The sequence below is a fragment of the Oncorhynchus keta genome, chromosome 9, assembly GCF_023373465.1.
Source record: "Oncorhynchus keta strain PuntledgeMale-10-30-2019 chromosome 9, Oket_V2, whole genome shotgun sequence".
Lineage (NCBI taxonomy): Eukaryota > Metazoa > Chordata > Actinopteri > Salmoniformes > Salmonidae > Oncorhynchus > Oncorhynchus keta.
In genome coordinates this window covers 15,137,781-15,281,959 of record NC_068429.1, presented here as the reverse complement: position 1 = coordinate 15,281,959, position 144,179 = coordinate 15,137,781, and the positions used below count along the sequence as shown (strand labels likewise).

General features: G+C 42.8%; 6 protein-coding genes and 2 long non-coding RNA genes across 18 annotated transcripts in view; 4 read left to right on the top strand and 4 right to left on the bottom strand.

The window, feature by feature from the left end:
• The window catches only part of si:dkey-220k22.1 (multiple epidermal growth factor-like domains protein 9), a 93,130-nt gene extending 91,911 nt beyond the window's left edge, over window positions 1-1,219 (top strand). For all 4 annotated transcript variants that reach the window (XM_052525286.1, XM_052525283.1, XM_052525285.1 and 1 more), the window contains 2 exons: window positions 228-993; window positions 1,031-1,219. In XM_052525286.1, the coding sequence (XP_052381246.1) occupies window positions 228-700 (473 nt within the window). In that variant the 3' untranslated portion in view covers window positions 701-993; window positions 1,031-1,219. The remainder of the gene's footprint in view (window positions 1-227; window positions 994-1,030) is intronic.
• Window positions 1,220-8,690: 7,471 nt separating this feature from the next.
• Window positions 8,691-26,056, bottom strand: ncs1a (neuronal calcium sensor 1a). Of its 4 annotated transcripts, none has more exons than XM_035775533.2 (9): window positions 25,614-26,049; window positions 17,662-17,686; window positions 14,740-14,878; window positions 13,940-14,018; window positions 12,830-12,918; window positions 12,542-12,562; window positions 11,394-11,471; window positions 10,825-10,943; window positions 8,691-10,735 (listed from the first exon to the last, which is right to left on the bottom strand). In XM_035775533.2, exons 1-8 carry the CDS (start codon window positions 25,675-25,677, stop codon window positions 10,845-10,847), a joined length of 594 nt encoding a protein of 197 aa, XP_035631426.1. In that variant the 5' UTR covers window positions 25,678-26,049; the 3' UTR covers window positions 8,691-10,735; window positions 10,825-10,844. The 4 variants fall into 4 exon arrangements, with proteins under 4 accessions (XP_035631426.1, XP_035631430.1, XP_035631429.1 ...); XM_035775537.2 differs by lacking the exon at window positions 25,614-26,049 and adding an exon at window positions 20,267-20,348; XM_035775536.2 differs by lacking the exon at window positions 12,542-12,562.
• Window positions 26,057-32,303: 6,247 nt separating this feature from the next.
• Window positions 32,304-70,662, bottom strand: gpr107 (G protein-coupled receptor 107). Of its 2 annotated transcripts, none has more exons than XM_035775531.2 (18): window positions 69,769-70,662; window positions 69,244-69,366; window positions 69,017-69,067; window positions 68,796-68,887; window positions 57,892-58,040; window positions 57,637-57,668; window positions 54,615-54,671; window positions 54,410-54,520; window positions 53,957-54,090; window positions 53,303-53,378; window positions 53,064-53,137; window positions 52,833-52,950; window positions 52,458-52,588; window positions 52,234-52,277; window positions 47,943-47,992; window positions 47,049-47,132; window positions 43,530-43,648; window positions 32,304-33,609 (listed from the first exon to the last, which is right to left on the bottom strand). In XM_035775531.2, exons 1-18 carry the CDS (start codon window positions 69,865-69,867, stop codon window positions 33,519-33,521), a joined length of 1,635 nt encoding a protein of 544 aa, XP_035631424.1. In that variant the 5' UTR covers window positions 69,868-70,662; the 3' UTR covers window positions 32,304-33,518. The 2 variants fall into 2 exon arrangements, with proteins under 2 accessions (XP_035631424.1, XP_035631425.1); XM_035775532.2 differs by having other exon boundaries at window positions 70,455-70,662.
• A 262-nt stretch (window positions 70,663-70,924) lies between these two features.
• Window positions 70,925-81,897, bottom strand: fpgs (folylpolyglutamate synthase). Its single transcript, XM_035775529.2, has 15 exons — window positions 81,690-81,897; window positions 80,492-80,620; window positions 80,348-80,401; window positions 80,134-80,198; window positions 78,970-79,084; window positions 78,300-78,377; window positions 77,745-77,806; window positions 76,520-76,622; window positions 76,229-76,306; window positions 75,684-75,831; window positions 75,451-75,534; window positions 74,950-75,100; window positions 74,710-74,785; window positions 73,155-73,221; window positions 70,925-72,713 (listed from the first exon to the last, which is right to left on the bottom strand). The coding sequence occupies exons 1-15, from the start codon at window positions 81,831-81,833 to the stop codon at window positions 72,331-72,333; spliced, it is 1,737 nt and encodes a 578-aa protein (XP_035631422.1). The 5' UTR covers window positions 81,834-81,897; the 3' UTR covers window positions 70,925-72,330.
• A 7,276-nt stretch (window positions 81,898-89,173) lies between these two features.
• LOC118387968 (uncharacterized) lies at window positions 89,174-91,542 on the top strand. Its single transcript, XR_004826479.2, has 3 exons — window positions 89,174-89,601; window positions 90,688-90,952; window positions 91,036-91,542. It is a non-coding gene; the product is annotated as an uncharacterized LOC118387968 (long non-coding RNA).
• Window positions 91,543-94,493: 2,951 nt separating this feature from the next.
• glipr2 (GLI pathogenesis-related 2) lies at window positions 94,494-124,990 on the top strand. Of its 2 annotated transcripts, none has more exons than XM_052525281.1 (17): window positions 94,494-94,631; window positions 107,414-107,440; window positions 107,678-107,887; window positions 108,791-108,868; window positions 109,239-109,427; window positions 109,641-109,733; window positions 111,443-111,469; window positions 111,665-111,874; window positions 112,762-112,839; window positions 113,209-113,397; window positions 113,610-113,702; window positions 113,933-114,145; window positions 120,859-120,936; window positions 121,467-121,694; window positions 121,870-122,088; window positions 122,376-122,453; window positions 122,760-124,990. In XM_052525281.1, exons 1-17 carry the CDS (start codon window positions 94,613-94,615, stop codon window positions 122,930-122,932), a joined length of 2,202 nt encoding a protein of 733 aa, XP_052381241.1. In that variant the 5' UTR covers window positions 94,494-94,612; the 3' UTR covers window positions 122,933-124,990. The 2 variants fall into 2 exon arrangements, with proteins under 2 accessions (XP_052381241.1, XP_052381242.1); XM_052525282.1 differs by lacking the exon at window positions 94,494-94,631 and adding an exon at window positions 96,599-96,867.
• A 5,962-nt stretch (window positions 124,991-130,952) lies between these two features.
• LOC127931745 (uncharacterized) lies at window positions 130,953-134,269 on the bottom strand. Of its 2 annotated transcripts, XR_008142800.1 has the most exons (4): window positions 132,837-134,269; window positions 132,602-132,717; window positions 132,015-132,483; window positions 130,953-131,657 (listed from the first exon to the last, which is right to left on the bottom strand). It is a non-coding gene; the product is annotated as an uncharacterized LOC127931745 (long non-coding RNA). The 2 variants fall into 2 exon arrangements; XR_008142799.1 differs by having other exon boundaries at window positions 130,953-132,483.
• A 2,518-nt stretch (window positions 134,270-136,787) lies between these two features.
• Window positions 136,788-140,613, top strand: zgc:55461 (beta-tubulin family protein). Of its 2 annotated transcripts, XM_035775525.2 has the most exons (4): window positions 136,788-136,955; window positions 137,224-137,332; window positions 139,117-139,227; window positions 139,403-140,613. In XM_035775525.2, exons 1-4 carry the CDS (start codon window positions 136,899-136,901, stop codon window positions 140,461-140,463), a joined length of 1,338 nt encoding a protein of 445 aa, XP_035631418.1. In that variant the 5' UTR covers window positions 136,788-136,898; the 3' UTR covers window positions 140,464-140,613. The 2 variants fall into 2 exon arrangements, with proteins under 2 accessions (XP_035631418.1, XP_035631419.1); XM_035775526.1 differs by lacking the exons at window positions 136,788-136,955; window positions 137,224-137,332 and having other exon boundaries at window positions 139,377-140,613.
• The last annotated feature ends 3,566 nt before the right edge of the window (window positions 140,614-144,179 follow it).

The window sequence follows — 144,179 nt, the reverse complement described above, 5'->3', positions numbered from 1 at the left end:
TACACTGTGAAAGTGTTGAATTTCACATGGAGTTAAATATACATTAACAACGTTTCTCCTGTAATCACCATTGAATAATTCCACTGTAATATTAAAGATTTATAATAAAATCAACAAACAAAGCTGAGGATGCATAATAGTAAAACAATTAGCAGTGACCTTTATCAAGAGACAAGACAGTGAAGTGTTCCTTGTGCTAAACAGACACACTTGCCTCTCTTCCCCAGCTATAGTCACTCCCACCCCTGAGCAGAACACGACAACAACCACCACCACCCTGACCCTGCGCTCCACCACCACTACCCCCTCTAGTGGCCACACTATGACTTCCACCTCCAACGCCACCACCACAGCCTCCAGCACCACACCAGGTCTCCTCGCCAACACCACGGCCGCCATCTCCGAGGTCTCCTGGACCCAGTTCAATGTCATCGTCCTCGCGGTGATCATCGTGGCAGTGGTGGTGCTGATGGGCGTGGCGGGCGGTGTCTATACCTACCGCGAGTACCGCAACCGCAAGCTGAACGCTCCGTTCTGGACCATCGAACTTAAAGAGGATAACATCAGCATCAGCAGCTACCACGACAGCCTGCCTAACATGGGGGACGTGTCGGGCCTGCTGGAGGAAGAGGCCAGCATGGAGGTGGCGCCCAACGGCCAGCTGGCGCTTAGCAGCCCCATCAACATGTACAAGGCGTGATGATGGGCCATGGGCGGGGATGCTTCTTCTTCTTTGGTGTTTTAACGGCGGTGTGCAAGCTAATGTTTATTGGTGTTACCGCAGCCTTCTGGACTAGTGTGGTAAAGACTCATCCTCTGGGAAACTGTATTCTGTCCCATCTCTACCACACCCACCAACCCCACCCGTGGTGGTCACACCCACCATGGAACTCTGACTGGGGGAGGGATGTCTCTGACTGGGGGAGGGATGTCTCTGACTGGGGGAGGAAGGTCTCTGACTGGGGGAGGAAGGTCTCTGACTGGGGGAGGAAGGTCTCTGGGGAGGAAGGTCTCTGACTGGGGGAGGAAGGTCTCTGACTGGGGGAGGAAGGTCTCTGACTGGGAGAGGCAAAGATGGGGGAGGTTTATCATCCTGTCCTCAGGATTTTAATAATAAATGATCTGCTTGTTGCAGTTACTAAAATGAGGAGGAGCTGGAAGGATGGACTAACTACAGAATCAGAAATCAAGTGACTTCTGAGTCACCCAGACTGGGAGAAAACAAAAACAAGGGCCTGAGTTTGAATGGTTCAGAAGGGCCTGGGAGTTTGAATGGTTCAGAAGGGCCTGGGAGTTTGAATGGTTCAGAAGGGCCTGGGAGTTTGAATGGTTCTGAAGGGCCTGGGAGTTTGAATGGTTCAGAAGGGCCTGGGAGTTTGAATGGCTCAGAAGGGCCTGGGAGTCTTTGTGCCCTTCATGATTCAACCTTTGAGCCACAGGGAACCACATTGACCTAGGAAGAGAGTGAAGGTGAGCATGTAGAGGTCCTTGAAGGCTGTGTCCAGCCAGGCCTATGAAACCAGTTAACTGAAGCCCACTCTGAAACGCTGCATCACACAATCAAAAACATACTGAATATTGACAGTATGTGCACCTCTTCAAATACACATCCTCAAACACTATGTTTGCACATAGAGTACTGCACACACATGCACAAGCACTAAATAAAACACACACACATGCAGACCTTGTACCATAATAAAACACATACACACAAAATAAAGAGAGCGTGTATTGTCCTGGTTGGTTTCAATGGAGGATAACTTGCTTCAAAATGGTTTATTTACATTGTATAATGAGAGGGAAAATGGACAAAGTTTTGCAACGATTATGATTCATACAACACTGCTGTGGGGCCATTTTGGTATGTTTTGACACTAAAATGAAACGATTGCAGGGTTCTGGTACACTGTTAAGTCTAGGGCATCTATTTCACTTGGAGAAAACAAGAGACTCCACATTTTAAACAAGTGTTTTTGTTTATGTTATTTGATAATTTATTGCTTTCTGTTTTCCTCAATAAGCTTTCTGCTAATGTGTTGCACAGCCAGATTTTAGCCATGCAGATGCCAGAAGGCCCATTACAGAAATTGTATTGGTTTACAGCTGAAACTAAAGTTAAGGCAGGAGAAGTCATTTTCATGGTTTCTTATTTTATTCATAATAATAATAATAATGAACTGGATTTGTGTAGCAAGTGCTCAAATGGTTTTACTATTATCCACTACTTCCACCTGGATGATGACGCTCGAGTTCAGTAGGCATGAAACAGAAGAAAAAGACTGAAACGTGGAGACACTACCTAGACTTGTTTTCTGTTTCAAAACATTTCACCACCCGTGTTACCTACTGAACATGACCCAGCTGTCACAGTGGACAGATGAGGAAGTGCATCATACAAATGAAGAATCAGGGGGGATTATGTGGCATGATTGTCTGAGGGAATTTAGCCAGGACAGCGAGGTTTAACAACACCTGTACTCTTGCTACTTTTTTGGAGCATAGCTAGTAATACTTATGGAAAATGATGAAACCATTTAGCTGTGAATTCAAAAGCATGTGAAAATAGGGAGGGCACAGCTCTTTCCCAATTATTTTGAATGCAACGCAAACTGGTTTTAATTATGAGATTTGGGAGAACTATTGTCACCATACCAGGTTTCTTTGAAATTGTAAGTACCTAACAATTCCCACGTGCACCGAGTGTACAAAACATTAGGAACACCTTCCTAATATTGAGTTGAACTCTCTTTAGCTCTCAGAACAGCCTCATTTATTCAGTGCATAGACTCTACAAGGTGTCCAAAGCGTTCCACAGGGATGCTGGCCCATGTTGACTCCAATGCTTTCCACAGTTATGTCAAGTTGGCTGGTAGTGGATCTCTGCTCTGAATAGCTCGTTCCATCTCATCCCACAGATGCTCAATTGGATTTAGATCTGGTGACTGGACAGGCCACTGTTGTTTGTGGAACCATTCCTGGACAATCCTAGCCTTGTGGCATGCGTCATTTTCCTGCTGAAAAAAATCAATTCGCAGATGGATACACTGCTGCCATGAAGGGATGTACTCAATGGTTCTTACCTTCCTTCAAGCTGCTCAACGGATCTGAAGCTCTGAACCCCCCCCCCCCATTTCCCTGCAATACATTTCTCCCCATCTTTCCACCTAGAGATCATGTGCTTTTACTCCCTCAGGTACCGTCCTGCTCATTGTAAATATGAACATGATGTACAGATTTGTTGTAAATAAGAAGCTACTATTGTAGATAGGAGGGTGAATCCTTTTCAGGACTGGGAAATTCTGGGCCTCTTCTCTGGGTTGTTTTGACATCCAGGCATATTAGGGTTATTCTCAACTCTGATCTCTTCCCATTGAGACAACATACCAACCTTAATTCTTCCATAGAAGCATAGGTGCTGAGATTTACCAGATGCCTTTTCTGTCCGATTCACCTTGTACATACCACAGCTAATGTAACCTACCAAAATTAAACTCTGTTTTTGTTTAATTTTTGTGTCAGTGTTGTTAATTTATTATATAAATGGTTCAATATGCAGAAATTGCTCCGGCATTTCCTGTTTGATAAAATTTGAATTGTTTGCCAAATTTCAGTTTGACAGAACAAGCAGTCATTGTGTACCATCTAAAGCACTGTGAAATTGTATTTTCAGTTTGAAGCTGGTCTACAAAACCTAAAGTAAATGACGCAAAAACTAAACTTAAGAACGGGAAGCATAGAAATAGCACACATACTTTAGAACAGATCTACCACTTCTCACTTAATATGGAGTTGGTCCCCCCTTTGCTACTACAACAGCCTCTACTCTTCTGGGAAGGCTTTCCACTAGAATTTGAAACATTGCTGCAGGGACTTGCTTCCATTCAGCCACGAACATTAGTGAGGTCGGGCACTGATGTTGGGCGATTAGGCCTGGCTCGCAGTCGGCGTTCCAATTCATCCCAAAAGTGTTTGATCGGGTTGAGGTCAGGGCTCTGTGCAGGCCAGTCAAGTTCTTCCACACAAACCATTTTTGTATGGACCTCGCTTTGTGCATGGGGGCATTGTCATTCTGAAACAGGAAAGGGCCTTCCCCAAACAGAATTGCCTGAATGTCATTGTATGCTGTAGCGTTAAGATTTCCCTTCACTGGAACTAAGGGACCCAAACCATGTAAAAACAGCCCCAGACCATTATTCCTCCTGCACCAAACTTTACAGTTGGCACTATGCATTCGGGCATGTAGCGTTCTCCTGTCATCCGCCATACCCAGATTTTGTCCTTTGGACTGCCAGATGGTAAGGCGTGATTCATCACTCCAGAGAACGCGTTTACACTATTCCAGAGTCCAATGGCGGCAAGCTTTAAACTACTCCAGCCTACGCTTGGCATTGTGCATGGTGATCTTAGGCTTGTGTGTGGCTGCTCGTCCATGGAAACCCATTTCATGAAGCTCCTGACAAACAGTTATTGCGCTGACGTTGCTTCCAAAGGCAGTTTGGAACTCGGTAGTGGGTGTTTCAACCGAGGACAGACACAATTTTACACTGTGCGCTTCAGCACTCAGCGGTCCCGTTCTGTGAGCTTGTGTGGCCTACCACTTCGCGGCTGAGCTGTTGTTGCTCCCAGACATTTCCAATTCACAATAACAGCACTTATAGTTAATCGGGGCAGCTCTAGCCGGGCAGAAATTTGATGAATTGACTTGTTCGAAAGGTGGCATCATATGACGGTGCCACGTTGAAAGTCACTGAGCTCTTCAGTGGCCATTCTACTGCCAGTGTTTGTCTATGGAGATTGCATGGCTATGTGCTCGATTTTATACACCTGTCAGCAAAGGGTGTGGCTGAAATAGCCGAATCCACTAATTTGAAGGGGTTTCCACATACCTTTGTGTATATATAGTGTACACGGTATGTCAGGGATCATCGACTAGATTCAGCCATGGGACGATTTTGTTCTGGAGTGGATGGTCTGGGGGCCAGAACATAATTACAAATCATTTGTAGACTGAAAATTGACCGCAAGAAGACCATCAGATATGTTTGACTAAAACATAATCATTTCAAACCTTGCTTACATTTGTATACAATCACGTGTTTCTGTTGTGTGAGAATATTTGGACATATTTCTTAAATTAAAATCACTTTGAGCTGATTTCCTGGTGTTTTTAGTCTTAGGTTCACACTGAAAATTCCACATGACTTTTTTTGCTCAGAAGACCTGGGGGAATTAATGTAATTTATTAAAAAATATTTGATCAACCAAATAAAAATCAACATACTGTATCTGTGTTTGTGCGCATCACTTGCATGTGTGCGAGATGAGTGAGCCGTTGCTCAAGGAGAGAGAGACAGTCGGACATTGCAGTAGCATGTAATTTAGCCTAGAAAATATGATAGAACAGACTAGACCGCACGCACAGATTGATTTTGTCCCCCCGCACCCGATGCGATCAGGACACGCAGGTTGAAATATCAAAATGAACTCTGAACTAATTGTATTAATTTGGGGACAGGTCTATAAGCAAACATTTATAGCCATATAGCTAGCTAGCTTGATGTTGCTAGCTAATTTGTCCTGGGATATAAACATTGAGTTGTTATTTTACCAGAAATGCACAAGGTCCTCTACTCTGAAAATTAATCCACAGATAAAACGGTAAAAATAGTTAGTTTCTAGTAATCTCTCCTACTTCAGGCTTCTTCGTCTTTGGACTTTATATGGTGGTTGGCAACCAACTTTAAGTTGCATTACCACTACCGACTGGACTAGAGTCTGGACCTCAGTTCATCTTTCAATCACCCACGTGGGTATATGGTCCTAAAAACCAATGAGGAGATGGGAGAGGTGGGACTTGCAGCGTGTTAAGCATCACAAATAGAATAAAGTTGTATTTTAGCGCCTGGCTACGCAGACGTGCACGAGCAGTGTAGGTGCAATGATTGAATAACAAGCATGTGTACATTTATTTTGCAATCCTCGAACGTGACAGGAGCGATGTGGTCAGCATGTAATAATTTGGTAGCCAATTCAAAACATACTGTATCTTGTACACTGTAGTTAACTGTTACGCTATTATTAGTGTGTATTCATGTTTTCATCATGTCCCAAAAACACTTTCCACCGACACGCACGAATAAGGCCATAAAGTTTAACTTATATTCTTGACAATTCATTTAAACAGTTGTTTTTTTCTGAAACTAAAAATGAACTTTGCCCATAGTATTAATAGTGATTTGGGTCAATCGCAGTGAATTGAATCATGTGAATCAAAATACCAATTTGGTGTGGATGCAAAGGAATGTAGTATTGCATAGCAATGCACAACTCTAGATTTATTACATACTCATATTATTATTATTGTGGGCTTGTAAAACAAGACCCCCACTTAAATCTTCTAAGTACTTATTATTATTATTATTTAGCATTCAACTCCTCTTAGACCGTTTAAACTAGAAACGACATTCAAACTTTAAAACGTGTAGACTGACTTTTTTATTACAGCCTTATTCTAAAACGGATTCTAAATAATGTGAATATCAGTCTATACACAAAACTCCGTAATGGCAAAGCAAACAGGTTTTTAGACATTTTTGCAAATGTATAAAAAATAAGCTGAAATGTCACATTAACATAAAGATTCAGACCCTTTACTCAGTACTTTGTTGAAACATCTTTGGCAGCGAATAAATTAAGGCTTCTAATGGAATATCTGGTATCAGAGATCTGGTATATTCCATTAGAGCCTTAATTTATTTTTTATTATAAAATGTGAAAAAAAACATTAAAATTTTAAAATTAAAATGTTCCTTAAAATATAATTTTTTGGAAGTACTAATGTTAGTTTCCCCACGACAAAAAAAAAAACTTTAATACATGTAATCGTGTCCTTTGAAATATTTAATTGAAATACTGTAGAATGCCATTAATTTGGCTCCCGAGTGGCACAGCGGTCTAAGGCATCACTACAGACCCTGGTTTGATTCCGGGCGTATTGCGTATCGAAGCTATTATAGCCAGGACGACAACAAACAGACGCATACAAGCAACAGTACACTGACATTCATCAAAAATAAACAATCGTCAGTTTTAAAACTGCAACTAATTTGGAATAAAACTAACAGTGAAATCCACTCCGATTTAACATCTGGCTTCAAACTCAGTTCAAACTCTTGCGGTAGTTTAATGGTAAACCTATCGGTAGCTGGACTCCTAGCCACAACTTTAGCGGTGCATTCAAAAGCATACGGATATGGAAGGCAGAGCTCTTTCCCAATGCTTTGAATGCACCACAAACTGGTTTGAATTATGCGATTTTGGATAACTTTTTACACCGTACGAGAGAACGGTTTCATCACATGCCCAGTTTCAGTTATCACTGCAATACATATCTTTCCATCCTTCCACCTAGAGAGATTATGTGCTCTTACTCCCTCCGGTACCGTCCTGCTCATTGTAAAAATGAACATGATGTACAGACTGGTTGTAAATAGGAAGCTACTATTGTAGATAGGAGAGGGTGAACTATTTTCATAACTTTGTGAATTCTGGGCCTCTTCTCTTTGGGGCGGCAGGTAGGTTAGTGCGTTGGGCCAGTAACCGAACAAGGCAGTTAACCCACTGTTCCTAGGCCGCCATTGGAAATAAAAATTGGTTCCTAACTGATTTGCCTATGTAACGGATGTGAAACGGCTAGCTTAGTTAGCGGTGTGCGCTAAATAGCGTTTCAATCGGTTACGTCACTTGCTCTGAGACCTTGAAGTAGTAGTTCCCCTTGCTCTGCAAGGGCCGTGGCTTTTGTGGAGCGATGGGTAACGATGCTTCGAGGGTGACTGTTGTCGATGTGTGCAGAGGGTCCCTGGTTCGCGCCCGGGTATGGGCGAGGGGACGGTTTAAAATTATACTGTTACATTGGTGCCGTGACCCGGATTACTGGTTGCTGCGGAAAAAGGAGGAAGGTCAAAAGGTGGGTGAGTGTAACGGATGTGAAACGGCTAGCTTAGTTAGCGGTGTGCGCTAAATAGCGTTTCAATCGGTTACGTCACTTGCTCTGAGACCTTGAAGTAGTAGTTCCCCTTGCTCTGCAAGGGCCGTGGCTTTTGTGGAGCGATGGGTAATGATGCTTCGAGGGTGACTGTTGTCGATGTGTGCAGAGGGTCCCTGGTTCGCGTCCGGGTATGGGCGAGGGGACGGTTTAAAATTATACTGTTACACCTAGTTAAATAAAACATTTTTTAAATCCTGAGTTAGTTTGACATTCAGGCCAATTGGGGCATTGTGGGTATTCTCCATATTGCATTAGTCCCATTGGTTGAACTCTTCCCACTGAAACATACTAATAATTATTCCATAGTAGCAGATGTGCTGAGTTTTTCAGACCATTTTTCTGTTCAAGTACAGCTAATGTAACCTACCAAAAGAAAAATGTGTCCATACTGTTCATTTATTTTCTTAGTGTCTCACAGAATTCCTTTTCAAGGTTTGGGTGGTCACTTTGAAAATATGGATTTTGTGTTCACATTTTTGAAGTTATAGCTTATTTCTGACACCCAGGTTTTTAACGGTTTTTATTTTTTAAAGTTTGCTGGTTATTTAGCAACGTCCAAAATCTTCTGGGTCGCATTTTTACTGCAATGCTAGTGGAAACTGAATCAGCTAGTGGTGCATACAAAAGCATAGGGCAAATGAAGGAAAGCAGCTCTTTTATTTCAAAAGCACTGAAGACAAAAACAACTACCTCTGTCATGTACTGAGTAAGGAGACCAACTGACATTTACATTTGTATGCCATTTGGATTTGGGATGGTCAGTCAATGTTTTCACTTTCAATATTAAGAATAGTCTGTTCATAGTCTTGTCAACGATGAGCACTTTTATGTATACTGTGAGGTTAACAGTTTATATTATTTACAGTATAGTGTCCTTAAATGTTGTGAGAATTGGTTTGATACCAAGGCAATTTGACAAACCCTGTCTAATCATATGATACTGAATTTAATTGAAAAATTTGTCAACAGCGATAAACTAAAATTCATACTGATTAAGCCTACATGACTTGCAGCTTGTTTCTAATCACACAGCATACCACATACTGTACATTGGGTCACTCCAGATGCATCATGGTGAAAAATACTGAATGAAATCTGCAATTTGAGGATATCAACATACAAGGCCAATCAAAAGACCTTACATTTGCCAACAGGTTTATCTATGTACAAGTAAGATGAGTTTTTATACAGCTAATTTAAACACTTCTCTAACCATTCCCTCGACTACAGCAGTTGCAACTTCTCTCAAACGCTTAAATAAAACACCTATTCAATTGATATTTGTGAGAGAACAGTTTGTGCACAGTATAAAAAAAATCAAAGGAAAATCTATTTCAAGCAGTAGCGATGTGCCCCAGTCATTACCATAGAGCGATGAACAACACCCATTATAGAGGGAGGGAAATCATTTTCTTTGTTGTGAAATGTTCATTGTCGGTGCATTGTCTGGTTCAATGGAGTGATAAGTAAAAGGGTCGCAAAATGCTTTTCTACCACAGAGGATGTTTTACATATCAGGGTACTGACTTAAAATAACCAACCTGCCGATTATGGCGACAGTGCATATTAGTATTTACACACAAACATAATGCGTCTAACATGCATTTGAAGTCATTTGCACAGACATCTATTTGAACACTTATTTTGCATCGTACTTGTTGACCTAGCGTTCAAGATTTCAATCAAGTTTCAAATGATCCACAATCCGTGTCGTTCCACCCTTTTCCATCTCCTAAATTTATATTGTATGTCGCATGACCGCACAACGGTTCAGTTATGATGGGAATTTGAGAGAATACACTGATTATAGTGTCCGCAATTCAGTAGTGTCAGCCTCTAGGACTGCTCATAGACAAGCAACTGCTCAGCATTTCATTTCTATGCATCTCTATGTAATAGTTGGCTCAAACTCATACAGCATCTGTAATTGGGCCCTGTTCGCTTCGCAGTTTTTAGTTGGTGTTGAACTCAAAAACGTACTTCAACAATTAAAGCTTTGTGCGGCAGGAACACAGAATCAATATTAATTCAAGCTGATGTCAAACATGAGCTGCAGTTATTTAAATCCAATTGAATAAATAAGGTTGACTTCCCCAAGCGTTCTAAAAGACAGTCAGCGTGTCATTAGCAGTTTCTTGTCATTGGCTGCAGCATATTAAACTGATGCTCTGTATCACAGAACATAAATATATAAAAATGGTAACTGCTTAGATCCATGGTCCGTAGACTAGTAGCCTGTGTTCAGTCCCATGTTTTTCAATGTTCATTAGGCTTTGCAATGGAATTTTTAAAAATATGTTTCGCAACAAAATGAACATTTCTTATTGGACAAAGTCCAGGTAGTCCCGCCCTGTTTGTCTACTTTTCCTGTTTGGTGCCTAATGAACCCTGGCCCTTCTTCTTCCCACAGAAAAGTACCTAACTTCCTTCTGTCTCTCAGAGAAATGTCTTGTAAGCACATCGACGGCACTAGCTTCTGCGAAGGCAAACGAGTTTGTGGTTGTTTGAATTGACTCTAATCCTGGAAACCATGATGATGATGATGATGATGAATGATTGACAGCAGCGGCCCACCATTGTCAGCTTCACTAAAAGGCTGAGCAGGAGTCAAGAGGACGAGACAGGTAGCAGACTCCATCACTCACTTAGCAGGGTAACACCACGTTAACAGGCCATCACGGACAACTGTCGTGGGAAGAAAAGAGATACATGTATAGGAGGAGAAACTGTCAAATGTTCATGTAAATCATAATTTGAGAGGATGCGGTACTCACTGTGGGGAGTGTACTCACTGCTAAACCAGCCCGTCGTACAGCGATAGAGCCTGGACGATGGACGGGTCTGCTTTGGAGCCCTCCTGGAATTCCTTCAGGGTCAACAATCCGTCTGCGTTCTGAAAAACGACAAATCCTCACATTTGAATAATACTTTATTACATATTACCAAATGGATAATGGCTGGACTGCTGTTTAATATTTAAACCAGTAGAGGGCACTCTTCGTCAGTCTCAGCATAGTGTATAACAGCCTATTTAATGCACCCTTATACAACCCAATCAGTCAGCGCTGGTCTGGCCCAGTTCCGAATGCCTCTTGAGAGAGTATCTAACTCTCCATTGGGTTTGATAAGGAGTCTCTCTGACAAAAAGCCTCTGGGCTCGGGCTAGCTAGTGCCTCCTTGAGGGGGGCATCAGAGTTTTCCGACCGAAAACAGGCCTTCTATGTGAGTAGTGCCAGCCGCACAGGGCACATGCATCCTACTGAGGAGGCTAGGAAGATACATTGGAGCCGTTGGCCTATCTTTCACATGCATTAGACAGGTGTGTGTGATTGGTTTACTCTACCTTGTCCATCATGGCAAAGATTCGGTCCACTCTTTTCTCTGGTGTGTTTTCTTCCTCAGGCAATTCCACCGTGTTCCCCTTTTTGTGACCAAATGTTACATATAATTTCATTTAACATATGCATGGTAACACAGACAACAGACAACCCCACCCTCACAGGCCCTTGTTTACAGAAAATATCACAAATTGCAGGTCATAACAATTCTATTTTTTTAACAACAGAAGTTAATAACTCTACATTTGCCTCTTTAGCACCATGCATGCAGGACACAGAAAGATCCAGTTTGCAATGTTCATAAATGAAAGCACACATTGACATAATGGCAGAGAGTAAAGTTCCTGCCAACGTAAAGCAATCATTTTTTGCGCTGCTGTAATTCTGGCAAGACATATTCGCTTTTCACAAACAGTAAGAGCCACAGAAGAACAGTGATTGACAGTAGTGGTGTTGGTGAAAAGGACATTTTTTTTTGCAACAATGGTGGATAAAGACATCAAAACCTGATTCGAAAATGAGAAGACCTCTGGACATTCATGAAACCATATGCAAAAAAAGTGCCTTGGGAACCATGGGGGAAAGAGCAAACAATTTGGTACGGGAACTATTTTCATTTGAAATATTTTACGTGGTGTATAGTCGATGTATGAAATAAAAATCGGTCATCTGATGATTGTGATTTCTTGATGATAATGAGATGTTGGAACAGACCGAGCAGCAGTTGATGGCAGTCTGGTAAGAAGAGAGCCCTACACCATTGTGTGTTAAGGGATAGAGGTTTATTTGCAGCTGTCAGAAAGTATGTATATAATTTATAGACTAAGGCTGGGATTCAATCCGATCAGAGGAAGAGCTGTGTTATAGCACGCTTGACATTTTAAAGGTAGTCCTAATTTCCAATTGAGCCGAGGTATGCAGCATTTACCTGAATGCAGTCTCCGCAAATCCGGGAACCTTGCCTTTAAAAGGTGCATAATTGACAAAGTGAGATCGAACTAAATCCAATGAGCAGTTGATCAAGCATAGTTTTTTGTTACAGGATTCGTAGTTAGCTCTGTTCCCCATGGTGCACCATAAGCCCGGAGCGCTGCCCATAGCTGCAAATAAACAAAAAGAGGTCCCTGGTAAATTATGTTGACGTTGTACCCACCGTGGTCCCCTGTACGCGCGGCTGCGCGCAAACAAACAAACACACACACACACACACATAAATGCCTGTTACCTGCATGAAATTACAGAATATTTATTTAAATGCTAAACACTACACGGGACAAGGTATCATCTAAACTGTCTCAAAATGGCTCACTTAAGAGCAACAACCAGACGTTCCCATTGAAATGTTGAAATACTGATTATGATGCTCCGTACCCATCAACTAAATTACGAGAATAGATCAAAACTGAATATTTGATGTTGAGACAACCGAGGAAGAACTTACCACCATCTGGTAAATGGCGTCCACAATATTCAGCATCTCGTCCCGAGTTATGTAACCATCGTTATCCAGGTCGTAAAGCTTGAAGGCCCCTGACATAAACAGCACATGGAGGAAACTTTTTTTTAACCCCGTTTTTTCTCCCCAGTTTCGTGGTTTCCAATTGGTAGTTACAGTCTTGTCTCATCGCTGCAACTCCCGTACAGACTCGGCAAAGGTCGAGAGCCGCGCATCCCCCAAAACACAACCCAGCCAAGCCGCACTGCCTCTTGACACAATTCCCACTTAACCCGGAAGCCAGCCGCACCAATGTGTCAGAGGAAACGCATTGCACCTGGCGACCGTGTACTGCACACGACCCACCACAGGAGTCACTAGTGCGCGATGGGACGAGGACATCCCTGCCGGCCAAACCCTCCCCTAACCGGGACGGCACTGGGCCAATTGTGCGCCGCCCCATGGGTCTCCCGGTCGCGGCTGGCTGCGACAGAGCCTGGACTCAAATCCAGAATCTAGTGGCACAGCAATGCAGTGTCTTAGACCACTGCGCCACTCGGGAGGCCCAGAGGAAACTTGTCATATATTCCTTAGGACTGCTAATATATACAGTAAGGTGACACCTAATTTCACTACGATTGAAATGCATTCTAAAACATCACCTGTTAGCCAATTACTGCATCAACAACTGTCAGCAGTTGATCAACTCCTGCTAATGACCTGAGGCGTGCAGGGGTGGGGGTGTGTGTGACAGTATCAGCATGTGTGAAACAGGGTGTGTGTCAGTATATCTCGACACTGCATACATAGCGTTAATTCCTGTTATCCCTGCCGTTCAGCTACAATGACAGCTGTGACCACATACAGGCGTCTGGGAAGATTAGAGATCACCTTGTTGATGCAGGAGCCAACATGACTAGGTCAAAGGTCAGTGTGAGGAAATGGTAATGCAAAGCAGTGAGAGAATGGGATAGGGAGAGAGAAAGAGAGGGAATTGGTGTGTTATTTTTAATGCTGTGGCTGACTGGGTTTGAAGCTGGGTCGACTGCGCGCCTCAAGACTGTGCTAGCCTGCTGAGCTAAAGCTTAGGCCCTAGGATATTTTCTCCAGGCTTACATCTGAGCTTCTCGTCCAGGGTCCCTCTGGAGGTGACCGACAGGGCCTGGATGAACTCGGCAAACTCAATACGTCCATCCTGCAGAGAAACAGAAGGAAAGAGGGAGATAAAGAGTTAGTACAAGAAAAGTGGAGGGAAGGAGAGAGACCGTGGAGGAAAGAAGTAGGGGAGCCCAGGGTGCACCCCCCCCAAAAAAACACAATGAAATGCTTTACCCCCAACTATGGTAAAGCATGTTTGAAAGAGGGAAGAAGGATATAGAGAGAAGAACATGAAAGTGATAGACGCATAACCAAAGAAACAGTCACAGCCAGACAGTAGAAAATAATCGACCAGACACAGAAACAGGCTATTTTCTCCACAGAAGAGTGAGAGAGACCAACCATTCAATCTAATCTCACAATCTCTCGGAAAGAACTAAAGTCTGGCTTCTCAATGGAAATGACTGCAGACTGAGAGGACACTTAAAGCAAGCAAAAAAAATGTAAGCCATTTAGCAAACGCTTTTATCCAAAGAGACTTAGTCTTGCGTGCATACAGCATTTACTTTTGGGTGGTCCCAGGAATCAAACCCATAATGCAAGCGGCATGCTCAACCAACTGTGCTACAGAGGACCAGTACCTTAGCCATGACATAAACATTTCAGTTATGCAAAGGAACCCAATCCAAGCATTTTATAAGGGATATTAAGTGATGTCCTTTCATACACTAAGCCAGTAAGGTTGTTATTTGGTTTACTGTTGTCCTAGTTTCTAAGAAAATAGTGAACATAAATGCGTTCCGCAGGCAGCCTGTTACCTTGTTCTCGTCAAACACATTGAAAACGAAGCTGGCGAACTTGGTGGGGTCACCGAAGGGGAAGAATTGCTTGTAGATCTTCTGGAAGCCAGCTGAATCCAACTGACCACTAGGACAGTCCTTAATAAAACCCTTATACCTGGGGGTGGATGGAGGGAGAAATGAGGAAAGGAAGAAGAGGGGAGGGAGGAGAGAAAAGAGAGAGGTGGTGAGCGGTGAGACAATGATATCCCTACCGGCCAAACCCTCCCTAACCAGGACGACGCTAGGCCAATTGTGCGTCGCCCCATGGACCTCCCGGTCGCGGCCGGCTGCGACAGAGCCTGGGCTGGAACCCAGAGTCTCTGGTGGCACAGCTAGCACTGCGAGGCCCACCCACCACCATATTTTAACCGTAGGTATGAGGTACTTTTCTGCATAAGCTTCTATTTTTCAACGCCAAACCCACCACTGGTGTGCTTGGCCAAAGAGCTTTATGTTCATGTCACCCTTGCACTGGTTCTAAGCCAAGTGCCAATGCCGTTGATCAAACTCCCGGCGCTCTTACCTTACTGCTACTCAAACAAAACTACCCATAGCTTTGAGAATGACCAGTCTTTCATCCAAAACCACACTGTTCAGTTCTTTTACTTTCCCACACTGTATCTGAACGAGGAAGAGATGAGGGAGTGACACTGCTCCCACACAAGGGTGTAAGCAGTAGGCTCACTAGTGGATGACAGCGACAGCCCCTGTTTTATTACCGTTTGATGTGTTGTTTGCTTACTCGGCAGACAGAACGATCCCCTGGCATTGTGATTTGTAATCTCTCGCTCGGCTCTATTCATGTCAGCTAGCTAGCACTGTAAACGCTTTGGGTGAGATTCTTCTTCCAGCACCGACTTCACAGCACGGGGTGATGCAAAATCACTTCAAAGACAAGCGAGGCAAAATAGGGATCGGCAGGGTATTGTGGTTGGTGGCGGGCAGAGAAGTTTGTGTGTGGGTGTGTTGTCTCTTTCCAATGGCTTCCTCTCATAGTATGATCTGTGAGCTGAGATAGAAGCTCTCGTAGGCCTTTTTGCAGCTATAGACAGAGACAAACACATTTCAGTCTAGCCCAACTCACAAAGATATGACTGGGGACGGGGGCATGACTTGGGATGGGGCATGACTGGGGACGGGGGCATTACTTGGGATGGGGCATGACTGGGGACGGGGCATGACTGGGGAATGGGCATGACTGGGGACGGGGCATGACTGGGGACGGGGCATGACTGGGGACGGGGCATGACTGGGGACGGGGCATGACTGGGACGGGGGTATGACTGGGGATGGGGGCATGACTGGGGATGGGGGCATGACTGGGGTTGGGGCATGACTGGGGATTGGGCATGACTGGGGACGGGGCATGACTGGGGATGGGGCATGACTGGGGATTGGGCAGGACTGGGGACGGGGCAGGACTGGGGACAGGGTATGAGCATCAGAGTAAAAGCTGTGAGAGGTCATTTTCTCCCTCCTCCTTCTGACTGCTCTTCCTTCTTTGAGTCTACATGTCATGTCGTTCAGTAACATGTCAACAGCTCTCCATCTGTGGTGTGTACGGGGAGCCACAAGAGGGGGAGCCACGAAACTTGGCACAGAAAGGTTATGAGGTCAAAATAACCTAGCACTGGTCTGAAGTGATGCGTTGTGACAGAAACGTCCTTTGTTTTGATTGGCTATGTCGAACATAAATGTTTAGCTGCTTTTGCGACACCACATCTCTTATATTCTGCTCTTATGGCCAGTTTCAACGCATTGCAGGTGTCTGTAAACTTCACTCAATACTCGTTGATATTTTTACTCATTTATGTTGTCCTACGGCCAATCGTGCATGTTTTATTTTTTTTAAACAGTGAGTTCTGCCTAAATATAGTAATGAATCTGGCGACCGGCAAAACGGGTAACCAATCGGAAGCTGGCCGCAACATCAGAACACGGCACCACCTTCGTAACCCCAGAGACTAGCCAGAGGTTATAATGACTATGAGGATATACCAACAGGGTTGTATACGGCTACCAAGGCAGCAGCTTCTCAGGGTGTGGACCTCTGGCTACAGGCTGAGGGCCAGGCTAGCGAGGTTATGTCTAGTGGTGGTGCCAGCAAAGTCTCAGGCAGGAGAGCTGTGCCACTGGGCTCTGTTGTGGTACCTGGCCCACGTACATATGTGTGTGGCCTGACACCTCAGCCAACACACTGAGTCTGGGCACAGAGCCTGGCCAGCCCACCACCATTCCTCAGAGGATGGCCAATGATAGATTGTTTTCATCAAGCCCTTTTCACTAGGCTTCACAGTGTTCTTTCGAAACACGGCATCCATTTTGTGCCCGAGCGCTCACCACACTTTATAGTGGAGGAGAAAGCAGTGATTTCGCAGGCAGGGGATAGTTATAGGGCATTGCTACTACATTACTGTGACAGGCCAGGTATGAAATGTAGAAAGGACACCCATTGTTTTGCGATGTCACAGGATCTTTACCAACCACCTCAATTTAACGTTTCATTCGAAGGACGGTGTCTGTCCAAATTCAACTCGAGGCATCAGCTACAATACTTTGAAAGCTGTAACGCCTTACAAAGAGCCTTCTATTTCAAGATGTGGTTATGAAAGCCCGGTGATGCATTGGGTGTCCATGGTAAAATCAACAAAACAGAGAGTGCCACTAAGTTCTGGTGCCGACTATAATGCCAACTGACTCACCACCTACAGCTGTTGTGCCCTTGAGCAAGGCACTTAACCCCTAACCTGCTCCAGGGGTGCATTGCAGCTTTGCAGTTGAACCTGAGGTTTTCACAGATGTATTGCATTGTTGTTGACTGACGGTCCACAAGTATAATGAAGCATTTGCAATACGGGGTTGACTTAGTTGTTAGCTGAGACAATAAGAGGAACTTACCATTGTTGTACCTCTTTTTCTGTGACTGCAGACAGAAAACAGAGAAAAGGAGATTGTTAGAAGAAAAACAATTGACATAAAGACAACACACAAGACCGACAGGAGGTTTTCACTGGTGGCTGCTTCATATGTTATTCAGTCGCTGAAATAACTTACATCTGCTGGGAATGAAATGTTATGTGTAACCCTGCTCATCTTAATAATTTAAAGATAATATATAAACATAAAAAGACAAAATAAAAGGTAGAGAATGTATGAATAATTAAACCCCCCTATGGAGTGATTTTAGTGCCAACAGAAAGTCTATTTCTTAACACAAATTCAAAATGAAGAAATTCAGATTCGATTTCTGGTGCAACTAATATAACTCCATACATCTCTATACCATCCTGGTTTACCTTAGCTGTGTTTTCCCCCCTATAAGAACGAACATCAATACATCATAAATGTTAACACCATGTGCACTGTTAACAAGTGTATATTCTGTTATTATTATGTTATTACTCCAGATATCCAGATATCATATGCACCAATTGTATTTATCAGGAGTCAACTGCATTTGTTAAAACATAGGTATTTTCTGACAAACTAATAGTTCCTGACAAATGGCGAAGCAACAGCACCACAAGTCCACTATTTGGATGGGCTTGCACGGGCCTCCATCACCATTCATTTGACAGCACAGGCAGCTGTCACGCCCTGACCATAGAGAGCTTTTATTTTCTATGTTGGTTAGGTTGGGGTGTGATTTAAGGGTGGGTTATCTAGGTGAATTATATTTCTATGTTGGCCTAGTATGGTTTCCAATCAGAGGCAGCTGTTTATCGTTGTCTCTGATTGGGGATCATATTTAGGTAGCCATTTTCCCATTGTGCTTTGTGGGATCTTGTCTATGTATAGTTGCCTGTGAGCATTATATTAGCGTTACGTTTCGTTTGTTCGTTTTGTTGTTTTGTTCTTTAAAGTTTTCTATTCCAAAATAAAGGATGGAAACATACCACGCTGCATCTTGGTCCACTTCTTATAATGATAATGACAGAAGATCCCACCACAAACGGACCAAACAGTGTGGCCAGGAGGAGAAGACATCCTGGACTTGGGAGGAGATAATGGCAGGAGACGAAAGCCTTCCATGGAAGCAGACACAGGAGGATCAACGGCGACTCCGAAGTTCACGACCACGACGGAAGCCCCAGAGGCAGCCCCCCCAAAAAAATTTGGGGTGGGGCACATGGGTTGGTCGACGGAGCCGAGGGGCGAGTCTGAGAGCAAAGAGGAATATTGGGATAGACTGAGCAAGGAGTATTGTGAGATAGTTGAGGGGAGTGATGAGGTAGAGTGGATGTTTTGGTGTCTGGAGCAAGACAGTCGCAGTGAGGAGCGTGGGACCAGTTTTGCGGAGATACGCAATGTGTCTTCAGTGCGCATCCACAGCCCGGTGCGTTCTGTGCCAGCTCCTCGCACTTACCGTGCGAAAGTGAGCATCCATCCAGGACAGGTTGTGTCGGCTCAGCGCTCCTGGTCTCCAGTACGTCTCCTTGGTCCAGGATATCCTGTGCCTGCTCTATGCACTGTGTCTTCAGTGCGCATCCACAGCCCGGTGCGTTCTGTGCCAGCTCCCCACACTTGCCGGGCTAAAGTGAGCATCCAACCAGGACGCGATGTGCCAGCTCTACGCTCCAGACGTCCAGTGCGCCTCCACGGCCCAGTATATCCTGCGTCGGCCATACGTACTGTGTCTCCAGTGCGCCTCCACAGTCTAGTACATCCTGTGCCTCCTCCCCGCACTCGCCCTGAGGTGCGTGTCATCAGCCCGGTGCCACCTGTATCGGTCCCACACATCAGGCCTTCAGTGCACCTCCACAGTCCAGAGCTTCCAGCGACGGTCCAGAGCCTCCTGAGACGGTCCGCGGTCCAGGGCCTCCAGCGGGGGTTCTCAGGCAGGAGCCTCCTGTGAGGGTTCCCAGTCCGGAGCCTCCGGCGACAATCTACGGTCTGTAGTCCCCGGAGAAGAACCACGGTCCGGAGTCCCTGGCGGCGATCTACGGTCCGGAGTCCCCGGAGACGATCTACGGTCCGGAGTCCCCCGGCGACGATCTACTGTCCAGTTCCTCTGGCGACGATCCACAATCCTGTTCTTCCGGCAACGAACCACGGTCCAGTTCCTCCGATGACGTGTCCACAAGCGGAGTGGGTACTTCGCCCTGCACCGAAGCTGCCCCCGACGGTAGATGCCCACCCGGACCCTCCCCTAATTGGGTCAGGTTTTGCTGCCGGAGTCCACACTTTTGGGGGTACTGTCACACCCTGACCATAGAGAGCTTTTATTCTCTATGTTGGTTAAGTCGGGTGTGATTTAAGGTTGGGTTATCTAGGGGAATTATATTTCTATGTTGGCCTAGTATGGTTCCCAATCAGAGGCAGCTGTTTATCGTTGTCTCTGATTGAGGATCATATTTAGGTAGCCATTTTCCCATTGTGCTTTGTGGGATCTTGTCTATGTATAGTTGCCTGTGAGCATTATATTAGCGTTACGTTTCGTTTGTTCATTTTGTTATTTTGTTCTTTAAAGTTTTCTATTCCAAAATAAAGGATGGAAACATACCACGCTGCATCTTGGTCCACTTCTTATAACGATCGTGACAGCAGCTTAGTGATGAAATCAACTTAATGGGCTGCCTCTGTTCTTCAGAAAGAGACAGATGCCAGTTTGCATAGCATCAGAGTGTTTAAAACTCAAGAGAGATATTGAGACAGCACTTGAGCTAATAGTGGATCAAGAACAGTGGAACAGGAACTTCATTGCCCCCTCCCCAAAAAAACAGCCCCCTCCCCCAAAAAACAGAAACCCACTGCCATTGGATACACTACAGTTCAAATGTGAACATTTCTGACATGATTTAATAGAGATCTACCTTAAAATAACAGATCTCCATACTCCCTCATTTCCTTTACTCAGTCGTACGGGTGGAAGAAAAAAAACATCCAACTTCATTAAATAAAATCTACTACCTTGGGTCCGGGGAAAAAAAGCCTCGTGGGCTCTCGGAAGCAATTCATCTCCATGGAAACCAGAGAACATATGCATACCAGGGGGAACAAAAGGTAGAGCTGTAGTAGACAATAAGAAATATTCTGACTGTGAGTGAGTGCAGAACGTATATGAGTGAGAGAGAGTATTGAGTTATTAGCCTGCAATTGGTGGCAGCAGTGGGATGTTATGCTGTTGTTAAACAATACTCACTGTTTATGGTCAAATATATATATATATTCTACCTGCAACCAAAAAGGGTTCTTCAAAGGGTTCTCCTATGGGAACAGCCAAAGAACCCTTTTAGGTTCTAAATAGCTCCTTTTTTCCCTAAGAGTGTAGGAGGAGGAGAGTACTGGGAGGAGGAAAGTAGGGGGAGGAGGAAGGGAAGAGGACAGTAGGGGGAAACAAAGAAAGAGGGAGGCTTTAAAAGGAGAAAATATAGCGAAGGGCAGAGCAATAAGAAATAAGATGAGCTGCAGTCATGCTGAAAAGAAGAAGAGGACAGAGTGGAAGAGAGTAGGGAGAGGAAGCAACAACAAAGAGGCAGACAGAGAAAAAGGGAAGAACAAAGGAAGAGCTAGATGGAAAGGGGAGAAGGGGAGTTAGAAGCAGGAAGGAGGACTAGACCTAGAGTGTGCATAGTGCAGAGCTATCGGAAGCTTTGTGGATGAGTGTGTGCACGTGCGCATGGTATAGTGAGTTTGACTGTTGCTTGTGCTGATGGATTGAGGCAATATGATCCTTTGAGCCAATGTGTGTGACTGTGTGTGTGCAGTATGGAGAGAGTGTGTGTACTGTGTGTGTGCAGTATGGAGAGAATGTGTGTACTGTGTGTGTGCAGTATGGAGAGAGTGTGTATACTGTGTGTGTGCAGTATGGAGAGAATGTGTGTACTGTGTGTGTGCAGTATGGAGAGAATGTGTGTACTGTGTGTGTGCAGTATGGAGAGAGTGTGTGTACTGTGTGTGTGCAGTATGGAGAGTGTGTGTACTGTGTGTGTGCAGTATGGAGAGTGTGTGTACTGTGTGTGTGCAGTATGGAGAGAGTGTGTGTACTGTGTGTGTGCAGTATGGAGAGAGTGTGTGTACTGTGTGTGTGCAGTATGGAGAGAATGTGTGTACTGTGTGTGTGCAGTATGGAGAGTGTGTGTACTGTGTGTGTGCAGTATGGAGAGAGTGTGTGTACTGTGTGTGTGTGTGGGTGGGCGTGTTTATGGCTTTAGCGGAGGCTGGCTCTTATAGCTATGCCAATGAGAACCTAATTATACCCTTACATTTCTCAAGGAAAAACAATTACAGGGTCAAAAGAAACAGAGCAGAAAACAGGAGAAGCTTATCTGACAACAGCAAGATCATGCAAGACTGCAAAAAAGGGCTTTATAAATACATTTGACTGATTTCAACAAGTCAACCAACTAAATCAGCTAACTCAAAACGCATTTACGCCAGCCCCCTAAGTTATCACCAGTAACACTGCACATTGATTTGGTACTGACCTGTATATAGAGTATATTCTCATGTGGTTTTATTTCTTGTGTGTTTTTATTATTACTGCATTGACCAATAAAACCTGATTTGATTATTTGTATCTTGTCTTCTTACCTTTGATATTTAGTACGGCATTGTTGGGAAAGAGCTTGCAAGTAAGCATTTCACTGTACACCTGTTGTGATTACACCTGTTGTATCCTGTGTACTTGACAAATACATGTTGGTTTTATCTGATTGATTTGTCATGTCTCAGTGGACTAAATCAGTGTTTCCCAGACTCGGTCCTGGGGCACTCTCGTTGGTGCACCATTAGTTTTCTGCCCCAGCACTTACTACGCAGCTGACTCAAATAACCAACTCATCATCAAGCTTTGATGATTTGAATCAGCTGTGTAGTGCTAGAGCAAAAACTAAAACGTGCACCCAGGGGGGACCCAAGGAACTGAGTTTGGGAAACCCTAGACTAAATTACCTCAGTGAGAGATGTGTAGTAAACAAAAGCTGCTTTCTCGTCATTCCTTTTTGCATGCCCAGCACTTTCCTCCTCAGGACTGAATAGACTTCCATGACAAATTCACTCTCCAGAGTACATGAGAGCCATCTTAAGTGCTTCTCGTCATATCGCTATCACCCTGTATTAAAACTGAAACATTGACTGTGGTGAATGCTGATTGCTGAGGCAATGAGACTAAATGGAAGTGATCTCCCTGCGATGAAGTTGCATTCAGAACCAAAGAGTGATGTCTCAACCGCACCCTCTACCCGACAGCACTTTAGGTTGGCACACATACTGCTATAATTAGGAAACGCGAGACCCCGTGTGAGAGCATGAAATTAGCCCGTTTGACATGCTCACTTCCCTTCTCAATGGGGGGCGTCTTCATCCACACATACACACACACACACACTAGTTCAGACGCTACACCTCACCATGAAAGATGTCTCTTGCCATTACACACATTCAAACACAGGAACATAATCTTCTGATTTATTTCTGTGAAATCTCTTCTGAATTCTAACTAGCTAACAAATTATCAAGGCTTAGCAGAGAAGCTTAAATATGCACTATGCAGATATGATGACAATAATATATTTGATTTAAAAAGCATTTTTCATAACAACAACGATTATGGTGACATCCTTACCGCCCAATGTATTACTATTGTCAGGTGAAATTGTTGCATACAGCACCTTTAAAGATGCACTATGAAGAAATCGCACCGTCATATCCTGGTTCCTAAAATTAGAATAATTTGCCTAATTTCAGTTTATGTGACAAAACAAGGAAGTATAGTGAAGAGCAGGGATCATCAACTAGATTCAGCTGCGGGAAATATTTTGTCTTGAGCAAATGGTCGGGGGGCCGGAACATAATTACAAATAATTTGTAGACTGCAAATGAAGCGCAAGAAGCCCAAACAGATATAATAATTATATATATATATAATAAAACATAATAATTTCAAACCTTACTTACATTTGTTTATGATCATGTGTCTTTCTATTATTCGTGGAAATACATGGGAACAGATTTGCCAAATTAAAATCACTTGACGCTGATTTCCTAGTGATTTTAACATGTTTTATATCCAACAATGAAAATTGAACTCATCTCTGGACCTCGAAACTGGTTCCACTGCATTTTTTCATTTTCCCCCTTTAATCAGGGACTGATTTGGATCTGGGACACCAAGTGTGTGCTATTAATTGGGGCGGCAGGTAGCCTACTGGTTAGAGCGTTGGATTAGCATTGAATCCCCGAGCTGACAAGGTTAAAAAAAATCTGTTGTTCTGCCCCTGAACAAGTTAACCCACTGTTCCTAGGCTGTCATTGAAAATAAGAATTTGTTGTTAACTGACTTGCCTAGTTAAACAAAGACAAAAAAATATCAGGTAGAACAGAAAACTAGCAGGCTCTGGACCTCGTAGGTTAAGAGTTGAATAACCCTGCTGTAGAGAATGATTGTATCTAAACAGCTCTTTAATAATGGGAAGCATAGAAATAGCGCACATATGCCAGATATACTGCTTCTTAGACTTGCTTGCAATGAGAATGACAGATCTATAACACACATTTCTGAATGAATTTGGTCAGGTCACCCAAAAAGTTACATATTGCAGCTTTAAATATTGTGTTTTTTCAGAAGATACAAAAGAAGGTAGCTTTTGAGAATTTCAGCCATCTCATTGAGTGTTCTTGACCAGAGAAACAGTGAGACATAACAGACATGGTAGTCGGCTTTTATCGTTAAACGCAAGAGTTTACCTTCACTCCGTGGGGGTGTTCCTCGAGGTCTGGTTCAACCTTTGACCCTGCTAAAGGTCAGAGTTGATCTCTGTTAGTATGGTGGTGAGTGATAAACAAGCCACACACACTACTGTAGGGGAAAGCATTCCGCTCTCACCATGTAGACATATCTATAGCCTGTAAAGGTTTCTCAAAAGGACAGATACAGCTATTTAGTTATTGCTTTACTTGATTACATTTGAGCCTACTCTGATTTAGTGCAGCACATTATTTGGTCAACATTGTTCTAAAGCGTGGCTTCATAATCTTCATTAGAAGTATTGCATCAAGCGCTAAGCGGATTTCGAGTGACTACTGCGTCTCCAACGTGTATTAGCACACCTGAGGGAAAGCCATTCAATCTGAGAGGAAGATGTACTACAATAGTTGCTGTGTCCATATCTTCAAACCGCATTACCAAATGGCTATCACCTTCCAAAGGCTGGACAACCAATTTACAACAGTGTAATAAACTGAAATACTTTTCAGATATTCAATATATATTATTTAATGAGTCTCTCTTTAGTTGGGGATTTGAGATTTGCTCGTTAACATCTTAATGTCCAAATGTGTAGTATGGCAGGAATAGCTGAAAAGTTTACATTGCAAAGACAGTTGCATAATTGTCTCCCACCATAGGATCGCCATTACAAATGTGTCTTTCTTTCTATTTATTTGGCTTTTGCATACAATTAATCACTATCCAAGACTTGGACAAAGCACCTTACCTGATGATCACTTGGCTGTCTCTCAACAACAGTGTGCTGATAGCCAGTTTTAAAGTCAAGTATCGCAACCAATGGGTAAGTCATGTCATTTTACCTAAGGCTCTATTGTAAAATGCTAGATTAATTTCAAGGCATCCTCTTCTGTAGCAATCAAATGTTAATGTTTTTTTAAGGTTGGGCCATCAAAGACAGCACAGAACAGTGGCGGTTGGAGTGTAAGTCGCTCTGGATAAGAGCGTCTGCTAAATGACTTAAATGTAAATGTAAATGAGAGGGAATGAGAAAGTCTAAAAATAAATTAGTGTTAAAAAAGAAAACGGTCTGCTATATCAAGACAGACTTGCAGAAAAGAAAGGAAAGGGATAAATGAAAAGAGTCTAACCTAAAGATATAGAAAGAGAGTGCTATACTTACAGTAGGTTTTCCTGGTCAGCTCCTCCACCATTTCAGGCTTTAGTTTGCTGTTGGACTTCCCCATAGCTCAAGCATATGCCTTTAAGCCTTTCTCCACGTGCTTTAAAAGACTCCCAGTTCTGCCACCTTCATTACCATTTAAAAAATATATATATATATATAATCAAAAAATACTTCTTAAAGTCTTGCTCTTCAAGTAGCAGACTTAAAATTAAGTGGAATTATAGAAAAAAAAGGGAAACAACGATCAGGAAAAGGCAAAGAATACTATGAAAGAGCAGCAGTTAGTCTCTCCTCTCGGCATAGCAGGATGAGTCTGGAGAGAGGAGGGCTGTAGCCTGTAAACCACTCAGCCGTGTTACTCCTGCTTCCTGCAATCCTGGATTGCTGCTGCTGGAACACCCTACTGGGAATAGGGTGGAAGAGAGGAGGGAGTGTGTGAGTGTGTGTATACAGTATGTGTGTGTGGCCAGCCGGGAATGTGTTGATACTGTTCAACCCTGGCAACAGGAGCCACTCCTCCTCATGTACTCTCTCTCTCTCTATATATACAGTGCCTTCAGAAAGTATTCACACACCTTGACTTTTTCTACATTTTGTTGTGTTACAAACTGGGATTCAAATGGATTTGTCATTTTTTGTCAACAATCTACACAAAATTATCTGTAATATCAAAAAGGAAGAAAAATTCTAACATTGTACAAAAAAAATGAAATAAAACACTAATATATATTGATTAGATAAGTATTCAACCACCTGAGTCAATACATGTTAGAATCACCTTTGACAATGATTACAGTCTTTCTGGGTAAGTCTCTAAGAGCTTTGCACACCTGGATTGTAAAATGTTTGCACATTATTCTTGTTAAAATTCTTCTAGCTCTGTCAAGTTGGTTGTTGGTCATAGCTAGACAGACATTTTCAAGTCTTGCCATGAATTTTCAAGCCGATTTAAGTCAAAACTGTAACTCGGCCACTCAGGAACATTCAATGTTGACTTAGTAAGCAACTCCAGCGTATATTTGCCGTTGTCTTTTAGGTTATTGTCCTGCAGAAAGTTGAATTTGTCTCCCAGTGTCTGTTAAAAAGCAGACTGAACCAAGTTATCCTCTAGGATTTTGCCTTTGCTTAGCTCTATTCGGTTTCTTTTTATCCTAAAAAACTTCCTAGGCCTTGCCAATGACAAGCATACCCATAACATGATGCATCCGCCACCATGCTTGAAAACAAGGGGGTAATTGAGCTTGACAAAATGTGCACTAAAGTATCTTCCAATAAACACCAGGGATATGTGTGGCTATTGAAAGAAAACCTTTAGATTTTCCAGTTGACTTCAACAAGAGTATAGGCCTATGAGAAATAAAATGTTTGCATGGTACCTATTTTAATAAGATATTGACTGGCAGGCTACATCTCAAAGGAATAATCCAAAAGTGCTTCTCCTACTACCTGGGCACAGGGCTTCAGTTTTCTCCGCAACTCTGAGGTTTGTACCTTTGAGGTTCTATGTATAACTAAACCATGCAGAAAATCATCAGAACAAAAAAGTCCCGGTTGGCTAAAGCCCATCCCACCTGTCTCTATCCCTCCCAGAATAATGTATAACAGAAGGACTTTGTTGTTATACACGGTAGACTACAGTGAGCTCCAAAAGTATTGGGACAGTGAGAAATAATGATGCGTGAGAAAGTTACAGAGACAAACATAGAAAAGCATCCAACAAGTTTGTAGAAACATACACTTAATATTATCATTGCATGCTAGGAATATGGGACCAAATACTAAACTTTTGACTACTTTAATACACATAAGTGACTTTGTCTCAATACTTTTGGCCCCCTAAAATGGAGGGACTGTGTACAAAAAGTGCAGTCATTACTAAACGATTCACCCGATATGGATGAAATACCCTCAAATTAAAGCTGACAGACTGCACTTTAACCTCATAGTGATTGTATCATTTCAAATCCAAAATGCTGGAGTACAGAGCCAAGACAACCAAAAATGTGTCCCTGTCCCAATACCTTTGAAGCTCACTGTATTTGAAAAATGTTCCACCTTTGTAAGTAGGTCACTGATAGAACAATGATTTAAAGGGGTTATGAAAGAGACTTAAAGCTACAGTGACACCTTATGGGGATCATTGTGTATCATGCTACTAGTCGAGCTCAGATTTTTTAGGAATGGGCATATGGGCATTTTACATTTGGCATAGGCCTATGTATCATATGTCATATGTTGTTCAAATGTATTTATAAAGCCCTTTTGACATCAGCAGATGTCACAAAATGCTTAGTGCTTATGTTGTATGGATTCGCTGCAGAAAATCATAGGTTTTTTTGTTGCCAGATTGAATTTGTGTTTACACTGGCAGATTCCAGAGATAGACCATGATACATCTGACAAACAGCTGCCTGTCAAAGCCAACCGGTTATTGCTGCAGAGGTTCTTATCATTGGGGAGAGGCTTTACGGCTCGCAACTGAACTGATGAAGCTTTGCATGTTTAATGGCAGGAACACAGTCCTCACCACGCGACATGACGAGAGGGACAGTCCATCTTTGCCATTGAACCACTTGCCCGTGGAGAAGCCTCAAATCGACTAATCGCCCTCTCCAAGGGACCTGGCTTGCATGTGTAACACGTGGAATATGGACCCGGGTCTCCCACGGGAGCAACCAATGTCTTAGATCAGCGTTTCCCAAACTCGGTCCTCGGGATCGCAAGGGGTACACGATTTGTTTTTTTCCCTAACACTACAAACATAGTTATGTTTATTTTTACATATTTATTAACTTATTTCCCGGATATCTTCCGAACTACCCACATTGCAGTATTTCTCAATGTCATATGGAGGATCTACTCTGTGCTATTGAGTTTGTATGCTCGCTCTGTAGCTAGCTCAAGTAGGCTAACATTAGCCACACCTCATGCACTTCACAGACTTTGTGGCTGTATTATCTAGTGGGAAACCTTTGGTATGTTCTTGCCGTGGGCTCAAAACAAATAAAATAAAATGTATACCTGCTCGCTCTAATTGTGTAACGTACCTCGTAGGTTCTCCTTTTTGTTTTGTCAACTTTGCGGCATGTTCTCTGTGAAGTAGGCTACGGGACTTTTGTCACTTTTTCCATCTTGGCTAAGTGCTAGAGTTGACTGACATCTGAAATCTATCTATTTTGTATTTAATTTGCTATAGCTATTGGATTTTCCCTGAGTTGTGTTGTGTTAGTTATGTTCTAACTGGTCTCCAGTAGTTGGGTTCTAGCATGCCGACCGTAGCCGGGCTGACTGGCTAACTCATTCTGATGTAACGTTAGCAGGCTGGTAGGGTTAACATTAGCACTAACTTTAGCAGGCTAGTTGGCTAGCAACCTTGCAAGTCAATTTGTAACAAATTCATAAAGTATTTGCTTAAAATTGGCTGAAAATATTATTGAAACCAGTAGTCATAAGTGCAAACAATTTGGTTTAATTTGGAGTCAATTTTGCTGGAGTTTACATTATAGCATTATAGGGAACAGGCTGGCTTGCCGGGTCCTCCCTATTTACATCACACATTCTTCGGAATTATGATCGGTTTTAATTAACTCCAAAAATATACATGTGAGGTGTAACTTTGTATTGGGACTTTTGATCTGTATACTAATGCAAATCCATATGTTATACATGTGGTTACGTTTATGCTACTTACCCTTTAATCCAGCCTGGCCAGGAAAGAGGCACAGCTGACAATTGACACTACTTTGCTGTGGTCTGAGCTGGTTAAGCAGCCTACCACACAATTAGTGTGCCTTAAGAAGATGGGTACACACACTTTGAACAGAAAGAGAGATGAGCAAAGTAGGGTAATCCGAGAATAGACATGCTCATCTTGAAATAGAGTTTGTGGGGGGAGTGAGGTGGGGGGGAGGGCAGTAAATGTTGGGTTGATGAAAAAACAAAATGCATATTATATGATGGCATATTTTTGCCTGTTTAATGGGTAAATAGCCTAATACAAGAGGCAAGTCTTGAGTATGTTTGGGAATGCATTTTATTTCAGTTATTTCAAGAGATTAAATAGACTTCTCATGATTTTCATCAGAGGGCGCCTTCAAGGGCTCTATACTAAATATGAATGCAATTATGTAATAAAAATTTAATTGAACCAAAATAGACCTACAAGAGAATGTAGGCTGCATGTTGGTCAAGGTGGTCAAAACTAGTATATTTGACTGCATAGCAAGCTTTGAGCAATATTGAAGTTCCAATCCATTCAAATCAAATCCAAATCAAATGTATTTATATAGCCCTTCATACATAGCTGATATCTCAAAGTGCTGTACAGAAACCCAGCCTAAAACCCCAAAGCAATGCAGGTGTTGAAGCACGTTGGCTAGGAAAAACTCCCTAGAAAGGCCAAAACCTAGGAAGAAACCTAGAGAGGAACCAGGCTATGAGGGGTGGCCAGTCCTCTTCTGGCTGTGCCAGGTGGGGATTATAACAGAACATGGCCAAGATGTTGAAATGTTCTTAAATGACCAGCATGGTCAATTAATAGGTCTGGGACAGGTAGCACGTCCGGTGAACAGGTCAGGATTCCATAGGCAGAACAGTTGAAACTGGAGCAGCAGCACGGCCAGGTGGACTGGGGACAGCAAGGAGTCATCATGCCAGGTAGTCCTGAGGCATGGTCCTACGGCTCAGATCCTCAGAGAGAGAGAAAGAAAGAGAGAATTAGAGAGAGCATACTTAAATTCACACAGGACACCGGACAAGACAGGAGAAGTACTCCAGATATAACAAACTGACCCTAGCCCCCCGACACATAAACTACTGCAGCATAAATACTGGAGGCTGAGACAGGAGGGGTCAGGAGACACTGTGGACCCATCCGATGATACCCCCGGACAGGGCCAAACAGGAAGGATATAACCCCACCCACTTTGCCAAAACACAGCCCCCACACCACATTATAGACATAATATAAGAAAGAAATTTAAACATTATTATTTAAAAATGATCTTCGTGCTAGACTGCGCTCTATTCTGTAGGCCTAGCCTATGGACCCCGCCAAAAAGTGTCATTTTCAAAAACATGTTTTTGTTGTTGTCAAATGTTTACCTCACTTGCTGTTCACATCATCAGGCTCACCTCGTCATTAATAAATAAAAAAAGAGGAACTTTTTAGGCTTTGGACAGTCTTCGCCTTTGAAGCAGATAAAGTGGGTAGGCCTATTCATTCTTCGCTTCTGCACGAAGTCAGTGCCACCTGTCCTGTCTGTGCTGACTCTTGTCCCTCTCTGTCCACTTCTGCCAAGTCGCCAACTGGCTGAACTGCTCTCCGGCTCATCTAGTCTGACATGAAACACCGATACCGAAGTGACTTTTTCGTATCAGGTTAGGAGAAATGTACACAGCAGGCTAAGATAATTAACATAGCAGGTTCGGAGACTTAAATTAAGTTTAGGAAAATGCTCTCAAAATCACTTTATATCAAAGTGGCTTGAAGTGAGTGTGTCCCCTAGTCTGACATCACGTGGATCCTTCGACCCCTTCAATGGGACTCCCTAAAAGCATGCACCATGGCTCTTCTATGGAAAAGGCCATAAGGACACGTCTGACGCCCAACGTAATCTGTGTCCTTATAGTCTCCCCTCACTTCTATACAGCTACAACCGGAAGTGACCTTTTGTAGCAGGTTAGGAGAACATTTACGCAAACCCTAACTCTTTTCTTAACCTTAAACTAATTCTCCTAACCTGCTACAAAAAATTAACTTCCAGTCCTAGCTGTATCGAAGTGGCGTGTTTTAATGGAATCTCCCCTTTCAATGCAATCCAAAGGTCGCATGACCCGTTCTCTCATTTCTCATCTCATTTGAAAAGCAATACCAAAATACATGCATTTGAATAAATTCAAGCATAATGGACACCTATATTTTTCTAGATATCAGGCTACTACAGAATCCGCAATGTGTAGGGCTCATGTTAAACAAAGATGCTTTATTCAAAGCAAATTGAGAAAAAAAAGCCTATTCGTAATTAAATAATTTTGGCAGATGTTTACAAGGCTAGACGACTAGCAATGTCCACTAGACTTTTCTATTGTTATCTACTTTGACAAAAAGTGTTTTTGGTTGGTATATAGGTCCGTTATCTGTCATTTTATCAATGTATACATTTTGTATATAGTTTTTTTTTGTTCTAACAAATCTGTAAAACAGCTTTCAGTGGCACAAAACACAGGAGGTTGGTGGAACCTTGAGATAATGTTCTTGTGGTAATGGCTGGAGCGGAGTTTGTGGAATGGAATCAAATACATCAAACACATGGTTTCCAGGTGTTTGATGCCCTTTCATTTGCACCGTCCCGGACATTAGTATGAGCCGGTCTCCGCTCAGTAGCCTCCTGTACATGGCAAGAGAGCAGTCCCTCCGAATTGTGCTGCCAGACTAACCAACCTCCCACACATCTCAAGCCTGTCAATGTATTATTGAAAGCATCCATCTGTCTCCCTCAAACGCCACAGAAATCAAAAAAGCCTGTTCCAGAACAAACAAGAAAGGGTGGGCGAGGGCTTTTGTAACATGCCTCTCTTCCAGACCCCCTTTTAAACATGTCCCCATCAAAATTCTAATTGAGCTCTGAAAATGTGATGCATTTAGGGACAATTAATAAGACAGCTTTAAAAAACAAAAGACGTCAATTGAGGATCAAAAAAGCCTTTATGAACAGAGGATAAAGTATTTACATGGTTGTTCATCTCCTTTTGTAATTTAACGATATATGGAGTCTTTAAACAAACACAGCTTATGTGCAACATCAAACATCAGCAAACATAATTATCTATCTCCCATTGCTTTCTGGTCTGGAGGCCAATGTGTTTTGCATTACTGTTATATAAACAAAATATAGACATAGCAACATCTTGATCAACAAATAATGGCATCATCGGTCAGTATACCCATGTAGTCTTCCGCTTTGGCCATACTGACTTTAAATACATTTATCAGTCACCTCTGACCATATGGTTGGTATATGGAGAAGTAAAAGTACATCAAGATATTGGATATTCTATATGGCGCCTCAGTTTCTCAAGCAGTTAGACAAGTTTCATTGCTACCAATGGATTTTTCCCTGAAAATGACTTGCTGACAAAACAAATTGCAACCCACAAGCTAGACTCACACGAGGCAGGGCACCTTGACCCAAATGGGCATCTATCTGTAAGCATCTCACAAACATAAGTCACAGTACCACTCCACTGCAGATGAAGCACCACAAATTAAGGAAGAATAGGGAAAACAGCAATAATCTGATGCACAACACAAATAACTTAAAAAATATATTTTAAAAAGTGATCCATCAGTTTGTGAGATGCTGTATTTCATTAAAACTGTAAGTTAAGTTTTCCCACTTTATGGTTTGCAAGAAGGGATAAATAAATAGTGTTCTTTACCACTGGCTTTTGACATTGTCTCATCAGAATGTATCTGGTTGTGAATGTGTGTGGCAGATGGCGAGTCACAGGAGATATCATGCTGCATGTACATTAGAAAATAAATAATAACAAAGATAAATAATTACCAAGCACAGCAGCCTCAGTGTATCAATTAAAACAGACAAGGAATTGTGGACTTAGTTTCTTGGAGTCCCCACATTTCCTTCACTCTAACATCAAAGGATAATTCTGATTCAGAGGGTCATTTCATTGATATACATTAACATACACATAGATACAGTTGGAACCACCATTGTTAAACCATAGTTGGGGGTTCCCCAGTTAATATTGGGCTGCTACCCACACTCAAGTGAAGTGGGTTAAGAATTCATGTCTGGGCAATGAGTGTCCATCGCCACACTTGTGACCACATAGTCCAGAGACGCTGTATTTGGCTGAGCTGGGGTACTACATCTCCCATCAGGCCATGCTCTCCCGCTCTTCCGTCGGTCCATTTGCACTCCTCTTCACTTTCTTCACTCCATCCCCCATCGCCGTTGAGGTCATTATTCTGAAGCGGTAGCAGAAAAAGGCATAGGATTTAGTCCCCCAAGTATTTTTCTTTTAGAAATAAAAAAATGTCAACCCTGAAAACCTCCACCACATCCCAACATTCAGTACAGATGGAACAAGCATCTTGAAACATTGGTCTAACTTAATTTGGATTGTCCCTTTGGATAGCCCTCACCCGGACAGCTCAGGACCATTGGATTTGGATTAAGTACTATGATAAACTGGCCGCAGACCATTAAATTACCCAATTAACTAGGATTATTAGCCATCCCTAGCCACCCAACCAGCATAAGAAACAGCTGCATGTTGCAGACAGTTGACATTTAATAAATTAATTTAATAAGATAATCAATCACCGTATTCTTATTGGCAGACTCAACAGCCTTGGTTTCTTTAATGACTGCCTTGCCTGGTTCACTAACTACTTCTCAAATAGAGTTCAGTGTGTCAAATCGGAGGGCCTGTTGTCTGGACCGCTGGCAGTCTATGGGGGTGCCACAGGGTTCAATTCTCGGGCCGACTCTTTTCTCTAATAAATGTCGCTCTTGCTGCGGGTGATTATTTGATCCACCTCTACGCAGAGGACACCATTCTGTATACATCTGGCCCTTCTTTGGACACTGTGTTAATAAACCTCCAAATGAGCTTCAACCCCATAGAACACTCCTTTCGTGGCCTCCAACTGCTCTTAAAATGCTAGTAAAACGAAATGCATGCTCTTCAAACGATCGCTGCCCGCACCTGCCTGCCCGACGAGCATCTCTACTCTGGATGGTTCAGACTGATGTGTAACTCTGTTGTTTTTGTCACACTGCTTTGCTTTATCTTGGCCAGGTCGCAGTTGTAAATGAGAACTTTTTCTCAACTGGCCTACCTGGTTAAATAAAAGGTGAAATGTGTGTGTGTGTAAAAAAAAATATATATATATTATAATCTAGGCATCCAAATCAAGTCTTACCTCTAAGTAGAGTTTGACCAAATACCTGCCTCAAGCACACAAAATGGGAGTACCATCTAAAGAACCCGAAGGAATTTTTTAAATATTCAGAATGTTCTACTTTCTTTGAAAGCCTCCTCGGGCTGCTCCACAAACATACAGCCCATGTTTAATTCACAATGTGTGTGGTCCCACTTTGAAAATGTCCCTAACACTTAGTGTATGTATTTAAATGGTATAGTATAAATACAGATTGCTCATAGTCCTCCAGTGTGGGATTCTTTATGTACACGAGGGTGTTCAGGTCTCTTTTGATGTAGATCTGGGTTGTCAGTCTAACATTAGAAGTGAACACCATTATTTTTAACCCACTTGCTGTGTTCTGGTCGAATTGGACCGATTTACAAGTTCTCTCTGAAAAATGTAGTTAATCTGATTGTCATAAGGTTCCATGACTTTGTCCACACAGGACATCTGAACATAAATACAAATACAAGCATTTCGCTACACTCGCATTAACATATGCTAACCATGTGTATGTGACAAATAAAAATGTGATTTTTTTTTTAGATGATTTTCATTACATTTCGGGTGTTTTATTGAACTTTTTTAAAGCTGTGGTGTTCCCGGTCAAAAATGACCAGTCATTACAAGTGAATGGGTGAGACTACAATTAGTGTATAAAATTGAGTTCAGGCACATGCCCATTCATCAGATGGACACACTAGCTCTCCCAGACCCCCACATGCATGTGTTTGAGCGCACACACCTCACTCCCCTTCTTGGCTTCCATGGCAACCACCACAGGAACCTTTCCTCAATAGAATCTTTCCCCCCACGGGAACCACACCTGTTGACATTCTCACAATCGCAACATTGTTTCTATAATATATCCAACTTTTCTCACAGCTCTGGTATATAAAGCATTTTTAAGGCCTTGCTCACAATTCATTCTGTGGTAGCATAATGACCAAACGATACACTGTATGTGAAGCTCTTGATCATATCTTTGATCATGACACTGGTGAGGAGAGTCCTTGTTATACTTTGATACAAAGTAGTATGTAATAAATAGCACAATACGTTTCATCTGAGTATTTGTGATAGTCAAAATAATCCATACATTGTGCTTTTTTTAAAACAAAAACGAGTTGTATGAACTCAGGTCAATGAGGCCTACAGGCTATAAATAGCAAATAGAAGTTAAAACATGTAATGTCCATAACAACTTAAGTTGACAAAAAGATCTAACATTAGGTGATAATATATGTATTATTATGGATTTAGAATCAGCTATAATGGGGCGGTCAATTCATTAACATGAAACAAACACAACAGGAGGGCAAGAGACAGAGAGCATGTAGATTATTTATAGAATGGGTCTTAAAATAGAGCCTTGAGGGACAACACATGAGATCCCACAGTTGGGCATAACCCATGGCAACATATTGTATATTTTACTCTGATCACATTGGTTGTTTCTCCTAACTTTCTTAGTTTAATGCACTTCGATGAGCCACTAGAAAAAAAACAGTTACAGACTAGGTCATGCATATAACAAAACAGTTGTAGGGAAGTTCCTGAACTCCAGACAGAGAATCAAGGCACATTACCTGGGCCCATATTCATAAAGCCTCGCGGAGGAGTGTTGATCTAGGATCAGTTTTGCCTGTAGATTATGATGAATGGACAGAGGGGACCTTAAAGCCTCTCAGAGTATGAGTGGTTAAGAATACAGGCCTCCATTTCATTTAATGAAAAATATATACATTTAAAGTCCTCTTGAGAACGCATAAGCCATATTTTCTTGACTTGCCTCAGTAAACATGTGTACTGGGACTGACTAGATGTATTGAATGATGTATTGAATGCGAGTTAAGAGTTGTGGCTGGAATAATCAACCTCAAGGCCAAGAAAGACATTTCAAAAGCAACCACCACCACCTCATTATGTTCAATAACAGCTTGGAAGAGAAGACATCTTCGTAAACCCGGCAGCTGAGTCAACTATAGACCACACTCCTTTTCAGAACATCCACTGAAGCCCCGCCCGTCAGGAATAAACAGGGGGAAAGAAGTGTGTAGAAAATGTGGAGCCCGAGTCTGTGTTTGTGTGTGTATGCTAAAGTATGTATTTGAACACAGTTTAGCATGCATGACAACAGGCATTGGATTTGTTTTTTGTGTACATGTACACAGGTGAGTCTGTATGTTTGTATTATACGGCCCTGAGTTTAAAGTCATTACTGTACGCTTGTGTGCATGTCCACTCCCCCTTTAGCTCCTGGTCTGTGGGTCTGGTGCCAGCTCCCCAGGCGAGCGACCCAATTCTGGGCATCCAGGCCGGCGAGAGGAGAGCAGGACGCTAGAAGCCGGACAAGAGAGGGAGGGGGAGGACGGCGCAGCCTAGACCCAGTTAACCAGCTGCACCTGGCACTCCTGCTCCTTGCCCCAAATAGTTTAACCTTTGTCGCGCTCCATTGTTGTAGCAATCTTGCTAGGTATGCTATAGGCTCATTATTCCACCCAGCCAACTCCTGGCATTCAGGCCCTAATCTCTCGTGGACAGATGAACCTAACATAAATGATAGCAGCGACTGTCAACAGACTGAGATATGACAACTAACGAGGAACTTGGTCTAGTACGCAGATCTTCTTGTTGTGAATCATTTGGACAAATCACAATTTCGCAGGTGCTCACATCTTTCGAATTTTGGAAAGAACATTGGGTCCATACACTTGCAGAGTTTCCGTTTAAGGGAGGTGCTTAATATATTTTTTAACTTGATTAAATAATTGATCTGACCAAATTACATACAATTTTTGTTCTGGGTTTACCAAGATTATTCAGGCTCTAAATCAAGAATGATCTAATTTCTTCCTAGGAGAGCTACAGTTGTGTGTGCAGGCATTTCTGTGCATTTCTCCTTTGCAAAGATAAACCAAGAAGCTGATTAACCAGCATGATCTTTACACAGGTGCACCCTGTGCTGTGGACAAAAAAAGGCCACTCTAAAATGTGTAGTTTTGCCACACAGCACAAGTCTCAAGTTGAGGAAGCGTGCAATTGGCATGCTGACTGCAGGAGCTATTGCTCCGGTGGACATGTCAGTACGTCCAACCAGCCTCACCACAAACCAGGTGTAACCACATCCGGCTTCTTCACATATGGACAACGAACACAATTGCATTTTATCGATGACAATTTGAATGAACAGAGATATCGTGATGAAATCCTGAGGCCCATTGTAGTGCCATTCATCCACCGCCATCACCTCATGTTTTAGCATGATAATGCATGGATCTGTACACAATTCCTGAAAATGTCCCAGTTACTCCATGGCCTGCATACTCACCAGACATGTCAACCATTGAGCATATTTGGGATTCTCTGGATCGACACATGTTCCAGTTCCTGACAATATCCAGATACTTTGCACAGCCATTGAGGAGTGGGACAACATTCCACAGGACACAATCAACAGCTTGATCAACTCCATGCAAAGATGTGTCAGGCTGCATGAGGTAAATGGTGGTCACACCAGATACTGACTAGTGTTCTGATCCACGCACCTACTTTATTTATTTAAAGTATCTGTGACCAACAAATGCATATCTGTATGGCCAGTCAAGTGAAATCCATAGATTAGAGACTAATTAATGTATTTCAATTGACTGATTTCCTTAAATGAACTAACTCAGTAAAATCTTTGAAATTGCTGCATGTTCCGTTTATATTTTTGTTCAGTATATATAATTCATAAATACAGCTGGTTCTGGGAAGTGTTTCCAAAATCCTATTTGGCCCCCTTGGGTGAGATACAACAGTCTACACAGAGGGAGGTAGAGAGAGAACAGGGACCAAGGACACATGGTACACTTTGGATATAAAGAACAAAAAAAGGAGAGAAAACAGGTAGAAGAGCCTGGAGAGAGGTGGAACAAGGGAGGAGGATGAGTGCGGCAGGCTCCATTGTGACCTGGATGGAGAGATGAAGAGAGAGAGAAATGGAGAGGGAGGGGAGGATGAAAGCTCGGGAGGAGGGCGAGAGGACATTGATTAAGTATCTCAGGGACGTCGACATACTGACACTCTAAAAACAGATTGAGTAAAAAAAAAAGATAAAAGCGTCTAAAATAAGAAAACGGTAGACAAGGTGAATGGAAGCAGGTCTGCTGGTGTACTGTATGTAGGTTGGAGCACCAAATAGCCATGTTCCTTTTAAAGTGGAACTGACAGCGTTTTAACTACTTTGCAGATATGAAAACAGACAATCATAATATTAGTCAAAAACATCAAATTCACGGTTTATGCTTCAAAACCAACTTCATAAGAGGTTTTAAAAATAGATTCTATTTGGATCAAAATTCCATGACGTACAGTAAGGTATTGTTGGCAGAATAGATGATTGCAGTTCAATGCATGAGTAATATAATTCACCAATACATTTCTTGGTAGTCCAAAACAGATTGTTATCATGTTGTAAATCACAGCTGGCCTGGTACATTGTTTGCTGCCGGGATGCACCGTTTCAGTTACTCAATATTCTGGAAAAATACAGATGACTGTAACTAAGGTTGGGAATGTGAATACACTCAAACTAGTAAGGGAAATGATCACAAGTCAGTCATAACGTGGCTAATAGACTAGCGTACGTGACAAACAAGGCCCGTGGACCGAATATAAAATATCAGTCAACAGTTGAGTCATCTACTTTATAAAATTACAGCCTGATGCGCTCGCAACTTCAATTGTGCTACTTTCGTGTGTCCCGTTTACAGCATGCAGCAGTGGGAACCGTGTACAGACATACCACAGTCCTAGCTAGGCTACTAAAATGCTGACTTGGTTTTTAAAGCTTGATAATTAACCAAATAACACCATGCAACAGGCATGTAGGCCTATTACAGAAACATTTGAGCAGTAGCCTAGGTTGGCTACTCAACTAACATTTTGAGTTCACCATACAGAAATGCTGAATTCAACCACACCGGTGATCCATTCTGTGCAAAATAATATACACATTTAAGTTTTACATGGACCTATAGTTCCATTTGTGTTATTAAATACTTTTTGATTAGGGTCACAGCAGATTATGCACATTTGGAAGCATATCAGCAGAGGCTGGACAAATATAATTTATTTCTTGTTTTAATATGTTAAAATCCTATATACACAGCATCATGTGGACATTATAAAATGGCCATATTTTTACAAATAAAACAATGACCATGTTCGGGTCACAGTTTAACGTTTTGTTGTAAAAACAAATAGGCTATGTCTGGCCCGCAAATTCGTTTTTTACATTTTTTTATTTAAATGGTCTGTGTGCTGATTAACTTATTATTATTATTTTATTTTTAACCTTTATTTAACCAGGCAAGTCAGTTAAGAACATATTCATATTTTCAATGACGGCCTAGGAACAGTGGGTTAACTGCCTGTTCAGGGGCAGAACGACAGCTCGGGGATTTGAACTTGCAACCTTTCGGTTACTAGTCCAACACTCTAACCACTAGGCTATCCTGACTTTGACACCCCTGGCTAGCTAAAAAGCCGGAGCATAACGTTAGCTAGCTAGCTGCTGGGAAGATGTCATAGGAGGAGTGGGTGAGTGACCAACTTTTTCCCCTCGTCGTTTTTTATTGGCTACAGCTAATCAAATGTTTTTGGCATCGATCAAATAAGCGGGCAGGGAAGTTCCCATTCAGTTGTATAAACATGGGTTGGGACAAGCATGCATTGGCAGGCAAGCTGCAGAAGGACGAGCAGACCACTAGTCCCCATCATCAGTGCCATTTTGACGGCTAACTAGTTGAAGGTTGAGAGGGTTTATCTAAATGTTTGATTTTAGCACATCTTGTTGATGTGAATAGGCAGCTAGCCTAACTTCTCATGGTTGTTTGATCAATAGGCTCCCGAGTGGCGCAGCGGTCTATGGCACTGCATCTCAGTGCAAAAGGCGTCACTAGAGTCCCTGATTCGAATTCAGGCTGCATTACATCCGGCCGTGATTGGAAGTCCCATAGTGCAACGCACAATTGGCCCAGCGTTGTCTGGGTTTGGCCGTCATTGTAAATAAGAATTTGTTCTTAAGTGACTTGCCTATTAAAATAAAGGTTAAATTAAATAAATAAATAGGATAGTGATGTTCCCAATTGTAAGACTGCCATGGTATTTACATATTTGCAGAATCCATTCAGGTAATATTTTGTGGCTTTTGGCAAATGTTTTCTAAAGATTTAAAGTCGCGCTGTTGCTTCTGCCTCTAAACACACAATCCAGTTCAAAGTGAATGATGGCAGGCCTGTGTGACAAATCGCTTCATTGCATATAGGCCTACTGTAGCTCTGTGGCTGTGGCGCACCGGTCTATGTAGACTCTGGTCCTGAACACAGATTCTTTGCAGTGTCTATTAATTGTTCAAAAGCACGGCCGCTTTCCCAATATATTGCTTCGAATTTTCACAAATGCCTTACTATACATCCTTCCCAAACATTCTAAGAATTTACGAAAAATGACCATATTTAAACGGTCAGTTGTACAACTGAATGCAGTCAAATGAAATGTGTCTACCGCATTTAACCCAACCTCTGAATCAGAGAGGTGTGGGGGACTGCCATAATCGACATCCACGTCTTCAGCGCCCAAGGAACAGTGGGTTAACTGCCTTGCACAGCTATGTTCTCGCTTGTCAGAAAATGTTAAAAATAAAAATGTAATTCTGGCTGGGTGTGTATATGAACAGATTTTTAAAGATTTCATGTTACTAAAATGCTGTCAATTTCACTATAATTGGGTTCCTCCCATTGGGTGCCACAGGGGCCTTGGTAGAACTCTGCGTTGAACAGGTGGCACCTAGGCTGACAGGGAGAAGTCACAGCTGTCCTCAGACCAGATCATATTGGGAGGGGTGACACTTAAGAACAACAGGGGGAGGCGATAAAACTGACACAGCTTTTCATGTGGGCCACAATGGCGAGTAAGGATAGAGGAAGTAGATAAAAGCGAGGTGCCTGGTTTACAGTAAGTGAGGGTTCTATTTTGACACCATCATGCCAACCCAAACCGTACTGTGCTGGCTCTAATATTTTTTTCTTCACATTGTCCTTTCCAGCATGAATAGAGCCCCTATGGTAGATGCATAACCAGGCCAGACCAGTACACTTTGACTCACTTGATTCGGCTCAGCAGTGTGAATAAGCATACAATACTCCTGGACCCGTAGTGACGAATTCGAGACAAAAGCCATAGCCATTTGTTACTCGTTTCAGGAAACTAGGCATATGTCGCGAGTCACTACTTCACAGTTTCAGACATTTGAAAGTTATTTTATTTGATCAAAATGCATTTTTTGGCAGAAATGCCTTCTGGAACATGGGAACTAAAAAACAATTTTGTCTGTAAAGCTGTAAATACTAATAAAATTGTTAAATTATAATCCTAGTTGGTTTAGCCACAGAAAAAGTTAGGACCTTCCCACTAGCCATGATTGGCTGAGATAATGGATGGGCTGGACATGAGAGATGAGTTTGCCATGTAGCATGCTTCTGTCTGTAACAGGAGCTTCTCAGTATGTGCAGGTAATCCCTTCTGAAGCAGGTTTTTAAAAGTTTTGTGAATTTTACCCCCTTTTTCTCCCCAATTTCATGGTATCCAATTGTTAGTAGCTACTATCTTGTCTCATCGCTACAACTCCCATACGGGCTCATGCGTCCTCCGATACACAACCCTACCAAGCCGCACTGCTTCTTAACAGCGCGCATCCAACCCGGAAGCCAGCCGCACCAATGTGTCGGAGGAAACACCGTGCACCTGGCAACCTTGGTTAGAGTGCACTGGGCCCGGCCCGCCACAGGAGTCGCGATGAGACAAGGATATCCCTACCGGCCAAACCCTCCCTAACCCGAACGACGCTATGCCAATAGGATAGTGATGTTCCCAATTGTAAGACTGCCATGGTATTTACATATTTGCAGAATCCTTTCATGGATTCGGCCGGTTACGACAGAGCCTGGGCGCGAACCCAGAGTCTCTGGCGGCACAGCTGGCGCTGCAGTACAGTGCCCTTAACCACCCAGGAGGCCTAAAAGCAGATTTTTTTGAAAGATATCACGAAGAACTGCACAAGTGTTGCTAAGGCTTTCTGGAGGACCAAGTTTTGAAATCATTGGAATTCCAAGTGGAAGCAGAGGAGGAGATGGAGAAAATCCAGGCATCTGATTGCAAATGCGGAGGGAGTCGAAAAGAGAACAGAAGATTGTTGTAATCCAGACAGGTATTCTATACATCTTCAAACTAAGGGCAACCATGGCATCCGTGACAGAGCGGGATAAGCGTTCATCCATGAATATGGGTAAGAATCTGGCTAGATACATTTTCAGATATTATACGTTTCTAATTTTGCCAGAAGGTCATCTTCATTGCAAGTTAAAGTATACAGTTAGCTGGCTAGCCAATGTAAGTTGGCTGGCTCGCTAGCTTGCTAACGTTACGTGTATGATCTGTGCAGTAATGTTATTCGCATCTCAGATCCATTTGCTTTGCTAGTTAGCTAGCTACCTAACATTGAACCAAGCTAGTTGGTTAGCTTTAGCTACCCGTAGATTAATGCAGTAACATTATGTGTTGGGATTAAAGTTCAAATGACTCCACTATGCAAGGAACCACTTCACTCTATCCTTTACACCTAACAAGCTAGAAAAATAAAAAACATTGTTTAGAAAGAGCTTTTAGTTGCCTGGTTTGGTAGATTGACATATCATGAATTTAGTATGTCACTGCGACACCTGTATACAGACAAGTCGATAGAATTAATATAAAACCCTTGACTTTTATCCAATGTAAAAATCACAATTTCAAAGTTTGCTACATAAGACCGAATCGAGACGGTCGGTCACACTTTGTCTGTGCTTTGACTATAACTTCTGACTACGATGCTGATGTGTGCTTGATAATGATTTGGTGCTAGTCAGACTCACACTTCCTCCATCTCCACATCGTCCTCCACAGAGAGCAGCAGGTAGGGGTTGTAGGAGGCCGGGCGGAACTTATGGCCCGTCAGGAAGAAGAATGCCAGCGTGGCCAGCTCATCCAATAGCTGAAGACAAGGAGAGAAAGAGACATGGGTAGTAGGAAAAATGGTGTCAGTACATTGTAACAGCTAAATGTAAAAAACATAAAAGCCTTTCAAAATGGATCAAAAATGCTTTTTTTCCAATCAAAACTGGTTTTAGCTAAAGATGAACATACTGTTAAAGTACACTGCTCAAAAAAATAAAGGGAACACTAAAATAACACATCCTAGATCTGAATGAATTAAATATTCTTATTAAATACTTTTTTCTTTACATAGTTAGATGTGCTGACAACAAAATCACACAAATATTATCAATGGAAATCAAGTTTATCAACCCATGGAGGTCTGGATTTGGAGTCACACTCAAAATTAAAGTGGAAAACCACACTACAGGCTGATCCAACTTTGATATAATGTCCTTAAAACAAGTCAAAATGAGGCTCAGTAGTGTGTGTGGCCTCCACGTGCCTGTATGACCTCCCTACAACGCCTGGGCATGCTCCTGATGAGGTGGCGGATGGTCTCCTGAGGGATCTCCTCCCAGATCTGGACTAAAGCATCCGCCAACTCCTGGTCAGTCTGTGGTGCAACATGGCATTGGTGGATGTAGAGAGACATGATGTCCCAAAAGTGCTCAATTGGATTCAGGTCTGGGGAACGGTAGGGCCAGTCCATAGCATCAATGCCTTCCTCTAGCAGGAACTGCTGACACACTCCAGCCACATGAGGTCTAGCATTGTCTTGCATTAGGAGGAACCCAGGGCCAACCAAGCATATGGTCTCACAAGGGGTCTGAGGATCTCATCTCGGTACCTAATGGCAGTCAGGCTACCTCTGGCGAGCACATGGAGGGCTGTGCGGCCCACCAAAGAAATGCCACCCCACACCATGACTGACCCACCGCCAAACCGATCATGCTGGAGGATGTTGCAGGCAGCACAACGTTCTCCACGGCGTCTCCAGACTGTCACGTCTGTCACATGTGCTCAGTGTGAACCTGCTTTCATCTGTGAAGAGCACCGGGCGCCAGTGGCAAATTTGCCAATCTTGGTGTTCTCTAGCAAATGAAAAACACCCTGCACGGTGTTGGGCTACAAGCCAACCCCCGCTTGTGGACGTCGAGCCCTCATACCACCCTCATGGAGTCTGTTTCTGACCGTTTGAGCAGACACATGCACATTTGTGGCCTGCTGGAGGTCATTTTGCAGGGCTCTGGCAGTGCTCCTCCTGCTCCTCCTTGCACAAATGCGGAGGTAGCGGTCCTGCTGCTGGGTTGTTGCCCTCCTACGGCCTCCTCCACGTCTCCTGATGTACTGGCCTGTCTCCTGGTAGCGCCTCCATGCTCTGGACACTACGCTGAGAGACACAGCAAACCTTCTTGCCACAGCTCGCACCAAATAGGTCCACAGACGATGCAATCTCAACCACACTGCACTAACCCATCTGGACAAGAGGAATACCTATGTGAGAATGCTGTTCATCGACTACAGCTCGGCATTTAACACCATAGTGCCCTCCAAGCTCGTCATCAAGCTCGAGACCCTGGGTCTCGACCCCGCCCTGTGCAACTGGGTACTGGACTTCCTGACGGGCCGGGCCGCCCCCAGGTGGTGAGGGTAGGCAACAACATCTCCACCCTGCTGATCCTCAACACTGGGGCCCCACAAGGGTGCGTTCTGAGCCCTCTCCTGTACTCCCTGTTCACCCACGACTGTGTGGCCACGCATGCCTCCAACTCAATCATCAAGTTTGCGGATGACACAACAGTGGTAGGCTTGATTACCAACAACGACGAGACGGCCTACAGGGAGGATGTGAGGGCCCTCGGAGTGTGGTGTCAGGAAAATAACCTCACACTCAACGTCAACAAAACTAAGGAGATGATTGTGAACTTCAGGAAACAGCAGAGGGAACACCCCCCTATCCACATCGATGGAACAGTAGTGGAGAGGGTAGTAAGTTTTAAGTTCCTCGGCGTACACATCACAGACACCCTGAATTGGTCCACCCACACAGACAGCATCGCGAAGAAGGCGCAGCAGCGCCTCTTCAACCTCAGGAGACTGAAGAAATTCGGCTTGTCACCAAAGGCACTCACAAACTTCTACAGATGCACAATCGAGAGCATCCTGTCGGGCTGTATCACCGCCTGGTACAGCAACTGCTCCGCCCACAACCGTAAGGCTCTCCAGAGGGTAGTGAGGTCTGCACCACGCATCACCGGGGGCAAACTACCTGCCCTCCAGGACACCTACACCACCCGATGTCACAGGAAGGCCCTAAAGATCATCAAGGACAACAACCACCCGAGCCACTGCCTGTTCACCCCTCTATCATCCAGAAGGCGAGGTCAGTACAGGTGCATCAAAGCTGGGACCGAGAGACTGAAAAACAGCTTCTATCTCAAGGCCATCAGACTGTTAAACAGCCATCACTAACATTGAGTGGCTGCTGCCAACACACTGACTCAACTCCAGCCACTTTAATAATGGGAATTGATGGGAAATGTAAAATATATCACTAGCCACTTTCAACAATGCTACCTAATTTAATGTTTACATACCCTACATTATTCATCTCATATGTATACGTATATACTATACTCTATATCATCTCCTGAATCCTTATGTAATACATGTATCACTAGCCACTTTAACTATGCCACTTTGTTTACATACTCATCTCATATGTATATACTGCACTCAATACCATCTACTGTATCTTGCCTATGCCGCTCTGTACCATCACTCATTCATATATCTTTATGTACATATTCTTTATCCCCTTACACTTGTGTCTATAAGGTAGTAGTTTTGGAATTGTTAGCTAGATTACTTGTTGGTTATTACTGCATTGTCGGAACTAGAAGCACAAGCATTTCGCTACACTCGCACTAACATCTGCTAACTATGTGTATGTGACAAATAAAATTTGATTTGATTTTGACTTGATTTTATGTGCCATCCTGGATGAGCTGCACTACCTGAGCCACTTGTGTGGGTTGTAGACTCCCGTCTCATGCTACCACTAGAGTGAAAGCACCCCCAACATTCAAAAGTGACCAAAACATCAGCCAGGAAGCATAGGAACTGAGAAGTGGTCTGTGGTCCCCACCTGCAGAACCACTCCTTTATTGGGGGTGTCTTGCTAATTGCCTATAATTTCCACCTGTTGTCTATTCCATTTGCACAACAGCATGTGAAATGTATTGTCAATCAGTGTTGCTTCCAAAGTGGACAGTTTGATTTCACAGAAGTGTGATTGACTTGGAGTTACATTGTGTTGTTTAAGTGTTCCCTTTATTTTTTTGAGCAGTGTATTTAACTTGGACTAATTATATATATATATATATATATATATATATATATATATATATATTAGTATTGTTTTACTGTTAAACAAAACATAGATGGACACCCACCTGGTACAGCCACTTCCACTGAAAGGGAACAATGAACTTGATGAGAATTGCGATTATACGGGTGAAATAAATATAGCATACAATCTGAAGGAGAGAGAGAGAAATACAGACATTAGATAAATGATAAACAATTTTCTGAACACAGATATAAATAAGAAAACGGAGCATCCTTTTCAGTCACACTTTTTAGAGAGCGAGAGAGACAGGCAAAAGGGGAAACAGAAAGAAAAACAAGTTGACAAGGCATAATCAGGAACATTGGCATTGGCTGACAATATGAACGTCGATACAGAGAGAGAAGGGGGAGAAAGCGAGAAAACTAAAGCACAACCCCTTTGGCCTGCAGAGGACATTACAATAAGAGATGAACGTGTTAAACACCAACAAGACAGATAAAGAAATCCAAAACAGAATGTGAGAGAGCAAGAGACCTCAACAGTTGTAATATCTTTATGGAGGGGTTTCATACGTGGCTATTCATGATTCAATTAATACAAAGAGGGAGCTGTAATGACTCCACCGAAGTGGAATGGATGAAAGATGAAGTAAGACCCGTGCACACATATACTGTACAGACTCCCTAAGAACACACCACTTCAATACAGCCATCACTTTTCCTAGCAGGTCAGGATAATTAAATGTAGCGGGGTTAGCGAAAATGCTCTCCAAACCTGCTACGAAAAGACACTTGTGTCGAAGTGGAGTGTTTTTAAGGAGTTCCGTACAGACAGACGTAGACAATGCTGGGTTTGTTTCCATTTAAAAAGGCGTACATGTGGCTGTGTGTATGCAAGCAAGTGTGTGTGTGTGGCCTATCGTCACACCTGCAGTGTGTATTGATGGAGCTGTGTGTGAGGAGAAAGTGTCTGAAGAGCATGACAAGAGGAACCTTACCATCACATAGTAGTGCCTGAAGAGCTTCAACTGGGCAAGGTTGATAGCAGCTGCAAAAAAAATGACATTCATTATTAGTAAGATAGCAAAGACCTGTGAGAGATTTTTAGTAACACACACACACACACACACACCTGTCATCCCCCTCCAAAAATAAACATGGCTGATTTGAGACACCTTTTAGAGCAGTTTAGAGATGAAGAAAAAGGTTTTCTATAAGTATGACACTTTTTATTAAAACACCTCTAAAAAGAACATGAATGAATCAGATGGGTAAGGTTTAGGGGTACTTCTAATTTGAGGAGTTTTGCATGATGATTCAAAAAGCAAGTGATCCAAGACGTTTGGCACTATATAAATCCGTAGAAGGCTAAAAAGGTCCATCAGAGAAGGCTGTATTGGATGTAATAACGCTGCAAAGTGCCTTGATGCAATCTGAACCCGTTCCAACAGAAATGTGACCTGAGGGGAAAGAAATGGAGGGCGACTTGTACAGTCATTCATCATTCTCACACTGTACAACTTCCTCCACAGAAGTGGGACTTGAAAAAGGGGACAGTAAGCTATAAGTATGGATCTTACTGTGGCCTACTTAGGACAAAACAAGCCACTTTGAAACCAGGTGAGCAATTATGGAAGTGCCGTAACAACCTACTGTGGAATGGAGGAATTTGAACGCTTTGTGCCGTAATCTACTCAGCCTGTGGTGGTTACCTACCCATAGACAGACGTCTGAAGCTACACTAGGTTATTCAACCCTAAAACATTTATAGAAAGACTCCTGCGCTTTGTGCCGTAATCTACTCAGCCTGTGGTGGTTACCTACCCATAGACAGACGTCTGAAGCTACACTAGGTTATTCAACACTAAAACATTTATAGAAAGACTCCTGCGCTTTGTGCCGTAATCTACTCAGCCTGTGGTGGTTACCTACCCATAGACAGACGTCTGAAGCTACACTAGGTTATTCAACACTAAAACATTTCTAGAAAGACTCCTGCGCTTTCTACCAGACAAGGTAGACATACAGACATTCATGTGGCTCTGAGTGATAACGTCTGCTCTGATAAATAAATCATATGTACAACACATACTGTGCACACACAATTTCGACACTAAGAAGCGAAGTGCTAAGGGAGTTGATACAGGTGCACTGATGAGGAAACTAAACTCAATTAGCTGCATGGAAACAAACAGTGGATTGTTCATTTGGAATGGTTACTCCATTATCTCTATGGGCTGTTCATTGACTTTAAGGAGCAACCACGTGGAATTGGTCAATCAATTACATTTTATAACTGGTCACCCAGAGAGAAAAAATAACTTGAAGGCACGATTCCTAAATCTTCATGAATGTTGACTGAAAATTGACTTTTTCTCGTACTGAATTGTAACCGATGTAGTTTTGGTCAGATAGCAACCATTTCTATTTGATCTGTTAAACAACTAGGAATTATAACACTAACACCAAGAATATATGGTATGAACTCCCTCTTTACAGTCGAAATGGCACAAACAAATCTCTTGTGGATTGTAACAGCTGTGGATTTGGTGAGGTCTGTCCTATATCATACTGCCTATTGTTCAATTAAAGAACTGTGGAATGGAGTCTGTCCAAAATGAGACATTTGACACAATTCACACACAGACAGAATCTTCTATGAGCTCCCATTCATGATAAGAATGTCATGAGAGCCAGCTCATTGACAAGTGCTATAAGATGAGCCCAACCTGAATGTATGTGAAATGGCCTGACATTTCAGTAATGAAACAGATCTGGTAGCTGTGCTTTTCCCTTTCCTCGTCTGGTCTAATCACGAGTAGAATGGGAATGAATTAGGTGGCTGAAAACTTCAACATGGAACAAGGAGAAGGGGAGCACAATAGGCCAGTGGTATTCTACTGTTACCCTAAGAGTCCCGGAGAGTGATGGTTTTCTGTTCTACCCAATAATTAAACTGAACAAAATTATAAAAACGCGAACATGTAAAGTGTTGGTCCCATGTTTTATGAGCTGAAATAAGATATCCCCGAAATTTTCCATACGCACAAAAAGCTTATTTCTCTCAAATTTTGTGCACAAATTTGTTTACATCTCTGTCAGTGAGCATTTATCCTTTGCCAAGATAATCCACCCAACTGACAGTTCTGACATATCATAAGATAATTAAACAGCATGATTTAAATCAGGGACAATAGGTCACTCTAAAATGTGCAGTTTTGTCACACAATGCCACAGATGTCTCAAGTTCTGAGGGAGTGTGCAATTTGCATGCTGACTGCAGGAATGTCCACCAGAGCTGTTGACAGAGAATGTAATGTTAATTTCTCTACCATAAGCCGCCTCCAACACCATTTAACAGAAATGTCAGTACACCCAACCGGCTTCACAAACACAGACCATATGTAACCACGCCAGCCCAGGACATCCACATGCTGCTTCTTCACCTGCAGGATCATCTGAAACTTTGCACCCAAACAGCTGATGAAACTGAGGAGTATTTCTGTCTGTAATAAAGCCTTTTTGTGGGGAAAAACTCCTTCCGATTAGAGAGCCAGGCCCAGTCAGTCATGTGAAATCCATAGATTAGGGTCTAGTGAAATTATTTCAATTGACTGATTTCCTTATATGAACTGTAACTCAGTAAAATTGTTATATGTTGTGTTTTATGTTCAGTATAATTGCACACACCTGTTGTCCTAGGTCTAAAGCAGTCCCTGATTAGAGGGGATCGATAAAAAAATGCAATGGAACTGGCTTTGAAAGGCACTAGACCATATTATATATCACATATGGAGGAAATGTTGGTGAGCAGGAACAGGACTTTTTTTTTTTTTTTTTTGGACAAAGAAAAAGCATTTCAGGAAGAAAAGAAAACCAATTCGTACACCAAGGCATTAGATCTTGGTGTCGTTTTCTAAAGACAAGCGCTTAGGGGACAGCAGTGAGAACATATGGCAGGGGTCGGCAACCCTGGTTCTTCATGTTTCTGATTTAACCAACCAAGAAGACGAGGTGTGTTAAATTAAGGCAATCACTGAACTGATCAATTAGCTCAGTTGGCCAGGTGTGGTGCCTAGTTGGAACAAAGTCCTGCAGTAACTGTGGCACTCCAGGAACAGAGTTGCCTACCCCTGCCATAGGGTATCCTGCTATGCTTTGAGAGGCCTTATTGCTCTCGACTGACTAAGCTCACAGAACAAAAAGCTAAAAAAGGACCCTATTTGGCAGTGTATTGGCAAGGGGACAGGACACCGTTGTTAGCTTCAGCATACCTTCACTGAGAAAACCAAATAGGAACCTACAGTTAACTTCGTCAGAAAAAAAGCTTCTACTGGTTCTCTCCTGACTCATCCATGACACATCCATCTTTCTTTGAAATGAAAAAAATAAATAAACCTGGAGCCTTCACATTTGTATGAGCTATAGCAAGTGTTCGTACTGGTCCCCTGTGGAAATCGAACCCACAACCCTGGCATTGCAAGCGCCATGCTCTACCAACTGAACCACACGAGCTACCGAGACATTGGTTTACCAACAAAAGAGTGAGGAACTGCGCAACCAGAAGCATGTAAACCCTGGCATGAAAATTGTTAAAGGCTCTCTCTCATTCACATCTGCAGCTCATCCACAGCTCCTGACCACCATAAGCCAATCAGAGATTTAACCAATCAAAGCTCTTATAAACCTCAAAATTAACCACCCCAATGACAACACCTTGGGTCCCAACTTTCCTCAATATCTGAATGTGTGGGAGTGATGGTTCAAACAAAGCTGAACTCTGACCGACTATGATGAGGAATGCAGGGTGAAGTACAAACAGTGAAGGGCAATGAATAAGTTAGTCAGAGAGCATCCAGCTATGGCAGAAACACTCACTGTAAAACTAAGCTTTTAGGAGAAAGTCAAAAATAACGCTGCCCATGACCTAGATCAGGATTTGCCCTTAAAATATTCACAGACCACCATTTCACTCCAAACTACTTTGTTCTTTTTCTCAAAAGACTTTGGAATTGTTTAAACTTTTATGAGAGGTTACTTGGGTTGTAACAGGAAAATAGCTAGGGTGAAAAACTATTCCAGACCACAGTTGTATACTCTGTGGTTGGGAGTAGGACCACGGACACAAGGATATGGAGTTGATTTTAAGTGGAAATGTCTAATTAGATGAAAGATTTTAACTCCCTGCTTGCCCTTGTTATTGAATATGCTGTCGCAGTAAGGTGGCCAACTGCAGAGAAGCACTGGCTCACAAAAATGAATGTTTTCTTAAGCGAAAAGGAAGCATACCTTTCCCATCTGTTGATGAGGCCTCTTGTAAATGTCTGATGGACCTGTGGACAAGTGAGAAAAGGAGAAATGTCATACCAAGTGGAAAACTGGAGGAGAGTGGCCATTATCTAAAATAATCGCTCTTTCAAAGAAGTCCGCTGGTCTCTGGGTACTTTGGGGCGGGGCACCTAGAAAACCAAAACCATGGGGAAACACTGCCCATAGAGAACCTCATAACTCACCAGACCACAGGGAAGAGGATGGCACCGCAGCACAGCAGGTCCACCAGGAAGAGCACCTCTTTCCACAGGCCGTACTCCGTTGTGCCCTCCTCTGTGGACTCTAAGATGATGTACGCCACGTTGGCCAGCACCTGGAGTGGTCAAAGGTCATGTGCTCCCATCAGTGCCACTGCATACCCCACTAGGTTGCTTTTTGGGTAAAGATTTCTAAGATCAGCCTATCCCTTGTCACTATATAAATATGACCCATCATCATGGTAGTCATGCCTTTTGGCACAAATCTAGGATCAGCCTACCTTGTCATTGTAGATGTTATCAAGTACAATGGTAATCTTGCCTCAACAGTTAGATGGTTCTAGATGGATGGTATTGTACCTGTAGTGGAATGACAATCATGAAGATCTTCTTGTCCTTATCCGAGAGGATGTGCTTGACAAAAGCCCAGCCGGTCCCTATCAGAGCAATGGTGATGAATAAGAGTGCCCCCTTCAGTCTGCAGGAAGAAACACAAGCACTGCACGCTCATACCAAGTTACAAAACGACATTGATATGTTTCAGTGCAGGTGAAGCGGAGACACAGAGGCCATTTTACTGGTGAGACTTACAGGTGAGTGATGTAGTAGACCACAGCCCATCCTTCTATGGGGAAGCCCTGGTTAGAGATGTAGTAGTAGTCAATCTGGAAGACAAATGTCTCAGACATCAGTTAATGACTCAAGTTGATGTAAAAAGAGGGACAAACTAAATTATATTCTATTTGATTTAATTTTTACATCAAAACTTGAAAGCACCCCTTTTTTGCAGTTAAATACAGCAAGGCTTGGATTGTAGTCCGTGTGCTCACCGCGTGGAAGATGAGTGATAGAGACTTGGTGAAGGGGAGAGCAGTCATGAGCCAGTGGATTTTATAGACATCAGCACTGCCAGAGAAAGAACAAGAGGTAGAGAGAGAGAAAAGAGGGAATTAACATTGGTTAGGTTTATGCCATTACATTAATAATTAATCTCAACAAGGGAAATAAGAGTATGATGATATTACATTGGTACGGAGGTAAATGTTTGGCTATCTGGTGCCCTCTACTGGTCAATGTAAAACAATGCAGGTGTGACTGAGGCAAGACCACTGCTATTCATTTACATTTGAGTCATTTAGCAGATGCTCTTTTCTAGACCAACTTACAGTTCGTGTTTTTCCACAGCATTTGCTCAGGAGCTCATAGAGCAGTCAGAGAACTCTGAGGTAAAAGGTCATGACATGAGACAAAGGGTAGCACACTGTGGCATGCTGACTGATCAGATTAGTGAAGAAAATGAGATACCTAGTCAGTTGCACAACTGAATGCATTCAACCAAAATGTGTCTTCCAACCCCTCTGAATCAGGACAAATAGAATAGTCATGAATTATTATTCAAGTCTTAAGGCACAGCCATTATCAAAACAGTGCTGACATCTCCTGTGCCTCAATACACCCCCCCCACCTCCTCCTGGGTAACTCACCGCTGAGTGCGGAGAACATGCAACCACAGTGTGCCGAGGAAAAAGAAGAACATAGACATGATGATGTAGAGCTTGGGCAGGGGGATCTCCCCAGCAGACAGGAAGCTGTTGGGGTTCTTCTCCTCGATGTTGATCTGAAAGCATCACAAATGTTGGTTATACAGTAGATATAGCAATCTGAAGATTTGACCATTCAGACACAAATGAGCTAAAAGTGTGGCTAATGAATAATGTTTAATTTTATTATAAAACAATGTTCAGGATGTGATTTAGACAACATAGAAAATGAGGAAAAAGTTTATATTGGTATGGGGCTAGGTCCATTTCAATGACGTACGAATAAGGAATGATGTCCTCCTGACAAATCAGGAAAAATCCCACCCGATAAACCAGATTCAAACTCCAACTTGCAACAAAATAAAACAACGAAGAGGGTGAAAGAAACACACTCACTTCAATGCTGAAGCGGAGGGGGTTAACCATCTGAGTGTCTTTGCTGTAGCAGTTGTGGAAGTAGAAGTTGTACAGGCCTTGCTGCTCGTCTGTGCTGACGTTGAAGTGAAACTGCACGCAGGGAAGGGGGGGGGGGGAAACCCTGTGATCTGTGTAGCCCAACTCAATCTAAAGAAATTATATTAGCCTGGTGAACGAGCCTTACCTGAAAGGAGAAGACTTCTTTGTTTCTATGGAGTGGAAAAGGCACTTCAGACTTTTTCTGTGAAGATCAAGAGAGTGGGATCAGAAGACGTGCTTTGATGAAACGACGGCTGGATCGCAATCCTTAAAAAGTCCTCATTCACAAACCCTTGGCTAAATTAGTAACTGGGTAAAACCCTTTATCTGGGATGCAGCCCTTGGGAGCAACTGGTTTTCCTGTACAATTTCTATTTGGTGACAGACCGACATAGATAAGTGAGAACAGGTCCCTTGGTGAATCAAATCCACTGAATCAATCAAAACCACTTAATCAGTTTTCAGAGGAAAAAAAGTGACAGACCAACCCAGAGATAAAGCATGTTGGAATTGCTGTGCAAATAAACTTGTTTCACAAAAAGTTAAAAACGTTTTGTTGAATAATACTTCAATTTAAAATGTGCAAGAGCAAAGTTGTATAAATTATGACCCAGGAAACACAGTCACGTATTTTAATGGTGTATGACCCCCAAGAGCTTTGTAATTTGCTTACAAAACCGCCAGACACCAGGGCTCCAATGAAAAAGATGTACCTTTTTATTGTGTGCCGTCGGCATGGGTTAGGGTTAGGTAAGTCGCTCTGGATAAGAGCGTCTGCTAAATGACTTAAATGTAAATGTAATGGGTAAATGGACGAGGGAGCAAGATTGAGATCCAGATACTTATTTACTTATTTTCTTATATTGGTTGAGGTCAAAGGGTGAAAGAGTATCTATACTGAACAAAAATACACTGCTCAAAAAAAGAACGTGAACACTAAAATAACACATCCTAGATCTGAATGAATGAAATATTCTTATTAAATACTTTTTTTCTTTACATAGTTGAATGTGCTGACAACAAAATCAAACAAAAATGATCAATAGAAATCAAATTTATCAACCCATGGATGTCTGGATTTGGAGTCACACTCAAAATTAAAGTGGAAAACCACACTACAGGCTGATCCAACTTTGATGTAATGTCCTTAAAACAAGTCAAAATGAGGCTCAGCAGTGTGTGGCCTCCACGTGCCTGTATGACCTCCCTACAACGCCTGGGCATGCTCCTGATGAGGTGGGGGATGGTCTCCTGAGGGATCTCTTCTCAGACATGGACTAAAACATCCGCCAACTCCTGGACAGTCTGTGGTGCTGGTGGATGGAGCAAGACATGATGTCCCAGATGTGCTCAATTGGATTCAGGTCTGGGGAACGGGCGGGCCAGTCCATAGCATCAATGCCTTCCACTTGCAGGAACTGCTGACACACTCCAGCCACATGAGGTCTAGCATTAGGAGGAACCCAGGGCCAACCGCACCAGCATATGGTCTCACAAGGTTCCGAGGATCTCATCTCGGTACCTAATGGCAGTCAGGCTACCTCTGGCGAGCGCATGGAGGGCTGTGCGGCCCCCCAAAGAAATGCCACCCCACACCATGACTGACCCACCGCCAAACCGGTCATGCAGGAGGATGCTGCAGGCAGCAGAATGTTCTCCACGGCATCTCCAGACTGTCACATGTGCTCAGTGTGAACCTGCTTTCATCTGTGAACAGCACAGGGCGCCAGTGGCGAATTTGCCAATCTTGGTGTTCTCTGGCAAATGCCAAACGTCCTGCACGGTGTTGGGCTGTAAGCACAACCCCCACCTGTGGACGTCGGGCCCTCATTACCACCCTCATGGAGTCTGTTTCTGACCGTTTGAGCAGACACATGCACATTTGTGGCCTGCTGGAGGTCATTTTGCAGGGCTCTGGCAGTGCTCCTCCTTGCACAAAGGCGGAGGTAGCGGCCCTGCTTCTGGGTTGTTGCCCTCCTACGGCCTCCTCCACATGTACTGGCCTGTCTCATTGTAGCACCTCCATGCTCTGGACACTACGCTGACAAACACAGCAAACCTTCTTGCCACAGATCGCATTGATGTGCCATCCTGGATGAGCTGCACTACCTGAGCCACTTGTGTGGGTTGTAGACTCCGTCTCATGCTACCAATAGAGTGAAAGCACCACCAGCATTCAAAAGTGACCAAAACATCAGCCAAGAAGCATAGGAACTGAGAAGTGGTCTGTGGTCCCCACCTATTGGGGGTATCTTGCTAATTGCCTATAATTTCCACCTGTTGTCTATTCCATTTGCACAACAGCATGTGAAATGTATTGTCAGTGTTGCATCCTAAGTGGACAGTTTGATTTCACAGAAGTGTGATTGACTTGGAGTTACATTGTGTTGTTTAAGTGTTCCCTTTATTTTTTTGAGCAGTGTATAAATACAACATGTAAAGTGTTGGTCCCATGTTTCATGAGCTGAAATAAATTATCCCAGAAGTTTCCCATATTCACAAAAAGCTTATCTTTCAAATGTTGTGCACAAATTTGTTCACACCCCTGTTAGTGATCATTTCTCCTTTGCCAAGATAATATGCCACACCTGTCAGGTGGATGGATTAAGAAGCTGATTAAGTAGCATGATTATTACACAGGTACTGGGGCCAATAAAAGGCCACTCTAAAATGTGCAGTTGTGTCACACAACACAAAGCCAGTATTAAAGGTAGCGTGCAATTGGCATGCTGACTCCAGGAATGTCTACCAGAGCTGTTGCCAAAGAATGTAATGTTCATTTCTCTACCATAAGCCACATGTTTTAGAAAATTTGGCAGTATGTTCAACCAGCCTCACAACCGCAGAACATGTCTATGGCGTTGTGAACAGAGTGCCCCATATTGGTCGGGTTATGGTATTGGCAGGCATAAGCTACAGACCACGAACACATTAGCATTTTATCGATGGCAATTTGAATGCACAAAAATACTGTGACAAAATCCTGGCCCATTTTTTTTTAAAGTCATATGTGACCAACAGATGCATGCCTGTATTCCCAGTCATGTGAAATCCATAGATTAGGGCCTAATGATTTTCTCATATGAATTGTAACTCAGAAAAATCTTTGAAATTGTTTCACATCGCTTTTATATTAGAGTTCAGATATGTTATATGAATATTCTTACCTCTGCAACATCCCGCTTGGGTTTACTCTCACCTAGGATTCAAATGACAACATTGAGAACAACTTTAGTACAACAGATAAAACAATATATTCAACCATTGGTCATAACTTACACTGCTCAAATGCAGAATTCCTCAGCTACCTCGAACTTTGGCGTAAATCTACCATCAATGCAAGTTTAAAACATGTCCTCATCTCAAGTCAGTATTTATTCAGCCCTAAATAAAAATGTATGAACTGTAATGAGGAACCATACCATCACCATGGTCTCCCACAGGGTTTGTGTCATCTTTCCCCTTTACATGTTTCTGTTGGTCAGCTCCAGTCTCAATGCCTATTGTCTCTTTGAGGCCAGGGAGGATGTCAGGGAACACATTCTCCTCAGATGACATCTTCATCTTCACCCTGAGTCACACACAAACAAAATACATGTTTAGCCAAAGTTATGGTATAACATGCCAGTGGCAATAACTTTAAAAAAAAATGTTTGGCTGCTTAACTTCTTGGTGACTGGGGGGCATTATTGAGTAGCTTAGATGAATAAGGTGCCCAGAGTAAACTGCCTGCTACTCAGCCATAAATATGCATATAATTAGTAGATTTGGATAGAAAACACTCTGAAGTTTCTAAAACTGTTTGAATGATGTCTCATATGGCAGGCGAAAACCTGAGAAAAAATCCAGCCAGGAAGTGGGAAATCTGAGGTTGGTCATTTTTAAACTCATTCCCCATTGAAGATAGTGTGATATTGGTCATGTTGCACTTCCTAAGGCTTCCACTAGACGTCAACAATCTTTAGAACCTTATTTGATGCTTCTACTGTGAAGTGGGGCCGAATGAGAGGGGATTGAGCCAGGTGTCTGGCAGATTGCCACGAGCTCGTGACGCACGGTCATGTGAAAGTTAGCTTGCGTTCCATTGCTTTTCTACAGACAAAGGAATTCTCCGGTTGGAACATTATTGAAGATTTATGATAAAAACATCCTAAAGATTGATTCTATACTTCATTTGACATGTTTCTACGACCTGTAATATAACTTTTTGGACTTTGTCTGACCTTTCGTTTGGATTTGTTTACCAAACTCCCTAACAAAAGGAGGTATTTGGACATAAATTATTAACTTTATCGAACAAATCAAAACATTTGTGAAGCTGAGATTCCTGGGAGTGCATTCTGATGAAGATCTAAGGTAAGTGAATATTTATAATGCTATTTCTGACTAATGTTGACTCCACAACATGGCGGATATCTCTTTGGCTGTTTTGGTCTCTGAGCGCTGTACTCAGATTATTGCATGGTATGCTTTTTCCGTAAAGTTAATTTGAAATCTGACACAGCGGTTGCATTAAGGAGAAGTTTATCTAAAGTTCCATGTATAATAGTTGTATCTTTTATCAATGTTTATTATGAGTATTTCTGTAAATTGATGTGGCTCTCTGCAAAATCACCGTATGTTTTGAAAGCAAAACATTACTGGACGTAACGCGCCAATGTAAACTGAGATTTTTGGATATAAATATGCACTTTATCGAACAAAACATACATGTATTGTGTAACATGATGTCCTATGAGCGTCATCTGATGAAGATCAAAGGTTAGTGATTAATTTGATCTATATTTCTTCTTTTTGTGACTCCTCTCTTTGGCTGGAAAAATGGCTGTGTGTTTCTGTGACTTGGCTCTGACCTAACATGTATGTTGTGCTTTCGCTGTAAAGCCTTTTTGAAATCAGACACGATGGGTAGATTAACAAGAAGTTTCTTTCATTTGGTGTATTGCACTTGTTAATGTAAGGGAATTACCCCCCTGTATTGGACAAAAATGAATGGGAAGTCATTGGCATCGGACAAACCATATACACATTGTCCAATACCACCCAATTCGGCGTTGATTCATGCAAAGTGTATTGCAAATGCCATATGGCAATTGCCAGTTGTAACACTTTAAAAATTCAACAGGTGGCGAATCCGCTCCACCATGGTTTTTCATGTTGGAAATGTAACCCAAGTCAACCTCCAAAAGCAAAATTTTGAAAAAATGAATTTGTCAAAAACTTATAAAAGTCAAAAACCTTAAAAAAAGTGCTTTCTGGACCGTTTTTCGAAATTCTTTCACATTTTTTGTCAATTACACATGTGTAAGAACTGTATGAATACACTTTTGTCCAAATTTATTATCATATATATATTTTTTTTTTACATGCGCATAAGTAATATGTTTTGTCCATTTTCAATATGATTTCATAGGAAGTCAAAAGTCAAAAATGTCAATTTTGTAAAAAACTTCACACCCTTAAAAAAGTGCTTTCTGGAACGTTTTTCGAAATTCTTTCAAATTTTGTGTCAATTACACATGTATAAGAACTGTATCAACATACTTTAGTTGTATTTTATTATCATCATTTTTTAAAAACATTTTTTACTTGTGCATAAGGAATATGATTTGACCATTTACAATATGATTTCATAGGAAGTCAAAAGTCACTTTTTTTGGGGGCCAAATGCCATAAGAAATTTCACATGCTCAAAAATCCTGCAGAAATGCAAAATTGACTGGCCTGATGAACTCGAGATGGCCGGGCAGTGATAGTCGTTCCTTTCCATCACTCGTTGTGTTGATTTCATCATGTCCATTTAGTTATGATTTCTCACTTTTGCAAAGTCACTGTGCATTTGCAATATGGTTCAATGGGCATGTACCATCATGATTTTGTCATGCTATAAAAATCCTGCAGGAATGTAAAATTGACTGGCCTGATGAACACAGGATGGCCTGGCAGTGATAGTTGTTCCTTTCCATCACTCGTTGTGTTGATTTCATCATGTTCATTTGGTGATGTTTTTTCACTATAGAATCATATTGCAAATGCACGTGCATTGTTGTGCAACTGGTAACCCAAAAATAAAAATATGGTTGTAAATGCATTTACCGGGACTCCTATTGTCCATGCCCGCTATGGGAGTACCCTACTACGGCCCTCTATCTATGGGGGCAGTCCTGAGTGCTTTATGGACTGTTTAAAATATTCTGATGGATATGCATTGTTGTGCACCTGGTGATTGAAAATAGGCACCTGGTAACCCAAAAATAAAAATATGGTTGTGAATGCATTTACCGGTCATTCTGATATTAATGCCCGCTATGGGAACACAGGATGGCCGGGCAGTGATAGTTGTTCCTTTCCATCACTCGTTGTGTTGATTTCATCATGTCCATTTGGTGATGTTTTTTCACTATAGAATCATATTGCAAGTGCACGTGCATTTGCAATATGTTTCAATGGGCATTTATCATATGAAATTTGACATGCTCAAAAATGCAAAATTGACTGGCCCGATGAACTCGGGATGGCTGGACAGTGATTCTGGTTCATCTCAATGGCTCGTTAGGGTTGATTTCAGAATATCACTTTTGGTGATGGTACCTCACTGTTTAAACATATTGCAAATGGACAAGAGTCACCAGCAAGTCACCGTCCATCAGTCAATTAGATTTCATTCTGACACCAAACTGACACTAAACCCACTTTTTCCAACTCGTTTAGTAGCCAACTATCACATACTTCAGAGCTGGCCCAAAATTCACAACGCCTTTGGTTCTAACCATAAAAAAAAACATAAAACACGTAGTTACGTTCTAGCTGTGGGTCCATTTCTTATGTTATGTGTAGGCCTAGCTGAGGCGACCCCGAATCCCAAGTTTCAGCTCGATCGGTCATTTGGTGTCCGAGCAAAACCCTAATTGGTGCTGAAAATCCACTTTTTCCCCATGACTTGCTACGGGGTCCTTGAATGAGCTATCGGACAGAAACGTTGGGGTCTGTCTATATGGGCCGAGACGGTCGCAATGCACCTAGTCTTGCGACTCTGGGACATTTCTAAATGTCGCCATTTTCGTGATGCAAAAATGAATTGAAGTCATTGCAAATGTACGAAGCTGTTTCTCGGTCCGAGAACCGTCTAGAGCCACGTAACTCACCACGCACTACGTGAGGCGATCCCGAATCCCGAGTTTCGGCTCGATAGGTCCCTCGGTGCCCGAGTAAAACCCTAATTGGTGCTGAAAATCCACTTTATTCCATGCCTTGCTATGGGGTCCTTGAATGAGCTATCGGACAGAAACGTTGGGGTCCGTCTCTATGGGCCGAGCCGGTTTCAATGCACCTAGTCTTGTGTCTCTGAGACTTTTCTAAATGTCGTCATTTTCGTAATGGTCAAAATGAATTGAAGTCATTGCAAATGTACGAGGCTGTTTCTCGGTCCGAGAACCTTCTAGAGCCACCTAACTCACCACGCACTATCGACCTGAGGTCTAGAACAGGTTTCTAAAGTTTCGGAACTCCAGGTCTGACGGTTCTTTTTTAGCTCGAAACAAAGCTAACTATTGGAGGCACTGTCAGTCTCTACGCACCCCAATACATCCCTCCTTCCAAGTTGTGTGTCTGTGTGATCTAGTTTTCCTTTGAAATTTTATGGGAAAAATGACTGATTTACAGTTCATGGGGGTTGCCTAATCACACATATGAAGTTTTGGACAGATCTGACTTTTTTTAACCCCTCGAAACAGCCCAAGAGACACCAATTATGGCACTTCCGGTTGGCACAGGAAGCTATAAGTCAACACATATCCTCATTGGGGTATGCTGTTACAGAATCCTGAGTTTTCAGTCTTTACGTTTAGAATTGACTGATTTACACAGGGTTGAATGCACTATGTCTATCAAACTGCAGGCAGGGTATGGATATACATTTTTAGGGTGATTTTAACCACGTCCGGTTGGTCCAGGAAGCTTAGAATCAACACAGGTAGACCTCATACTGGCCTGATGGACTGTTACCAAAGACAGGTTCATACGGCATTCATAACCCATATAGGCTTCAGGTTGAATTTAGGGGTGCAGGCAATGTATTCCTATGGGGAGAGAAGTCAATGCAAACTCTTTGAAGTAAACACCTTCTTTTAACTATTAAGGGTTAATGCCACACGGTCAAGGTTAGGCTTGCACGGATCGGGAGGACCTTAGGAACGTACCTGAGGTCGAATTGTGCTTCTCACCCTAACAGTTCTCTCACTGTCACCCAAAAGCAACTGACATTTAACTCTTTGCAAACTGGAAAACATTTATCCGGAGGCTGCATTCATTGTAGCTGGGGATTTTAACAAAGCCAATCTGAAAACAAGACTCCCTAAATTTTATCAGCATATCGATTGCGCAACCAGGGGTGGTAAAACCTTGGATCATTGTTACTCTAACTTCCGCGACGCATATAAGGCCCTGCCCCGCCCCCCTTTCGGAAAAGCTGACCACGACTCCATTTTGCTGATCCCTGCCTACAGGCAGAAATTAAAACAAGAGGCTCCCACGCTGAGGTCTGTCCAACGCTGGTCAGACCAAGCTGACTCTACACTCCAAGACTACTTCCATCACGTGGACTGGGACATGTTTCGTATTGCGTCAGATGGGAATATTGACGAATACGCTGATTCGGTGTTGGAGTTCATTAGAACGTGCGTCGAAGATGTCGTTCCCATAGCAACGATAAAAACATTCCCTAACCAGAAACCGTGGATTGATGGCAGCATTCGCGTGAAACTGAAAGCGCGAACCACTGCTTTTAATCAGAGCAAGGTGTCTGGCAACATGACTGAATACAAACAGTGCAGCTATTCCCTCCGCAAGGCTATTAAACAAGCTAAGCGTCAGTACAGAGACAAAGTGGAATCTCAATTCAACGGCTCAGACACAAGAGGCATGTGGCAGGGTCTACAGTCAATCACGGACTACAAGATGAAATCCAGCCCAGTCACGGACCAGGATGTCTTGCTCCCAGGCAGACTAAATAACTTTTTGCCCGCTTTGAGGACAATACAGTGCCACTGACACGGCCTGCAACGGAAACATGCGGTCTCTCCTTCACTGCAGCCGAGGTGAGTAAGACATTTAAACGTGTTAACCCTCGCAAGGCTGCAGGCCCAGACGGCATCCCCAGCCGCGCCCTCAGAGCATGCGCAGACCAGCTGGCCGGTGTGTTTACGGACATATTCAATCAATCCCTATACCAGTCTGCTGTTCCCACATGCTTCAAGAGGGCCACCATTGTTCCTGTTCCCAAGAAAGCTAAGGTAACTGAGCTAAACGACTACCGCCCGTAGCACTCACTTCCGTCATCATGAAGTGCTTTGAGAGACTAGTCAAGGACCATATCACCTCCACCCTACCTGACACCCTAGACCCACTCCAATTTGCTTACCGCCCAAATAGGTCCACAGACGATGCAATCTCAACCACACTGCACACTGCCCTAACCCACCTGGACAAGAGGAATACCTATGTGAGAATGCTGTTCATCGACTACAGCTCGGCATTCAACACCATAGTACCCTCCAAGCTCGTCATCAAGCTCGAGACCCTGGGTCTCGACCCCGCCCTGTGCAACTGGGTACTGGACTTCCTGACGGGCCGCCCCCAGGTGGTGAGGGTAGGCAACAACATCTCCTCCCCGCTGATCCTCAACACGGGGCCCCACAAGGGTGCGTTCTGAGCCCTCTCCTGTACTCCCTGTTCACCCACGACTGCGTGGCCACGCACGCCTCCAACTCAATCATCAAGTTTGCGGACGACACAACAGTGGTAGGCTTGATTACCAACAACGACGAGACGGCCTACAGGGAGGAGGTGAGGGCCCTCGGAGTGTGGTGTCAGGAAAATAACCTCACACTCAACGTCAACAAAACTAAGGAGATGATTGTGGACTTCAGGAAACAGCAGAGGGAACACCCCCCTATCCACATCGATGGAACAGTAGTGGAGAGGGTAGCTAGTTTTAAGTTCCTCGGCATACACATCACAGACAAACTGAATTGGTCCACTCACACTGACAGCGTCGTGAAGAAGGCGCAGCAGCGCCTATTCAACCTCAGGAGGCTGAAGAAATTCGGCTTGTCACCAAAAGCACTCACAAACTTCTACAGATGCACAATCGAGAGCATCCTGGTGGGCTGTATCACCGCCTGGTACGGCAACTGCTCCGCCCTCAACCGTAAGGCTCTCCAGAGGGTAGTGAGGACTGCACAACGCATCACCGGGGCAAACTACCTGCCCTCCAGGACACCTACACCACCCGTTGTTACAGGAAGGCCATAAAGATCATCAAGGACATCAACCACCCGAACCACTGCCTGTTCACCCCGCTATCATCCAGAAGGCGAGGTCAGTACAGGTGCATCAAAGCTGGGACCGAGAGACTGAAAAACAGCTTCTATCTCAAGGCCATCAGACTGTTAAACAGCCACCACTAACAGTGAGTGGCTGCTGCCAACACACTGTCATTGACACTGACCCAACTCCAGCCATTTTAATAATGGGAATTGATGGGAATTATGTAAATATATCACTAGCCACTTTAAACAATGCTACCTTATATAATGTTACTTACCCTACATTATTCATCTCATATGCATATACTGTACTCTACATCATCGACTGCATCCTTATGTAACACATGTATCACTAGCCACTTTAACTATGCCACTTTGTTTACTTTGTCTACACACTCATCTCATATGTATATACTGTACTCGATACCATCTACTGTATGCTGCTCTGTACCATCACTCATTCATATATCCTTATGTACATATTCCTTATCCCCTTACACTGTGTATAAGACAGTAGTTTTGGAATTGTTAGTTAGATGACTTGTTGGTTATCACTGCATTGTCGGAACTAGAAGCACAAGCATTTCGCTACACTCGCATTTAACATCTGCTAACCATGTGTATGTGACAAATAAAATTTGATTTGATTTGATTTGATTTGACATTGAGGGCCAGCCTTCATTTTGGGCCTACTTTTCTAATGGTCGCTGTGCTTAGACGGAGCGAGCTACGGTCAAGCGGAGCATCTCGTTAAACTCGGCACGGCCTAGAGAATATGGAAATGCCATTGTAGGCTTTGTGTGTCTTTAAGCACCGCACTTTGTCACTCCATCCTTGCTGTGTGTGTTTCTGTGTGTTTCTGTGTGTGTGTGTGTGTGAGAGAGAGAGAGCTTTTCTTTGACATCTGTTGGGAGAAATGACTGACTTACAGTTTATGGGGGTTGCCTAATCACACGTATGAAGTTTTGAAAAGATCTGACCTTTTTAACCCTTGGAAACTGCCACTGTGACACCATTTAAGGCACTTCCGGTTGGCACAGGAAGCTATAAATAAACTCATATACTGAGTTATTTACAGAGGGTTTAGTGAGTGTGTGTTATTTCAGAAAATCAGAGAAAATCACAGAAATCTCGCAGAGCTCCGCAGCACACTTTAAAAAGATTCGTAAGAACACCCCGCAACTGGATCTGTAACCGTTGAAAAAAAAAAAACACCTATCCGTGAACATCACCAATGTGTCATCGTACGATTTCTCTTAAATGACGATAGATAAATTGCTGGTTATTTTTTTATTGACACCGGAGGCTGCTTGACTTTGACGTGAAGTGGAAAAATAATTTCTCTTTTCATTTTGGACCTTTAATCCCAGATAAATGGCCATAACTCAAAAACCGTTGAGGCCTATAGAAGCCATCTTGTTCGGGGCTAACTGCCCATTATGCCAAACCTACGCTCACCGAGTTTCGGCTTTGAAATATTTTCCGTTTTCGAGATAAGGCCCCGTCGTGAATCGTGATGTTTTGTCCAATAGCAATATGATTGCTTATGCCCTCTTGTGGGATATTCTGGGACAGCGGAAAAATGACCAAAATCTTATTATTTTTGTAAAACGGAAACCGAATGTCCGACAAAGTTCATTTGATGACTTCCTGGTAGGTCCGGCCCTGCCGCTCGGCCCGACGCCGTCCGCGAATTTTACAAACGATTTCGGACGTCTAGTAAGGGACCGTACAATTGCAATATGGACTTTCTCACTAACCATACAGCAACTGACGAAATCTCTTAAAAAAATAATAATAATAATTAAATGCGCGCGATGCCTTTTCAGCGGAATGTTGTCGAGGGTTCCGGCCGTAAGAAGTTAAACAACAATGCAGCTAAGAACAATAACTGTTAAGTAAAAAATAAGTAACAAATAATTAAAGAGCAGCAGTAAAATAACAATAGCAGGAGGCTATATACAGGGGGTACCGGTACAGAGACAATGTGCGGGAGCACCGGTTAGTCGAGGTAACATATAGATGTCGAAGAGAGTTAGTGTGACCATGCATAGATAAAACAGAGTAGCAGCGTAAAAGGGGGGCCAACACAACCAGCATTTTAGACCAACATACCGAAGCGCAGCTCAGAGTAAATATTTATTGCATTTTCCTTTACCAAATGGCCGGTAATTCTAAATTATTCTAAATTCTAACCCATTTCCCATTTGGCCGATAGAGTAGCTGCCTACGGCCCGATAGAGACATCGCTTTTCCCTTTGTTCTTCAGTCTTCCCCGGTCTTTCACTCAAACCCAGCCCCCTTTTCTGTGTAACCAGCTGTCATATCTGTTCCGTCCGCTAGGGACGTTTTCCTTTGGCATCATTTGTAATCAAGGTATGATTCATTCTGTGTATATGTAATTCTGTGTGATTAGTTAGTTATTTAGTAAATAAATAATTAAACCCAATTTTGTATTGCTTATTCAACTTGTTAGCCAGGGTTCGTGAAGATAACCAAGAATTGACAACTTTCAGATGAGACTGAAATAAGGTGACGATTAATGTTGACTGCTATTGATGTAAAATATTACTAAGACTTTAAGAGTTTATTCGGGAAGATAACAGCTCTATAAATATTATTTCGTGGTGCCCCGACTTTCTAGTTAATTACATTTACATGATTAGCTCAATCAGTTAATATGAATTACAGAGAAAGGATTTTATAGAGTAGCATGTCATATCACTTAATCCGGCATGGCCAAAAACATGACACATTTGATTAGATGTTCAGGAGTCTTATGGCTTGGGGGTAGAAGTTGTTAAGAAGTCTTTTGGACCACGTCCAATGCCATCGGAAGAATCCCGGAACATATTCCAGTCTGTGTTAGCAAAACAGTCCTGTAGCTTAGCATCTGCTTCATCTGACCACTTTTTTATTGACCGAGTCACTGATGCTTCCTGCTTTCATTTTTGCTTGTAAGCAGGAATCAGGAGGATAGCATTATGGTCAAATTTGCCAAATGTATAGTGAGCTTTGTACGTGTGTGTCTCTGTGTGTGGAGTAAAGGTGGTCTAGAGTTTTTTTTCCTCTTGTTGCACACGTAACATGCTGGTAGAAATAAGGTAAAACAGATTAAAGTTTCCCTGCAATAAAGTCCCCGGCCACTAGGAGCACCGCCACTGGATGAGCATTTTCCTGTTTGCTTATGGCCATATACAGCTCATTGACTGCACTCTTAGTGCCAGCATCGGTTTGTGGTGGTAAATAGACAGCTACGAAGAATATAGATGAACTCTCTTGGTAAATAGTGTGGTCTACAGCTTATCATGAGAAACTCTACCTCAGGCAAGCAAAACTTGAGACTTCCTTACATTTTGTGCACGAGCTGTTTACAAATATACATAGACCGTTACCCCTTGTCTTACAAGAGGCTGCTGTTCTATCCTGCCAAAAAAAAGTGTAAAACCGTCCAGCTGTATGTTATTCATGTCGTCATTCAGCCACGACTCGGTGAAACATAAGATATTACAGTTTAATGCCCTGTTGGTAGGATGTACATGCTCGTAGTGAGTCTATTTTCTAATCCAATGATTGCCAACGTACAAAGGCAGATTACCCACTCGTCGTCGGATCCTTACAAGGCACCCAGACCTACATCCCCAATATATATTTGTCTCTTTCTCCTGCGAATGAGATTATGATGTCAGGTGTCTGGAGTAAATCCTTTGTGTCCGACTCGTTAAAGAAAAAAATCTTATTTCGGTACGAGGTGAGTAATCGCTGTTCTGATATCTAGAAGCTCTTTTCAGTCATAAAAGACAGAGGCAGAAACATTATGTACAAAACAAGTTAGAAATAATGTGGGGGAAAAAAACAACAATAGCACAATTGTTTGGTGGACTGTAAAACCGCAGCCATCAAGTTGACTAGCCTGATTAAATTTTAAAAACTATTTGTAAACAATGGTAACTCTTTGTAGAAGGGTACATGGGGTTCCCTGCGGTCAGATAGAAACTCACTCATTTTTCTTGAAGTCAAATAACAGCAATGCCACAGCGACGTCACTGCTGGGAGACTTCTTAAGGACACAGTAGTCCAGATCTTGATCATCCTGTGCACACACACACACCAGACATTATTGATCTCATCCTGTTAGTAGGAGTACCTCCTGTGTAGGCCTAGTCCATGTTGAAAAGCTTCAGTAATAACAAACAGATCTTAGACTAGAATGGATACTCACTAAATACGTAGAGAAGCCATTGCTGCTTGTCCTATCCAGACTGAATCCAACCTGAATAGGAAACAGGCAAAGATTACAAAATAGATGTTGGTCAGAGCCATGCATTTTGTTAATAAGAAGATTAAATGTACCTAGCTACACCATTTCCCAATGGGACTTCTCATGCAATGACAATTCCCAGAACAGTTATTGAACAGACCACTGACAGATATTGAAATGGATCTTACCGTGGAGCTGTCAATCTTGTCCAGATCCTCCCCAGTAAGGGTAAGACTGGACATATTCACTATCATGTAACCATGTTTGTAGAAGCCAAAAGTGTTCAGGTGGACTTTCTGTCGAATGTCATCCTGAAAGAATGTACATGACAAACATTTGATTTTGATCAAGGTCACTGTTAATTGACATTGTAGTATCAGTGCATTAGATATTAGCTGGCCACCACACTTGGCCAATACCTGTGGCCTACCATTTTCAAATCATAGTACAAGGTGACCAGCTATTAAATCAAAAGCAAAATAGCTAACAAGTGTTGCTTGTTAGCTAAAACGTTCAGTGGATAACATGTTAAATACAATTAGAGACGAGCAAGTATTGCGACCTTATGTCGTATCCACGCGTAATTAGCTACACTAGACGATGCATTTATTATGATGAACCGCTAGCTAGCTAGCAGCTAGGTTTGATTGGCATGAAACCCTATTCACTTGTATGACAGTAAGCGGCCATATGAAACTGGCAAATAAACCTACCTCGAGTTTAAGATGATGTAACCTGCAATGGCTTTCTCTGAGAAATAACAAAAATAACACAATAGTAGCCGTAAACATATATATTTTGTCGGTCGCCATTTTTCTAAAAAAGCATACTTGCAAGCAACACACTTCCGGCAGGATTTACGCACTGACGCATAAAAAAAAATTCTGCTACGTCGTACGTTTTTCTTGTTTTGCGTTAATCTTTTGTTTTGGATAATACATTTTTCCTTGTGTTTTGGTACTTTTCCTCGTTTGTTTAACAACAAATTACATGTTCTGCTTGAAACATTGAGAATGTAAAACAATTTCATCTTCATTACATTGGCTACATTCCAGGCCCTGTACAAAGCAAGTCAATCACCAAATATCAATGATGGAAATAGTTGAAAATGCAGTAACCACATTAATACTAGCGCTTCCAAATGGGACAATATGATGCATAAGAAAACACATCTGTTAATGATTAATTTAATGATCTTAAGTGCACATACATTTAAAACTATAGAATTTCTCTGAAATGTTAAGACCACTTTGAAAGAGATTTGGGAATAGTCTAGCAGTTTCTAAACCCCAGAGAAATATTGGCTGCATTCCAGGCCAACTACATTGCAGTCACCTGCCAGATCGTACAACGCCTGGATCATATCAGCTATCTGTAGCATATAATAGCAATATTATACCTGGCTGTGCAGTCGATAATAGGTCACCCATTAGTTGCTGTGTGTACTGCAGCATGACTGCAATATAGTCAGACTAGAACAGGGCCAATCACTCAAATCAAGCGCTCATTTCCATGGTACTTTGGGTAGAAGCATTAGTCCAAAACGTTTAGCAACAGGAAACAAGAGTTCCTACTTTCTATTGGACGAATTCATGTAGAGCCCTCCCTGTTTTATTCCGGTGGGTTCCTAGATTAAGACAGGTCATATTGCAAAAAGCTTTGCAAGATACCGATTTACAAATACACCCTACCTCTATAGAGTGTGATTGTGTGTTTCTTTACAGTGGACGTACAATTGCACTCTCAGACACAAATGTACAAGGCAGTGAACATTTTGAAATGTTCATGTCACAAAGCAACTGCAGTATAAAAGATTTATCAATTATGACAGCTTAGAGTAATTTACAGACATGTTAGTTTACATCGTGCTCAACGCTAAAGGTCTAGTTTTATTGTAGAGGTGTTACATTTTTATTTAACGAGGAAGAATATCTGATTTACCAAGACAATGATAGCTACACGAAGCACATTTGAAATGTTTAAGAATACAGTCAACATATAATGCAAGTCCGCGAGATCGGCAAATGAGGATCTCACTAAGACATAGTGAAACAAAATTTAAACGTTCTCTTTGTAAGAAATCCAGTTCATGTTGCAACCCTCTCCCTATACGTCTCTTATTGGTAGCAATGAAAGGACAGGAAAGAAAGCCATTCTTGTACACAACCCAAAGAAGCGTACTGGGTGGAAAGAGTGAGGCCTGTGACTAACCGTTTCCACACTTTCTTTGGATTACCTGTCATTTTCAGGGCCTACCGTCTCACTGCCTTCTTCTCAAACGCTTTTAAAGCACAATACCACTTCGCATAAACAATAACAGTAAACACCCGTGTCATACTAGAAGGCGCACAAATTAACCCCCCAAGAGGCCATGTAAACAGTTTTGGCTTCAAATATAAGACTTAAGGTTAATGTTTGTTTTCTATTGTTGGAGACTATTTGACGTGAATCCATTTGTGTTGCATGAGCCAGTTTATAATTGCATAATCCATTAATTAGTAGTAATAACTTGTCATTGGTTAGGATATTGGGAATGGAGATTTATTGCATTGTGGGGGAGGCTAAATTGTGTGTGAGAGACTATAGTCTCTCTTACACACACCTGCCCAAAGGATCTGGACTCATGCTAACATCAATAGGGGGGAGGAACAGAGTTCTTGCCCAGCACTGACTGACTGTTTATCCTAGACACAAAGAGGTGACCCCACCTAGCCAGAAGGCATAAATATATATGCATGTGTGACCGGTTTGTGTGCTATGGAGCTGTAACATCCAGTTTGTGTGTAATACATATAGTTTAAGCTTCCTTTGGTGTCTATCTGGAATTTGTACCAGAACCTTACACTGATTGTTCTGTATCTCTGGTTCTTTTCATAGTGTACTGATGTGTATATATTTTAAAATTTCATTTTGGGCTCATCTGTAAAAGAGACCACAGTCTCAAAATGACTCCCTGTCACAATAAAATACTGTGTGATCCTCAGTAAGGCTGTGTGTGGTACTGGCTAAAACATTTGACATGAACTTGTATTGGCCAGAGCCCTCTATCAATTGAAATGCAATGGCCATTTCTATTATGTTAACCAAGGACTGGGGGTGACACAAAACCCTGTTGCCTGGTACAAATTGAATAACATACCAGCAAGCATAGCTAACAAGATTTCCCTTAGGCTGCATGATATCCCAGCATTTAGCTCTCTCCAGAGGGTCTCTTCTTGATTCTGCTTACCAGACAAATCAATCTGATCTATTGCTGTTCTGACAGAACCATCCCTTTAAGAGGCAAAGGAAGGGTCAAGGTGTTTCAGGACGCCCCCAACCAGATGGAGGCTTCCAGCGACAAGGACGTGGATGCCAGTGGCATCTCTTAGCGGAGCGGCTTTGGCTGTCACGCTGGGCTTGACGGGGATGACCCTCTTGTCCGGATGTGCCAAGACAGAGTCCCTGCCCTGGCTGAGCCACTGGAGGGCGCTGAGGATGCAGGGGAAAACTAAAGTTTTGCTGCAGCACTTGGCTGCCACCAGTGGGAGAACATCGCGGGAGATGAGCAGCTGGTCGCCAGGCTTCTCTTCCTGGCCGTTGAGCAGGCGCCAGCTCCTCTGGTTGTCCAGGCAACGGGTGAGCATGTTTTCCACAGAGACATTGAAGTTTTGTTGGTCTGAGGAGAGAGGAAAGGTTACACAATGCTACCATGCTAGATTCTTCCAGAATCAAAATGGGTATAATTTAAAATGGTAGATTGTACCGTCAAAGGGAAATTACATGCAGAACGATTTAATTTTAGTTTCACTTTTCAAACATTAATAGCCAGAACATAAAAGCAACACTTCGACCAATAGATTTATGACAACGTTTGCTGGTTTGGACACCATGTTAATAACACAGCAACATCTTTCTTTGCCCTTCCATTGACAGTGAATTGAGAACATGCTCACATCCACACCAATGATTAACACAGATCGCGACGCATAATTACACCAGCAGAGCTATTCATTTAGTCATACTAGGCTACTGTTTCATCTGTCAAGCCGCAGTCATTGACAAAGTAGTTGATGTGATTTTTAGCCAGGCATAACACAATACAATGTGATAGCCTTACCTGCGTTACATGATGCAATGGCCTCTGTGATGTTGGGGCAGAACACAGCAAAGTCAAAATGGCATGGCTGAAATCACAATATAGAAAAAAACTAAATCAGTTACAGTTGTCCTACAAACATGGCACGTACTTTTACATTTTAGTCATTTAGCAAACACTCTTAACCAGAGCGACTTACAGTAGCAATTAGTGTTAGATACCTTGCTCAAGGGCACATAGAGATTTCACTTAGTCGGCTTGGGGATTCGAACCAGCAACCTTTGTTACTGCCCACTGCTCTTAACCACTAGGCTAGCTGCTGTCCATACAGTGCGTTCATCAAGTATTCAGACGCCTAGATTTTTTTTATTTTTTATTTTTAAACTTTTTACAACCTTCCTCAAAAATATATTCAATTATTTTGTCCCCCACTCACAATACTCCATAATGACAAAGCAAAAACATGTCTAGAAATGTTTGTAAATTTTAAATCTCATATTTAAGTAAGTATTTAGACCCTTTACTTAGTACTTTTTTGAAGCACCTTTGTAAATCGCTGCGAGTAGGGTCTTCTTGGGTATGACTCTACAAGCTTGGCACAGCTGTATTTGGAGAGCTTCTCCCATTCTGCTCTGCAGATCCTCTCAAGCTCTGTCACGTTGGATGGGAAGCGTCACTGCACAGCTATTTTCAGGTCTCTCCAGAGATGTTCGATCGGGTTCAAGTCCAGGCTCTGGCTGGGCCACTCAAGGACATTCAGAGACCTGCCCAGAAGCCAGTCCTGCATTTTCTTGGCTGTGTGCTTAGGGTCGTTGTCATGTTGGAAGGTGAACCTTCACCCAGTCTGAGGTTCTGAGCGCTCTGGAGCAGGTTTTCATCTCTGTACTTTGCTCCGTTCATCATTCCCTCGAGCCTGACTAGTCTCCCAGTCCCTACTGCTGAAAAACATCCCCACTGAGTTTGAAGGTAGGCCTTGAAATACATCCACAGGTACACCTCCAATTAGCCTATCAGAAGCTTCTAAAGCCATGACATTTTCTGGAATTTTCCAAGCTGTTTAAAGGCACAGTCAACTTAGTGCATGTAAACTTCTGATCCACTGGAATTGTGATACAGTGAATTAAGTGAAATAATCTGTCTGTAGACAATTGTTGGAAAAATGATTTGTGTCATACAAAGTAGACATCCTAACCAACTTGATAAAACTATAGTTTGTTAACAAGAAATTTGTGGAATAGTTGAAAAATGAGTTAATGACTCCAACCTAAGTGTGTAAACTTCCGACTTCAACTGTATGCATCTGTTTATTTGTAATAACTGTTTGTAAAAACATGTTTTCCATCTCATTATGGGGTATTGTGTGTAGCTGGATGAAATAATTGTTTCACCATTGTGAATAAGGCTGTAACGTAACAAAATGTGGAAAAAGGGAAGGGGTCTGAAAACTTTCCGAATGCACTGTATATGACAATACCATCACAACAGGATGGGCTGACATCATTTGTGATTGGGACACATTCATTGAATGTTTAGTACTTATCGTTGTTGGACAGTTAACCTAGCCTAGGGTACTCACAACCAGTAACTTTAGCATGGCTGCAGAGTCTCTCTCCCCTGTGGCGTTGAACAGTAGCACTCTGACCACAGGACCACTGTGAGGAGACATAGGGGGTAGGTATACGGTTAGGATACCAGAGATTATCAACTGACAGACTTCACTTGAATTGCAGAGCTCAACAAATGGTAAGGTGCATAGACTACAATTGACAGGACAACACAGACATAGTGGAGCACAAACTCACACGCAGATACTGACCCTGTGGTTCTTTCGTGTTGAGAGGCAACCTCGCTGAACCAGCTTACACAGGCCAGCATGCTACGGGTGGTGTGGGCCCCATCCAGGAAGTAGGTGACTGGGCCATGCTTCAGAGTCTGGGTCCTCCCCGGCCATTCAGTTTCCTCCAGCCCTACCGCCCAAGAGGAAAGTGATGTACTGTTGCTGAATACCAAAATGGGACCCTAGCATCTACTGCAGATCTAAAATGATTGGATAGGTGTAAGCAGGAAGTTGCGCTGGAGGCTTCCTTGGTTGTTGGTTCTGAAACAGGGGAACGAACCATGGACCTTGATATACAGTCCACCTAGTCATCTGCTATAAAGCCATTAGAATTCAACCCCCACATCCTCAAATTCAGAGAAAAACACGTAGTATTTTCATGACCTATCAATGCTCAGGTGATTGTGTTCACCCCCGTGGGTTTCACTGGAGGCTGTTATTTTGCAGGTGAGGGTGTTGGAGTTGTTCTATTGAACTGACCTTTCGCCATAATGGGGCTTGGCTGGAAGCCAGCGGCCGGCGACACGCCTTTACTCTCATCAGCGGGGGAAGGGATGCTCTGGTCTACAGAAGAGTAGAAGATGGGGAATACACATGACCTGAAATCACCACACAATCAAAACATACCATGTCCAATAATCTCACGTATACACCCAGGTTGTTCCTTTACCCTACCACCCCCAGACCAGCCTCAAACACTCACTCCCACCTACCAGGAAGGCAGCGTCTCTGTAGCCAGCTGTGGCTGAGCTGCAGGGCAAGGGAGGCGTTGGAGCGCTGGTGGTGGCCAGCCAGGCCCAGACGCAGAGGTCCCGAGTCAGCAGGGTACTCCTCCAGTTCTGGGCACACCCAGAGAGGACACTGAGGAGGAGGAAATGAGAGGGTAGGAGAAAGAGTCAAAGTTATTCAAGGACAGTCCAAGGGACAGATTCACATCAAAGGCTGATATTATGCCATTGTGTTACCCTGAAACGTGACATTAAACTATTTGCTCATTTACTGCTTACATATATCATAGAATTCTTACGAGGCTCTTTGAAACTCATATGCCCGCCCAGGATGATTTTTTTCATTAAACCACTGAGGTCACTTCTGGTGACTTTTTAAAAAGGACATTTCACTCCAAAATGAGTGGGGCACCACTGCTAAATAAATACAGGGGAAACATTGTGTTCATACTTCATTGTAGGCCAGGTATCTACAAACTGTCTACAGACAATGTTGTATCTTGTTTTATGACTTCTTTATTGGCTCTCACCCCAATCTCCTTCGCTCGCTCTTTGAGAACCATCATAGGGCTGTCTGGTTGCTTCACAGTGAAGGCAGGAACTCCTGGCTGAGGAGACACGAGAAATAATTAAATAACGTCAGTAACTCCTGTTTATTTCAGCATAGTCAAAATGTTAACACTTGTGTCTTTCTTGGTGTTTTACTACATGCATTAAACAATCACGCGTCAATTGAGGCTACTTTGTAACATTCTAGAGGTGCTGTTCTGAAAATGTATCAAAAGTCCGGCCTTGACAAAGAAACTGTACTGCAATCTAACCTTAAAAATGCCCCCTTTCTGCCAGGCAATTTTCTCGATGGTATCCCCCAGTATTGAGGTGTGATCTATACCCAGGGAGGCGATGCCACACACCCACGGCCTCCTGTCAGAGGAGGACATACAGAGCATAGACTACAGAGTTCAGTGGACTCAATGGATCGTCACACAAAATAACTGTTTATACAGCAGGGAAAGTGAGATAAATGGTCTGTACGATACTGCATGCAGAGGCGGCATAAATTACATTTTTAAACAGATTTCATGTTAAAGGTAGACTAAATGACATAGCCATGTGGTAGAAGTGAACGACAGGCAACACTCCGATCTCACATCATCTGCGCATGCGTACGTACGGGTTCACTTCAGGCTGTTACAGCGTGGTAGCCACGGGAACAAAACAGAGAAGTTGAGCCTCCTGTTTCAACGCTCTTAGTGGTTGCAGAAATTGACTCATTAGGTGGTTTACTTTCTGCATCTACGTCATAGCGCTGAGTCTACCTTTAACTAGTTTGTATTAGCTACTTGTTTAGCTACTTGTGAGAAATGAACTGCATGTCAGATCCAGTTCTCTTGTTGGTGACCATCTAGTGTAATACTAGCTTTGATCTGACCACGGAGAGGTCCTACAGGCTAGAATGATTTGCATCTCAATTATGGGAAAGTACAGGGGCAAGTCAAATTAATAATTTGTCCAGCGTAGAAAATGTATTCCATACATAGTTAGAATTAGATAAGCATATCAAACCTAAATGCTTGTGCCTACGTCGCACATCTCTTTGAAGTCTTTAACGCATTTAAAAGTCTGTTCTCAACAACTCTCAACTCTTCAAATAGCACCTAATGTCTCTCTCGCTCTATCAACTAACAATAAATGGAGACCTTTCATTGCAAAATGGGGCTGCTGGCAAATGGGAGGCTTGACGAGACAGTCGGTCACACTGTTAACGAGGTCGCACCATAGGACAAAATGGTGGAAGGGCTTGTCGAGTGAGTTCAGTGAGACATTAGGCACACAGCAGTAGTCACTAGAGACTTTGGAATTGAGCCAGGGGGTAGTGAGGGGAATTAGGGTATGCTGCAGAGGGGGATTCCATGAGAGGGAATGGTTACATCAGCTGCATCATCATCATCAAAGAGATCTATTTCTAATTAACAGCGATTATGGACCATTGAACTAAATCCTGTTAGTTTCCCATCCCATAGGATCCAACTACATGCTTCTTACCTGATTATGTTTGTGCAGTCGTAGGCTCCACCAATCCCAACCTCAATCACTGCCAAGTCCACCTGCATCACAGGACAATATGGGTGGCTGAGCTCAACCCACATTTCTATTCAGTCATTTCAACAGGTCAATTGAAAGAATTGATGAGTGCCATTTTTTTTTATTTTACCAAGAAGAATTGAGTCATGAAATGTAATTAACTTCCTGATTTGATGAGTCGATCTGACCCTGTGACAGATAGGCCATAACTCTCAGGAGAAATGTTTACCAGTACAGGTTGTGACTCATTAGTAGCCATGAAGACACCAATATAAAACCACCAATATAGAAAAAAAAGGTCACCACTATGCATTAGTCTGCAAAACATGAGGGGCCCCTTGTCTCCTTTTTCATGCCAATCCTATCAGGTGTGTGAAGAAATGAACAAGGACAGAAGGGAAAGGGAGCACCCACCAGTCCTAGACACCCCAGCAATGCTGCACAGGGACACCAGAGGTATGATGGGAATACAAGACCTGATATGAGAGATGTGGTACACTGGTTATAGTGACCTACCTTCTCCTGCAGGAAGATGTGGAAGGCCAGGATTGTCAGGAAGCGGAAGTAAGCGGGCATACTCCCCCCGTGAGTGTCCTGAGAGGGGTCAAAGGTCAACAGGATATTACTATAACAGCTTCGTAGTATCCCTTCAACATCTCAAAGAGCAAATACGCAACCTCATTTAAGGGCGACAGCTACAGCATGGGACATCTACAACAAATCATATGACACATATGCATGCACTGGTCATTATAAGACGAGAGGTTTTTCATTTTCTTCCTAAACTCAATTATCAGTTCTAACGGCCAGAGACAGGAATACTACACAAGGTAAAGTGGGCTGAATTCAGGCAATGGCCCAAGCCCAGATGTATACCGGTTACAGGCAAGTTGTGAAGGGCCCTGCTATTTTAAATGTATGAGTAGAACTCATTTAGTTTCCAGTTCAGACAGTGGTACTTTATTATTACGTCCAGCTTAAAAGATATTTGAAGAATCTATTAATTACATTTTATTTTCTCTACAGGAAAAGAAGAGGGAGCAACTTGTCATGGTTGGAGAATGTGTCGTATTCTGAAACACATTAAAGACACACCCTTCTCCTTGGAGGTCAATGACCAGGAGCACAGAAAGCAGAACTCCAAACCGTCACTACAATTGGATTCAGAACCTTTTTCCACAACTACCTTGGTTTCATACAGCCGTCCATACACCTGCCAGAAATATTTTGTGAAGAGTTCTTTGCCGATTGGTTTTCCATTAATTCTTATCCTCTCCCTGACTTGTACCAAATGTGGGGAACTGCAATCGACAGAAAAGAATGTGTTAACAGTCAAAAACATGACTTAAAATATATAATTGAGGATGATTCATTCTTAAAAATAGGGGTATGGTAAGCAAACCATTGCAGTAGAGTAGAAATTCACTGAAACATTTCTCAATTTCTTATGACTAAAATGAGTCTCATTTCTCCAATACATCTTCAAAAGGGTTAAAAATCCAAAACATGGGAATGTTTACCTAACACTAACCTAATAAAAGCAGTTCTGTACGAATGAGGTTTATGCAAAAAGAAATTAAGTAAAATCAGTGTCTGATCTTCAGGCCAGAAAGTCTGAGCTCTAGAAAGATGCCAGAGTTTCCGACTTGGATGACCGCTCAAAACAAATTCTCCCAGTGGGTTCATTTTTTCTGAGTTCTCAGTTGTCTTGAACGCACTGAAGGTGGAGATTTCAGAGTTCACAGTTGTCTTACACTGCATCATGCACAAATTCATGCTGTTCCTATGACCAAAGAAAGCGAAATATTCCTCAATATTAAAATAGACAAACTGCTAATAACAATAGAAACCCAGGGCTATCGATACACTTGGCTAATCATTAATTGCAGCGTGAGTGGATGTAGGTAGAAGTGTGTTGTGCTTGTAAGTGTTTAATAGCATTTTTAAAGTGTTAAACAGAGTTGAATAAAAACAGACATGAACTCACTCAAAAGCCACAGCTCTTTGTTATATTCTTTGACAGTCTCTGGCCATGGTTTTAAAAGTTATGAAATCACAGGCTGTGGATGCTGTCTGGTGATTTGAGCTATTCGATTGGCCAGCGCAATAGGCGCACTCGATTTAGCCACAGTCGATCATGACCACTGCTCTGTAACTACTACACAAGAAAGTTGGCTCAGCAGTCAGTGAACTTACTGAATAATGTTTCATGCAGGAAATCAGATGACAGATTATGACTGAGTTAACTGGATGAGGCTGGTAACCACAAGTAAATGTCCTCAACTCTGCATCAAAAATGTATTTATTAATTAGCTGTAGGTAGGACTGCTCTGGACTTCATGATATGTACCTGTAAAATCCAGTCCGAAAACCATAACTTCTCAGTATTTGTTCTGTGAAGGCACACGTTGACCCCTGAAAGATAAACATGTGAAACATTACTCACCTTCTTCCCACAATGCCATATCAAGTTGTTTACAACATTTGTTTGGCAAACTTTGCACAAGATACGAGCTTGGGGCTCTCTCATAGATTAGTGGATTTAAACACACACACACACACACCTTGCCTTTCGTTCCTGTGACATGAATGATATTGAGATGGTCAAGTTCTTCCACCTTGGAATCAAAATGGGAAAACATTTATATTAGAAGATAAGCAATACAGAATACATGTTAGGGGTAGACACTGCTGTAGAATATATTTACCACCAGGCCTGCTCGCTCCAGGAAGCCCCTCATGGCCTGGAGCTGGAGTTGAGGGTGACCCCGCTCTCGACGCACTTGCTCCAGGGCACAGGCATTGGTCTGCAGGGTATTGAGGGTGCACACTGCGTCCTGTAGTGGCAGAAATAAAACACAAGAGTGCATGCATGTAGTTTTTAATATCTCTGGATGGCAATTTATTTTACTTGATTTGACCTTTATTGCCTAGTTAACTAGGCAAGTCAGTTAAAGAACAAATTCTTATTTTCAATGACAGCCTTGTTCGGGGTAGAAGACAGATTTATCTTGCCAGCTCGGGGATTTAATCTTGCAACCTTTCGGTTACAAGTCCATCGCTCTAACCACTAGCCTACCTGTCGCCCCAGAATTTTTACACTAGACCGTGAAATTAAAACCTTGCCAATTCCACTTTGTAGTGTTTGATGCACACACGTGTTTCATTAAGACTATAGTTGATAACGGGGAGAAAACGCTTACATTTTAACAAAATAATTTCACATGCTACGGAACGGTCTAAACTTTAAGCAGACTGTCACTGTCTGTTGAATGCATGAGTTTACCATGGTAGCTATATTTACTTTGTTAATAATCTCGCACCATGACTTCACCAGCCACACGTAGCCTGTGTGCTGAGCTATCTAGCTAGATAGTAGAGACCGTTTGTGGAGATGGCTAGCTTGCAAGTAAGTGAAAGTTGAGCAGGTATGGTTGGTACAGTAGCGACGTTTACTGTCTGAACAGTGCACACTTTTTTAATTGGGGCGTTGGGGTTTGCATATTAAGTAGTTTAAGTAGGCTAACAAAATATCAAATTGCTCAGCGGAGTATTTATTATTTTTGACAAATAACTTGAGGAAAACATATGCTGAGAAGTTTGCTAAAACTGACCCGCGCCATGCTGTCTAGTTTCATAACTTGCAACAGAGCGAAGATTAGCTAATGTCCACCCCAAAGCCAGTCCATTCGGGAGTTTGTCCCTTGCACGCGAACACTAGTTTGCTGATTTGAAGGTAAATGATTACTAGATAGATTGCGAAGTAGGAAAATGGCTCTCATTTATTTGTATGTATAGCAAGCTGTTGAACGTGAGCCATAAACTTGTCAAACTAGCGAGGTAACGTTAGATAGTACGTTAACTTGCTAGCACATTGGCTAGCAGATGATAGCCACAGTATCTTACCTGATACTCCATTCTGTGAAGTCGCGGTTCTGCCTTTGTACTTGAATACTTCACTGTGGTAAACTTGGACGACCAGTCCTTCTGGCGGAGGAACGCGGCAAATACGGAGCTCCGCTCCAACACGCGAGAAAAGCGTACCATCATGGGGCTTGTGTAAGCACACACAGGAAACTGCCGCCAAATTAGGTGATATTCCTGTCAGAACGTGGTGTCGTCACGCCACGCCTCTTGAGAGAAATGTCTTGTTCTGTGGGGTTTATCGGCGGTTGGCATCCAACGTTATGGTGCATTACCGCCACCTACTGTACTGGAGTGTGGGCCAGAAACAAGGAGGAACTAAATCCTACCTGCCAGCCCCGTTTCTCTTTAAAAAAGACAGCAACATTTTTGAAGCTGTATCTAATGATGTTCTACACATTATGCTCATAGGAGAGAGGAGGTGGATGTGAAGGTGCAAATGAGCAAGTCAGTGGCTAATTGAATCATATGGACAGTGGTGGTGCAGTGATGCCAGGAGCAGTGAAAGAGCCACGCCATTGGCAGGAATCTATAGAGTTATGAGTCATACTACCCATATAACCTCAGGGTCAAACAGGGAAATGTTTCCAATCATTTTTATACCATTCGTTTTTCCCATGGGGGATTTTAGAAACACTTAAACTAAGGTTTGTGTCTTGTGTAGTCTTACCCTACACATGGCCAAGGTGACTTTTATCAATATATTTGCCTGTATTTATCCCTCAAAAATGAAATGCTAATTAGCTGCCAATTCATAGAAATTTCTGTAGGACCTGGACATGGCTTTTTTAGTATTGTTTTCTCTCTTTAGCTGTATCAATTACTGTCATCTACTGTTATGGATGAGGAATTGGTGTAAAAGTATTTCCTTTCGAAATATTCCACAAGGTGGCACCATACTACTATGAGCGGTATAAAAACATGGCCTTATCCAAATCATTTCCAGCACATTCCAATTTTAGTCTCTCAATTGGAAATTATAACCGTGTGCATATCAGATACCATGGTATGACAAAAAAAATACTTTTTTTTGTGGTATTTTTTGTGGTATATGGCCAATATACCACAGTTACGGTCTGTGTCCAGGCACTCCGCTTCATTTTATGATTAAGAACAGCCACACCCTCTTGGGTCTTATTGCTTAATTATACAGTGGTATATCAAAGTGGATGTAAAAAATAAATCCAGGACAGGAAACAATCTTGAAACCTCCACACTGGGCACACACTGGTTGAATCAACGTTGTTTCCAAGTCATTTCAATAAAATTACATTGAACCAATGTGGAGTAGACGTTGAATTGGCGTCATGCATCATGTCAAAGATGCTTAAAAGTGCAATCCGTAACATTGATTTCTGGTGACAAGTATCGGCAATGTTGTGAGTGTGTTTGTTTCAGGTTGATTGTGTTTGCCACAGGTGATAGAGAGGATATTGGAACGACCTTAATGTCGTAGTGACCCTGTCAAAAGGTGTGGATCTCTTGGTGTAACGGCTGAGGTGTTGGGTTGACAGTCACTGGAACTGGGTTTGAGACCCAATCAGGGTTATCCCCAAATTTGCTATATTGGTGTCGGAACTGTCATTAAGGCCATCGGAGAGGCGTGTACATGTGAGGGACTTGTTATAGAAAAGCACGGGCACCAAATTGTAGTTACAACATTGTGCATTCAATGTCATATAAGTCCCATTTGTCCATGAATATGTGAGACCGAGCTGGATGTTACAATACAGTTAATATTTCATTGCCATTCTAAACCAATACTTTGTAACTCACTGCAGGACAATTTTATAGCACCATTTAATATTGAAGTCAGTTTTCAAATATTTTCTCTCCACACCTTTAATTACTTCAATATCACAATAAAAGGTGACGTTTTGTCACACCCTGATCTGTTTCACCTGTCGTGCTTGTCTCCAACCCCCACCAGGTGTCTCCCATTTTCTCCCATTATCCCCTGTGTACTTATACCAGCGTTTGCTGTTATCTGTTGCCAGTTTGTCTTGTCTTACCAGTGTGTTTTCCCATTTTCCAGTAGTGCTAGTTTCTGTTTTCTAGTCCACCCAGTTCTGACCATTTTGCCTGCCCTGAGCCTGCCTGCCGTTCTGTCCCTGTTTGACTCTGCCTTGGATCACTGACCTCTGCCTGCCGTTCTGTCCCTGTTTGACTCTGCCTTGGATCACTGACCTCTGCCTGCCCTGAGCCTGCCTGCCGTTCTGTCCCTGTTTGACTCTGCCTTGGATCACTGACCTCTGCCTGCCCTGAGCCTGCCTGCCGTTCTGTCCCTGTTTGACTCTGCCTTGGATCACTGACCTCTGCCTGCCGTTCTGTCCCTGTTTGACTCTGCCTTGGATCACTGACCTCTGCCTGCCGTTCTGTCCCTGTTTGACTCTGCCTTGGATCACTGACCTCTGCCTGCCGTTCTGTCCCTGTTTGACTCTGCCTTGGATCACTGACCTCTGCCTGCCGTTCTGTCCCTGTTTGACTCTGCCTTGGATCACTGACCTCTGCCTGCCCTGAGCCTGCCTGCCGTTCTGTCCCTGTTTGACTCTGCCTTGGATCACTGACCTCTGCCTGCCGTTCTGTCCCTGTTTGACTCTGCCTTGGATCACTGACCTCTGCCTGCCCTGAGCCTGCCTGCCGTTCTGTCCCTGTTTGACTCTGCCTTGGATTACTGATCTCTGCCCGCCCTTGAGCTGCCGTTTGACTGGCCCCTGTTTTTTTAATAAACATCTGAGATTCAAACTATCTGCCTCCTTTGTCTGCATCTGGGTCTTTTCCTGAGTCTTGTCAGTACGAACTGGCTATCACTGACCCAGCAGACTCAGACCAGCTCTGCAACGCCGTATCCTCCCAAGGAGCCACCATTGGAAGACACAAGGTATTACTTCCAAATCTTATGGAAGGATTCCAGACCTTAGTGGAACGTCATGACCACACTTTCAACACATTACAGGAGCAATTCCGCAGATTATCTATTAGGCAGCCATAACAGTAGCCTCACAGTAACCCCGCTGTCAGCAGCGGGTCTCCCCAGGCTCCCCGAGAACCCGGCTTACCTCCTCCGGAGCGCTACAATGGAGATTCAGGAACCTGTTGGGCATTTATCTCCCAGTGCTCCTTCATCTTCGAGCTGCAGCCCCCTTCTTTTCCCCTGGGCCGCTCAAAGTTAGAGTACCTGATAACGCTGATGTCCGGGGGGCTCTCGCCTGGGCTATGGTGGTGTAGGAGCAACAATCCACCGTGTGCTTCAGTCTGGAGGAGTTCATGGCGGAGGTAAAAAAGATGGTAGATTCTCCATTGTCCGGGAGAGGGGCAGCTCAGAAGCTACTCCTCCAACGTCAAGACTCCTGTAGTGTTGCAGACTATGCTGTCGCTTTCAGCACATTGGCCACCAAGAGTCTCTGGAACACGGAATCCCTGTTCGACACGTTCCTTCATTGATTATCGGAGGAGGTTAAATGAGCTCACTGCCCGGGAGCTGCCCATATATGTAGACTCTCTCCTCGCCTTTACCATACAGATTTATGGGCGGCTACGGGAACGTAGGAGGGAGAGGTCTGTTCCCAGCCACATTCGTTCGTCCACGGATCCCACCTTACCTCAGAGGAATCCCGGAAGTCCCCGGCATCTACATTACCAAGAGAATCCGAGTTCCCCTGGGTATCACAGAGGTCTGCCGACTTTCCTCCTCCGGAGCATATGCAACTTGGCATAGCAAGATTGTCTCCTGCTGAATGTTTACCCAGACTGAACTCCAAGAGCTGCCTGTATTGTGGAACTACAGGACATTTCATTTCTAACTGTCCATTAAAAGACCAGACAGAGAATTTCCAATCTAACCCGCTCCATGCCATCCTGCTGTGGGGTGACCGGTCTAAATCTCTCCGTGTACTTATTGACTCTGAGCCTGACTAGAGTTTTATAGACGCTACCCTGGTGCAAAAGTTTGGGTATCCCCACTCAACCCCTCTCCATTCCCATGGACGTCAGAGACGGAGGGTCACTCTATTGGCAGAGTCACCCATAATACGGTTCCTATCAACCTGTGAGTGTCAGGTAACCGCAGTGGGTCTATGCAATTTCTGCTCATCGAATCTCCTCAGGTACCCGTGGTATTGGGGTTTTCATGGCTTCAGAGGGACAATCCCCTCATCGACTGGACTGTTGGTTCTTCTCAGGTTGGAGCAAGTTCTACCACGCTCCATGTCTGAAGTCGGCACAGAACATCTTCCTGCGGGCTTGGGAAAAGCTTCCGCCCTCTCCGCTGTTCCCACGGAGTACCAGGATCTCCAGGAGGTTTTCAACAAGGCCCGGACCACAGCACTTCCTCCGCATCGGCCCTACGACTGCATTATCGACCTTCTCCCGGGCACTACACCACCTCAGGGGGGTGGCTTTATTCCCAGTCGGGTCCGGACTCCCTGGCTGCAGGGTGTATCCGTCCATCTGTCTCCCCCGCCAGCGCAGGTTCTTTGTGGAGAAGGACAAAACCCTGCACCCATGTATCAACTACCAGGGCCTTAATGCTATCACGGTTTAAAACAATACCCGCTACCACTCATCTCCTCGGTTTTTGAGCCTCTCTGGGGGCTACAATCTTCTCGAAGTTGGACCTAACCAGATGTTTGTCCTGTTTGCCTGTACCCCGGTCCTGGAATGGGCTCATTCCTCCAGACTTGCCTGCCATCCTGGCTCCCGTCGGACCCTTGCCTTTGCCATGACGTTTGCCTTGGTTTATGACAGTCATAAATACCTCTTCCACCCTTTTTCCTCTCTCTACCCTACTGAGGTTACATTTTCAAAACCCTTGGTTAACATAGAGATTCTGGGAACATCAGTAGGTGGGGGGAAATGAACTATATTCTGGTAATCCGAACAATTGAACATATGCGGTGGTACTTAATGAATATGATGTCAGTTCGGTTGTCATCTGAGACATTCTCATCAATGATAAGATGACAAACCCTATAGTGGAAAGTCTACACATCAGAATTATCGGATTCACATGGAATTGTTGTTCAATTTAAATGTTTGAATATGAAATTATTTGTGATGGGATGAAATGTGATTTTAGCTTCTAAAATGTGAGATTTGGGTCTTCATAAGATAGGTCTGCTCAATCAGTGGCCCGCCCCTCGGAAGGGAAAGGGGCTTTAACTTTTCAAACACGCCCTCCTCTCCCTTCCTATATAAGCCCTTGACGACAATATAACCTCCTGTTCCGAGGATGTAGGACGACGGTCCTATGTCAGAATGGTTCAGATAATAACTACAGAACGAAGCCAACAATCAGCATGAGCTTTGGTTGCGAATGGTATGAACATTGAACTCTTATTCACTGCAGAAGTGATACCTCCTAGCCGTTGAGTTAGCAACAGCAGATGCAAACGAGGGTTAGGAAGGAACAGACAGAGTATGCCGTCTATCACACAACGTATCCAATTGACCACCAGAGACATTCTTCAAAGGACTCGTTTGGGCAACATGGCATTCCATCTACCACCAATCTACCGAAGTGCAGCTCAGAGTAAATATTTATTGCATTTTCCTTTTCCAAATGGGTTATAATTTAGAATGCATAAAATACTGTATTTATGATAGCACAGCTTTGGCCTTTGTTCCTCAGTCTTCCCGCTCCTTCACTCAAACCCTGCCCTTTTCTTTTGGGTAACAAGCCGTCATATCTGTTCTGCCCGCCAGGGACGTTTCCCTTTATGACGTAATTTGTAATCAAGTTATGATTTAATTATGTGTATGTGTAATTCTGTGTGATTATAGTTAGGTATTTAGTAAATAAATGATTAAACCCAATTTTGTATTGCTGATTCAAATTGTAAGCCAGGGTTCGTGCAGATAACCAAGAATTTACAACTTTCAGATGAGACTGAATTAAGATGAAGATTAATGTTGACTGCTATTGATGTAAAATATTACTAGATCTTTAAGAGTTTATTCGCAAGATAACAGCTCTATAAATATTATTTCTAGTTAATTACATTTACATGATTATCTCAATCAGGTAATAGTAATTACGGAGAAATAATTTTATAGAAAAGCATGTCATATTACTTAATCCAGCATAGCCAAAGACACAACACCTTTGCCCACCATGGTTCCTGACGTCTCTGCATTCGTCACCGCCCGCACTGTATGTGTGCTCAGCAAACTCTGCTCTTCTCAAGACTACCTCCAGGTATCGGCGACAGGCGGACCGCCACCAGACCCCTGTTCCACGCTACTGTCTTTGGCAGAGGGTATGGCTGTACACTCGGGATCTGCCCCTCCGAGTGGAGTCCCATAAACTTTCCCCCTGTTTTATCAGCCCTTTATACATCGCTAAGATTCTTAGCCTCTGTATACATGCCACTTTTCATGTGTCCAGGATTAAACCTCTGTCTCACAGCCCTTTGTCTCCTGTTTCCAGGCCCACCCCTCTCCCCCGTCTCATTGACAGACATCCAGCTACCCGGTGAGTCGCTTCCTGAGTGCTCGACCTCGGGGCAGGGGATTCCAGTACCTGGTTGACTGGGATGGTTATGGCCCAGAGGAGGGGTGCTAGGTCCCCGCTTGGAACATCCTGGACCCAGCCCTCATCGCTGAGTTCCCCCACCTGCATAATAAAATTTCAATAATAAAAAATAATAAATCTGTCTGTTTTAAACTAGAGATATGTTTTTTTGCATGGGCTGCAACTCAATCCACCTCATCCGCCGATGTCAGCCTTCCGCATCTGAGGTGAAAACCTGTCTTCTTACGAAAACATCTGTAGCGTCTGAACAGTTTGTCCTGCAATGTGTTATGACCCCTCTATGGAAGGATGAGACTCTCACGAACACAATGGTGTTCTCCGTTCTGCTCTACTGCCGGTCTGCCAACTTAAGTCTGTAGTGTTCAAACAGTTTGGGCTACACACTAAAATGACCACTGTATGGAAAGGTGAGACTCTCATGAACACGTACATTGCTCAAGGACACCCACAAGCCTCACAGAACTGGTCTGAATGTAGCCCAGTACCAGTTTTAAAAAATGAATGGATATATACACTGAGTGTACATTTATTTTCATCAAATATTTTTTAAATATATATTTGTTGACACCAAAAGGGGTTCAAAAATGTATTTACCCTTTATTTAACTAGGCAAGTCAGTTAAGAACAAATTATTATTTAGAAAGACGGCCTACCAAAAGGCAAAAGGCCTCCTGCGGGGACGGGGGCTGGGATTAAAAATTAAAAATGTATTATAAACATAGGACAAAACACACATCACGACAAGAGAGACAACACAACACTACATAAAGAGAAAGGGGAGGAAGGGAAGCACTACTAAGGTACACAATAGTACATTTTGGTAGATAGAAGGTGCTCTTTGGTAAAAGGGGTCAATTGGTCATCAAAAAGAAAGGAGGACCAAGGCATTCTAATATAATTGATTAAAATGCCTTTATTAGTATGGCATGTTCAATATAAAAAAAGTTTTTGTTTTAAACCGACGCGTTTTGGCTGCATGGCCTTCGTCAGGGAGTACAAAAAAAAAGGAATATAATGTCCTCTTTTGAACAGCTTTTCAATTAGCCCTAATTGGAAGAGGGAGTGGTTACACAATTGATTGGACACACCTAGTAAGCAAAACTATACACATTAAAAGGTGAAATACTGTAGCTATGTTATCATAAAAATACAACTCCAAGCTAGAAGTATCAGAAGACTAAAAGGTAGTTATAACCTTAAATATGACTGGGAGAAGTGTCAAGAATAAGAAAGCTATATATTCCATAGTACACTAGAACACAGCAAAACATGAACAACAACAGTCTAACCATAGCTGAGGGCAATAGAGCAAAATGTCCACTAGATGACAGCAAATGGACCCATCACGACCCTACAGGAAGGGTGAGAAATCCATATCTTCATTTAAACCAGGGTATTTAGTGGCCTGTAGTTTGTAAATCCATATCTTCATTTAAACCAGGGTATTTAGTGGCCTGTAGTTTGTAAATCCATATCTTCATTTAAACCAGGGTATTTAGTGGCCTGTAGTTTGTAAATCCATATCTTCATTTAAACCAGGGTATTTAGTGGCCTGTAGTTTGTAAATCCATATCTTCATTTAAACCAGGGTATTTAGTGGCCTGTAGTTTGTAAATCCATATCTTCATTTAAACCAGGGTATTTAGTGGCCTGTAGTTTGTAAATCCATATCTTCATTTAAACCAGGGTATTTAGTGGCCTGTAGTTTGTAAATCCATATCTTCATTTAAACCAGGGTATTTAGTGGCCTGTAGTTTGTAAATCGAAAAACTTTCCCTTTGGTTTAACTGTTTAAGACAAGTCCCTACAACATGACAACCCTTTTCTAATAGCGGCCGGAATATGATCAATAACCATAGCTTGTAGGGAAGCAGGGTTGTCGTGTTGTAGGGACTTGTAGTGCCTTGCCATGGGGTAGTATTCATTGCCTACCTGTATGGCGTACTTGTGTTCCGCTAAGCGGTCTTGAAGGTGTCTCTTTGTCCGTCCAATGTAGAACACCTTGCACTGTGGACATTCCAATCTATAGAAGACATGAGTGGTTTTACAGTTAATGAAATGCTTGACGTAATACTCCATTTTGGAAGCTGTGTCAACAAAATACTTCTTCTGTGCAACATTACTGCAATGGTTGCAATGGTTACATTTAAGAGCCCTTGGGTTTGTGGTCAAGACAAGTTTTTTGAGAGTCACCCGGAAGATAACTGTGGACTAATTTGTCATTTAGGGTAGGACATCTCTTAAAGCTTATGACTGGTGGCTCAGGAAAGACTTGGCGTAGAAGCATATCACTTTGGATGATTCCCCAATTATTTTTAATGATTATTTTAATTATTTTTATTTTAATTTTGTAACAAAATACACTCTCTCCGATGTATCACGAGGTTCTCCCCTTCGCAACAAGTTCTCTCTGTCAAGTAATCCAGCCCTTATACCTGCATCTTTCAGGCCCTGAACGCTGTAGCCCTGAACGCTGTTTCTTTCAACTTTACAAGCATTGACGATGAGGATCGCCCCAGACACTCAGAGGCCAGCTCCTCCCAAGAAGGGATCAGGAAGAGGAGTAACGCAGGTTCCACAACAACTGGAGAGGACGCGGAAGAGGCCAACACAGAGGGGGAGGAAGAAATCAAGACTATCTAACCACACGGAGCAGGACCAGAACAAGGCTGTGATCATTTCTGGAGAACCCCTTTCTGATGATTACATAAGGGTATTGTCTAAAGGACTGTCCTTTGCCCCTACATATTCAACTAATGAATTTAATACAAAGATTGACCTATTTCATTTCTACAGGAATCTACATCTGAAGGCCTGGTACAAACAAAACCTCTCTCCAACTACAGACGCCAGTGTCTCAGGTCAGGCAGTTTCTGTTCCCTCTAAAACACCTTTTTAGCCCAAGCCCACTTTTTTCCCCCTGGTTGAAATGAAGATATGGATTTCTCACCCTTCCTGTAGGGTCGTGATGGGTTCATTTGCTGTCATCTAGTGGACATTTTGCTCAATTGCCCTCAGCTATGGTTAGACTGTTGTTGTTCATGTTTTGCTGTGTTCTTGTGTACTATGGAATATAGCTTTCTTATTCTTGACACTTCTCCCAGTCATATTTAAGGTTAGAACTACCTTTTAGTGTTCTGATACTTCAAGTTTGAAGTTGTATTTTTATGATAACATAGCTACAGTATTTCACCTTTTAATGTGTTTCTATTGAACATGCCATACTAATAAAGGCATTTTAATCAATTATATGAAGAGTGCCTTGGTCCTCCTTTCTTTTTGATGACTACATAAAGAGAGACCTAAGACAACAAAATAGCAAGGCAGCAACACATGACAACACAGCATGGTAGCAACAAAACATGACAACAACATGGTAGCAACACAACATGGTAGTAGCACAAAACACGGTACAAACATTATTGGGCAAAGACAACAGCACAAAGGGCGAGAAGGTAGAGACAACAAAACACCACGCAAAACAGCCACAACTGTCAGTAAGAGTGTCCATGATTGTCTTTGAATGAAGAGATCGAGATAAAACTGTCCAGTTTGAGTGTTTGTTTGATGCAGCCTGTTTCGTTAGCTGAGGCGAACTGAAAAGACGAGCGACCCAGGGATGTGTGTGCTTTCAGGACCTTTAACAGAATGTGACTGGCAGAATAGGTGTTGTATGTGTAGGATGAGGGCTGCAGTAGATATCTCAGACTGGGGAGAGTGAAGCCTAAGAGGGTTTTATAAATAAGCATCAACCAGTGGGTCTTGTGACGGGTATACAGAGATGACCAGTTTACTGAGGAGTATAGAGTGCAGTGATGTGTCCTATAAGGATCATTGGTGGCAAATCTGATGTTCGAATGGTATAGAACATCTAGCCAATCGAGAGCACACTTACCTGACAATCTATAAATTATGTCTCCGTAATCTAACATGGTTAGGATCATCTGAATCAGGGTTAGTTTGGCAGCTGGGGTGAAAGAGGAACAATTATGATAGAGGAAACCAAGTCTAGATTTAACTTTAGCCTGCAGCTTTGATATGTGCTGAGAGAAGGACAGCTCACCGTCTTGCCATACTCCCAAGTACTTGTATGAGGTGACTACCTCAAGCTCTAAACCCTCAGAGGTGGTAATCACACCTGTGGGGAGAGGGGAATTCTTCTTACCAAATCACATGACCTTTGTTTTGGAGGTGTTCAGAACAAGGTTAAGGGTAGAGAAAGCTTGTTGGACACTAAGAAAGCTTTGTTGTAGAGCATTTAACACAATATCCGGGGAGGGGCCAGCTGAGTATAAGACTGTATCATCTGCATATAAATGGATGAGAGAGCTTCCTACTGCCTGAGCTATCTTGTTGATGTAAATTGAGAAGAGCGTGGGGCCGAGGGTTGAATCTTGGGTTACTTCCTTGGTGACAGGCAGTGGCTGAGACAGCAGATGTTCTGACGTTATACACTGCAGGTAGTTAGCAAACCAGGCCAAAGACCACTCAGAGACACCAATACTCCTTAGCCGGCCCACAAGAATGGAATGGTCTAGCGTATCAAAAGCTTTGGCCAATTCAACAAAAATAGCAGCATTGAGGACATTTAAGGTTGCAGTGACACATTCATAATCTGAGCGGAAAATACTATAGACATCAAGAAAGCCAGTCAGTTGATTGTTGACAAGTTTTTCCAACACTTTTGATAAGCAGGGCAAAATAGAAATAGGCCTATAACAATTAGCATCAGCTTGATCTTCCCCTTTAAATAAAGGATGAACCGTGGCTGCCTTCCAAGTAATGGGAACCTCCCCAGAAAGGAGAGACAGGCTTGACGATGATAGGGGCAGCAACCTTAAAGAAGAAAGGGTTTAAACCATCTGACCCAGATGTTTTTTTGGGGTCAAGTTTCAGGTGCTCCTTTAGCACCTTGGACTGCCTGCAGGGAGAAACATTGTTGTGGGGCAGAGGAAAAAGAGGGAGAAGCATCGGGGATAGTCGCATCAGAAGGGGTGGGAAATTAGGAAATGTTGGAAGGGCAAGGAGGCATGGCTGAGTCAAATAGGAATCCTGATTTAATGAACTGGTGATTAAAGAGCTCAGCCATGTGCTTCTTGTCAGTAACAACCACATCATCAACTTCAAGGGACATGGGCAGCTGATGAGGAGGATGGTTTATTCTCCTGGTCTTTAACCGTTTTCCAGAACTTCTTGGGGTTAGACCCACAGAGAGAGAACTGCCACTTAAAGTAACTAGCTTTGGCCTTCCGGATAGCCTGAGTGCACTTATTTCTCATTTGCCGGAACGAGAGCCAGTATGCGTGTGCCGAGCCTTTAGCCAAATGCAATTCATGAGGTGGACTAAATCTGCAAGATCACGGTCAAACCAGGGGCTGAACCTGTTTTTAATTCTCATTTTCTTTATGGGCGCGTGTTTGTTAACAATACCACTGAAAATATCAAAAAATAAGGTCCAAGTGTCTTCAACAGCAAGCTGATTCTATACCATTTTATATTTAATATCTAAATGACCCTTTTTATGATCATCTTAAAATAATTCCATCTGCTAGCTTAGTAGGGTTAGGGTTAAGGTTAGGGTTATGGGTTAATGTTAGGGTTAAGGTTAGGGTTAGGAGTAAAGGGTTAAGGCTAGAGTTAACTAGACGTTTATGTTATACGTAAATAGCACCTTCTCAGAGATAGGCATACAGATTGCATACAGGGTGGCTTGGCATACAGTATTATCTCTACAGTGGATACATTTTTTACTGTAAATCTGCATTGTATTTGTAAAAAGACCCCTTCCTTCTGCTGTCATTAATGGCACAGGTACCAGTACTGTACTTAATAAAGTGTTACTGTAAACTACAAAGAATAGATTTTTGTGTAAATCCGCCATTTCAATGGACATTTTTACTGGATTTAGCATTGGTTAGGTCGGCACTCTCTCCCATTTATTCAATTCCATGTCCAAAACTGGTAACCAGATTTTCATTATAAACAATTCCCTTTTTCTGCAAGAACGCACATTAAAGAAAATCATGAACTCAATAAAAAGGATGTTTGGACAGGAATTGTTATTTTTTCATTTTTCCTGTAAACCTGGTTAGCGGTTTAGATTGAATACGCCGGACAACATCACATCTCAATAGGCCACTCTGTCACAACAGAATCAGAAGTATCATTGACTAACGTGTGTGTTGTTTTCTTGTTCACATTTTGCGGTGTGTTGCTATGAACAATAGAGGAACGTTCGCAAGTGCTGACACAGCTTCCTTCCTGTGTGTCAGATGAGTGTACTCTCTAGATGTAGGGTGCAAAAGAAATCTGAATATACTTCGCTACACTTTACTCCCACCCAAAAGGACCAAGCTGAGGCTGCAGTGTCAACATGGCCCTCCGATTTGCAGGTGAGAGGTCTCCAACACACCTTGCAGATATGAATTACTTCTACAACAGCATTTATACACACACACACACACACACACACACACACACACACACACACACACACACACACACACACACACACACACACACACACACACACACACACACACACACACACACACACACACACACACACACACACACACACACACACACAAATGGTATGACAGGGTGTGATAAACTACTGTATTAACAATACAGGAACATTAAAAACACCCCTAGGGCTGTCTCAAATAACTTAATCTTTTCCCTGGAATCGTTCATCTGTAACTTATTTACTGTGTGTGTGGCAGTTCCAAGAAAAATATATTTCCTTCAAGGTATAACCTCGTTGTAGGAATGTCTGGTTGATGTTAGATGCCAGATTAAAAACTGATGCCAGATCAAAACTGATATCCATATTCACAACAGTCTGAGTTTCACTCTGGGTCGATGAGTTAACATCCCAGTGAGTCAGAGATGGTAAATCTGGTGTATATAAGCTTAACATTTCAATGTGAAATTCACCAAAGGCTTTATGCCACTGTTATGCACCCATGTTAACCTAGATAGTAAGCCTTGAGTGTACCAGATAACATAAGTCAAATATAATCTTAAGTCTGCATAAAGAGATGCGCTATTACAAATTTGAGTCACTCATTTCCTGTTTCCTGTCAGGAAGTTGTTAGATCCTGTATAGATCGATGGTAGTGAAATTTTTAATAGAAATGTACAACATGGAACACACAAAACAAACCCAAACACAGTTACATACCATTGCACATTCACCCAAATTACAACGTTTCTTATTTGTCTACTTACCTTGTAAGCAGTATGGACAGACCAGTGATATGGTTAGAAATGACTTTGGGCATGTATTTTAAAGGTGTACTATAATTTCCATTGGTTGTTGGTTTTATATGTTAGTAGTTTGATGAATGTAAAGTGTTCTTGGTGTGCACGCTCACAAAGCACTTCCTTAAACATCATACCTTGCACACATTTCCCCATACTTGGTTGACCACATTGAAGAGATTGGTGTCAATTCCAAGCACTTTACTCTGGAATACACTGTATCACTCCTCACCTCTCCGTTCTGGCACAAATAATAGGGCATTGCTTCGTTTCTTAACTGTTGTTCACTGTATGGTTATACTGTTTATTTGTGTGGTAGTGTTTGTTTTGTTTGTGTGGTTGTGTAGTTGTGTTGTGTTTTGTTTCACCCACCTTTCGAATGGGTCTGTGGTCATAAAAAAAATATTGCACTTATCGCAAGATTAGGGATGTTAACCCTGGTGTCCTCGCTAAATTCCCGAACCGGACCCATTTCCATCATGGCCAACTAATCATCGCCTTGATTCCCAATTGGAATATATCTCTCCTCACCTCTCCACCTGATAGCTTAAGTGCTGTGAGCGTTCTGGCACAAATTGTAGCCGTGCATCACCTTAGGGTGCTACACATTGGTGGAGGAAGAGGTGAGTTTCCCCCTTCCAGCACTTTGAGTATCTGGAAAAGTGCTGTATAAATGCACTCAGTTATTAGGTTGTTTTCTGTCCGTCACACCAAAATTAAAATGACCAATAACTAGTTAAGATTACGTTATAAATATTCAGCTATGCAGCTATACATGGTAATGTGTTGCTTTTCCAGATTCCTGCAATGACAGTTTATAGTAAGTTTTCCATCACCAAGCTAGAACATTATCAACATAATCGTCAGTGAGATGGAATTCCTATTGTAAGAGTGACGACACAGACAAGAAACAGCATAGAACTCATGCTGCAGGTTAGAGCTTGTATGAAGGAGAATGAAGGCAGATTTCTTCTTGGGATGTTGTACAGTTTAAATAGATGAGCAATTCAATTATGTGCGTGTATGCATCTAACGTGTGTGTGTGTGTGTGTGTGTGTGTGTGTGTGTGTGTGTGTGTGTGTGTGTGTGTGTGTGTGTGTGTGTGTGTGTGTGTGTGTGTGTGTGTGTGTGTGTGTGGGGTGTTCTTTTGTATTAATTTATTGGTAAATGCCGATACCTCTTATGGAATCTCTCCTTCGATGGAATGGAGGATGGGTTGTCCTGCTGTACATATAGGACTGCGCTATTACCACACACAGCAATGAACAGAGAGAGAGGGAGAGATCAGTGAAACAACAAGAGAGAAAAAGAGAGAGAGAGAGACAGAGGAAGAAGTGGTGTATCACTGGGAATCTTAATAAGGTACACATTTTAATTTTTAATGTAACCTTTATTTAACTAGGCAATCAGTTAAGAACAAATTCTTATTTACAATGACAACCTGTCCCAGCCTAACCCTCCCCTAACCCGGACGATGCTGGGCCAATTGTGAGCCGCCCTATGGGACTCCCGATCACGTCCGGTTGTGATACAGCCCGAGATCGAACCAGGGTCTATAGTGATGCCTCTAGCACTGCATGAGGCTATTATACTTGCTGGAAATGTATTTTAGACTGACTGCATGTCTTAGATTTACTGTGAGTGAAATATAAATCTAAATAAAAATATGTTAATAATAATGTTAAATGAAATATGAGTACATTTAGTCAATTACAAAGTACATACATTGCAAAAATTGGAAAATCAATTCAATTAAACATGTAATCATGTAATCATGCAGTAAGAGTGTATTTTGCCGCCAGGGCTTGAGAATATATTTTACTAATACAGAATATAGTAATTATACAATAGTACCGGGATACCAGTGACAAACACATATTAGCAGTTGGTATTGCACAACCTAAAACTACTTATGTCATTAAGTTTTTATCTTCAATATTTTTGTAAACAAATTATTATTATGTTAGGCAAAAACAGTGACTACCTCTAATAAAAACAAATACAAAATATTGGGTGTGTGAAGCTCTCTAGTAGTCAAAGCTTGTACTCTGCAAGATGAAAGACAATCGTGTAAAGTTCACATATTTATTTTGTTCTTTGATTCCGCATGGCAAGCATAATGGTGTTCGGTTACTTTGGACATTGTGTTTCAATGGAATGGAAGTAAAGAAGTTGGTTTGTGAAATCAGATATTACTGCCAGCTTCTGCTACCACTACCACTACTACCTTGACCATGACTGCTACTACTACTACTACCACTACTACACTACTACTACCACTACTACTACCACTACTACTACCACTACTACTACCACTACTACACTACTACTACTACTACTACTACTACCACTACTACTACTACCACTACTACACTACTACACTACTACTACCACTACTACTACCACTACTACACTACTACTACCACTACTACTACCACTACTACCTTGACCATGACTGCTACTACTACTACCACTACTACACTACTACTACTACTACCACTACTACTACTACTACTACCACTACTACTACTACTACTACTACCACTACTATTACCACTACTACCTTGACCATGACTGCTACTACTACTACTACCACTACTACACTACTACTACTACTACCACTACTACTACCACTACTACTACTACTACTACTACACTACTACTACTACTACCACTACTACTACTACTACTACCACTACTACTACTACTACTACTACCACTACTATTACCACTACTACTACCACTACTACCTTGACCATGACTGCTACTACTACTACTACCACTACCACTACTACACTACTACTACCACTACTACTACCACTACTACTACTACCACTACTACACTACTACTACCACTACTACTACTACTACTACTACCACTACTACCACTACTACTACCACTACTACCACTACTACACTACTACTACCACTACTACTACTACTACTACTATCACTACTACCACTACTACTACCACTACTACTACCACTACTACCACTACTACTACTACCACTACCACTGCTACCACTACTACACCTACTACTACCACACTACTACTACTACCACTACTACTACCACTACTACTACCACTACTACTACTACTTCTACCACTACCACTTCTACTACTACCACCCCCACGACCATGACTACTGCCACTGCTGCTACCACTACCACTACCACTACTACTACTACTACTTCCATGACTACTACTACTACTACTACCACCACTACTACTACCTCTACCACTACTTCTACCACCACTACTACAACCACTACCACTACTACTACTACCACCACTACTTCTACCACTACTGCTATTACTACTACCACTACCACTACTTCTACCACTACTACTACAACCACTACTACAACCACTACCACTACTACTACCACTACCACCACTACTACTACTTCTATCACTACTTCTACCACCACTACTACAACCACTACCACTACTACTACTACTACTTCCATGACCATGACTACTACTACTACTACTACCACCACTACTACTACCTCTACCACTACTTCTACCACCACTACTACAACCACTACCACTACTACTACTACCACCACTACTTATACCACTACTACTACTATAACCACTACTACCACCACTACTTCTACCACTACTGCTATTACTACTACCACTACCACTACTTCTACCACTACTTCTACTACTACTACCACTACTACCACTACTACTACTTATATCACTACTTCTACCACCACTACTACAACCACTACCACCACTACTTATACCACTACTACAACCACTACCACTACTACTACTACTACCACCACTACTTCTTCCACTGTTGCTATTAATACTACCACTACCACTACTACTACTATAACCACTACTACCACCACTACTTCTACCACTACTGCTATTACTACTACCACTACTACTACTACCACTACTACCACTACTACTACTACTACTACTACTACTACTACTACTACTTCCATGACCATGACTACTACTACTACTACTACCACCACTACTACTACCTCTACCACTACTTCTACCACCACTACTACAACCACTACCACTACTACTACTACCACCACTACTTATACCACTACTACTACTATAACCACTACTACCACCACTACTTCTACCACTACCACTACTTCTACCACTACTACTACTACATTTACATTTACATTTAAGTCATTTAGCAGACGCTCTTATCCAGAGCGACTTACAAATTGGTGCATACACCTTATGACATCCAGTGGAACAGCCACTTACAATAGTGCATCTAAATCTTTTTAGGGGGGTGAGAAGGATTACTTACCCTATCCTAGGTATTCCTTGAAGAGGTGGGGTTTCAGGTGTCTCCGGAAGGTGGTGATTGACTCCGCTGTCCTGGCGTCGTGAGGGAGTTTGTTCCACCATTGGGGGCCAGAGCAGCGAACAGTTTTGACTGGGCTGAGCGGGAACTGTACTTCCTCAGTGGTAGGGAGGCGAGCAGGCCAGAGGTGGATGAACGCAGTGCCCTTGTTTGGGTGTAGGGCCTGATCAGAGCCTGGAGGTACTGAGGTGCCGTTCCCCTCACAGCTCCGTAGGCAAGCACCATGGTCTTGTAGCGGATGCGAGCTTCAACTGGAAGCCAGTGGAGAGAGCGGAGGAGCGGGGTGACGTGGAGAGAACTTGGGAAGGTTGAACACCAGACGGGCTGCGGCGTTCTGGATGAGTTGTAGGGGTTTAATGGCACAGGCAGGGAGCCCAGCCAACAGCGAGTTGCAGTAATCAAGACGGGAGATGACAAGTGCCTGGATTAGGACCTGCGCCGCTTCCTGTGTGAGGCAGGGTCGTACTCTGCGGATGTTGTAGAGCATGAACCTACAGGAACGGGACACCGCCTTGATGTTAGTTGAGAACGACAGGGTGTTGTCCAGGATCACGCCAAGGTTCTTAGCGCTCTGGGAGGAGGACACAATGGAGTTGTCAACCGTGATGGCGAGATCATGGAACGGGCAGTCCTTCCCCGGGAGGAAGAGGAGCTCCGTCTTGCTGAGGTTCAGCTTGAGGTGGTGATCCGTCATCCACACTGATATGTCTGCCAGACATGCAGAGATGCGATTCGCCACCTGGTCATCAGAAGGGGGAAAGGAGAAGATTAATTGTGTGTCGTCTGCATAGCAATGATAGGAGAGACCATGTGAGGTTATGACAGAGCCAAGTGACTTGGTGTATAGCGAGAATAAGAGAGGGCCTAGAACAGAGCCCTGGGGGACACCAGTGGTGAGAGCGCGTGGTGAGGAGACAGATTCTCGCCACGCCACCTGGTAGGAGCGACCTGTCAGGTAGGACGCAATCCAAGCGTGGGCCGCGCCGGAGATGCCCAACTCGGAGAGGGTGGAGAGGAGGATCTGATGGTTCACAGTATCGAAGGCAGCCGATAGGTCTAGAAGGATGAGAGCAGAGGAGAGAGAGTTAGCTTTAGCAGTGCGGAGCGCCTCCGTGATACAGAGAAGAGCAGTCTCAGTTGAATGACTAGTCTTGAAACCTGACTGATTTGGATCAAGAAGGTCATTCTGAGAGAGATAGCGGTAGAGCTGGCCAAGGACGGCACGCTCAAGAGTTTTGGAGAGAAAAGAGAGAAGGGATACTGGTCTGTAGTTGTTGACATCGGAGGGATCGAGTGTAGGTTTTTTCAGAAGGGGTGCAACTCTCGCTCTCTTGAAGACGGGAGGGACGTAGCCAGCGGTCAGGGATGAGTTGATGAGCGAGGTGAGGTAAGGGAGAAGGTCTCCGGAAATGGTCTGGAGAAGAGAGGAGGGGATAGGGTCAAGCGGGCAGGTTGTTGGGCGGCCGGCCGTCACAAGACGCGAGATTTCATCTGGAGAGAGAGGGGAGAAAGAGGTCAGAGCATAGGGTAGGGCAGTGTGAGCAGAACCAGCGGTGTCGTTTGACTTAGCAAACGAGGATCGGATGTCGTCGACCTTCTTTTCAAAATGGTTGACGAAGTCATCTGCAGAGAGGGAGGAGGGGGGATTCAGGAGGGAGGAGAAGGTGGCAAAGAGCTTCCTAGGGTTAGAGGCAGATGCTTGGAATTTAGAATGGTAGAAAGTGGCTTTAGCAGCAGAGACAGAGGAGGAAAATGTAGAGAGGAGGGAGTGAAAGGATGCCAGGTCCGCAGGGAGGCGAGTTTTCCTCCATTTCCGATCGGCTGCCCGGAGCCCTGTTCTGTGAGCTCGCAATGAGTCGTCGAGCCACGGAGCGGGAGGGGAGGACCGAGCCGGCCTGGAGGATAGGGGACATAGAGAGTCAAAGGATGCAGAAAGGGAGGAGAGGAGGGTTGAGGAGGCAGAATCAGGAGATAGGTTGGAGAAGGTTTGAGCAGAGGGAAGAGATGATAGGATGGAAGAGGAGAGAGTAGCGGGGGAGAGAGAGCGAAGGTTGGGACGGCGCGATACCATCCGAGTAGGGGCAGTGTGGGAAGTGTTGGATGAGAGCGAGAGGGAAAAGGATACAAGGTAGTGGTCGGAGACTTGGAGGAGTTGCAATGAGGTTAGTGGAAGAACAGCATCTAGTAAAGATGAGGTCAAGCGTATTGCCTGCCTTGTGAGTAGGGGGAAGGTGAGAGGGTGAGGTCAAAGAGGAGAGGAGTGGAAAGAAGGAGGCAGAGACTACTACCACTACTACTACTTATATCACTACTTCTACCACCACGACTACAACCACTACCACCACTACTTATACCACTACTACAACCACTACCACTACTACTACTACTACCACCACTACTTCTTCCACTGTTGCTATTAATACTACCACTACCACTACTACTACTATAACCACTACTACCACCACTACTTCTACCACTACTGCTATTACTACTACCACTACCACTACTTCTACCACTACTACTTCTACCACTACTACAACCACTACCACTACTACTACTTCTACCACTACTACACCCACTACCACTACTACTACCACTACCACCACTACTATTACTTCTATCACTACTTCTACCACCACTACTACAACCACTACCACTACTACTACTACTACTACCACCACTACTTCTACCACTACTACAACCATTACCACTACTACTACTGCTACTTCTACCACTACTGCTATTACTACTACCACTACTACTACTACTACCACTACTACACTACACTACTACTACTACTACTACTACTACTACTACACTACTACTACCACTACTACTACCACTACTACCTTGACCATGACTGCTACTACTACTACCACTACTACACTACTACTACCACTACTACTACCACTACTACACTACTACTACCACTACTACTACTACTACCACTACTACTACTACTACTACTACTACCACTACTACTACTACCACTACTACACTACTACTACCACTACTACTACTACTACTACTACCACTACTACTACCACTACTACCACTACTACTACCACTACTACTACTACTCTACTACTACCACCCCCACGACCATGACTACTGCCACTGCTGCTACCACTACCACTACCACTAATATATATAATAATAATAATAATAAATAATATATAATACTACTACTACTACTACTACTACCACCACTACTACTACCTCTACCACTACTTCTACCACCACTACTACAACCACTACCACTACTACTACTACCACCACTACTTATACCACTACTACTACTATAACCACTACTACCACCACTACTTCTACCACTACTGCTATTACTACTACCTCTACCACTACTTCTACCACCACTACTACAACCACTACTACCACTACTACTACTACTACTACTACCACTACTACTACTACTACTACTACTACCACTACCACTACTTCTACCACTACTACTACAACCACTACTACAACCACTACCACTACTACTACCACTACCACCACTACTACTACTTCTATCACTACTTCTACCACCACTACTACAACCACTACCACTACTACTACTACTACTACCACCACTACTTCTACCACTACTACAACCATTACCACTACTACTACTGCTACTTCTACCACTACTGCTATTACTACTACCACTACTACTACTACTACTACTACTACTACCACCACTACTTCTACAACCACTACCACTAGTACAACCACTACCACTACTACTACTACTACCACCACTACTTCTACCACTACTACAACCACTACCACTACTACTACTACTACTACTACTACTACCACCACTACTTCTACAACCACTACCACTACTACTACTACTACCACCACTACTTCTACCACTACTACAACCACTACCACTACAACCACTACTTCTACCACTGCTACTAATGAAAATACAGTAATAACAATCCAGGTACACTCTTAGGATTAGTGGTGACTTGAGGAACCCTGGAGATCCTCAAGGAACCATTGCTAGTCAATGGTTCATATTTGCACCTTCGGTTATTTGAGGGATTCTTGGAGGAATCTTTATTGGTTCAATGTAGCAGTGGGTTCCTGCCGGTTCCCTGGAGTGGAGGCGTGGCTTAGTAGGGGCATGGCTTTAAGCTATATCTTTTTGAGTAAATGTAGTTCTTAATCGTCTGTTCTGTTGTATTGTCGCCACATGTTAAGGTTGAACACTAACAGTGTTTTAGCTTCAATGAGGCTAACAGAGGTGTATATGTTCCTGCAAATCCCAAAGTTGGAATAGTTACCACTTTATTACTGTATGTAATCAGCAATGTTAGTATGATTCATATTGTATTAGAATATGTAATATGCATAAATATTCAGGGAACATTATAATTTGCAGTGTACAAACTTAACATGATGAACAGGAATGACATTTACGGGTGACCAAAAATAACTATCTGAAAGCCATGCCTCCAAAAAGCCACATCTCCAATCTGCCACCTCTACAATATATTATTAAAAATGTTCCAAATTGAACCCCTCCCATCACAAAAAGACTCTCGTTTGAACTTTTACACAGGGGTTCCTCGAAGACCCTTTCAGTGGGGTTCCTCAAGGAACATTTTTCAACCGGAAAGGTTCCGCCAGTGTGGCAACCCAAAAGGTTCTTCCAAGCACCTTTACTTCTAAGAGTGTAGATAATAATGATAGTTAGAAAATCTTTATTTAAAAAAAATCACACGTTGCCCACTAAGCTCTAAAAACAGATAGGGATTGTAGTGATGCCAGACTATAGAGCATGTCAGTCGAGAAAATACTCGTACCATTAATTCAGACCCACAACACTGGGGTAATCCAATTTCTCTGGCAATTCTCCAACAATTGAATTGATCAGCTGGTCTAGAGGCACTCTAATTGAGGCATTGAGGGTTAAGTGGAGGGTAACAGGAAGAGGAGCATTAATCTTTTGACTATGATAAGTGACGTGTGGACAGGCAGATGCTGAGGGGGAAGCAGTCTAATGCTCAACAGAACTATAGGGAAGGTTACTGTATAGGGTGGTGTGTGTGTGTGTGTGTGTGTGTGTGTGTGTGTGTGTGTGTGTGTGTGTGTGTGTGTGTGTGTGTGTGTGTGTGTGTGTGTGTGTGTGTGTGTGTGTGTGTGTGTGTGTGTGTGTGTGTGTGAATATGGGTGAGTGAATGCCGATGGTTGTCTAGAAGGTGGTGGGCTAAGTGGTGACTCACTCTACATTGCAGAACAATTGTGAGGACATCAAAACTATGAAATAACACAAATGGAATCATGTAGTAACCAAAAAAGGGTTACACAAATCAACATATGTTTTAGATTTTAGATTCTTCAAAAAGCAGCCACCTTTTGCCTTTATGACAGCTTTGCACACTCTTGGCATTCTCTCAACCAGCTTCACCTGGAATGCTTTTCCAACTGTCTTGAAGGAGTTCTCCCATATGCTGAGCACTTGTTGGCTGTTTTTCCTTCACTCTGCAGTCCAACTCATCCCAAACTATCTCAATTGGGTTGAGGTCAGGTGATTGTAAAGGCCAGGTCATCTGATGCAGCACTACATCACTCTCCTTCTTGGTCAAATAGCCCTTACACAGCCTGGAGGTGTGTTTTGGGTCATTGTCCTGTTGAAAAACAAATGATAGTTCCACTAAGCACAAACCAGATGTTATTGCGTATCGCTGCAAAATAGTGTGGTTGCCATGCTGGTTAAGTGTGCCTTGAATTCTAAATAAATCACAGACAGTGTCACCAGCAAAGTATCCCCACACCATCACACCTCCTCCTCCATGCTTCACAGTGGGAATTACACATGCAGAGATCATCCGTTCACCTACTCTGTGTCTCACAAAGACACGGCACTTGGAACCAAAAATCTCACATTTGGACTTATCAGACCAAAGGACAGATTTCCACCGGTCTACTGTCCATTGCTCGAATTTCTTGGCCCAAGCAAGTCTCTTCTTATTATTGGTGTCCTTTAGTAGTGGTTTCTTTGCAGCAATTCGACCATGAAGGTCTGATTCACGCAGTCTCCTCTGAACAGTTGCTGTTGAGATGTGTCTGTTACTTGAACTCTGTGAAGCATTTATTTGGGTTGCAATTTCTGAGGCTGGAAACTCTAATGAACTTATCCTCTGCAGCAGAGGTAACTCTAGGTCTTCCTTTCCTGTGGCCGTCCTCATGAGTCAGTTTCATCACAGTGCTTGATGGTTTTGCGACTGCACTTGAAGAACTTTGAAAGTTCATGAAATTTTCAGATTTGACTGACCTTCATGTCTTAAAATAATGATGGACTCTCTTTGTTTATTTGAGATGTTCTTGCCATAATATGGACTTGGTCTTTTACCAAATAGGGCTATCTTCTATATACCACCCCTACCTTGTCACAACACAACTGATTGGCTCAAACGCATTAAGAAGGATAGAAATTCCACAAATTAACAATGAACACCTGTTAATTTAAATGCATTCCCGCCTCCCGGGTGGCACAGTGCTTAAGGGCGCTGTACTGCAGCGCCAGCTGCGCCACCAGAGACTCTGGGTTCGCGCCCAGGCTCTGTCGTAACCGGCCGCGACCGGGAGGTCCGTGGGACGACGCACAATTGGCCTAGCGTCGTCCGGGTTAGGGAGGGCTTGACCGGTAGGGAAATCCTTGTCTCATTGTGCACCAGCGACTCCTGTGGCGGGCCGGGTGCAGTGCGCGCTAACGAAGGTTGCCAGGTGCACGGTGTTTCCTCCGACACATTGGTGCGGCTGGCTTCCAGGTTGGATGGCGCTGTGTTGGTTGGGTTGTGGTATCGGAGGACGCATGACCTTCGTCTCTCCCGAGCCCGTACGGGAGTTGTAGCGATGAGACAAGGTAGTAGCTACTAAACAATTGGATACCACGAAAAAGGGGTAAAAAAAAAAAGCATTCCAGGTGACTACCTCATGAAGCTGGTTGAGAGAAATTCAAGCGTGTGTAAAGCTGTCATCAAGGCAAAGGGTGGCTACTTTGAAGAATCTCAAATATATTTTGATTTGTTTTACACTTTTTTGGTTACTACATGATTCCATATGTGTTATTTCATAGTTCTGATGTCTTTACTATTATTCTACAATGTAGAAAATCCCTGAAATGAATAGGTGTGTCCAAAGTTTCGACTGGTACTGTATATCGATATGGACTGTTCAGTATTTTCTTTTAGTGAAGAGTTATCACATATTTTGAATATTTACTTTTCCCCTACTCATGGAAACCAATAATGTACATTTTTTGGTAAAATGTATGATTTCCCCATAAATGTATATTTGCAAATGTCTGATGTATCAAGCAAGTGTTTTGAATGATCACTTATGTTGTCACACACACTCAATAGTGAGACCAAAGGATACAGGATGAAATTCATGGTATGAAACACAAGTAAACTCAACAATTACTGTGGTTTTTAAAGGTGGTGTCAAGCCTTCAAACAAACTACTACATGATACATTCCAACAGATAATCTGGCACGATAATTACTAATGTTGACTCTTGTCTCTGTTGCAGTTCAGCAGAAGAACAAAACAATGACAGGTGAGTAAATATTTTTCCACTATCATTCCACTACATCAGACATTATTGTTCTCTATGCCAAAGGATTTATTTTTATAGTAATTGGACACCACAATCTGTAATACCGGTTAACTTTTGTGTGTCTGTCTGTCTGTCTGTCTGTCTGTCTGTCTGTCTGTCTGTCTGTCTGTCTGTCTGTCTGTCTGTCTGTCTGTCTGTCTGTCTGTCTGTCTGTCTGTCTGTCTGTCTGTCTTCCAGACTGTGGCTTTGAGAGGCAGTTTGTGGATGCTCATAATGACTATCGCAGGAAGCATGGTGCCCCGCCCCTAGCTCTGAGCAGAGACCTGTGTAACTCCGCCCAGAAATGGGCAGACCATCTTCTGTCAATCAAATGCCTGAAGCACAGCTCCACCAATCACGGAGAAAACCTTTACTACGCATACAGCTCAACCCCCCAAAAACCTGTTGGTGAGCATATGTCAGAAAAAAAAGAAAGAAAATCTAATAAATTCTTTATTGTGCAATACATTGAACATGTTACATCTGCTCCTGCCATGCCCTCTACTTCTCATCCTGTGTCTCCCTAACCTGCCACCCCTCCCCTAGTGCTCTCTCTCTCTCTCTCTCTCTCTCTCTCTCTCTCTCTCTCTCTCTGTGTGTATGTGATTGTGTGAGTGGAGACAGGTGTGCTGGAGGCAGAGCAGATCCCCACCAGCTGCAATCTGTTCCATAATCAAGGCCTCTACAAATACTCAGCCCTGCCATTTCCACACTGCTAGTTTGTAGCCTCTGCGCTGCGGTTCAAGCTGTTTGGTCCTGCATAGAGATTGTTATCCTGTTGTGCATGGTTTTCCCTAGCCTGACGCTGCTTTTCGCTCTGCTGCAGTTCCGTCCACTCTGACTCTGGTCCCTGCCTCCAGTCCCTCGTCTTGTCAGTCCTGCTTCCCTGCCCTGGACCCCCGCTCTACTGCTTACTTGGATTCTGCTCCGGAACTACATACCCTGCCCCTACTCCACTTGCCCCAGCCTCAGTTCCTGGTTCCATGCTACCCACCCGAGCTTCCCCTGGCCTGCACCCCATCTCCCCCCAAGCTTTTCAATAAATACCTTAGTTACCTTATCCCTGTCTCCTCGTTTGAGTCTGCACTTGGGTTCACCTGCTCCGCCCTGCGTAACAGAATATGCAGCAGAGCTCAACTAGTGGAAAGTACAGTATTGAATAGAGCCTACAGTAGATATTGTGTACACAACTTATCCTCTCCACTTATTAACTAGCATATGCAGACTGATTTTGAGTGGATAATTTTCCTGAATGCTCATTTGATAACAAATTGGTTCCGCTTTGTATCTTTTTCTGAATGCACTTTAAAGGGAAGGATGCAGTGGACAGTTGGTACAGTGAAATCAAAGATTACCACTTCAATAAGCCTGGCTTCAGCTCCGGTACAGGTGAGATACACAATCTGCAGAATCTAGGGTAAGACAGGTGTGTACTGCATTATCGGAACTAGAAGCACAAGCATTTCACTACACTCGCATTAACATCTGCTAACCATGTGTATGTGACAAATAAAATGTGATTTGATTAGATTTTTACTGCCACCACAATTAAAAAAAAAGTAATTTCTGGAGTTTAACCTTGCTAATGAATCACCCGTTTATTTGGATTCATTTCATAGACCACATCTGACTCTATTTCCAATCACTGACAGTGTCCAAATAGGCCTCCTACAGTACCTGTTGCTCTCCATCCTCGACATACTGAGCGTATACATATACTGACTTCTATACTAACAGTGGCCCCTGCTGTTGTTTCCAGGTCACTTCACCCAGGTGGTTTGGAAGGACTGCAGCGAGGTAGGTGTGGGCCTGGCCACAGATGGGCAAACGATCTTTGTAGTGGGCCAGTACCACCCAGCTGGCAACATGTGCAACGCGGGCTACTTTGAGAAGAATGTCCTACCACTGGGTAGCTCCACCTCTAGAGCCCCCAAATGTTTCCCCACAGGTAAACACATCATTGATTGTTTGCAATGATTGGTGAACAAAAATTGAAAAAGACAAATATATTTAAATCCCATACAACAGCCCAGTTACGATTGTCTCTCGGCAAATAAGCAACTACTAAAGATAAACTAGGTATTCCTGAATGAACCCATTGTATGACACAGCATCGGATACCTCAATCTCTCAACTGACAAATATATTTTCTTTCCTACAGCCGGAGAAGGAGGGAGCCTGAGTGTACCCCAGTCTAAAATTGCCAGATCCTCTTCACCTGCATATAAGGCTCCTCCTCAGGCGAACGGCACTGGTGAGATGTTTTAAATGAATTTTCAGTAAATGTCTCCCATTATGTAAAGATAACTTAATAATATTGGATAGGTAGTAAGCCCAATTTTGCCCTCTGAATTTTGGCCATAAATCTTACAGCCATACAATCCTTTCAAGTCATCGCAAGTGTCTCGGTCGTTAGGAGTTGGAACAAGTATTTTAACTTAATGTGCAGTCCATCCTTCCATCTGTCTGTCTGTCTGCTTGCTCTAAGACCTTGGCTGAGGGGGAAGCAGTCTAATGCTCAACAGAACTATAGGGAAGGTTACTGTTTTGTGTGTGTGTGTGTGTGTGTGTGTGTGTGTGTGAATATGGATGAGTGAATGCCGATGGTTGTCTAGAGGGTGGTGGGCTAAGTGGTGACTCACTCTAGCAATAAGCAAGAGACTTTGGAGGGATATCAGGCTGTCACACAAATAACAAAAATCAATGAGTCTAGGTCTGTAATATGGTCCAAAATCAAGCACCATATATCAATTAAGATATACAGTACCAGTCAAAAGTTTGGACACACCTACTCATTCAAGGGTTTTTCTTTATTTGTACTATTTTCTACATTGCAGAATAATAGTGAGGACATCAAAACTATGAAATAACACAAATGGAATCATGTAGTAACCAAAAAAGGGTTACACAAATCAAAATATGTTTTAGATTTTAGATTCTTCAAAAAGTAGCCACCTTTTGACTTTATGACAGCTTTGCACACTCTTGGCATTCTCTCAACCAGCTTCAGCTGGAATGCTTTTCCAACTGTCTTGAAGGAGTTCTCCCATATGCTGAGCACTTGTTGGCTGTTTTTCCTTCACTCTGCAGTCCAACTCATCCCAAACTATCTCAATCGGGTTGAGGTCAGGTGATTGTAAAGGCCAGGTCATCTGACGCAGCACTACATCACTCTCCTTCTTGGTCAAATAGCCCTTACACAGCCTGGAGGTGTGTTTTGGGTCATTGTCTTGTTGAAAAACAAATGATAGTTCCACTAAGCACAAACCAGATGTTATTGCGTATCGCTGCAAAATAGTGTGGTTGCCATGCTGGTTAAGTGTGCCTTGAATTCTAAATAAATCACAGACAGTGTCACCAGCAAAGTATCCCCACACCATTACACCTCCTCCTCCATGCTTCACAGTGGGAATTACACATGCGGAGATCAAGAATCTAAAATATATTTTGATTTGTTTTACACTTTTTTGGTTACTACATGATTCCATATGTGTTATTTCATAGTTCTGATGTCTTTACTATTATTCTACAATGTAGAAAATCCCTGAAATGAATAGGTGTGTCCAAAGTTTCGACTGGTGCTATATATCGATATGGACTGTTCAGTATTTTCTTTTAGTGAAGAGTTATCACATATTTTGAATATTTACTTTTCCCCTACTCATGGAAACCAATAATGTACATTTTTTTGGTAAAATGTATGATTTCCCCATAAATGTATATTTGCAAATGTCTGATGTATCAAGCAAGTGTTTTGAATGATTACTTATGTTGTCACACACACTCAATAGTGAGACCAAAGGATACAGGATGAAATTCATGGTATGAAACACAAGTAAACTCAACAATTACTGTGGTTTTTAAAGGTGGTGTCAAGCCTTCAAACAAACTACTACATGATACATTCCAACAGATAATCTGGCACAATAATTACTAATGTTGACTCTTGTCTCTCTGTTGCAGTTCAGCAGAAGAACAAAACATTGACAGGTGAGTAAATATTTTTCCACTATCATTCCACTACATCAGACATTATTGTTCTCTATGCCAAAGGATTTATTTTTATAGTAATTGGACACCACAATCTGTAATACCGGTTAACTTTTGTGTGTGTCTGTCTGTCTGTCTGTCTGTCTGTCTGTCTGTCTGTCTGTCTGTCTGTCTGTCTGTCTGTCTGTCTTCCAGACTGTGGTTTTGAGAGGCAGTTTGTGGATGCTCATAATGACTATCGCAGGAAGCATGGTGGCCCGCCCCTAGCTCTGAGCAGAGACCTGTGTAACTCCGCCCAGAAGTGGGCAGACCATCTTCTGTCAATCAAAAGCCTAAAGCACAGCTCCACCAATCACGGAGAAAACCTTTACTACGCATACAGCTCAACCCCCAAAAAACCTGTTGGTGAGCATATGTCAGAAAAAAAAGAAAGAAAATCTAATAAATTCTTTATTGTGCAATACATTGAACATGTTACATCTGCTCCTGCCATGCCCTCTACTTCTCATCCTGTGTCTCCCTAACCTGCCACCCCTCCCCTAGTGCTCTCTCTCTCTCTCTCTCTCTCTGTGTATGTGATTGTGTGAGTGGAGACAGGTGTGCTGGAGGCAGAGCAGATCCCCACCAGCTGCAATCTGTTCCATAATCAAGGCCTCTACAAATACTCAGCCCTGCCATTTCCACACTGCCAGTTTGTAGCCTCTGCGCAGTAACTCTGCGGTTCAAGCTGTTTGTTCCTGCATAGAGATTGTTATCCTGTTGTGCATGGTTTTCCCTAGCCTGACGCTGCTTTTCGCTCTGCTACAGTTCCGTCCACTCTGACTCTGGTCCCTGCCTCCAGTCCCTCGTCTTGTCAGTCCTGCTTCCCTGCCCTGGACCCCCGCTCTACTGCTTACTTGGATTCCGCTCCGGAACTACATACACTGCCCCTACTCCACTTGCCCCAGCCTCAGTTCCTGGTTCCATGCTACCCACCCGAGCTTCCCCTGGCCTGCACCCCATCTCCCCCCAAGCTTTTCAATAAATACCTTAGTTACCTTATCCCTGTCTCCTCGTTTGAGTCTGCACTTGGGTTCACCTGCTCCGCCCTACGTAACAGAATATGCAGCAGAGCTCAACTAGTGGAAAGTACAGTATTGAATAGAGCCTACAGTAGATATTGTGTACACAACTTATCCTCTCCACTTATTAACTAGCATATGCAGACTGATTTTGAGTGGATAATTTTCCTGAATGCTCATTTGATAACAAATTGGTTCCGCTTTGTATCTTTTTCTGAATGCACTTTAAAGGGAAGGATGCAGTGGACAGTTGGTACAGTGAAATCAAAGATTACCACTTCAATAAGCCTGGCTTCAGCTCCGGTACAGGTGAGATACACAATCTGCAGAATCTAGGGTAAGACAGGTGTGTACTGCATTGTCGGAACTAGAAGCACAAGCATTTCACTACACTCGCATTAACATCTGCTAACCATGTGTATGTGACAAATAAAATGTGATTTGATTAGATTTTTACTGCCACCACAATTTAAAAAAAGTAATTTCTGGAGTTTAACCTTGCTAATGAATCACCCGTTTATTTGGATTCATTTCATAGACCACATCTGACTCTATTTCCAATCACTGACAGTGTCCAAATAGGCCTCCTACAGTACCTGTTGCTCTCCATCCTCGACATACTGAGCATATACATATACTGACTTCTATACTAACAGTGGCCCCTGCTGTTGTTTCCAGGTCACTTCACCCAGGTGGTTTGGAAGGACTGCAGCGAGGTAGGTGTGGGCCTGGCCACAGATGGGCAAACGATCTTTGTAGTGGGCCAGTACCACCCAGCTGGCAACATGTGCAACGCGGGCTACTTTGAGAAGAATGTCCTACCACTGGGTAGCTCCACCTCTAAAGCCCCCAAATGTTTCCCCACAGGTAACACATCATTGATTGTTTGCAATGATTGGTGAACAAAAATTGAAAAAGACAAATATATTTAAATCCCATACAACAGCCCAGTTACGATTGTCTCTCGGCAAATAAGCAACTACTAAAGATAAACTAGGTATTCCTGAATGAACCCATTATATGACACAGCATCGGATACCTCAATCTCTCAACTGACAAATATATTTTCTTTCCTACAGCCGGAGAAGGAGGGAGCCTGAGTGTACCCCAGTCTAAAATTGCCAGATCCTCTTCACCTGCATATAAGGCTCCTCCTCAGGCGAACTGCACTGGTGAGATGTTTTAAATGAATTTTCAGTAAATGTCTCCCATTATGTAAAGATAACTTAATAATATTGGATAGGTAGTAAGCCCAATTTTGCCCTCTGAATTTTGGCCATAAATCTTACAGCCATACAATCCTTTCAAGTCATCGCAAGTGTCTCGGTCGTTAGGAGTTGGAACAAGTATTTTAACTTAATGTGCAGTCCATCCATCCATCTGTCTGTCTGCTTGCTCTAAGACCTGGGCCAGTTCCACAGAGACTTCCTACGGGCGTGTAACAACCAGCGGATGGCACACGGAGCCCCAGCCCTCACACTGGACCCAGCCCTGAGTCAGGGGGCGCAGGCATGGGCAGAAACTCTACTGGGAGAGCGGGTGCTGAAGAACTCATCCTCCCCCCATGGTGAAAATATCTGGGCCAAGACGGGGTCAGCGGGCATCACTGCTACAGGTAGGGAGAACCAGGAGGACGGATGGTCTGCAGGGACAGGGATTTCTCAATAGGCAGTACATACGGCGGGCATATTTTGAATGGTTCCGGATGGGGATCGCTAACCCTATGCCTAACCTTAACCCTTACCATAACCTTAACGTTGACGCTAACCTCACCAACCCCATCCCTCCAAGCCTAACCTTAATCCTAACCCTAACCAATTTCGAACCCTATGCCTATCCTTTGGATATGCCTAACCATTGGATATACCTAACCATTGGATATGCCTAACCATTGGATATACCTAACCATTGGATATGCCTAACCATTGGATATACCTAACCATTGGATATACCTAACCATTGGATATGCCTAACCATTGGATATACCTAACCATTGGATATGCCTAACCATTGGATATACCTAACCATTGGATATACCTAACCATTGGATATGCCTAACCTTTGGATATACCTAACCTTTGGATATACCTAACCATTGGATATACCTAACCATTGGATATACCTAACCATTGGATATACCTAACCTTTGGATATACCTAACCATTGGATATACCTAACCTTTGGATATACCTAACCATTGGATATACCTAACCATTGGATATGCCTAACCATTGGATATACCTAACCATTGGATATACCTAACCATTGGATATGCCTAACCATTGGATATACCTAACCATTGGATATGCCTAACCATTGGATATGCCTAACCATTGGATATACCTAACCATTGGATATGCCTAACCATTGGATATGCCTAACCATTGGATATGCCTAACCTTTGGATATGCCTAACCTTTGGATATACCTAACCATTGGATATACCTAACCATTGGATATGCCTAACCATTGGATATACCTAACCATTGGATATGCCTAACCATTGGATATGCCTAACCATTGGATATACCTAACCATTGGATATGCCTAACCATTGGATATGCCTAACCATTGGATATGCCTAACCTTTGGATATACCTAACCATTGGATATACCTAACCATTGGATATGCCTAACCATTGGATATGCCTAACCATTGGATATACCTAACCATTGGATATGCCTAACCATTGGATATACCTAACCATTGGATATGCCTAACCATTGGATATACCTAACCATTGGATATGCCTAACCATTGGATATGCCTAACCATTGGATATACCTAACCATTGGATATGCCTAACCATTGGATATACCTAACCATTGGATATACCTAACCATTGGATATGCCTAACCATTGGATATGCCTAACCATTGGATATACCTAACCATTGGATATGCCTAACCATTGGATATACCTAACCATTGGATATGCCTAACCATTGGATATACCTAACCATTGGATATGCCTAACCATTGGATATACCTAACCATTGGATATGCCTAACCATTGGATATGCCTAACCATTGGATATACCTAACCATTGGATATACCTAACCATTGGATATACCTAACCATTGGATATACCTAACCATTGGATATGCCTAACCATTGGATATACCTAACCATTGGATATACCTAACCATTGGATATACCTAACCATTGGATATGCCTAACCTTTGGATATACCTAACCTTTGGATATGCCTAACCATTGGATATACCTAACCATTGGATATACCTAACCTTTGGATATGCTTAACCATTGGATATACCTAACCATTGGATATGCCTAACCTTTGGATATGCTTAACCATTGGATATACCTAACCATTGGATATGCCTAACCATTGGATATGCCTAACCATTGGATATGCCTAACCATTGGATATGCCTAACCTTTGGATATGCCTAACCTTTGGATATGCCTAACCTTTGGATATGCCTAACCTTTGGATATGCTTAACCATTGGATATACCTAACCATTGGATATGCCTAACCTTTGGATATGCTTAACCATTGGATATACCTAACCATTGGATATGCCTAACCATTGGATATGCCTAACCTTTGGATATGCCTAACCTTTGGATATGCCTAACCTTTGGATATGCCTAACCTTTGGATATTTTATTTTTATTTTTTTATTTCACCTTTATTTAACCAGGTAGGCTAGTTGAGAACAAGTTCTCATTTGCAACTGCGACCTGGCCAAGATAAAGCATAGCAGTGTGAACAGACAACACAGAGTTACACATGGAGTAAACAATTAGCAAGTCAATAACACAGTAGAAAAAAAATGGGCAGTCTATATACAATGTGTGCAAAAGGCATGAGGAGGTAGGCGAATAATACAATTTTGCAGATTAACACTGGAGTGATAAATGATCAGATGGGCATGTACAGGTAGAGATATTGGTGTGCAAAAGAGCAGAAAAGTAAATAAATAAAAACAGTATAAAAACAGTATGGGAATGAGGTAGGTGAAAAGGGTGAGCTATTTACCAATAGACTATGTACAGCTGCAGCGATCGGTTAGCTGCTCGGATAGCTGATGTTTGAAGTTGGTGAGGGAGATAAAAGTCTCCAACTTCAGCGATTTTTGCAATTCGTTCCAGTCACAGGCAGCAGAGTACTGGAACGAAAGGCGGCCAAATGAGGTGTTGGCTTTAGGGATGATCAGTGAGATACACCTGCTGGAGCGCGTGCTACGGATGGGTGTTGCCATCGTGACCAGTGAACTGAGATAAGGCGGAGCTTTACCTAGCATGGACTTGTAGATGACCTGGAGCCAGTGGGTCTGGCGACGAATATGTAGTGAGGGCCAGCCGACTAGAGCATACAAGTCGCAGTGGTGGGTGGTATAAGGTGCTTTAGTGACAAAACGGATGGCACTGTGATAGACTGCATCCAGTTTGCTGAGTAGAGTGTTGGAAGCCATTTTGTAGATGACATCGCCGAAGTCGAGGATCGGTAGGATAGTCAGTTTTACTAGGGTAAGCTTGGCAGCGTGGGTGAAGGAGGCTTTGTTGCGGAATAGAAAGCCGACTCTGGATTTGATTTTTGATTGGAGATGTTTGATGTGAGTCTGGAAGGAGAGTTTGCAGTCTAGCCAGACACCTAGGTACTTATAGATGTCCACATATTCAAGGTTGGAACCATCCAGGGTGGTGATGCTAGTCGGGCATGCGGGTGCAGGCGGCGATCGGTTGAAAAGCATGCATTTGGTTTTACTCGCGTTTAAGAGCAGTTGGAGGCCACGGAAGGAGTGCTGTATGGCATTGAAGCTCGTTTGGAGGTTGGATAGCACAGTGTCCAATGACGGGCCGAAAGTATATAGAATGGTGTCGTCTGCGTAGAGGTGGATCAGGGAATCGCCCGCAGCAAGAGCAACATCATTGATATATACAGAGAAAAGAGTCGGCCCGAGAATTGAACCCTGTGGCACCCCCATAGAGACTGCCAGAGGACCGGACAGCATGCCCTCCGATTTGACACACTGAACTCTGTCTGCAAAGTAATTGGTGAACCAGGCAAGGCAGTCATCTGAAAACCGAGGCTGTTGAGTCTGCCGATAAGAATTTGGTGATTGACAGAGTCGAAAGCCTTGGCGAGGTCGATGAAGACGGCTGCACAGTACTGTCTTTTATCGATGGCGGTTATGATATCATTTAGTACCTTGAGTGTGGCTGAGGTGCACCCGTGACCGGCTCGGAAACCAGATTGCACAGCGGAGAAGGTACGGTGGGATTCGAGATGGTCAGTGACCTGTTTGTTCACTTGGCTTTCGAAGACCTTAGATAGGCAGGGCAGGATGGATATAGGTCTATAGCAGTTTGGGTCCAGGGTGTCTCCCCTTTGAAGAGGGGGATGACTGCGGCAGCTTTCAATCCTTGGGGATCTCAGACGATATGAAAGAGAGGTTGAACAGGCTGGTAATAGGGGTTGCGACAATGGCGGCAGATAGTTTCAGAAATAGCGGGTCCAGATTATCAAGCCCAGCTGATTTGTACGGGTCCAGGTTTTGCAGCTCTTTCAGAACATCTGCTATCTGGATTTGGGTAAAGGAGAACCTGGAGAGGCTTGGGTGAGGAACTACGGGGGGCGGAGCTGTTGGCCGAGGTTGGAGTAGCCAGGCAGAAGGCATGGCCAGCCGTTGAGAAGTGCTTATTGAAGTTTTCGATAATCATGGATTTATCGGTGGAGACCGTGTTTCCTAGCCTCAGTGCAGTGGGCAGCTGGGAGGAGGTGCTCTTGTTCTCCATGGACTTCACAGTGTCCCAGAACTTTTTGGAGTTGGAGCTACAGGATGCAAACTTCTGCCTGAAGAAGCTGGCTTTAGCTTTCCTGACTGACTGCGTGTATTGGTTCCTGACTTCCCTGAACAGTTGCATATCACGGGGCTATTCGATGCTATTGCAGTCCGCCACAGGATGTTTTTGTGCTGGTCGAGGGCAGTCAGGTCTGGAGTGAACCAAGGGCTGTATCTGTTCTTGGTTCTGCATTTTTTGAACGGAGCATGCTTATCTAAAATGGTGAGGAAGTTACTTTTAAAGAATGACCAGGCATCCTCAACTGACGGGATGAGGTCAATGTCCTTCCAGGATACACGGGCCAGGTCGATTAGAAAGGCCTGCTCACAGAAGTGTTTTAGGGAGCGTTTGACAGTGATGAGGGGTGGTCGTTTGACTGCGGCTCCGTGGCGGATACAGGCGATGAGGCAGTGATCGCTGAGATCCTGGTTGAAGACAGCGGAGGTATATTTGGAGGGCCAGTTGGTCAGGATGACGTCTATGAGGGTGCCCTTGTTTACAGAGTTAGGGTTGTACCTGGTGGGTTCCTTGATGATTTGAGTGAGATTGAGGGCATCTAGCTTAGATTGTAGGACTGCCGGGGTGTTAAGCATATCCCAGTTTAGGTCACCTAACAGAACAAACTCTGAAGCTAGATGGGGGCGATCAATTCACAAATGGTGTCCAGGGCGCAGCTGGGAGCTGACGGGGTCGGTAGCAGGCGGCAACAGTGATAGACTTGTTTCTGGAGAGAGTAATTTTCAAAATTAGTAGTTCAAACTGTTTGGGTATGGACCTGGAAAGTATGACATTACTTTGCAGGCTATCTCTGCAGTAGACTGCGACTCCGCCCCCTTTGGCAGTTCTATCTTGACGGAAGATGTTATAGTTGGGTATGGAAATCTCTGAATTTTTGGTGGCCTTCCTGAGCCAGGATTCAGACACGGCAAGGACATCAGGGTTAGCAGAGTGTGCTAAAGCAGTGAGTAAAACAAACTTAGGGAGGAGGCTTCTGATGTTGACATGCATAAAACCAAGACTTTTTCGATCACAGAAGTCAACAAATGAGGGTACCTGGGGGCATGCAGGGCCTGGGTTTACCTCCACATCACCCGCGGAACAGAGAAGGAGTAGTATGAGGGTGCGGCTAAAGGCTATCAAAACTGGTCGCCTAGAGCGTTGGGGGCAGAGGATAAGAGGAGCAGGTTTCTGGGCATGGTAGAATATATTCAGGGCATAATGCGCAGACAGGGGTATGGTGGGGTGCGGGTACAGCGGAGGTAAGCCATTGGATATACCTAACCATTGGATATGCCTAACCTTTGGATATGCTAACCTTTGGATATACCTAACCATTGGATATACCTAACCATTGGATATGCCTAACCATTGGATATGCCTAACCATTGGATATGCCTAACCTTTGGATATGCTTAACCATTGGATATGCCTAACCATTGGATATGCCTAACCATTGGATATGCTTAACCATTGGATATACCTAACCATTGGATATACCTAACCATTGGATATGCCTAACCATTGGATATGCCTAACCTTTGGATATGCCTAACCTTTGGATATGCCTAACCTTTGGATATGCCTAACCTTTAGATATGCCTAACCTTTGGATATGCCTAACCTTTAGATATGCCTAACCATTGGATATGCCTAACCATTGGATATGCCTAACCATTGGATATGCCTAACCTTTGGATATGCCTAACCATTGGATATGCCTAACCATTGGATATGCCTAACCTTTGGATATGCCTAACCATTGGATATGCCTAACCTTTGGATATGCCTAACCATTGGATATGCCTAACCATTGGATATGCCTAACCATTGGATATGCCTAACCATTGGATATACCTAACCATTGGATATGCCTAACCTTTGGATATGCCTAACCATTGGATATGCCTAACCTTTGGATATGCCTAACCTTTGGATATGCCTAACCATTGGATATGCCTAACCATTGGATATGCCTTTGGATATGCCTAACCTTTGATATGCCTAACCATTAGATATGCCTAACCTTTGGATATGCCTAACCTTTGGATATGCCTAACCATTGGATATGCCTAACCATTGATATACCTAACCATTGGATATGCCTAACCATTGGATATGCCTAACCATTGGATATGCCTAACCATTGGATATACCTAACCATTGGATATGCCTAACCTTTGGATATGCCTAACCTTTGGATATGCCTAACCTTTGGATATGCCTAACCTTTGGATATGCCTAACCTTTGGATATGCCTAACCTTTAGATATGCCTAACCTTTGGATATACCTAACCATTGGATATGCCTAACCATTGGATATGCCTAACCATTGGATATGCCTAACCTTTAGATATGCCTAACCTTTGGATATGCCTAACCTTTAGATATGCCTAACCTTTCGATCTGCCGGCTGAACATCCACTTCTTTCTCAATAAGTACATTCCCAGGGGATCCCTCAAGGTGTGCACATTTTTAATCTAATGTATGACTTCTTTCTTTCTCCGATAAGGTCAAGAGGTGGTGGACGCCTGGTACAAACAAGAGGAGAACTATGACTTCTCCAAACCAAGACATCAGGACAAAACAGGTAAACCTTTCAGCATTAAAAGTAGAAGACAAGTATTTAAAAAAAAAATAAATGTAACCTTTATTTAACTAGGCAAGTCAGTTAAGAACAAATTCTTATTTACAATGACGGCCTACATCGGCCAAACCCGGATGACGCTGGGCAAATTGTGCGCTGCCCTATGGGACTCCCAATCATGGCCGGATGTGATACAGCCTGGAATCGAAACAGGGACTGTAGTGACGCCTCTTGCACTGAGATGCAGTGCCTTAGACCGCTGCGCCACTCGGGAGCCACTCGGGAGTATACAGTAATGTAATGTGCTACGCCAAAGAGGTCTAAAAAATAGCTCTAAAATTACACCTTGCTTTAAACGGTCATCTCTGACCACAGCATGTCATGTTTAAAGTCTGCCCTGCGTTGATATTTTCCTCAATGTTAAACGTATTGATAATCCAAAAGAATTTGGTGATAATTGTGCCCCATTGTCAATCATCGCTCCCTTTCTTTCATTTCCTCTCCCTCTCTTTTTCTTTGTTCATCTGTTTCAGGGCAGTTCACACAACTGGTGTGGCGTAGCTCCAAGGAGGTGGGCGTCGGCATGGCAAACGGTGGCACGGGGATGCTCGTCGTGGTGGCACACTTTAAACCGGCTGGCAACATCAGCAACCCCGGTTACCACGCTCAGAATGTGATGCCAAAAGGGTCGAAAGTTACAGATAAGCCAGTGGAGGTCGTCACTTCGAGAATGCAGGCGTTGGCCGTGAACTCACTGTCAGGTGAGCAGCATCACATGTAATGTGAACTTTGTTATGATGCTTTATGACAGGTTTACGACATTGTTGTGATATTGTTGTGAAGGCACTATGAGTGGGGGTGACAAAGTGTCACTCATACCTTTTAAAGGATTCATAAAGCCTTAATATACCGTGTAATTCTCCATGTCCCGTATAGCCAATGAGCTTGGCCAGTTCGGCCGGGCTCTCCTGAAGTCTCTCAACCAATACCGGAGCCAGCACGGGGCATTACCTCTGGTGCTAAGCCCTGCCCTCACTAGGGAGGCCCAGGATTGGGCGGCTCACCTGGTGAGCATCAACACACTGATGAATAGCGGCAAAGGCCACGGGGAGAACATATTCTACTGCTCTGGCTCCAGCACAGCGACCCCTAATGGTGAGGCACATACCTGCACTGCACTGACATACAACTTATAAAGGCCAATGGGTAAAAAGAAAGTCAAGGGCCTAATTCCAATATGAAGTATGAGTATTATGAACTAACTCCGATACTGGATATGATGTTCACATAGTAGTCGACAATCCAAAGTCTCTGTCAATTGCCCAAAACTTTGGTTTGTTATTGTATGGGGTCGCAGCAAAAGGCTCTGCACAATGCTTGTAAAGTTCACAAAAAATGTGCATTCATTTATATATTGTCCTTCTCTTGCATATGAATTATAGGATCAGATGTGGCTGAGTCTTGGTACAAGGAGATTGAGAAGTATAACTTCTCATCCCCTGGTTTTCAGAGTGGAGCAGGTACGGTGTCCAGTGCCCTGACACCTCATAACAACACAATGCTTTTGATATATAACCTCAACCACAACAGTCATTGTACAATATAGAAAGTATTTTGTGAAAGTATTTAATCAAACTCAAAATCAGGAAAACAACAGTGCTCCCTGGCAGTGAATTTACCATAATCAATAACACCTACGACATGAAACAATTCAAGTCCATAATAAATGTTAGGAGTGAGACATGCTGGCCGTAAATGTATTGTTTTCTGCATTTGGTGTTTGTTTGAAAAAGAAAATCAGTTGATTGGTGGTACTCTTGTCCTAGGTAATTTCACTCAAATGGTCTGGAAGTCCTCAAAGCAAGTAGGCGTGGGTTTGGCGACCAGTGGGCGGGGCACGTTTATCGCCGTGGCGTTCTACGATCCAGCGGGCAACATCACCAACCCAGGCTATTTCCATGACAACGTGAAAACCAAAGGAAGCAATACTTTAGTCTGAGCCATATATATACAGTGCCTTGCGAAAGTATTCGGCCCCCTTGAACTTTGCGACCTTTTGCCACATTTCAGGCTTCAAACATAAAGATATAAAACTGTATTTTTTTGTGAAGAATCAACAACAAGTGGGACACAATCATGAAGTGGAACGACATTTATTGGATATTTCAAACTTTTTTAACAAATCAAAAACTGAAAAATTGGGCGTGCAAAATTATTCAGCCCCCTTAAGTTAATACTTTGTAGCGCCACCTTTTGCTGCGATTACAGCTGTAAGTCGCTTGGGGTATGTCTCTATCAGTTTTGCACATCGAGAGACTGAACATTTTTCCCATTCCTCCTTGCAAAACAGCTCGAGCTCAGTGAGGTTGGATGGAGAGTATTTGTGAACAGCAGTTTTCAGTTCTTTCCACAGATTCTCGATTGGATTCAGGTCTGGACTTTGACTTGGCCATTCTAACACCTGGATATGTTTATTTTTGAACCATTCCATTGTAGATTTTGCTTTATGTTTTGGATCATTGTCTTGTTGGAAGACAAATCTCCGTCCCAGTCTCAGGTCTTTTGCAGACACCATCAGGTTTTCTTCCAGAATGGTCCTGTATTTGGCTCCATCCATCTTCCCATCAATTTTAACCATCTTCCCTGTCCCTGCTGAAGAAAAGCAGGCCCAAACCATGATGCTGCCACCACCATGTTTGACAGTGGGGATGGTGTGTTCAGGGTGATGAGCTGTGTTACTTTTACGCCAAACATAACGTTTTGCAGTGTTGCCAAAAAGTTGAATTTTGGTTTCATCTGACCAGAGCACCTTCTTCCACATGATTGGTGTGTCTCCCAGGTGGCTTGTGGCAAACTTTAAACAACACTTTTTATGGATATCTTTAAGAAATGGCTTTCTTCTTTCCACTCTTCCATAAAGGCCAGATTTGCTCAATATACGACTGATTGTTGTCCTATGGACAGAGTCTCCCACATCAGCTGTAGATCTCTGCAGTTCATCCAGAGTGATCATGGGCCTCTTGGCTGCATCTCTGATCAGTCTTCTCCTTGTATGAGCTGAAAGTTTAGAGGGACGGCTAGGTCTTGGTAGATTTGCAGTGGTCTGATACTCCTTCCATTTCAATATTATCGCTTGCACAGTGCTCCTTGGGATGTTTAAAGCTTGGGAAATCTTTTTGTATCCAAATCCGGCCTTAAACTTCTTCACAACAGAATCTCGGACCTGCCTGGTGTGTTCCTTGTTCCTCATGATGCTCTCTGCGCTTTTAACGGACCTCTGAGATTATCACAGTGCAGGTGCATTTATACAGAGACTTGATTACACACAGGTGGATTGTATTTATCATCATTAGTCATTTAGGTCAACATTGGATCATTCAGAGATCCTCACTGAACTTCTGGAGAGAGTTTGCTGCACTGAAAGTAAAGGGGCTGAATAATTTTGTACGCCCAATTTTTCAGTTTTTGATTTGTTAAAAAAGTTTGAAATATCCAATAAATGTCGTTCCACTTCATGATTGCGTCCCACTTGCTGTTGATTCTTTACAAAAAAATACAGTTTTATATCTTTATGTTTGAAGCCTGAAATGTGGCAAAAGGTTTCAAAGTTCAAGGGGGCCGAATACTTTCGCAAGGCACTGTATGTAGCATGTATGCCAGCACTCCCAAAGGTTTCTATAGGAATGGGTGCTTATCTGGGCAAACACATTGTTGCTGTTATCTGTGGTTGTTGCTATGATTTGTCCTCTTTTGGAAGGCTAAGAATCTTTTTTTGTTAGTTAATTGTTTTCCATAGATGGTGCCATTCGAACGCACCATGCAGTTGCCAGGAGCCATCAGTGTAGACGGCCGTTGCGCCGTCTTATACGAGACAAACCTGACCTTAACTTTTTTAACTTCTGTCTCAAATGATACCCTTACATTGTTATTTTCTAACCAACAACAGTAATTTGGGAAATCTGTATAAATGGCTTTTATGTTGTCTTAATAGGAAATCATTTTAATGGTTATGGGTATTTTTTCATAACTGCAATATAAAAGTAAGATTTTCACCGGACTCGTCCTATAATCGTATTTGTGGCCAAAGCATAAACTGGAGAAAAAACTCCACCTCAAATAGACAGTTTCATAAATGCATGCTATTTCCTCATAGAACATGATGTCACGTTGGCTCGCTGAGCTGGCCAATCAGTGGTCAACTTGCATGAACATTTCTAATGACCGGTATACTCCCACACCATTCTGTTGGGGTATGTCCACGCCATTCAAACACATATAATAAGGATCTCTACAGATCGGTGTTCTACCCGCGGGACGGTTGAGCTAATGCGATTGTATGTTGACATACAGACTGAGACTGCACTGTGTTGACATACAGACTGACTGCACTGTGTTGACAGACTGAGACTGCACTGTGTTGACAGACTGAGACTGCACTGTGTTGACATACAAGGGGCAATAAATGGTGGAATTAAATGTTTGTAGGTTGTAACATTTGTGCCACACTTTGAAAGAAATATTCAACGAGAGCTTACATCTAGTTAGCATCATCGCTGCAGTCTTCCACCAGCAGAGGGAAACAGCTTGTTACCTTTCACTGTATTCCCTGTCAAATAAACAGGCAATCTAACTGGAGACATGTAAAGAATCTGTCTCACACACAAACACACACACAGACAGGGTGAACAATTGTTACTCGCTTCTGTAACCACAGGGACAGACAGGCTTTGCATGGGGAATGCAAACAGAAACTCGCATGGCATCACATTACACCATTGTTCTCTATATCCCTAGGAGGAAAAGTGATGTGCTGTTATATCATAGTCACATTTTTAACAAGGTCAGCAGATAAAAGCTCAGAAGCTTTTGTTTTTGCATTCTAGTTTGAATAGACTGGTCAAATAGGATTCTAACGATAACGCAGGAATATGGTGTATGAAACTGTTTTCTACCTATGTGCTTTGAGGATTATAACTACTGTGTTTACAGTTTGGAATATTATTTGAGCTTTGTTGGTAATGACAAACAAGATCGAGAACATTCTGTTATCACTTTGAAAAACACCTGACTGTAACCTGTTAACTCTGAACCTGTAATGGTTTTCTTCATCTGAACGAGAGGCGGACCAAAGCGCAGCGTGGTTGTTTTGATTCATGCTTTAATAAATCACTTCACATGAACAAACTAACAAAAAACAAGAAATGTGAAAACTCAAAACAGTCCTATCTGGTGCACACACAGAGACAGGAACAATCACCCACAAACACACAGTGAAACCCAGGCTACCTAAGTATGATTCTCAATCAGAGACAACTAATGACACCTGCCTCTGATTGAGAACCATACTAGGCCGAAACATAGAAATACCCAAAACCTAGAAAAACAAACATAGACTTCCCACCCAACTCACGCCCTGACCATACTAAATAAATACAAGGAAATAGGAGGAAATAAAGGTCAGAACGTGACAGAACCTTGTAACTAAAGATCGCTGATATCAGTAATAGTAGGGGATCAAATAGAAAGTTTATGGATGAATGTTTATTTTTAACGCATTAAATCTGCGTGTTTACAGGGTTAGAATGAAAACAACTCAAAGTGTTAAGTTTAGGTATTAATTCCGAGTAAGGTTTGGGGATGGCTTACTACAAAATAATTAAAAACAACATGCTGTTTCCATCAAGTATAATCTATTCTCCTGGCTTGGTAGAGCACTATGAACTGCCATGGCGCAGTGGTCACAACAGCACGCTTGGGCCTTAGCGGCGAGCTCCGCCTCAAAGCATAATGAGTTCGGGCCAGTGGCAATAGTTTTACATTTTTGCGATGAGCCCTGTTCTCAGGACCTTTTCAGACATCCGAAATCAGAGCCTATTTCTAGTGATCAGTCTGGTCTATTTAGTCCCCATGTTACACAATACATGTTTGTGTGCGTGCAAGAAGAAAACAAGCTAAGAGTATGACAGGGGATAGGATGTGGGCCAGAGGCCATGCCTCCCAAGGGAGGGGTGAGTGGGATGCTCGCCAGCCAACACTGTCGAATCCCAGAAAGTTTTAGGTCAATAATTGTTCCCTTAAACCTCCATCTGTCCAAATATATGGGTACTCGTCCATAATATTCCAACCAAAAACATTCTGTGAACAGTGTACCAATGGTTTGGGTATTAATTGTATGTGTGTTGAACATCAAAACAGGATATAACGTAATATTTCCCTTTGACATATCCAATCCATTTTGGAAGAAAATTCTTATAACAGCTTCAAATAATACCTAAGCATATTATTCTACCTTTAAGTTGAGTTGAATCAGTTTGACAGTTAGGCGAGGTCCCCTTGTGCTCACACACACACACACACACACACACACACACACACACACACACACACACACACACACACACACACACACACACACACACACACACACACACACACACACACACACACACACACACACACACACACACACACACACACACACACACACCTAACAAACACACACACACACCTAACAAACACTGTGAAACACCAGGCAGCTCACTTTACTGAATGGGAAACAAAAAAGGAAGGTAAAGAGAGAGGCACATTTGAATCTTAAATTCTCTGCATAAATAACAATGTGAACAGTGCAGCAACGATTTGATATCAATTGCATGTGTCTTAAACATTAAGACAGGACATAACATAATATTTTCCTTTGACCTGTTAGACCCATTTTGGACCAAAATTCTCATAAGGCCTAAGCATATTATTCTAGCTTTACCACCCAAATAGAAGTCAGACAAAAACATTAGGTCCTCTTATTAAATAGGTAGGCAGTGAGACATGTTTTTCCATTCGAGGGTGAGACCCGCTCTAAAATGCCTCCAGCTGTTCTGTATCTGGTGCTCCGTTGGCCCGCCAGAAATGTAAGTCAAGCTTGGCGGGCAATGTGATGATTGATCCTCCCCTGACTGCTCAGGGGCAACCGGATTGGGCACAGTTTTTTTAAACGTGAGTTAAGTAAGTTTGACAGTTGGGTATTTTTGTTTAACTCACAGACAGCACACACAAGCAGCACACACACACACAACCCACCCGTAACGAACACTGTGGAATGCCGGGCAGCTCACTTGACTAATTAGGAAATAAAACAGGAGGATAAAGAGTCACATTTACATCTCAACTGCTGCATAACTAACACAGACTTTGCTGTAATTAATATACATGGATAATCTAAACAGCTTTTCAAGTATAAAACAATTGAGTACTTAGAACATGATGGTTAGAAAAGTTGTGCTAGAGTGGTATGTGTGTGCTAGAGTGGTATGTGTGTGCTAGAGTGGTATGTGTGTGTTAGAGTGGTATGTGTGTGTTAGAGTGGTATGTGTGTGCTAGAGTGGTATGTGTGTGCTAGAGTGGTATGTGTGTGTTAGAGTGGTATGTGTGTGTTAGAGTGGTATGTGTGTGTGTGAAAAGTTGTGCTAGAGTGGTATGTGTGTTTGTGTGTGTGTGTGTGTGTGTGTGTGTGTGTGTGTGTGTGTGTGTGTGTGTGTGTGTGTGTGTGTGTGTGTGTGTGTGTGTAAAGTTGTGCTAGAGTGGTATGTGTGTGCTAGAGTGGTATGTGTGTGAAAAGTTGTGCTAGAGTGGTATGTGTGTGCATTTGTGCGCGTGTGTGTGTTGACGTGCGTACACGCAGGTGTTCCAACCTTGTTCTCTTTCTCCCCTATTGTGGGTGATCCCCAGAGGAAATTACTTTGGTGGGAACAAAAGCTCCCCTCTGACTGACAAAACAAAAACAACTCTATGGAAACAGCCGATACCAGTGAGCTTTAAAGACCTACACACACACACACACACACACACACACACACACACACACACACACACACACACACACACACACACACACACACACACACAGGGTGGTGGAGCCAGTTGGACAGCGTAAAGCACTCTAGGCTTACATTATTGATAACCTCTCTCTTTCTCTCATCCCCCCCCCTTCTCTTTTACGTTCGCTCTCTCTTTCTCTCTCCCTCACTCTCCTGGTGGCAAAACTGGTAAAAACTGGTTCAAAATTACACAATTATATCATTTCAACCGGTTTCATGTTGCAATTACGTAATTTCAACAAATGTTTCCCTCTTTTCTCTTTCTCTCTCTTTCTCATTGGCAGTATTGTCTGCACTGCAGGCCGCTCTCTTGTGACTAGTCTCAACGTAACATTATCTTCGTTAGAGACCCTTATTTGGTCCTTTTGTTTAAAAAGTCTGCATGATAATACATAATACATGATAATACGTGTACAGTATAATACAAGAGGATGAGGGCTGGGGAGTAACTGATTACATGTAATCAGCTATATGTAATAACCACATGTAATCAGCTATATGTAATCAGCTATATGTAATAAGCACATGTAATCAGCTATATGTAATCAGCTATATGTAATAAGCACATGTAATCAGCTATATGTAATCAGCTATATGTAATAAGCACATGTAATCAGCTATATGTAATAAGCACATGTAATCAGCTATATGTAATCAGCTATATGTAATAAGCACATGTAATCAGCTATATGTAATCAGCTATATGTAATAAGCACATGTAATCAGCTATATGTAATCAGCATGTAATCATATGTAATAAGCACATGTAATCAGCTATATGTAATCAGCTATATGTAATAAGCACATGTAATCAGCTATATGTAATCAGTTACATGTAATCAGCTGATACATGTAATCAGCTATATGTAATCAGCTACATGTAATCAGATACATGTAATCAGCTACATGTAATCAGCTACATGTAATCAGCTACATGTAATCAGCTGAATGTAATCAGCTGAATGTAATCAGCTATATGTAATCAGCTACATGTAATCAGCTACATGTAATCAGATACATGTAATCAGATACATGTAATCAGATACATGTAATCAGCTACATGTAATACATGTGTAATCATCAGCTACATGTAATCAGCTGAATGTAATCAGCTATATGTAATCAGCTATATGTAATCAGATACATTTACATTTACATTTAAGTCATTTCAGCATGTAATCAGCTCTTATCCAGAGCTACTTAACAAATGTAATCAGCTGTGCATTCACCTTATGACATCAGCCAGTGGAACAGCCACTTTACAATAGTGCATCTAAATCTTTTAAGGGGGGCTCTTATCCAGAGAAGGCATTCACTTTATCCTATCCTAGGTATTCCTTAAAGAGGTGGGGTTTCAGGTGTCTCCGGAAGGTGGTGATTGACTCCGCTGTCCTGGCGTCGTGAGGGAGTGTGTTCCACCATTGGGGAGCCAGAGCAGCGAACAGTTTTGACTGGGCTGAGCGGGAACTGTACTTCCTCAGTGGTAGGGAGGCGAGCAGGCCAGAGGTGGATGAACGCAGTGCCCTTGTTTGGGTGTAGGGCCTGATCAGAGCCTGGAGGTACTGAGGTGCCGTTCCCCTCACAGCTCCGTAGGCAAGCACCATGGTCTTGTAGCGGATGCGAGCTTCAACTGGAAGCCAGTGGAGAGAGCGGAGGAGCGGGGTGACGTGAGAGAACTTGGGAAGGTTGAACACCAGACGGGCTGCGGCGTTCTGGATGAGTTGTAGGGGTTTAATGGCACAGGCAGGGAGCCCAGCCAACAGCGAGTTGCAGTAATCCAGACGGGAGATGACAAGTGCCTGGATTGTGGTCCTTCTGTAGCTCAGTTGGTAGAGCATGGCGCTTGTAACGCCAGGGTAGTGGGTTCGATCCCCGGGACCACCCATACGTAGAATGTATGCACACATGACTGTAAGTCGCTTTGGATAAAAGTGTCTGCTAAATGGCATATATTATTATTATTATTATATATTATTAGGACCTGCGCCGCTTCCTGTGTGAGGCAGGGTCGTACTCTGCGGATGTTGTAGAGCATGAACCTACAGGAACGGGCCACCGCCTTGATGTTAGTTGAGAACGACAGGGTGTTGTCCAGGATCACGCCAAGGTTCTTAGCGCTCTGGGAGGAGGACACAATGGAGTTGTCAACCGTGATGGCGAGATCATGGAACGGGCAGTCCTTCCCCGGGATGTAATCAGATACATGTAATCAGCTACATGTAATCAGCTACATGTAATCAGCACATGTAATCAGCTACATGTAACTAACTGTAATATATTACCATACCAGCAAAATATTGTAATCAGATTAGAGATACTTTTGAGAAAGTAGATGATTACTTCTAGGATTACTTTTAAATTCAGAATGGATGTTTGCAAATTTGTTTTTTCTTGAAAAAAGAAAAAGGTGCACATTTAAGTTTGTTCCACCTGAGCAAGCCCTAACACATACCTAATGCGTTTGATGGATCCTTTTTGTCTTCGTCTAATGCCTTTTATGAGGGAAGTAAAAAGTAACTGAAAGTGATCAGATCATTACGTTACTGAGTTTGGGGAGTCCAAAAGTTACATTACCGATGACAATTTTGGACAGGTGACGGATTACATTCAGAAAGTAACATACCCATCCCTGAAGAGGATGACTATACATGAATGTGGTCAACTTCGAAACATAAAAAATCTGGATAAATTAATAGACATTTACAGGGAAGTTACTGCTAAATTACTTATCTTCAGGTTGGCGTGTGTGTGTGTGTGTGCGTGCGTGTGTGATAATCTGAGTGTACTGTCTTTCAGCAGCTCTTGTACCAGGTTGTCAACCCTACCCTTTTCAGATGAGTTGACAACCACCTACCCTTATCAGTTGAGTTGACAACAACCCTACCCATATCAGATGAGTTGATGACAACCTACCCATATCAGATGAGTTGACAACAACCCTACCCATATCAGATGAGTTGACAACAACCCTACCCATATCAGATGAGTTGACAACAACCCTACCCATATCAGATGAGTTGACAACAACCCTACCCATATCAGATGAGTTGACAACAACCCTACCCTTATCAGATGAGTTGATAACAACCCTACCATATCAGATGAGTTGACAACAACCCTACCCTTATCAGATGAGTTGATAACAACCCTACCCTTTTCAGATGAGTTGATAACAACCCTACCCTTATCAGATGAGTTGACAACCACCTACCCTTATCAGTTGAGTTGACAACAACCCTACCCATATCAGATGAGTTGACAACAACCCTACCCATATCAGATGAGTTGACAACAACCCTACCCATATCAGATGAGTTGATAACAACTCTACCATATCAGATGAGTTGACAACAACCCTACCCATATCAGATGAGTTGATAACAACCTACCCTTATCAGATGAGTTGACAACAACCTACCCATATCAGATGAGTTGACAACAACCCTACCCTTATCAGATGAGTTGATAACAACCTACCCTTATCAGAAGAGTTGATAACAACCTACCCTTATCAGATGAGTTGACAACAACCTACCCATATCAGATGAGTTGATAACAACCTACCCATATCAGATGAGTTGATAACAACCTACCCATATCAGATGAGTTGATAACAACCTACCCATATCAGATGAGTTGATAACAACCTACCCATATCAGATGAGTTGATAACAACCTACCCATATCAGATGAGTTGACAACAACCTTACCCATATCAGATGAGTTGACAACAACCCTACCCATATCAGATGAGTTGACAACAACCTACCCATATCAGATGAGTTGATAACAACCTACCCTTATCAGAAGAGTTGATAACAACCTACCCTTATCAGATGAGTTGACAACAACCTACCCATATCAGATGAGTTGATAACAACCTACCCATATCAGATGAGTTGATAACAACCTATCCTTATCAGATGAGTTGACAACAACCCTACCCATATCAGATGAGTTGACAACAACCCTACCCATATCAGATGAGTTGACAACAACCCTACCCATATCAGATGAGTTGATAACAACCTACCCATATCAGATGAGTTGATAACAACCTACCCATATCAGATGAGTTGATGACAACCTACCCATATCAGATGAGTTGATAACAACCTACCCTTATCAGATGAGTTGACAACAACCCTACCCATATCAGATGAGTTGACAACAACCCTACCCATATCAGATGAGTTGACAACAACCCTACCCATATCAGATGAGTTGACAACAACCCTACCCATATCAGATGAGTTGACAACAACCCTACCCATATCAGATGAGTTGACAACAACCCTACCCATATCAGATGAGTTGACAACAACCCTACCCATATCAGATGAGTTGACAACAACCCTACCCATATCAGATGAGTTGATAACAACCTACCCATATCAGATGAGTTGATAACAACCTACCCTTATCAGATGAGTTGATAACAACCTACCCATATCAGATGAGTTGATAACAACCTACCCATATCAGATGAGTTGACAACAACCCTACCCATATCAGATGAGTTGATAACAACCTACCCATATCAGATGAGTTGATAACAACCTACCCATATCAGATGAGTTGACAAGTTCACTTCTATCCAAGCATGCGAACATGTGGCATATAATGCCTTCAATTACTTTATTACCTCTTGCCAGGACAGGTTTCTCTTCCCTTCTTTCATCTGATGCTGTGATGCGCCTACTCAGGTCTCCTCCGCACCTGCTCTCCCTCACACACACGCACAAGTACGCACACACCCATCTCATGTTAGCTCTGAATAATGTAAGTGCTGCCTCACACTACGCTTCTGCCTTGAGGGGAAACCAAATGACACAGCAGAACCGACATGTACAACACAGCACTGGGACCTCCGGGTGTTGCCTAGGGGATCTCTCTGCGTTGACAATTAGCTCGCCAGCTAATAGTGGTATGGATCCTTAGCTCAATAAAACTGTGTTGGGGAAAGAGGGGATTGTCTGAAGAGGTGGTTCAGGTTCTAGTCATTGTCATAGTAAGGGATTCTATTTAAATGTCTTCAACTTTTTCACCGCTACAAGTACTTTACAGCAGTGGTTCCTATCCTTTTTCTGTTGCTGTACCACCAACTGAATTCTGCTCTGCCCGGTGTACCCCTGAAGTACGCCCTCAAGTCCATTCTACCAGTAGGCCTATGGTCTCATGAGTCTTCTCAAGTACCCTCTGTGCATAGGCCAAGTACCCCTGGTTGGGAACCACTGATTTACATTGTGTGGGTCACTCACCCCATCCACCTCCAATGTGTATAGCAGCCAACTTGGTGATTAGCAGCCATTTTGTACTAGAGTGCTCAGCAGTTGTCCAGTATCTGGGATTATTATTTGCTTAGAAATCACTAGTGCACCAGTACTCCAACAAGGGTTGTCGATGAAAGTCTCAGGCCAGTGAAATGTGAAGTATGCCACACTAAATAGTAATCACTTTCAGGGAGGTCCTCCTTATGTAGTATTGTGCTGGATATGGTTTAAAGTACTTTGAGACTTAAGTACAAAGAGTTATATACTTAATGTATTATTATTCAACTCCTAGTGGGTCGAAGGCCCTTCAAACCTCTCTATAACATTTTAAAGTGCTTTATAAAGGCAGTATTGTTCTCACCAATGAAATGAGGTACCCATACATATGGTGTGAAGATTAATAGAGAAGGTAGAGAGAGTCCTGTTGCAGTCTTGCCAAAATGTTCTACCACCACAACATTCAGTAGTGAGGTTTAAGCCAAGCCCCCGAATTCAACTGTGTTCATATCACTGACCTTCTGTAATGGCGAATGTATTTATTTACTCATAATAAAAACCCTGGTAAAATATGGGTTAAATGTAACGGATGTGAAACGGCTAGCTTAGTTAGCGGTGTGCGCTAAATAGCGTTTCAATCGGTTACGTCACTTGCTCTGAGACCTTGAAGTAGTAGTTCCCCTTGCTCTGCAAGGGCCGCGGCTTTTGAGGAGCGATGGGTAACGATGCTTCGAGGGTGACTGTTGTGCAGAAGGTCCCTGGTTCGCGCCCGGGTATGGGCGAGGGGACGGACGTAAAGTTGTACTGTTACATAAACATCAATAAAAAGTGTTGACTCAAAGGAAGTCTGGTTAAATGAGGACAATAGAAACATCCTGGAATAGAAACAAAGGACGGCAAGTCAATTTTCCCATGTCCTCGTTTTGGAAAATGTTCTCCTCCACCCCTTTCAAGTGCTTTTACTGTGGGCATTCTGGAGCTGCATCACAATGGTCAATCCCTGCACTCCTTGTTTAGCATAGCCTTGGTCATACAGGTGTCTTGTTAATAGGAAGTAAATACCTATAGGAAGAAGAGAAATGTGAGATGGTCAAGCATCGCTAATACTATTTAGGCAGCAGGTAGCCTGCAGGTAGCTGCATCACTAGGCAGGTAGCCTAGTGGTTAGAGCGTTGGGCCAGTAACTGAAAGGATGCTGGATCGAATCCCTGAGCTGACAATTTAAAAATATGTCCTTCTTCCCCTGAACAAGGCAGTTAACCCACCGTTTCCCAGGCTGTCATTGTAAATAAGAATTTGTTCTTAACTGACTTGCCTAGTTAAATAAAGGTAAAATACAAAAATAATGGGGTACTTTAGCTGTATTGTAGTTCATTCATATCCACTGGAAATCTCCATTGCTTGAATTACAAATGTATATCTAATAAACTTGATGTGTCTGAGTTGCATACAAATTACTTAAACATTTATAGACTGTGGGCATAGAAAATCATTCTCCAGTGAAACTAAACTACCTTGATGATTCATAGTTTATTTGGAAAGTTGTTGTAAAAAGTAAAGAACTTCAATACTGCATGTCAAGTTATTATGCCGGGTGGACTCTGTCCAAAGTCAACGCAAACCTCCTCCAAAGCTGTCATCACCATGACTATCACCATGGTCGCCATCAGTTGTCTCCAAACAAAACAAATACTTCATAGCCTAAATCACATTCCACTGGATATTGGGACAGCATTGGCCTCAGGAACCCTCAGTTATTTCCCAAGGATGAACATTTTAGTCATGTTTTGTTAATCTAATGTTTTCCAGGTCTACTATTAGCGATATATTGCCATTGTGTTATTCACATCTCTCTCTATCTCTCTCAATGGCAGCAAAGTGCTTTGAGGGTGTTAACTTGATGCAGCCTGTACGCAATGTTTAGAGAATGATAGAACATAACTGGTCTTAAAACTACTAGGGAAATTCTGATATGAAATAAAACAAAAGCATATTACAAATAAAATGTATGATTATTATATATGCAAGTGGACTTTAATGTGTTTTCAATCATTATTGTTGCTCTTCTTATTTCATCAATGCCAATAAGTTTAGCCTATTGATGACTCAAATTTTTTTTTTTATAGCCCCTTTACTATTTTTTACTTCACAATGTATTTGCAGATAATAATATCTGGCACAATTTAAATGTCATTCCAGTCATCAATTATATTTTATTTTCAAACATATCCCATGATGAATTGCTATGACCTTCTTATAGTTTTATACCTAGCGAGCATTAGTTTCATGTAATGCATTGTTTCAAAAGTGAATAAATGGAGGCAGCCTTATCAAACTTTTAACATGTTTTTACATGAAAATGTAAATCTTGAGTGCTGTTTGGTTACATTTTGTGTGTAGCAATAAACCTTGTTGGCCAGCTTCGCATTCAATGATACCACCTGCAAGCTTTCCTAGTTACAAAGAATACAAAAGTATCCCCAAAGTCCACGAACATAAAGAGATTATCTCTTTATGTTCCTAGCCCAAAGTGTCCCAGCGACTCTCCAATGTTTCCATTTCTGTAACCATTGACAACAGGTTACTATATCGTGAGAGCCAATCAAAACTAGGAATCAACTTTTTTTATCCAATGAAATAGAGTTGTACTATGATTGACGGGTGTTTAAACCAATAGCATTCATAATCTTCCGTTGCCACTGATTATAAATCAGTCCTCCGATTTTGAATCGCGTATACTTCTTTCTTGTTTCAGAGTGTATCCGACAGCGGCAGTTATACTTCACCTGTTTAACAAAATATAAAAAAACATTCACTCAAAATGAGGGAAATTGTGCATTTGCAGGCTGGTCAGTGCGGCAACCAAATTGGAGCAAAGGTTGGTTCAACTTTCCAGACTATTTCACCCTTCATTAAAGCTCAGTAACGTAGCCCTGCCTTGCATTGTCTGTAATTTATCTATCTAATGTTAGTTCTAAATAAATTATCTAGCTAGGCTACTACTATTAGGCTACACACGCACGTTTTCTGTATTGTAATTGCTCTGTATTTGATTAATTCCCTGCAAATTGCTTCGCTGGCATATCTTTTGGGATGGCTATGGGATGTGAGTTGGAGCTAGCACCTGTTCCATTTCTTTCCTCTAGTTCTGGGAAGTGATTAGTGACGAACATGGCATCGACCCCACTGGCACATACCATGGGGACAGTGACCTTCAGCTGGAGAGAATTAATGTGTATTACAATGAAGCCACGGGTAGGTCCTCTATTAGCCTGCTAGTTCTATATATTCTCTAGTCATTTAAACAAAATAGGGTTGTAAGTGCTGCTAGATCACATTTTTTCAATTTGAGAATAGGGGCCTACACGAAGCTGGTAAAAATATTTTTGGAAAATGTATTCTGATAAATAATGAATATATAATACTGTAATGAAACATGCAGGTGGCAGGTCTCGAACCCTCGACCTTCTAGCCCGAAGTCTAGCGCGCTATCAACCGTGCTGTAAAATTATGCTCAAGTGGTAGAGTCGATATCCGTACTTATAAACCCAGGGTCGTTATAATACTAAATTACCACAAAAATACCCAAAACTAGGCCGCGTATGGGAACGCGCTGGGTGGCGAGCTCTTGCCTGGTCCAACTTCGAAGCGCTCTGCGCACACTTTGAGCGGACCAAATCCCACCTAATAATAACTTCACAGACAGAACTACGAGGGGTTGTTCTCAACAGTTTGTTATGGACTTGGGACTCATGTACGATGCTGTCCGAGTGTCTTGTAAGATCGCATAATGATTAGTAGGCCTATTTTCAGTGGTGTACTACTTAAGTAGTTTTTTGGGGGTATCTGTACTTTACTATTTATATTTTTCACAACTTTTACTTCACTACATTCCTAAAGAAAATTATGTTCATTTTATAAAATACAGTATATATGAGTAACGTAAGATATGTACATGATTAAAGTGGTATTAGTGCATTGTATAAAGTGACTTTTGATCCATTTATTAAAGTGGCAGGTGATTGGGTCTCAATGTAGACAGCAGCTTCTTTGAGTTAGTGATTGCTGTTTAGCAGCCTGATGGCCTTGAGAGAAAGCTGTTTTTCAGTCTCTCGGTCTGTACTGACCTCGCTTTCTGGATGGTAGCGTTGTGAACAGGCAGTGGCTCGGGTGGTTGATGACCTTGATGATCTTTTTGGCCTTCCTGTGACATCGGGTGCTGTAGGTGTCATGGAGGGAAAGTAGTTTGACCCCAGTGATGTGTTGTGCAGACCGCACCACCACCCTCTGGAGAGCCTATCAAGAGAACATCCTTGGTCATCCCTACTGCCTCTGATCTGGCGGACCTATCTGGTGGAATTATATCTTAGTGTTGCAGTGTACCCCTGGCACACTGCAAAGAAAGAAAAAGAACAAGAAAATTAGGCTCTGGTTTGCTTAATATAATACATTTTAAATAATTTATATTTAAGTATATTTGAGCAATTACATTTACTTTTGATACTTAAGTATTTTAGACTCTTACTCAAGTAGTATTTTACTGGGTGTCTTAATTTTTTAATGTGTGTGTGTGTGTATATATATTTTCCTTATTTAGGAAAAACATTTTCAGCACCAGTAAGCCCCTGCATTAATCTGGCCCTGCCTATGCTTTGCTTGAAACAAAATACAGGGGTAATAGTTTAATACCATATACTCTAATTTGCTCACGAAACAGTAATTCAAGAAGATCTAATCGCATATTCCCATTAAACTATTTGAGATCAAATGATTAGCATGCAGATACCGTTTGGACATTTCCCTGGTAAAACGTGAATAATTATAAATAATTTCATGCATATTCAATAATGATATTAAATCTGTCGGTACAAACGTTGAGAAATTATGATTTAAAAAAATAAATATATATATTAATTGCGCTCCTGCACGTAACACCACTGGTTGAACTTGATTAGAAAATGAGTGACCAATGCATTTGGTGGTTGTTCATGGTTTCGTGGGCAATGCAATGCCTCAAACGTCTCTCTTTTGCTTTGCAGGAGGCAAGTATGTCCCCCGTGCGGTGTTAGTGGACTTGGAGCCTGGTACAATGGACTCTGTGAGGTCGGGTCCCTTTGGACAGATCTTCCGACCAGACAACTTCGTCTTCGGTGAGCCCTGGCTTTCTGCTTTTGAGATTTTGAGAATATTTGATCCAACAACTTGTATTCATGAATATTACATCCTAAGGAAGAAGCGTCTTAATATTGCTACAATGGATATTGTATTAATTTGGGGCATTACTATATGTTGTCCAAAGACCTGGTCCCTTTTGTTTGTCTGCAGGCCAAAGTGGAGCTGGAAACAACTGGGCCAAGGGCCACTACACAGAGGGAGCAGAGCTGGTGGACTCTGTTTTGGATGTGGTGAGGAAAGAGGCAGAGAGCTGTGACTGTTTACAGGGTTTCCAGCTCACCCACTCCCTGGGCGGGGGCACAGGTTCGGGCATGGGCACCCTGCTCATCAGCAAAATCCGTGAGGAGTACCCCGATCGTATCATGAACACGTTCAGTGTAGTGCCCTCGCCCAAAGTATCAGACACTGTGGTGGAGCCCTACAATGCCACCCTGTCAGTCCACCAGCTAGTAGAGAACACAGACGAGACCTACTGTATTGACAACGAGGCTCTGTATGACATCTGCTTCCGTACCCTTAAACTTACCACGCCCACCTATGGCGACCTCAACCACCTGGTGTCAGCCACCATGAGCGGGGTCACCACTTGCTTGCGCTTCCCTGGCCAGCTCAACGCTGACCTCCGTAAACTGGCTGTCAACATGGTGCCCTTCCCCCGTCTCCACTTCTTCATGCCGGGCTTCGCCCCCCTGACCAGCAGGGGGAGCCAGCAGTACAGGGCCCTCACTGTGCCCGAGCTCACCCAGCAGATGTTCGATGCCAAGAACATGATGGCGGCTTGCGACCCACGTCACGGCCGTTACCTCACCGTAGCTGCAGTGTTCAGGGGCCGCATGTCCATGAAGGAGGTGGATGAGCAGATGCTGAACGTCCAGAACAAGAACAGCAGCTACTTTGTCGAATGGATCCCCAACAACGTCAAGACCGCTGTCTGCGACATTCCTCCACGCGGCCTCAAGATGGCCGCCACCTTCATCGGCAACAGCACGGCCATCCAGGAGCTGTTTAAGCGCATCTCCGAGCAGTTCACCGCCATGTTCCGTCGTAAGGCCTTCCTCCATTGGTACACCGGGGAGGGTATGGACGAGATGGAGTTCACTGAGGCTGAGAGCAACATGAACGACCTGGTGTCTGAGTACCAGCAGTACCAGGACGCCACCGCCGAGGAGGAGGGAGAGTTTGAGGAGGAAGGAGAGGAGGAGCTGGCGTAGAGATGTGTCATGTGTACTTACTTCACATGCCTTAGTGACATTTTTCAGTGTCCTGTTTGTCTTGTCTGTCCCTTTTCACGGTGGCCTTCTCAAGCTGTCAAATTCCAACTTTTGAACCAAATCTCTATTAAAGGCATAACTTTGATAGCATTTTGTCTCCTGTACTCTATAAGTCAATCCATCTCAGTGTTCAAATCAATTATACAACACACTTAGGTACAATCATTGCAAATGGTCTACTTCCACATAGAAATGTGATTTAAGGTTGTAAATGAGCTAAAACCATAGAATGAGTCACCTGCAAAAAAAACATTTGACTGAGTCTTGAAAAATTGAGTGATAATTTAATTTGGAGGGTGGATTTTAGCTCATTTATGCATAACTTTAACTTTTTTTTATTTTTAAATATGGAATTGTTACCACTTGTAAGCCTTCATATTTATTCAACAGTCAAACTTGCCTAGTATTTGTTTCCAGGTATTTTCCCAATTGCTTTTTATCTGTCCAAGCATAGAGGAATAATAAGTGGGCAGGGCAAAAAAAAAAAAAAAGTTGGGTTTGGTTAAGGTTAGTGTCAGTTTAGTGTCAAGTGTCAGTTTTAGGATGTGTTCCCCTGCTTTATTTATTTAACCTTTAACTAGGCAAGCCAGTTAAGAACAAATTCTTATTTACAATGATGGCCTACCAAAAGGCAAAAAGCCTACTGTGGGGATGGGGAATTAAAAATATAGGACAAAACCCACATGACATAAAGAGACCTAAGACAACATGTTAGGAACAACACAGCATGGCAGCAACACCATAACATGGTATAAACACAATATGGAAGCATGGTAGCAGCACAAAACATGGTACAAACATTATTGGGCACAGACAACCGCACAAAGGCAAGAAGGTATCGACTGTGTCAGACTGACGGCTTGGTGGAGTTCGTTTTGCATGGCCCAGTGCCCCGAGTGGATGGAGATTTCTCTTATAGACCAATGGAATAGTCTAAAATGAGCAAACTCCGCCCACCTGGGGCACCAGGCCACGTCGAACGTACTCGACCATTGCTATTTATTTTTATTTTTTCCTTTATTTAACCAGGCAAGTCAGTTAAGAACAAATTCTTATTTTCAATGACGGCCTAGGAACAGTGGGTTAACTGCCTGTTCAGGGGCAGAACGAAAGATGTGTAGCTTGTCAGCTCGGGGGTTTGAACTTGCAACCTTCCGGCTACTAGTCCAACGCTCTAACCACTAGGCTTCCCTGCCGCCCCGCTATAACATATGTGGTTAGATAAGTAAAATACCTATCCAGCCGTTGTAAGATCTGGCATGCGTCAGCCACGCCTGGGCAGAGGAACGTGCCCCAAGATTTTGGATAGTTTCCCCTGCTCCGACGTTGAACGCAATTAACCAATGCTTGCGTGCCATTTCATCGACTGACAGGTTGCTGTAACATATGTGGTTACCTGATACTTAAAATTCCCATCCATGCGTTGTAAGATCTGGCATGTGTCAGCCAATGGACTGGGGTAAGAAACTCCCTTGCTCTAGCATACCAATCCAAGGCCTTATCAATCATTGCGGTAGGGTTAGCAAGTGCACATTTCTATGAGAAGAGTAGAGAATTGGACTGCAGCAGCCCCAAAGAAGTGTAGAGACCACATCCAGCAGATGGCGCCATCACAATGTCGAACTACTCCAGACAATAATGTGAATAATGAAGACATTGAATAGAATAGCATCTCTCCGAAAGTTTCATTGACTAATGGGTCCAGACCTAAATCCAATCGAGAATCTGTGGAAAGAACTGAAAACTGCTGTTCACAAATGCTCTCCATCCAACCTCACTGAGCTCGAGCTGTTTTGCAAGGAGGAAGGGGAAAAAAATGTCAGTCTCTCGATGTGCAAAACTGATAGAGACATACCCCAAGCGACTTACAGCTGTAATCGCAGCAAAAGGTGGCGCTCCAAAGTATTAATTTAAGGGGGCTGAATAATTTTGCACGCCCAATTTTTCAGTTTTTGATTTGTTAAAAAAGTTTGAAATATCCAATAAATGTCGTTCCACTTCATGATTGTGTCCCACTTGTTGTTGATTCTTCACAAAAAAAATACAGTTTTATATCTTTATGTTTGAAGCCTGAAATGTGGCAAACGGTCGCAAAGTTCAAGGGGGCCGAATACTTTCGCAAGGCACTGTAGTTGAGTCCTTTTCTATTAAGGTATCTTTACTTTCACTCAATTATGACAATTGGGTACTTTTTCCACCACTGGTCACATACACATATTTAGCCGATGTTATTGCGGGTATAGCGAAATGCTTGTGTTCCTAGCTCCAACTGTGCAGTTGTATCTAACAATTCACAACAATACACACAAATATAAAAGTAAAAGAATGGAATGAAGAAATATTAGAACGAGCAATGTCGGCGTGGCATTGACTAAATGCAGTAGAATAGAATACAGTATATACAGTTGAAGCCGGAAGTTTACATACACTTTAGGTTGGAGTTAATAAAACTCGTTTTTAACCACTCCACAAATTTCTTGTTAACAAACTATAGTTTTAGTAAGTCGGTTAAGACATCTACTTTGTGTGTAACAGTATAACTTTACACCGTCCCCTCGCCCATACCCGGGCGTGAACCAGGGACCCTCTGCACACATCAACAACAGTCACCCACGAAGCATCGTTACCCATCGCTACACAAAAGCCACGGCCCTTGCAGTGCAAGGGGAACCACTACTTCAAGGTCCCAGAGCAAGTGACGTCACCGATTGAAACGCTATTTAGCACGCACCGCTAACTAAGTAAGCTGTTTCACATCCGTTACATGTGCATGACACAAAATGACACAAGTCATTTTTCCAACAATTGTTAACAGACAGATTATTTCACTTGTAATTCACTGTATCACAATTCCAGTGGGTCAGAAGTGTACATACACTAAGTTGACTGTGCCTTTAAACAGCTTGGAAAAGTCCAGAAAATTATGTCATGTCTTTCGAAGCTTCTGTTAGGCTAATTGACATCATGAGTCAATTGGAGGTGTACCTGTGGATGTATTTTAAGGCCTACCTTCAAACTCAGTGCATCTTTGCTTGACATCATGGGAAAATCAAAATAAATCAGCCAAGACCTCAGAAAAAGAATTGTAGATCTCCACAAGTCTGGTTCATCCTTGGGAGCAATTTCCAAATGCATGAAGGTACCACATTCATCTGTACAAACAATAGTACACATGTATAAACACCATGGGACCACGCAGCTGTCATACCGCTCAGGAAGGAGATGTGTTCTGTCTCCTAGAGATGAACGTACTTTGGTGCAAAAAGTGAAAATCAATACCAGAACAACAGCAAAGGACCTTGTGAAGATGCTGGAGGAAACAGGTGCAAAAGTATCTATATCCACAGTAAAACAAGTCCTATATCGACATAACCTGAAAGGCCGCTCAGCAAGGAAGAAGCCACTGTTCCAAAACCGCCCTAAAAAAAGCCAGACTACGGTTTGCAACTGCACGTCTGCACATTTTGGAAAAGTATTCCAAGTGAAGCTGGTTGAGAGAAAGCTTTGCACACTCTTTGCAATCATCAAGGCAAAGGGTGGCTACTTTGAAGAATCTCAAATATAAATATATATTTTTTTCTACAATGTAGAAAATAGTAAAAATAAAGAAAAACCCTGGAATGAGTAGGTGTGTCCAAACTTTTGACTGGTACTGT

Excerpts from the sequence above, each read along its gene's own strand:
- fpgs (XM_035775529.2), bottom strand. The coding sequence starts at position 81,833 with ATGATGGTACGCTTTTCTCGCGTGTTGGAGCGGAGCTCCGTATTTGCC. Across the intron at positions 76,623-77,744 it reads GACTGCACAAACATAATCAG|GAGGCCGTGGGTGTGTGGCA; the intron begins GTAAGAAGCATG and ends CTCCTCTGACAG. Across the intron at positions 73,222-74,709 it reads CCATGCTAAAGTTACTGGTT|CCATGCCATTTTGACTTTGC; the intron begins GTGAGTACCCTA and ends TTGTGATTTCAG.
- glipr2 (XM_052525281.1), top strand. Across the intron at positions 108,869-109,238 it reads TGGCTTCAGCTCCGGTACAG|GTCACTTCACCCAGGTGGTT; the intron begins GTGAGATACACA and ends TGTTGTTTCCAG. Across the intron at positions 122,454-122,759 it reads TGGTTTTCAGAGTGGAGCAG|GTAATTTCACTCAAATGGTC; the intron begins GTACGGTGTCCA and ends CTCTTGTCCTAG.
- ncs1a (XM_035775533.2), bottom strand. The coding sequence starts at position 25,677 with ATGGGGAAGTCCAACAGCAAACTAAAGCCTGAAATGGTGGAGGAGCTG. Across the intron at positions 12,563-12,829 it reads ACGCCATTTACCAGATGGTG|CCGCGCGTACAGGGGACCAC; the intron begins GTAAGTTCTTCC and ends GTTTGCGCGCAG. Across the intron at positions 11,472-12,541 it reads CGCGCGTACAGGGGACCACG|GGGAACACGGTGGAATTGCC; the intron begins GTGGGTACAACG and ends GGTCACAAAAAG.
- gpr107 (XM_035775531.2), bottom strand. The coding sequence starts at position 69,867 with ATGGCGACCGACAAAATATATATGTTTACGGCTACTATTGTGTTATTT. Across the intron at positions 58,041-68,795 it reads TTTGACTTCAAGAAAAATGA|GGTGAAGATGAAGATGTCAT; the intron begins GTGAGTTTCTAT and ends TGTGTGACTCAG. Across the intron at positions 53,379-53,956 it reads CATGTTCTCCGCACTCAGCG|TGCTGATGTCTATAAAATCC; the intron begins GTGAGTTACCCA and ends TTTCTCTGGCAG.
- zgc:55461 (XM_035775525.2), top strand. The coding sequence starts at position 136,899 with ATGAGGGAAATTGTGCATTTGCAGGCTGGTCAGTGCGGCAACCAAATT. Across the intron at positions 136,956-137,223 it reads GCAACCAAATTGGAGCAAAG|TTCTGGGAAGTGATTAGTGA; the intron begins GTTGGTTCAACT and ends TCTTTCCTCTAG. Across the intron at positions 139,228-139,402 it reads ACCAGACAACTTCGTCTTCG|GCCAAAGTGGAGCTGGAAAC; the intron begins GTGAGCCCTGGC and ends GTTTGTCTGCAG.